Source organism: Salminus brasiliensis, chromosome 7 (genome assembly GCF_030463535.1).
Source record: "Salminus brasiliensis chromosome 7, fSalBra1.hap2, whole genome shotgun sequence".
Lineage (NCBI taxonomy): Eukaryota > Metazoa > Chordata > Actinopteri > Characiformes > Bryconidae > Salminus > Salminus brasiliensis.
In genome coordinates, this window is record NC_132884.1 from 9,854,507 (window position 1) to 9,976,402 (window position 121,896).

General features: G+C 40.4%; 2 protein-coding genes across 4 annotated transcripts; one reads left to right on the forward strand and one right to left on the reverse strand.

Moving 5' to 3' along the window:
• Nucleotides 1-13,134: 13,134 nt before the first annotated feature.
• ackr3b (atypical chemokine receptor 3b) lies at nucleotides 13,135-18,265 on the reverse strand. Of its 2 annotated transcripts, none has more exons than XM_072683769.1 (2): nucleotides 18,106-18,265; nucleotides 13,135-15,000 (listed from the first exon to the last, which is right to left on the reverse strand). In XM_072683769.1, the coding sequence occupies exon 2, from the start codon at nucleotides 14,954-14,956 to the stop codon at nucleotides 13,856-13,858; it is 1,101 nt and encodes a 366-aa protein (XP_072539870.1). In that variant the 5' UTR covers nucleotides 14,957-15,000; nucleotides 18,106-18,265; the 3' UTR covers nucleotides 13,135-13,855. The 2 variants fall into 2 exon arrangements, with proteins under 2 accessions (XP_072539870.1, XP_072539871.1); XM_072683770.1 differs by lacking the exon at nucleotides 18,106-18,265 and adding an exon at nucleotides 15,623-16,596.
• Nucleotides 18,266-25,025: 6,760 nt separating this feature from the next.
• iqca1 (IQ motif containing with AAA domain 1) lies at nucleotides 25,026-111,856 on the forward strand. 2 transcript variants are annotated; one of them, XM_072682920.1, is made up of 19 exons: nucleotides 25,026-25,256; nucleotides 29,155-29,482; nucleotides 31,222-31,341; nucleotides 32,607-32,795; nucleotides 39,730-39,801; nucleotides 40,385-40,587; nucleotides 49,578-49,662; nucleotides 51,358-51,507; nucleotides 57,784-57,862; nucleotides 75,401-75,507; nucleotides 75,757-75,855; nucleotides 83,793-83,860; nucleotides 85,587-85,669; nucleotides 88,576-88,683; nucleotides 102,169-102,368; nucleotides 107,231-107,317; nucleotides 108,728-108,905; nucleotides 110,366-110,604; nucleotides 111,416-111,856. In XM_072682920.1, exons 1-19 carry the CDS (start codon nucleotides 25,246-25,248, stop codon nucleotides 111,569-111,571), a joined length of 2,562 nt encoding a protein of 853 aa, XP_072539021.1. In that variant the 5' UTR covers nucleotides 25,026-25,245; the 3' UTR covers nucleotides 111,572-111,856. The 2 variants fall into 2 exon arrangements, with proteins under 2 accessions (XP_072539021.1, XP_072539024.1); XM_072682923.1 differs by lacking the exon at nucleotides 39,730-39,801.
• The last annotated feature ends 10,040 nt before the right edge of the window (nucleotides 111,857-121,896 follow it).

Sequence of the window (121,896 nt, forward strand, 5' to 3'; positions counted from 1 at the left end):
ATGAGCTTTTCAGCTCTCATTACTTCCAATGAATCGCAGCGCTCATTACGTTTCCATTGTGCAGAGCAGAAAGGCAGAAAAAGAGGGGGAATCTGGGAAGGACTCTGTGAAGAGTTCAGCAAATAGAGCTCATTTCATTCATTTTACTCCCTGAAAGAAGTTTCTGTTTTGAATTGAATGTATTTCCTTTTTTTAGCAAGGGCCTGAATGTGCCCGGACTTGTGTGTGTGTGTGGTTGTAAGTAAGCTAAGTGCACGCTTCTTGTGAATTTAAATACAATTCATTTACATACATTTTTAACCCACATTTTTTCCTTTTTTCACCTGTGGGGAAAGAAAAGGCCTGAGTATGCATGGGCCTCTGTGTGTGTGTGTGTGTGTGTGTGTGTGTGTGTGTGTGTGCATGGATGAGAATCCTGTGGATTTACTCTCCATTTGAGACTGCATTACGAGTATTTCATTGTGAGTGAAAGCATAAGCTCTGTCTCAACCATGAAGCTGGGGGGGACCTCCCTTTCAGTGTTCTGCTGTCACGCACTCAAACGAGCTGTCTTAGGGGCCGTCCCCCACGTCTTGAGCTGCTTGCGTGTGAAAAGCATGGGCCCCGGGGCTGTGGGGCCTTCTCTGAACTTTCATTCTCCTGCTGACAACAGCAGTGTCCCTGCTCTTCACTCAGCCACCGGCTCCACCCATGCCCTACGGGCCTTACCCACAACCTGTTACTAGTGTAGACTGGCCAGCTCAGAGGATACAGGTTAAATGTTTTTACATTGTATTTTAAAGCCAGTTCAAAGCCTTTTTTATTCTGTCATTATTCATTAATAAACCTTTTTTATTCTGTCCTTTGTTAGAAGATCCTTAATTCATTCATGAACAGCCATTCCCCATTTGTGGATGTATTTTTAAATTTGCTGGCTGGTGTATGCTGATGTAGAATCACCTTCTACTGGTTAACGTGGCCTTTTCCCCACTTTCCTACACAGAGATAGCCCTAATTGATCCTTCTAAGTATTTGTGACAGTGATTATTGTGTTAATTGTTATCTAACAAAACTATAATTACTATTTGTATGAAAGCAGAGCTGCTCATAGCACTTCTGGCCCTATCCAGGACAGAAAGGTGTTTTCTTGAAAATTATATATAATGATGAGTGCGAACGAATGCATTTATTCAGTATTTTAATTTGTTTTATGATGTTTAATTAGCAAGTATGCAACTTTGATTGGGGGAAAATGCTCAGATGTGATGTTTCAAGCCTATCTACAACCCAGTTGTTTTGCCGTAGGGTGAAACACTGTCCTCTCATTGTGTCCTCTCAGCACAAAGTTTTGTTAGCAAGCTGAAGAGACTGTAGCCAGTTGGCTTTTATACTTGCCTCACTCCCTTCCCCAGGTTTCGCTGACTTGAGTCTTACTGTGAAAATATTATTCTGGTGCTTTCCCTTTTAATGTGTATTTAACTCCAGTTTGGTTTAACTGAGGCAGTCCAGTTTGTTTTTGAGGCACTGGACGATGGAAAGAGATGGTAAATGTCTAAAATTAGCTTGGCGTGGACTAGCGTGGATCCCTTTTGCCTTCACAGCGTTGCACTTCTGTGGACACTGGAAAAGTCACAGTCACAAGGCCTAGCTTATGGAGCAAGAGTCTGGTGGTAATGTGCTATTCTCTAGTATCAACAACACCATAATCACATTTTCCATTTCACTACCCTTAACTAAGGCTTTCATTAGTGGGCTGGGTGTAAGTACATTTAAATTTAACAAGTTAAGACTGTGTTTGAGCAGCCTTGAACAGTCTTTAAGCTTCACGGTATATACGTTCCATGTACCAAATACTCATTACTCAATTATGCCAAAGTAAATACAGTTTAACATTATAGGGCCCCTTTAACAGAGTTCTAAATACACCAGTATAAATATAAGCAGTTTTGAGAAGAAAGCTTTACTTTAGAATGAGGGCCTTTTCTGATCATGTTTGCTGCGAGGCCCTTCTGTAGGCCTCTTGAAAATGTTTTGCAAATGGGACATAAGAAAAGAAATCACTGGCATCTGCCGTTTATCGGAATCACACACCCTGCGGCAACGGCTTCAGTGGGAAATGATCCAAAATATATCGAAAAAAGATTTTTCCAGTTAGCTTATTGTAATTTCCGCTTTAAAGGCATTCTTTCAAGTGGGGAAAATCAATCACAGAAGTGGCGGCTATTATTGGACATGATGGGGAAGAGTAATGACCCTCATTTGTTTTGACTTCCCCTGCTTAAATAACACATACTGGGGAAAGATAATGTGTCATTCTGTCTCTCTCACTCTTTCTCCGCCCCCCCACCCCAACCCCTACATTTTCTCATATATACCATGCCTTTGTCCCACATGTGTGCAGCCTGAACCTAGCAAAAGTAATACAGCCGATGCCATGGCTTGACTCAAATTACGCCAGTGTACTTGTCAAAGGAACGCTCTTTTAACTATATTACGTTAAATCTTTTCAGCAAAGGAAGGAGGAAGATGCAGCTGTCTTGTCAAAATAATCTATTAGAATTTATTTCTTTTCAGCCCTATTCCTGCGCCAATTCTACCTCTTTCATTCCAGCCACAACATTCCTGAGAAAATAACCAAATGGCCCCTCTTATCCGCTTCCTCTTAGTATCAACTGCATCCTCTGTCTTCTGCAAAGTCCAGACTGGTTGGCTATGCATTTCAGCTTGACCACTAAATGTCTTTTCATGATTGAAAATAAACTCTGGTATCTACAGTCTCACTGCAACTACATTTTCTAAAAGGTATACTATATACATACATAATTCTAGTCTAAACACTTTTTAAAAAGATTGTAATAAAGAAACATGTACAAATACATTGATACATTGATAAATCAAAGTCTATTGAGTTGTCTTTTCTTCTCTTGACATCAGAGCGTAGCGTCAGTAATGGCACAGTGGACTAGACAAGGTTAAGGGCCTTGCTCAAGGGCCCAAAATTGGCAGCCTGGTGGAGTTAGGTAGCAAATACACAACCTTGTGAACAATAACCCAGAACTTTAACCATCGCTGGTTTTTGATCGTAAGCTAGGTCATAAGATAAGCCATTTTGACAATGATTTAACCACTGGCTACGTATGTGGCTTATGTTAGTAAACTCGCTAGATAACACACTCGGACATCAGTACTGGTAACGAGAGTCCTTGAGTCATATTTTGTCTACTCGTGTTGGCTAGCTTGCCACCCAAGTTTTACTTTTACTTTTTAGGGAAAACTAAGTGTTGGAATTCATCACTTGAGTTATTACACTTACAAGTGAGCTAGCAAAACATATCAATTATCACATAATGCTCCTTTAGGTGACCTACCTATATAAAAGGTTGCTTGTGCAACTCGAAACATTTACCAGATGTATTTTAGTGAATCTTAATAATTTAACTGACAATTTACAATCTATTCAAAAACAAATACACAACCCTTTGTAATATTTATTTACATTGACATTAATTAACATCAACTTAGATATATTTTTGAATAAACTGTACCTATACATGTAATTTTAATAGGGAATGCTTTATTTGTAAGAAAATTGTACATAGTCACATCATATTTTACATTTGGCAGTCACATACATACGGTGAACTCGCCATGTTGATTTCACCGCTTAACAGTGAGGCCACAACGGCTGAAATGGTCAGCTATTCTGCAGCCGGACACTATCCCAGACCTCATATTGAGTTTTCCAATGCAAGCTTAGTTCACATGAAATACACTTGAGAAGCCTAGAAAACAGTATCTGAAATCTGAATTAACCATTATTTATTTTATGCCAATATATTTCCTCACTGGTTTTTCACAAGGTGTGAGTGTTGCTTAAACATTTGAGCCTAGTTTATCTGTATGGTTGTTAATTATTAATAGTTAAAATGTTAACTATTAAATGTTAATGTTAAAAATAAATGTTAAAAATAATAGTATACAGTTATCTCAACAGGTCCACACATTTACACAAACCCCAGCCTCACATGTAAAGGTCACCATGGCAAAGAGATTAAAGGTATGACTTAAAAGAAACCAAACAGGAAAATTACAGAGAGACAGACACAGAGAGAAAGAAATGAGCAAAGTGAGGGTAAGAGCACCCTCCGTTGTTTCCCCACCACCTAACACAGTCTTGCTCAAGGCAGTTAATTAATTATTTATGTAAATGGTATGTAAATTGGATGAACTATGTATAAAACTGCTGATTCAACATTACAGAGCAAACCTATTCTAGAAATTGAAGACTTGAAGCGGCAAAAACACCCCTAAACACAATGTCTCTAAAAACTCCTGGATTATGTTTTGACCTTAGTTAATAATGTTAATTATACTTTGCTCTTAACTTTGCTTTACTCTTGTTTGCTTGTTTTCATTGTACTTGTACTTCTGTATCTATCTATCTATCTATCTATCTATCTATCTATCTATCTATCTATCTATCTATCTATTTCATTACACCCTAAGGATTATTAATCAATCCAAACTGGTTGAGGTGACTGGAGTTGTGGCTAAGTTAGAACAGTGTGTGTGTGGGGCAGCGGGGAGGCAAGAAACACTGGTGGTTTCCACAGGGTTTAAAAGGTTTACCCAGTGTGTGTCCTGTTATTTAGTGACTGAGCACCGGGTTGTGGAAATGACCCGAATTAGGTTGTTTTTAGCCCAGCATTTCTTTCAGGTTAGGGTCTGTCATGGGCCTACTAACGTAGTCTTTTTATGACTAACCCCTATCCAGGCCCTTAGCTCAGACTGGACTGTAAAAGAGACTTGCAGACTTCCTTGTAAAATAAAGGTTAAAAGAGAAACAATCCAACCTCATTACCAAACAGTATGGCTCAGGGAAGAGTTAGAGCCTGGCTGCCAAATGCAGAGGCCAAACAGAGAGAGCAGACTTTGAATGGGCCATTAGCACTCTTAGTGAAGGTGCCATAGACTCACAGGGCAGCACCCGATGTGTGATGCTAATGACGTGAAGGGCCCCTCCCTCTCAGCCTGCATTAACTCTCTACATGCAAATTGACCCAGAGATATAACAGCTAATTTACAGTGCTATTAATTGGGCATTCTCTTTATCTCTTTCTCGCTCTCTCTCTCTTCTATCACTTTCTGCCAGTTTCTGTCACTATGTTACTGTATGTAAAGCATTCTTCAGCCATCGCCACCCCACTGTCTCTGCTAAGCCCTGAATAAAATAAACCAATTCCCCCCCAGAAACAAATATTTGCCACTGGCTTTGGCTTCATCTGAAATGAAACTAAAAATGACACACTTATCCTCAGTGGTAGAAGCTACTATTCTTCCGATTGCTGAGGTCAGACTATAATTGCACTGCTAATGTTTCTTAGTGTAGGGCTGCCCAAAAAAGTGGCACATGAGAACATCTGATTTGGTCCACCAGAACATTGCCATAACCCTACCACCCTACCAACACAGAATAACCATTTTCTCATTGTCGAAAAAAAAATCCCTTTTATCTTTATTTAACAGAAAAATAAAAAAGTTTAAAAAACTTACATTTAAATATTTTATTTCACATCATTTCAGGCTATTTTTCTAGGCCTCATGACACTAATGCTAATTGTATATTCATTCATTGTTCCATCTGAAATCAAGGGTATTAAAAAGAGTGAATCCTGTTGGAGGAACTGTCTTTACTGTCCAGGCACAGTTTTCTACTAGATTTGACTGCATTCAGCAACAAGAGCGTTAGAGAGATCAAGATGTTGGAGGATCCCTGCCTATCCTCATCCCCAACGAAATTCTAGGGTGCTTTATACCCCTCTAGCCCATGCCTGGCATGCCTATTCTATTGACAGTACTTCTCTACAGGGACAAAACAAGCTGTGTGTGTGTGCATTTGCACATCTGTGTCAGCAAAGGGTAAATAGCTGAATGCATTGATTACAAGGGGTGTCCACAATCATTTAGACATGAATTGTATGTTAGAAATAACTTTATACTATACATCATTTTAATAAAAAATGTTGTATTCTCATATTTTAGAGACACAATATAGCATGATGTTCAAAAACACACTAATGCTTTAAAACCACCTGAACCTAATGTATATAAGACAGAAGCCTTGCCCGAGGAATCCAGTACTGGAACTCTCTTTGTTTACCAACAAACTGTAAGATATGAAAATGAAAATTGATTCATTGATTCATATCATGTGAAGCCATATGTGTTTGAAATGTCTTTATTCATTTGTGACACAGTGGTGGTTCCAGATCATTTCAGCTGGGAGGGCCAAGCTGGAAGCAGTTGTTCCATTTCAAGCAATTCTATTACATACATTACGCAAACACGTTACTTGGAAGGACCAGATATTTCATCCTAAACAGTATCAGCTGCATCTGTGGCCACATCTAAATAGTTTACTGAAACTTCCTTTCTTGTCATCATTCCTTGATTCGGCCTGATCTGTATCTCATTGCCCCAGTAAATATACTGGCAGAGCTGACTAGTTGCTGGATCCACATGGCTACCAGATCATACAAAAAACCTAAACACTGCCTTACTGAGGTCCAATAGAAAACCATATGTCTATAGAAACTGACCCAACAGAAATATGCCTCTTTACATTTTAATTGTCTGGAATATGTTTTCAGTTTTACATTTCCCAAAAAAAGCGTTCCTTAAGCCCGACCACAAGAAGATGGGTTCCGCTTTTGGATCTTGGTTTCTCTCAAGGTTTCTTCCTCTCCATCTGAGGGAGATTTTCCTGTCCCCCATGGCTTGATCAGAAGAGGCTCGGACTCAGATCTCTGTAAAGCTGCTTTGTGCCAACATTCGCTGTGAAAAGTGCAATGTACATAAATTTGAATTGAACTGAATTGAGTAATAAAATTTTGCTTAACCCCTTAATGTAGCAAGGCTTATTACACACTAAGGTAACTCAGTAACTACAGGAACTTCTGTACAAACTGGTGGGGCTATCCTGTGGTAATAGAAGTTTGTAATAACACATTTAGCCAGATGGCAGGCAGTTGTTCATAGTCTGTTTAAGGGGTTGCTGATCTGTTACAGATCAGATACAGATACAGATATTTTGAGCTTTAAATAGAAATAGATACAAGTAATGGAGTTGTGTTACAACCCTAATATTTCATCACTGTAATGCAAAAAACATTCTATCACAATTTGGTATTTTCCTTCTCTTCATTTTTGGAACTGCAAGGTATTTGTGTTACAGCAACCCGTTTGTAGCTCCCCCTAGCACTAGCAATACTCCCAAAACTAGGACGGTAAGGATGTCCGATACATGCGAAGCCAGTCACCACCTCTTTTCAAACTGCCGCCAGGGTGGGATTGCCGGCAGCCGACATGCTCAGAGGAAAGCGTCAGGTCCCCAGCTCTACAACTGATATACAACTGAAATCGAAGGCATTTTGCTTTCAGTCAAGCTTCATTAGCCTGAGCTTCAATGAGCGAGCATCAGCGCAGACACACCACAGACACACAGAAGTGCAGCATGTGCTGAGAGTGTAGCTACATATGGAGTGACACACTGTAATGGAGTGTTAGTGGGGAGGCAGTGGTTTAGGAAAGGTCTGCTGTCAGATTGACTAGGAAGACTCTTCCCCTTAATTTGAAGGGTCCGACTAGAAAATGTGTGTTTTTTTGGGGGTTTTTTTTGGTCATGTGCCACTTGGTCGCCATATGTTAGCAAAAAGTAATCAGATTGTGTGTAATAATTATACATGAGTCAAATCACTCCCAGAACCACCAGTGCTGTGATATAAACAAAGAATAATGACCACAAATGTTCTGTTATTACAAACCACACACACACAGAAACTGTTTAACTCGCATCCGCTGTCTTCGCAGAGTTGACAGAGAGCCTCATTGTTCCGAGATTTTGAATTCGTCACAGTGGTAGAATAGATCTCTTCTTATATGCTTGAGGAATAGTATGATACTATTTAGACCATTTGAAGTTATAGGCTTTACTCAAGCAGGATAAGCTGAGGTTGATTCAGTGTTTGTGTTTTTAGCCGTCAGTGCAGTGATGTTAAGCAGCTGGTTGGGACGTGTTTGAAGGGCTCTATATCTTCTTTTCTTAGTGAAGAACACTAAAAACTGACTTGATGTACCAACAAGACAATGCAAGATGCCAGACCACTCAATAAATTATGGTGTGGCTTGAAAAGTGAGGAAGTTTATCAGATTTGAACACACCAATGAGAATGTGTGGGACTGAGTTAGGAAATCTGTGGAGAGGAAAAGTCCAAGAATTCATTAAGGTCATTTTAGGAAGAAATTATGAACGAAGCAGTGTAAGACAGTAATCAAGGCCTGGGTAGGACCTTCAAAGTACTGATAGCTAGATTCTTTGGTGTGTATCAGTGATCATTATGGGAAAAAAACAACTCTTTTACCCAGCCAAAGTTTCTTGCTGTCAGAAGCAGTGTGGTAACAATACGCATACGCCGTGGTAGCAAATATACAACCTATTCAGAAGGGACTTCAGATCTGGCCAACATAAATTCCTCCTGTTTGTCTTTTGGTGTCACGCTTCCCACTGTGTTTTTTTTAGCATTCTGTAGCGTCTCCTTGGTGAACCCAGGCCAACGGTCAGGAGATGAGGGCGTGACCAAGGTTATAAATCACTATATTGATACATACAAGTATTTCCTAGCACTTAAAGACATAGGGGCTGTCTGGCTTCTGTACAAGTCACCACCTCGCGGACCATGGAACGAAACACAACACAAGGTTCAGTTTCAGCTCGAGAGGAGAACGTACAACATCTTTCATGAGATGCTATTTTCGAATCAGCGCTGTTGGGGCACTTGAAAAACGTGCAGGTTTGGATTTGGCTTAGTCTCCTTCTTACTGATTCACCCCAAGAGGATCCAAAGCCATTCACACACTCTCTCATGCCTCTCCCACGATCTGTCCATTCAGTGGCCTGCATAACCGGTGAGTTTACCGCCGGGACGCCTTAGCTGCCATTGTGTTTGCAGTGGTTGTAAAAAAAAAAAAAGAGGAATCCTATTGTCAGTATCATTACGACCTACAGGGAAAGTCCTGGGAATGTTTTGTGCTAATTGACTAGCTCAGCTAAATGCCCTTTAAAATGTGATCCTTGTGGAGATCAACCAGTTGCGTCCACTCACCTTCAGTACTGCACTAAAGTCAGAGAGCACCTTTCATTTATTTAATTTCCAGTCCAAGTAGCCATTAAGTACAGGTTATTAATTTTGGAGCATCAGGATAAAAAAAGCAGAAAGAATTTGCAATGACATGGATGCCTCAACAACTCAGTATACAGTAATCATACCACAGCTTCCATTCTTCTCAAGAAACTTCTTTTTTATTCAGTTTTTTTCCACTTTTTTCACCTAATTTGGCACTTCTTATTTACCCACCCGGCAGCCGACAAGCTCTGAGGAAAGTACTAGGTCCCCAGTTCCAACATACCAGCTGAGACGAAGAGCATGGTCAATTCTACTTGGGCTCTCTCAGACTCTGGCTGCTGATAGCAAAGAATGGGGCTCTGGATTCCATAGTGGTAGCTATGCATTAGACCGCAGGGCCATTCAGCATCCCCCACTTTCAGTCTTTCCATAGAAATCCACAGACAGATTTTTCCACACCTCCAAAACTTAGTCTTAGAATATAGTAGGATTTTCTGTTTCTTATTGCTCAAGTTATCCCAAACACATATAATGATGTTTAGGTCTAGACTATGAGGTAGTTTGACCTTTGTTCTGATAATATCAGCAGTTTCCTTTTCTTAGTAAGAGCTTCTTGCTTAGTTCTGCATCCTATTAGACCCACAACATTAAGTTGTCTACTCACAATGGAAGGATGGACAAAAACACCTGCAAAGTTTTTGAGATCTGAAGCAAGAGTGGAGCTTAATTTTCTTCTTTCTGTCAAAGATTAAGAAAGTTTAAAGTGCTGTTTATCTGATGAGGGCCTTGCATTGTTGTTCAGGTCCAAGTTTTCCTATATATTGTCTGTACATCTCTGTATATTCTTTATATTTTCTGTACAACTGCAGCTTGTATATTTTAGCTTATTGTCCTTTCAGTTCTCACTTCCTTATAGAAGTGAATTCTCTGGTATCTAATTTGAACGTGATAAGCTTTTTTTTACTGGAAATTCTATAAATTATGTGTGGTCCTTGACTTTTACATAGTACTCTGCCCTCCACTTTGAGGCAGATGCAGTTGGCACAAAGTGAATCAGCGCTGCTAATTAGCCATTTGAACACAAGGCCGGTTCAGTGTGTTTAATTAAGGCATTGTGTTGTGGCAGGTTTCTATGCGAGTTTTACAGGTTTAAACCAGCGCGGTAAACAAGCTTTGATCCTGTCTTTACTTAAACCTTCTCCATTTCAGGTTTACCAAAAGGGGATTGGCATCCAGTGTTGTAGGTCCATATTAGCGTAGACATGCAACAACAGTGTGTCTTATTATACATTTACAGATATTCAGGCTCTGGTTGTAAAAGCATTATTTCACACACTTCCATTAGGCTAAACCACAGTCAAGCAGCATCTACTGATTTCTCTACTGCTATGCAAGATTGGGTCTATTATTGGCAGCAGGTAGTGTGTGTGCTGCACAGCTTCAGGGGCCTGGGGTTGTGGGTCCAATCCTCACTAAGAATTCTGAGAATCCTCTTCTCAAGCACAAGCTTGAGTGCAGTAAAGCTGTTTTTTTATGTTAATGTATAATTTTTTGTCAATCAGATGAAGTATTAGGTTAATGTAAAATGTGAAGGTTAGGTTAATGTAAAATTAATGCTTATAAAACTTGTAGGACATTGCTTTGATCTAAGGGAGCATCTACAAATTGTTATACAAACGCCCAGCAAAAAGACGTTAAAAAAGACAACTTTGCATGACATCCTAACAACGGCGCCTTTTTCAGGTCGTTGAAGGACGTTTTGAAAAAGACATCTGCATTGGGCGGCGGTCCTTCATTGCTGCAAGATAAGTCGTTAAAGCAATCGTTTCCCATGTCTCTTTATTTTCTAAGATGTCAGTATAGTAAGGTTTTGGAACAGAACGATTAGTTTGGGTTTGTACACAATGTTTTGACTAAATTATCTTTTAAGGCTATGTTAGGAATATATGAAATCCAAAAACACCCCAGTTTTCCATGCTTCTTTTTGGGCTAATTAAAGTTTATGAAAGTCCATATGATATCTGGTGCTGGGTGGGTTACATAATTTACATATGCTGTTCCATTCAATCAAAATCAGAATAAGATGATTACCTAAAAAAAATAATTTTCTTTGGATCTAAATTAATAGATTTTATTATCAATTAAGAAGCATTTTCTGATAATGTTGTTCATTTTACATAACCAGTTAATTAACTTCTTAACGCAATTATTATTATTATTATTAAAGGATTATTACACACCAAGGTGTACTATTCAGTGACTACAGGGTGGTATTCATAGGTAATAGAAGTTTGTAATAAATCACTTCTGGCCTGCCAACGGGCTACAGGCGGTTTAATGGGTTAAAGATGATTCATTTATTTAATATTGACATATTTGTAGTTTGTAAGTCAAACAACATTACAACATTAGTTCATTTTTGTTTGTTTTTCGAAAAGGACAATCTACAAAACAGAACTACCCTGTCCATGGGGCATTTCTGTTTTGTACCCATTGATACTGTGTAGGCTCCACATGTACCGAGACCCTGACCAGGACTTTATATGTAACACATAAGAAAAATATATTTATATTTGCTTGCCATGTATTACATTAAAATTTACTTGCTATTTTTGTACTGTTTATTTAACTAGTTATGACTTAAGTAAGACAGATTTGGTGACATGCTACATCTTATAAACAGGTAAAAAGTAATCAGTGTACCAGAGATGTTATGAGGATACTGGCCACTGGTTAAAATATAAATGAAATCCATCTGTTTATGGATAAATTCCCACCTTTCAACAAAACGAGCCAGTCAGCTTCCTGGAGGGCCGCTAAGTGAACAGACATGTCTATAAGTACTTTATCTGTATCGAAATTAATTTTTAGAGTAACCCTCTCCACCCTGCATCTTGAAACATAGTGGGCTGAATTACTATCACTTAGCAAATGCAGCAAGCAAGCGTTGCTCTGTGTGTTCTCTATTTGGGCCACATTAGTATAGACAAGCAATGTGACAGTGCATCTTATTATACGCTTATGGGTGAATGTAAACCCTTGGAAGTACAAGCTCTCGTTGAGGGGAGTTTCCACTTGGGAGGCGATGGTAATAAGCCCTTGAACAGACAGTGTAATTTGCTCTGCGTTTGGAGACAGCGATAAGGAGGGAGCTGGAGGGCCTCTTTGAAAGTTGCCGCTGACTCCAGAAACACCTGGATCCTTTTGAGAACTACAAAGTAGAAAGAAAGACAGGGAGACAGAGCGAGTGAGGGAGAAAGAGAGGGAGAGGACCCCTGGTACTGATTAACCAAGTTCCCCTCCTTTCCTCCACCACCGAAGGCGAATACACAAAGAGCAAATCTCCTCAGGAGAAAAGAAAACGCACGCACACACACACACACACACACACACACACACACACACACATGCACGCACATGAATTATCCCCCACTGGATCAGTAGAAGATGTCTGCTCTCCTTGAGGGTAGCCATATGGATAGATTTTACACAAAAAAAGAACTTCCAAATACTAAACACATTTACTGTAAGTGACTGGCATGGACAACATCTGTGTTTATGTTTCACTTTTGCAAAAATCTTGACATAAAGAGCAAAGGAAAGTCAACATACAGAACGTATTTAATCCTCAGTATAATTATAAAAAGCTGCACTTAACATAATTGTATGAAACTCTATATAAATAAGGATATGGATTCGTGTCATTGTCTGTTGGTTCATGCATCCACAGCTTAGTCTACGAATGTGAAGAGGAGGCAGGCGGGTGGTGGCGGTGGTGGTGGAGGGGGGGGTGGGGTTGGGTTGTACTTCACACCCTTCTTCAGAAAACCCACAGTCATGCTATGAAGCGTTTCTCTTTGTATACTTCTAGCACACAGTGACCCAACTTGTTTACTGTTGGGGATCATGCAATGAGGTCCCAGCAATATGAAAAATGAATTCTTTGAAAAAAATAACCAGACTGGAGTGATGATTACATTTGTACAAATAGCGTTGTTTTTTATTTCAAAAGTACATTGAACTTGAACACTGAGCATACACACGGATGAATATATAAATATGTCTTAGTATTTACAAAACATACATCAGCCTAAAAAAGTATATCTTTCTATGTCTGGCTTTACACGACTACATATCCAGTTTCATCCTTTGATAATATCTCTTAATGAGATTCTGAACTTGTCCCTCTCGGCTGAACATGCTTCGGCCCTTTTGTTCCCCCCTCCATTAACTCGGTCACAGTCCAACGTGTGCGAGGCTGCTATCTTCAGCCTTAAGGTGGTGGAGTCTGACCAGCCGACTGTATGGATAAACGTAGACGGGGTTGAAAAGAGCCCCGAGGCTTTCTGTGTTCTCTTAGAAGCTTCTGTGGAGGGGGAGGGGACCTAGGCTGACCCCACTGACCCAGCACGCTTGGGCAACCAACAGCGAGGATCAGCCGACTACCTTTCAACTCGGTACAAGTGCTTTCGTCTTACATCCCTAAAAAACTATTTGAATTTACAATAAGAAAATACCATTCTTCGGTTTGCAGAGATGTACAGTACACATACTCTATGAATGAAAAAGTCCTCATTTTAGCTGTTAAAAGGAAAACAGCTTCCAAGTTTTTATGTCTCTTTACATGTGTTTCACAGCCCAATACAGAGGGCCAGTGGAGATTATAGCTAAGTCCATCATCTGTCTCTTCCTCTTCACAGAGGTCCCTGATTCTCCACGGCAGAGTACTCCGTCTCAGACACATGTGAGGCATCAATAAGCCTGGCCAGGCCTGTTTTGGTGGAGTACTTGAAGATGAAGGCCTTCATGAGGTCGTAGCGGTAGTTCTTGTTGACGAAATTGTAGATAACAGGGTTGAGGCAACAGTGGAGCAGGGAGAGGCACTGCGTGAGGTGCATTGCCACGTACAGGACGTTCTCCAGTGCGCAGCTGAGCGGCAGCACATTCAGCAGGACCAGCGTGTCCAGCAGCAAGGTACCATGGTAGGGCAGCCAGCAGACCAGGAAGACCACGATGTAGGTAAAGATCAGGCGCCGGCCGAGGCGTCGCTCCTGGTCTGCCGATGGTTGGACTGCCCTCGCCAAGAGAGCATAGAAGATAGCGATAACGGGGAAAGGGACAGCAAAGCCTAAGACAATGAAGCTCATCTGGACGCCCACCGTCCACTCCCGCATGGTCTCAGCTGGATACACAGACTTGCACACGGTAGCTTCCGAATGCGAGGATTTGACTGCCTGAAGGAAGTAGGTGTCGGGAAGAGCAGCCAGCAGCGCCAGCAGCCACACACCCACACAGATCAGCTGCCTGATCCATCTTCTCTTGCCTTGGCCTGGCGTGTCACCAAAATGGGCCACTGACAGGTAGCGGTCCACACTCATGCAGGTCAGGAAGAAGATGCTGCTGAAGAGGTTGACGCTAAAGATCAGGTGGGTGAGCTTGCACATGGCATCACCAAAGGGCCAGTGGCCTTGCTGGAGTAAGGAACTCACAGAGACTGGGAGTGTGGCAACTACGCACAGGTCAGCGATGGCCAGATTGAGAATGTACAGGTGCGTTTCATGGCGTTCCCGTCTCCCAGCCCGTACGTTCACCCACACCACCAGGGCATTGGCAGCCAGGCCAATGAGAAAGATGAAGATGTAGAGGACGGAGAGGGCGTAGAGCAGGGCCCGCTGGCTAAAGGCGCTAGGACACACCAGCGTTTCCACATGCGAGCCGTTGTCATCCAGGAAGGAGAAGTTCTGCTCTGTCAGCATGTCCAGCAGGTCGGTCAGGTCGTTCATGTTCTCGTTCATGTTGGTCCTCCTCCTCAGCAGAACTCTCGGGACACCACAGCGACCTGCAACATAAGACATCAGCTGGTGAGTTGTGATGAGTTTTGAGACACAGGCAGGGTTCAATTAGGTGCTGGGAGGACAGAAAAATGTGTAACGAAGAATGTTTATTTTTAAAAACAACACACATAATCTGAAACATCTCAAACACGCCATGGGTTCAGTGTCAGAGGGCAGGACCTCATGCGGTTTTGGAGGAATTTTTTCCGCCTAGTCCGTTACAGGGAGCCATTTCCCAGGGTTGCCGGGATGTTGCTCTTAATCTATCAATAGCACAGCCAGTTTGGACAATCGCTGCCAAAGGATCAAAGAGAGAATTATCAGGGACTGACTTTCACAGCCTAATGCATCTGAGAGTAATCAGTGAATACCTCGTGCCTGACAGAAAGAATGCATGCTGAGAGCATGAGGCTGAAAAAGCCTCTCCTCTAAGGAAGTTATCAGTGTATTCGATCTTGACACAGCGCTATCACCTTCAGTCCATTAAGGAAAACAGGCAACTGATAAATGACACCATAGGTCTATAAACACACACACACACTGTAGGACTCCTGCATCCAGTGCACGTTAACTGGATTATTGCTATATCTATTCTATTGCTGTAGAACTATAGCAGAATTGCATTACCAAGGTGAGAAGATCATCAAAGGGAGCCATGGGCATGGTACATGTGTATGTCATGCTCAGGCAAAGAAACACTGCTTCGTCTGTAAGGAATCACAGTGACAGAAAACAGAAATCAAGCAGGGACAGAGGTGCTGTTGCTCCTTTGACACCAAGAGGTGAAATGTTCCACTATAGGCTACACCAAGCAGCTGAACTGCACTGGTCTTCAAACTGGCTAAGAACAGAAGGAAGCTATGATTCATTCAAAAATTTCTTTGACACATTGCACATTTGCCTGGTCATAAAACAACCCCAGTCCCTGTAAAAGAGTGCAGTACCTCACAAAGAGCAGCCTCCACCGAAGCAGGAGGCTTTGGAAGTGATCAAAGCGTTCCTTTACCAAATGTGACCACTATTAAGACGAGTAAAGAAAAGCCCGTTTTCCTGACTACAGAGAACGCCACTTCTTAATACCCAAAAGGTGCAGTTTAAAGAGTGTCAGCTTTCAACAGGACGTCCCAGTTTTGCACGAGAAGCCATCAAGTGATATAACCTGTTTAAGCCTGTTTATTTTCATTCCAAATCAGCTGGCTCTTTCGACCCAGAAACACTGTTAGCGCACAGCCTTCATGCCATTTAAGAGAAACGTGAGAAGAGACCCAGCTGTTCTTAATGTACCCCTCTGATCCTCACTTACTAGAAGATGAAGAGACAGACCACTCTGGTCTGGTCCCCTTCTACACAAAGGCTAGTTAGTGGCTTTTACAGCTCTCCTCTCTACCTCGCCTTAGCGGAGGGAGACGGAGTGGGCAACGTTAAGCTCTAACCTGGCTCATCAGGTGCAATAAAAAGTGGTGGTCTCCGAGAGCTTCCCCACCCACCTTGTTGTAAAGTTGTTGTGTTTACACTTTTCAAATATTGCGGAGCCCCCACCTTACCTGATCCTACGGTCGGCCCCGGGCTTCAAACGCACTTGCCCGGCACAAAGAGCTCCCTGTGTGGACTCGGCCACTCTCACCACAGTCCCCCCTCTTGCTCCCCACCCCACCCCTCACTCTCTCAGTCTCTGTCTCTGTCTCTCTCTCGCTCGCTCTCTCTATCTCCCTGTCTTTTTCTCTCTCGCTCTCTCTCACTCTCCTTAAATCCCCAGAAACTCAGCATTGTTTCCTTTCAAAGGAGTTTTGGCTTAGTTCTGGCAATCTGGCTCATCTAAGACATGGATGGTCAGTCATACTTTCCAAAGAACCTGAAGTTACCAGTGAAAATGCTAAATAAAATGGGCCTGAAGCAAAAACACTTTAACACACATGTTGGAAATGTTGCACTGTTGAAAATATATGACTAAAGTACTATGACATAACTTGACCAATACACACTACAAAATAAACACAAAGACACTGAGGGATGATGGCGAGTCAGTTGAAATATAGATGACGCAGCTCTATCTTTACATGATTAGGATTGATATTAGGCCTATATTATGTTAGGGTTGATAATACAGCTAAGCTATTTTAAAGCTAAGGTTCATTTTGCAGTTAATTTGAAGTGGCTAATCTACACAAAAACACAGTGCAAATGTAGGGAATATTTCTATAGGACTATAAGATGAGTCTGATATTATATTAAGCTTTATAAAAACACACTAACAATTACAACATTAACTGTCTCAGTGACCTATCATAGTAATAATAATAATACATACTGGATATACATCTTCAGCATGTAGTATATACTAATAAAATAATATTCACTCTGCTTACATCTTTGACATGTATTATATACTAGTAAAATAGTACATAGTGTATACTAGTAAAATAATATGTTCAGCACTTAGTATATACTAATAAAATAACACATACTGCATACTAGTAAAATAATGCATACTGTCCATACACCTTCAATATGAAAATAATACATATAAGACATACTCTCAAAAAAGCAAAACGGGTGCTATATAACAATAGTGGCTCCCTCTTTAGATCGATACAGAACCATTTAAAAAGGTTCTTTAAAGAACCATCTGCAATAGTTTTTCTTTTCTGTCATACAGAACAACCAGGCACACATTCAGGCATTCAAGTGGTTCTCTGAGTTGCCATGGTTCTATAGAGAATCACTGCCTTTAATGAAGATACATGTAAACCCTGTAAATAAACTCTCCCTTCCACACACCACACTCAAGCACTCGAGCTTACTGCACTTACTGCTCCTCTCTCTACCACGAAACCCATCTGGCTCCTCTAGTTTCTCCTGCACTCTCAGTTTCTCCTGCGCTCTCAGACAGGGCGTTAATAGGGATGGGAGCACTGCGTTAACCCCTGCCATCCACCACTACTACTGCGAGCCAGCTCGGCACCGTGACAACCCTAAGCGGCAGCCAGTCAACCCATCGACCAGCAGCGTCTAAACCGCGAGCTGCTGCTGTTCATCCACGCACATTTAGTGACAAAGTCACCGAGTGCCCTTCAATCACAACTGAAACAAAAGCAAATCCAGATCCTTACGCTAATCTCGGTGCTCTCCGCTTCTGGCTGTTGTCAGTGATGGTGACTGGATGTTGCGAAGGTTCCCAGAAACGTGTTGTTTTCCCCTGATGAGTAAGGAGGGCTAAAGCAGCTGCTGTCTTTGGTGCAGAAGTTCACTTCGTAACTGGCTCGCTGCGCTCCCGGGCGCGCTCATATAGGCGCGGGACAGCGCCTCCCGAGGCCGATGAAGCAGGCGGACGCGCGACACATCCACAACCCCCCTCCCCCCCACCCCACATACACACCTCCCACCCCACCCCCTTCAACAAAGAGGCAGTGCCCATTAGAACGGCCTTCAAATCCGTGCAGAAGATTAGACACACTCTTTTTTTTTCTTCATATTTTAAACAATAGTGAAGCTATCAAAACAGGCTGTGTAAAAGGGGCCCATAGGGGGCAGTTCTTAAAAAGGAAACGACAGAAACATTACACAGTATAAAGTACTTGTACAATATAAAGTACTGCATTACTAAGGCTGATATTAGTAATCCCCCCCCCCATCTTAAAACTTGGAGTGGCATTACCACTCGTGAAGAGCCTAAACATCAATTCAAAAACACAGAGAGAAATGATGAAAATGAAGTTGATTTATCTATATTGGGATATGATCAAGATCTATTTTATTTTATTTTACCCATGGTCAGGACTGGGCATTAATGAAGACATCAAACCTTCGAACACCAAACTTACGCAGCGACCTAAAGGAGCTTTAAACAAATCAAAACGAGCAGTTCTTCACTCATTCTTCAAAGTAGCCAACTTTTGCCTCGTGGACAGCTTTGCACACTTTGGCATTCTCTCAAGCAGCTTCATGTGGAGCCACCTGGGGGGCTTTTCCAGTCTCAAAGAGGCTCCACATATGCTGAGCACTTGTCGGCTGCTAAAAACCACTTGTTGAGGGGGGCATTTAAAAATATCCAGTGGGGTCCAAAAGTCAGAGACCACAATCTAGAGGGTTTTCGTTTAACCCTGGAAACAATCAGCAGATTTGTGGTACATGTAAAGGAAGGTAAAATGAAGAATAAATTCTCGAGGTTCAGTAGGTAAAAACTCAAAATTCTGACAGTTCTTATCTTTTCCATTGTTCAGGCGAAGGTTCAGATGTTGCATTGTTCCAACGATTGTTCAGGTGTTTCTTACCTACTTATCAGAGGCTTTTGCACAAACATCTGCAGTTCATGCAGCTAGGGTGCAAGAGTGCATGCCAACATTAAGGCAAAAGGGGGTCACACCACTGGAAGAAATATTGGAAGAAAATCTAGAATTCATGTTTATCAAAGATTCATACTTTTACTTAAATTGTTGTGCTGATGTTGAAATTTCTAATAGATTGTTTCTAATAATTTCAATGAGAAAGCATAATCAAATCAGATTTATTTGATTTAGGATAACAGACATTTCTGTTAGTCTATTCATTAAGACGAGTTGTTTTACATTTAAATTGGTCATTTTTGAGATCATAAATGTATCTCTATTTATTTGCCATTGAAACAGATTTCAAGCATTTGAGAGTAAGCTTTTTGTTACAAGACTTTTAACAAGTGCTTTAGCGCTTGCCAAAGTATGCTTTATTAAGGACAGTCCACATTGTTTAATAGACCGCCTCAAACATTTTGCAGCTTTCTGCACACATCGAGAGCCAGACATTTCAACTCCTCTTTAAGAAGCTGTGATAACCATCCTGCAGCATTTCTCCTAAGCTCTGCATTTCAAAATAGGCCACAAAACATTTCTACTCCTCATTTTTAGAGGCTGCAGTGATGATTGGCTGGGTGGATAGTAGGCTTGCTATTCCTCCAAACCACAAGGTTTCATTTTTGCAGGCTATAATGCTGGATTCTTGGATGGTAGACCTACTATTCCTCCAAACCACAACGTTTCACAGTTTGAATTTCATATGCTCGTCTGAGCTTCACTCTCAAAGATAAAGACGGTTCTTTGTGTAATGCCACAGAAGAACATCTTCTCAATGGTGGGGTTCTTTACAAAATATTTTTGTGGATAATATGTGCAAGTGTGAAGAACTTTTAGAAGTTTAAAAACAACCTCCACATCATGTAAAACTTCTACACTCTTAGCAAAAAGGGCTCTATATAGCATTAAACGAGGGGTCATTCTCTAGAGGAGAATTTAAACCAGGGAAAGAAGCATTGAAGCATTCAGACGGTTTCATAGATGTAACTAATGCCTTTACTAATGAACCCCTGAAGAAGGTCTTTTAAAAGCTGTCAGAAAAACCTTCTGATTGGTGTAGAGCGTTTACATTATGTGAAGCTTCTTTTTGTCTTTAAATGGTTTTTCACACAACCAAATCTTCTTCAGCTAACCAAAAGTGGTTCTTTTATGGCATCACTCAAATACCCTTTTGTAGCACCATGTCTTAAAAACTGTTTTTGGATCAAAAAATTGAAACTACTTTGCTTCAAAACTATGTATAATTCTTTAACTCTCAATTTATTTTCTCTGTTTTATTTTTTTCCTAAAATGCCCCAGTAATCCTGAAAATATTTCGGCAGTAGATACGCTGTTTATGTGTTGTGTACAGTGACAGGTGAAAATTCTGTTGCTGTTTTTCCTATTCCGAGTTTCATTTATTATTTTTTATATATCCTCTTGGCACTGGCTCAAAGGCTTCCAGAAAGGAGGCTTAATATAGGCGCAAGAGGATTCACCTGTTGCTAAAGCCTTCAGCTGGCCACTAGTCTATTTAAAGTTGTAAACTCTGGCTTGGGTCCACTGTCTATTGTGCGATAGGCATGGAAGAATGGGCCTTGAAATTACAGACAGTACATCAGAATCAATAAATCTGAACTAGGTCCAATAATGTGCAAAATGGAAAAAAACAAAACTGTTTAAAACCATTGATCTGGACAATAAGTGAGGAAGGCTTTTTTTCTCAAAAAAGTAGTTAAGAAGATTTCTCATTAATGGCAAGAGTTAACTTAGTAAAGCTCTGTTTAGCAAAACAAATGTACTATATGATGAATACAGGTAATACTGGCCTTCCTTCAGAAGAGGTTTGAAAATAGTTATTATTTACTTTCCCCCAAAATCTGTCTATTGTCAATTAGAGTGAATAAGTTTGCTATAAATCTAAGGGGATGCAAATGGTGAGGATAAAATTTTGTCATAAAAAGAACTTTTATTGATTTATTTGAGCCTCTCTTTTCCAAGAACGTTCTGGCTAAGAAACCAGCAAACCATAAAAATATGTTTAATGATGTAAAACAAACGAATAAAATGAAAGTTCATAAGGTCACCTAGTGTCCTCCCTTTTCCCAATACTACCTTAAGTGAAAACATAATTTAGTGCTTTAATTTACAGCATTATTCTGGGTCAAGCACAAACGTGGGATGCAAGAAAATCGACTGTTTTCATCAAGCAGTCAGGATGGATATCCACGTCCATTCAGCTTTTGCCAGTATTCTTCTTTGCCTGAATGTATGATGAGGAAGGAGGTGGGTCAGTGTGCCTTGAGTGCGTAAACAAGCGCAAGGCTTTAGCGACACCTGACCAAACAATACAAACACATTTCCTGTGTATTAGGACCAAACTGCTGCCGGACAGGGGAAATGTCCATATGAGACCAGAAACCAGGGCCGGCTAGAGGGAATTTCCACGGTAATAGTTCCCACCGATTATAAAATACAGTCATCAGAGCAGGAGGTATTAAATAGGTGCAAAAAAACAATGATCCGTAATTGCGCTGCATTATTGCAGAGCTTAAGGCTGGAAACATTTGGCTGAGGAAGTAGCTGGAAAGGCATGCCGGTGAGCACTTGTTAAGTGCACATTTGGTTTCTGTTAGGGGTCCAGCATGGAAAAGTCAGAAATGGTCGAAATGAGGGATCGTTGGGGTGAAGACAGACTCTTTTCCTATTATTAAGCTGTTCATGAGGCCCAAGTTAGGCCTGCATTCCTACTGTCAGTATCTGTCATATGCAGTACATGGCCATTTCACACAATTTGCTTCCACACATGGATGAATCAGTGATAGTCCAGTGGCCATCAGTAGTTTTCCTACTGGAGACCTACAGGTTTAGACAGAGTTTCATTCCAACAATAAGCTGTTTAGGGTTCAAACTAAACTCTGAAGAAGCTCCAGGTGACCTGCTCTTGGAGATCCTGCAGGGGCTGTAACCCCAACCCTAGTCTGATCTACAGTACCAGTCAAAAGTGTAGACACACCTAGTTGAATGTGTACCACTCATCACCTTAAAAATCCAAAAAGTGGGGTGACCATGTATTTGTATTTGGGGTGACATATGGATATACAGTGGATACTGTAGTTTGAATTTGGTGTTTGGGGGGTTATTGGTAAATTAGTAAATGTTTATTGTAATAATGTATACACACTGCAGCTGCATGGTTTAAGAGGTATTTCCACCCTCACACATACACATGGCCACTGACACAATCTAGGCCTACGTGAAACCCACCAGCCACAACATCTTACCTACGATGGACATTCATGTGTTCCTAGTGTCCTCTAGGAAAACAAAACAACAAAAATATGGTGACCCTAGCATTTGGATCAGATGTTTTCAAGATAATGATCAGCACACATTCAACCAGGTATGTCAAACTTTTGAATGTCACTGTGTTTACACTCACAAATAACAAAACAAAAGGTTCATTCCCAGCACAGCGATTTGTGGTTGGGAGTCCAAGACAGCATAATTGGCTTCACTTCCTTTGGGGTGGACAGGATGACTTCACTATCTTTGGGTAGTAGGCTGGGCGTTGCTCTCTCCACATCTCTCAGGCCAAGGCTTAGCCAGTGTGGGGGTCTGTAACATGATGTAGAAGAACTGTTAGTTAGTGTTCTTCTCTAGCATAATTAAAAAGGTTTAAAGTGAAGAAAGGAATGATCTTGTAGGAAGGACCTCCAGGAGGACGATCGCAATACATCACATATGATCCACTTAATGACTGCCTTCAGACATAATGATTGAACCTGATCTAGTGTGTTTGAGAGTGAACCTTACAGGCAGGTTGATCTCCAGGAGGAGGCTGCTGGAGGCCACTGGTCTGAACTAATATCATGTCAGAAGGCTGTAAGGCGCTCATTGCCTGTCTGTCATTGCCTATGTGATTCCTTGGTAGAGAACGGTTTCTTTGGCAGGGAACATCGATGCGTGACAGATCATGTAGCGCTCATATAATAAACCATTGTCCCTGCAGAGTGAACATGGCTGGCTGGGACTAACCAAGCGTCCACAGCTAAATGAGTTTCAGACCAACACAGACACAGTCAGCACCTCAAGTGCACACCTGCCACTTCAGAAGTCACAGATCAAACAGCCATCCGCAACACATGTTTCTGAGAAGCATGAGGAAAATGCAAAATATCGTTCAACAGATAGCTGCTCTGCTCAAGTGGCTATCGTATTGCATTTGTGATCTGATGGAACATTTCTTAGGTTGTACCAAATTCTGCAAAAATCTGCAAAAAAGTATAAAAAGAAAGAGAAAGATTGCTTAAGGGAAAGTAGTATTAAAAGTATTACAGTATATGAAAGTAAAAAACAAACATTTTAACCAATGCACAAATGTTGTGTGTTTTTGGGAGGTGAGAGGAAACCAGAGTACCCAGAGGAAACGTACATGGACATGGGATGAGCACACCAAGCCCAACACCAAACACAGAGCAGGAGTGAAGATCGATCCCACAACCCCCCACACAAACTGCCTTTGACACCCCCATGGCAACGTCAAACTTTTTTTTTGTAACCATTTTTTAAATATCTTTAATAACGTATAGAAATTGTTGTTTGTTTATTTATTCATTGCCTTTGCTTTGTCAACAGCATGTTAGCAATTTCTGCATTTTCCCATGCAGAAATCAAATCTAATTTATGGCATATATGCACATGTGTCATAAAGGATTATGCATATATTATATACAAACATATGGAACATGCATACATTTATAAATGCAGGTAAATGCAAATCTTGTATTTTTGACATGTTTGACATAATATGATTTGGGCATTTGTTTATTACACATTGTACTAAACAAATGTAAATTTCATGATGAATGGACCAATAGAAATGCTCCAAAAGTACCTTTTTAAGTAAAGAAGGTGCTTATGTTTTATGTTTTATGTTTTATGTTAAATGTTTTTGTGTGAAAGCGATGCTTTTTAATCTTATATTGTTCAATATAATGTACACTGTAAAATGTATGTCAATAAAAATGCTACTCACATATACAGGGATTTTTGGGCCCCTGGAAAAGATCATACTAGGTTCTATCTATCTATCTATCTATCTATCTATCTATCTATCTATCTATCTATCTGTCTGTCTGTCTGTCTGTCTATCTATCTATCTATCTGTCTGTCTGTCTGTCTGTCTATCTATCTGTCTATCTGTCTGTCTGTCTGTCTGTATATCTGTATATCTATCTATCTATCTATCTATCTATCTATCTATCTGTCTGTCTGTCTGTCTGTCTGTCTGTCTATCTGTCTGTCTGTCTGTCTGTTTGTCTGTCTATCTATCTATCTATCTATCTATCTGTCTGTCTGTCTGTCTGTCTGTCTGTCTATCTATCTATCTATCTATCTATCTATTTATCTATCTGTCTGTCTGTCTGTCTGTCTGTCTATCTATCTATCTATCTATCTATCTATCTATCTATCTATCTGTCTGTCTGTCTATCTATCTATCTATCTATCTGTCTGTCTGTCTGTCTGTCTGTCTGTCTGTCTATCTATCTATCTATCTATCTATCTCTTTTTTTACCCTGTATCTTAGCAGCGGGGTGCGTTGTGCGTGCGTTGTGAGCTGCGCAGGCAGCTAAGCGATGGCTGTTTGCCCGGCGCATTGAAGAGACTGTGATCTGGTCCCCATGGCAGCTGTCTAGCAAACCAGCAGAGCTGCGAACTGAGCCGCGAGACACAGCGGCAGCGGCGCGATTATTCACGGGCGACTGGGATTATAAATTACAGAGAGCAGAACCAGACCGCGCTGCGTGGTGTAAACGTGCTTTTAAGCCTTTTATAACTGGCAAAAGACCCGTCCGGTTTAGATTACGGTAAGATAAAAGGCGTTCTGGCTCTGCCATTGAGGCGCAGTGACTTGTGAAAGTGCGGAGTGGAGTATCGAGGAGGATGTCACACAGGTAAATCTTGAAACTTCTATGGTCCTGCCTGAACCTCAACCTGTGAGGCCACAGATATACGTGCCATTGTTTACAACTGATAAACAGTACAGGGAAAGTGCATAAGTGTTCATAAGGATACATGGCACCTACATACACTATATGTCCTAAAGTTTGTGGACACTCCTTGTAATATGTGAATTCAGCAACCCTAGCTGTTGATTTGCGCTCACACGTATGTATCTGTATAATCTACATAGCACTGCCAGTAGAATGGGACACTCTAGACGAGCTGCATATGAGTCTAAGGTCACCATGCACAATGCCTAGCATGGGCTCGAACAGTGGTTCCCAACCCTGGTCCTGGAGAAACCCCCTGCCATGCACATTTTACTGTTTGCCCTGTTCCCAGCGGCACACCTGATCCATGCATCTAATAAGCTTGTCCTGTGCTGAAGGTTGTGAGTTGAAGGGTTGAAGTGCAGGGAATCTCTAAAATGTGAAGAACAGGTGGTCCTCCATAGCCAGGGTTGGAAACCACTGGGCTAGAGGAATGTAAAGGCCACCAGTACTGGCTTGTGGGCTCTGGCGGTATTAATTGGAGTTCTGGATGACACCCTATTCAATACCTTTGGGATGAGCTTTAGCATCAGTACCAGACTTCACTGATGTTTTCATGGCTGAATGTTATCGCTTCTGTTGTAACACATTGATTTTGGAAGAAACTTTGGATGAGCATGTGTCCAAAAACTTTTGTCCTTATAGATAAGCTGTCATGTAGCTTCACAAGTGCAGCCTTTTCCATGTCCATGTTTAGAGGAAAGGATATAGTAGAAACATCTCACACTCTACAAGCAAAAGTTTGTGGAACGAATGGCTTGTGAAGAAGTGTGTGTGTGTGTGTGTGTGTGTGTGTGTTTGTGTTGGGGGGGGGGGTGTTTGAGGAAGGCCACATTGTATTGCAGTTCCTATGACAACATATGGTCAAAGAGAGCCAGTGCTTTTGTATTCCCACACAGGAGCAGAGTGGGTGGCATGAAGGTTGAAGCTAGCTAAACACCTTCAGCTGAGCTGGTCCAACTCTCACAATGAGCATGTCAGAGGTGCCTATGCAAGCGCCTTTGATTGACACCTCCGTCAGAAACTTTATGCTATATTCCTTTCACTCTTCGCCCCGCTGTCAGCGTATCTCCACTTCGTCGCTCCGGCAGCCTGTCCCAGCACTTTGCTATGTGCTGCCCGCCATCGTTAGGGTATTTCCAAAAGGTTCCCTCCCTCTTTTATTGTAAATGTTTCTTTAGAAGCGGTTCTCCCAAGCCTCCACCCACCACCCACCTCCCCCCCTTAACTTCCCACTCACTCCCACTCTTGCACTTTTCTCCTTTGATTTGGTCACCCCTACAACCAGGGCTCTTGACAGTGGTTTTGCCCACATGGGGACAATACTGTATGGCCCCCCCATCCGAATACGAAAAGAAGGTAGTTTCACCCTTGCTCTGAACTCTTTCAGGGATACACAAAGGGGGCTCCCACACACAAGAGGGTTAAAAAGAGAGCAAAGGGGCATCTGTAGGAGCCATGTGTATTGGTCCTAAAAGAGAAATGCATGAAATTAAGTTTGTCAGGGTTTTTCTTTCATTGCTGGCATGGCCCAATATGCTTACTGGTGTACACATCTGTGCACTTCCGAATTGTTAGCGTGCCACGCAAAGCTGTAAAACCTGATTTGGGATTTTTATGGGCTTTTATTGGAACGCATAGCTTGGGGGCGCTTATAGTGTAGCTGAGCACTCAATAAGCTCCCATAGGGCAGGTGTTTTAGGTAGGTGTTGTTAAGGTCATTAGCAGGTACTAAAGTTTAACCTATCCCTATTGAAAGGGTGTTGGCCATCCTGTGCCAGGTGTAGGAAACAGAGAGCTCTTTAGAAGCTGAGAATACATTCATACAAGCCTCAACTTTTTACTGTGAACATCATGAGAGCAACGAATTAAATATGTTGTAAAAAATTGTCCTGAGAGCTAAAATGCATTAAAAGAATAATAAATAAAATAAATAGAAATAATGTTGTGAGGTTTATGGAGGGGGCAACATTGTAAGACAATAGACAAAATAAAACACTGTCATAAGAACAACAGGATTTTTTATATGTAGATATTTGTAACAAAAATGAGTAGCCATAGCTTACTCAGTTTCATTTGAGTATGTCACACCGATTTGTTGACTTTGATTATGTTTTAAAAGAAATCACATTACTGTGATGCAACATTATGACTAATATTGAAATTAAAACATTTTTGGACACCATTATTGAAAACCATTTTTCATTTTCATTTTTTGAAAGACATATTACAACAACAAAAAATTGTAGTAGTCAGGATTGGCTTTGAAAACTAAACTACTGAAACTAGTAATATACAGTGCATGCTGACTACAATATGACAATACTGAGTGGAACAGGGTCCTAGTCACCAATGTTGCATTACATTAAGTTATTAAATCAGTGAATTTTCCTAAATTGAAGTCTAAATAAACAAAATCATTCTAAATAAAAATAAAAACAGTGACTGCATTAATGACACTTCACTTGCTCCTGCCTATATCCATTCAGCTGTCACACAATGTTGCTTCTAGGCAACAAACATATTTAAGCAATGTTTAATTACACAATATCATTGATTTGATACTGAATGTAATGTCATCAGATGTAAATCATACTTTTACATGGATGTAAAATCATTAAAAAATAGCTTTTCTGGCATGCATGACCGCCAGGCCCTCCTGTTACCCTCATCAGGTCAGCTGCCCTCCCTCCTGCTACTGCTATCTGCCTATTGACTATGTTAAAGTTTACATGGACTCTAAATATTAACCATCATTACTTTTATTATTCTTACCATCCTCTATTATGATTATATTAATTCAATAATAGTATATTTTTATCAGCACACAGACTATTCTTATGTAGTGATACAGTGACTTTCTATCTAAGAATTATAAGTAGTTTTCACTAGGTGACAATGGGTGAGGATGTGTGCCCCCTTGTGAGTCTTGGTTTCTCCCAAGGTTTCTTCCTCCAGCCGTGAGGGATTTTTTTCTTTCCATTGCCGCCTTTGGCTTGCTCATTATGTTTTGTTGATTTGTTAATCTCTTGTCCTATTATTAAGGTTGCTTTGTGATGGCAGTTGTAAAAAACACTGTACAAATAAAATTGTGAATTTCTTTGAATTTTGAAAAAGCTACGCCAAGCAAGAAAGAGATCTGAAAATGCCCAACCAAGAACCAAGAAAGGATGCAGTTTAATGCTTTATTCAGCCTCTTATTTTCATTATTGATATCGTTAATCGTTTATCGTTAATCATATTTTGTCATTAAATATGATTAAATATACCATTAATGATTAAATATATTATTATTTTATTTTAAAGGGATAAAAATGAATTTTGTTACCCTGAGCAACATTGTGCAACAGAGGGTTGATGTGTCCAAATTGGCAGTTATCAATCTCAATATATCTCAATATAATCTCAATATAACTTTTTAGAGCTGTTGTTCTTAAGATACTTTTTATACTGTACTATATACTGAATAAAGCTTTTATAAAGATGGCTTTTGTTGTGTACACTCTTACACAGCAACACTTACACTTGTACACTTATATAGTACTGAAGAGCCTTTTTGGCAGTGTTTAACATCTATGGATGCTTTTCCACCAAAGAACCCTAAACTAAACTAAAATAACCATTTATGTTCTTTGAGTTGTCATGGTTCTATATAGAACCATTGCATTTACTAAAGAACCTTGTTATTGTTATATATGAAATAACAGAAATGATAAATATCACTGCATGTCCCACTTTTGAATTGAAGTGTGTGATGGTTATCACTGGACAGAACCCATCATTGTTCTCCTCTACCCAGCTCCTATGGCAGGATGTGGGCAGAGGCCCAGGGTGCTTTGGCGGACCTGCTGGAAGACGAGATCCCCCCAGCAATGCTCCGTCCTCAAAAGGACCGTTTACAGGCTTACCAGACTCTGGCCACCTTCTACTTGCGATACCTCCACATCTTCAAGCGCCTAGAAGAAGTCTACGACCAGATCGTTCATCCTCAGAAGAGACATGTGGTGAGACATGTCCTGGAAGGGGTCATGGGTCGGCTGGTGGAGCTGAAGAATGAGATGGTGGAGCTGGAGTTCTCTGAGTTTCACTACTTTGATGACATGCTACAAGATCTAAAGATGACCCCTGTGAGTGTACAATGTATATTGAACAGAAACTCAAACTGTGTGTAGGACGTGAGACATTTTCACATTTTCAATACATTGCAGTCAATGTCTCTGCTAATTTGCATATGCACTGCCAACGTGACGCAGTCTAATTCCACACCAGTAAAAAGAGTTTCACTGTTGAGAAATGAAATCCAAATAAACGTCCAGTCTGATGCAAATTGCAGTAATCAGTAAAACACATCTCTCGAAATAATCAGTAAATTAACCTACAACTAGCTACGTAGCTAGTTTGCTTATTTATCTGTTGGTCTATGTGTCTATATATATAGAATCTGTTAAACCTAAACCTAAAAAAGTCACAGTAAATTCCCCACTTTAAATTTCTATTGCCACTTTGTAAACTTGCATGTAGATTGACAACATTCACTTATTTAATTTACACACAAATAAAAGAGTTAAAAAAGAAAAATATGCTGAAATTAGCTTTTAGATGAATAACGCAAAAAATCAGTTACAGTGCAAAATGTTCGACACATCTGGTTGAATGTGTCCCGATCATCATCTTAAACACATTTGATCCAAATGCATAATGACCATACCAAGTCATCAAAATTACCATATTTTTATTTTAACAAAACGGACACAAGGGTATCCACCTTAGTTATAATGTCGGGGCTGGGGGTTTCAAGTAGGCCTAAGTTGTAGGACCATGGCAGTGTGCCTGTGTAAGGGTGTGCAGCTACAGTATGCTACAAATTTAAAACCCCCCAGTCACGATATCCTAACTTTGGTGGATACCTGTGTGTCCTTAGTGCCCTATCTATTGGATCAGATGTTTTTAAGATGATGATCAGCACATGTTCAACCAGGTGTGTCTAAATATTAGACTGGTGCTGAATTTGTAACATATGTAAATATAAAAAATTTACACTTATGTATTATGTCTGTTGCACCAGTATATTGGTGTGCACATATGATAAATATATATATCATTCTCTAATACTGACATATAAATATATGTGCATATGTTGTTTATTTTAATATTCAAGAACTTATTGTCACGTGTTTATGTAGATTTTAAAACATCAAGTACATAATGCATACAAAAATAAATGCATACATTTTCATCCTCATGAGAATAAGATAAATAATAAATAAATGCTCAATGAATAAATGAATGAATTTGTTTCAAATTACACTAATCAGTAAAGTGATTTTAGATTTCAAACATTTAAACTATTGAATATCAATACCTCTAGATAGTTAGTCAGTCAGCTTTTTGTTTATTTATCTAAATATCTGTTTAGCATCTGTAAAGTCTAAACAAATCACAGTTAACATGACCCTCATGTTTTGTATTGCTAATTTCTAAATAAAACAATAGTTTATTGTCTTAAGTACTTAAGTACTTAGAGTGATTAGAAAATGCCAAAAAAAAAGAAACCTAGACATACATAAAACTTAAACGCTTGGAACTGATTTTAGTCCAGGCTTAGAATACAGTATAATGACTATTAGGATCGTCCATTGACACGTTTTCATTCTCCAACTAGGCTTAATCTGTGTCCAGAAACCCACCCCTCTATGTCATAGCAACCTTCTACTTAGCAAACACAAGCCTCTTAAACTGTTTGAAATTAGCAGAAGCTAATTGGGGTCGCCTGACCTACACCAGTAATTCTCTGCAGATTTCTACTGGCCGGACCAGTTTCACTCAGGGTCTTTGATCTACATGAAATCTTTTGTGCTATTTGTAGGAGGATCTGGAGGTGCCCATCCCCCGCTATTTTGTCAGGGAGAGAATGAAAGCACTGAAGGAGAGAGAAAAGATGCTGGCTCATATTCTGGCTAAGAAGGGACACTTGAATCAGGAGCCTGTGAGTATTATTTTGTATGGCACTCACTGAAAATAAAAGGCTTTTAGGCCTTCCACAGGATTGACCTCATTTATGAGGTATTATAATAAGAATGCTATGATAAAATGAGTAACAGGAATTGCATTTCAGTGTCCAAGCTAACATATTGAATTATTATTGTATTCTATTTTGTTGTTTAGCAAAGATACAATAATACAGTATACTGTTGCAGTCACAATATTTTTTACTATTTACTTTTTACACACACATCTGGTCTAGTCCCTGTATAGACATACTGCCAATAGAATAGGACTCTCTGAAGCAGATAAACATGAACCTATTGGCACCATGCCTAATGCCAGCCATGGCATGGCATATTAAGTTGTGGAGCAGTGGAACTGTGTTCTGTTATGATGGTGCTACATCTACTATTTTTGGAAAGAGTTGAAGTGTAATCATCCAACACCCTAAACTCACTAAGGCTCTGTTTACTGAACACAATCAAATCGAGTCAGTTGCTCCAGCAAAAGCAGGATTAACTCTTTTTTAATACCTTTGATTTTGGAAGAAATAATGAATGAGTGGGTGTCCCAATACTTTTGTCCATATAGTGTATTTAAATTGGGTTTTTCCATTATTTATGGTGTGGCTTTTATGTAAAAATGAGCAAAATGAGCTAAATGTTCTGTGACCAATTTAAAATTGGTCACGGACCAATAAATGACCAAAATGACCAAAAAACAACAAAAAATTAAAAAACCTCTGATGTAATTAATTGACCAATATTATGCCTTATTCAAAAAGCAGTTAAAGCTCAAAATTATTTCTAATATTACTATGAATAGGGTCAAACTACTTTAAACTGAATAGGCAGATTTGTTGAATATGTCGCCCTTTAAAGTTACTTAGGAAAATTAAGTTTCGCTTTAAGCACAATGATGTATTAGTGGCTGATGGCCTAGTTGTAAGAGAGGTGAGCCAACAATTGGAAGGTCAGCGGGTTTAAATCCCAACATTGACTTGGAACTCTTGTGCCCTTGGGCAAAGCAGTTAATCCACTGCTGGTCATGGTTAGACAGAAAAATCATCAATTTCCCTTCTAAGGGTGTAATGCATGAGTTTTAGTGAGACAGCTTTGGAGCTGTCTAGTCATTGTCTAATAGTCTTCACTAGTAAGTGTCTGTTGTCTTTTAGCAACCGTGGCCTTCAGCTGATCACACATCCTGCAGGAACAGTAACCCAATCTCACTGTCAAAGTTACTGTCTGTGTTTTGTGGGCTTCGCAGGTGCCAGTGCAGACCATGTCCATAGAGAGGGCCGTGCAGTTGCTGCAGATGAGCGAGCGTGCTCGGCAGGGCCGTCTCAGAGCTCACTTCATGAAGGAGATTTGGCAAGAGGAGCAGAGAATGCGTCGAGGGGAGAACTGCCGTCCCACTGCTTCGGATCTCAATCAGGCTGCCACTCTCATACAGAGGGTACTGATCTGCTCTTACTTTTCATCCCCTTAAACTGCAGGCCTAATATTCAGTTATTAATAGTGAGGTACATTTTTCAGTAACATCTATTAATTATTCAGTAATAACTATAAAACGAATTAATCTGCAAGTCAAGTACGGGGCTGGCCACAAAAACTGTGTTTGTCAACATTTTCCTGAAACACAGGGACAGCCAATCCAATCCAACTAAAGAACCATTTAAGGAAATTCCGTATAACTACACAGCAAAAAATTATATCTAGTCAGTGTAACTATATATCTACTGTATACTGTATATCTAATATCAGTCATCAGGAGATTGTTATAGGAGCATTAACATAGTGTATATCAGCACTGTATCAGTAATTCCCCCTCTGGCCACACACCATTTTTCTCACCATATGTCTCATATGTTCATGACTTTTTTTTTAATTATCTAAAAGAACTACTTCCTACACATTCTTCACTGCGGTTCACAGGCCTCCTATAGTGATTAGGATTTTCTTTTCCACATTTCCCAGCACAGTTCCGCAAGTTCTCAGTGCCTTAAATCAAGGTAATTGTGTTGACCATGACATCACTTGAACTTCCTCACTCTTCAACCCACTCCATCACTTGATTGTTTTCATTGCCACTGGAACCACAAGGCTGATCAGGAAACTGCTCCAAACTTTTGGAATAAATTCATGCTACTCATATTAAAATAAACAAACAAACAAATAAATAAATAAATAAACGTAAACATATACAAAAGTATTTGTTTAGTATTCATAGTAACTCAAATTCTGATGTGGTTTGACTAATCCTTTGCATGCCACTGCAGGCTACTGAGTAAAAGTTCATTACAATTCTTAGTCTAACTCTAAACATCCAGATATGACTTCAATAATCATACTAATCTTGGAAAAATGCAAACTGCACCATGAAAAAGAGAAATATTAGCTTCGCAGCAATTTTGAGCCAATAAACACAAGGAGCATTCAAAACTGCCACAAAGAGCTCCTGAGAGGTTAAACTGTATCACCCCACACAGCATTAAGATATTCAGCATTCATTATTATGATATTCTCTACAGATTACTGAGAGATTTATTCATGCAAAACATTTTGATCAGGGGCATTACATTACGAAAATATAATCTGTGAGACAAGGATTGCTTGTTTATGGAAGAACATTGACCTACTTTGGGTTATAAATATGTATAACCGGGCTGTTTCCACACCAAAGCACAGCTATGAAATATATCCATGTAATTTTAAGAGCAATAATAAGCCATTTATTGTTGCTGTTCGAACATAGTTCCTGTATCAGTTGCAAATTGTCCCACTGTTGATGTTAAAACATTCGGCATAGAACAGTCAACAATCAGCATTAACACTACTGGTTTCCTTAAATCTGTTTAAGATGTAGCACAGCTTGTAAACATGTTTTGTAGCCAGCTAAGACACTTTCAGTTCTTGTTTGGAGGTTGTTCACCTCTCACTTCTTGCAAAAGTTCTGTGAGATTCTCAAGCCATCTTTCATTCAGACTGTTTCATCCTTAACTTTGTGTCTGTTGTAGATCAGTTCATCTACCCACCTAACAATGCATAGTCATCCAAATTGTGATGCGGGGTGACTAATCCTTTGCATCCCACTGAAGGCTATTGAGTAAAAGTTCATTAAAATTCTTAGTCTAACTCTAAACATCCAGATATGACTTAAGTAATCTTAATAATATTGGAAAAAATGCAAACTGCACTATGAAAAAGAGAAATATTAACTTATGCAGCAATTTTGAGCCAATAAACACAAGGAGCGTTCCAAACTGCCTCTACACGGAGAGCTTTTGAGAGGTTACACTGTATCACCTCACACTGCATTAAGATATTCCTGATATTCTCCACAGATCACTGACGGATTTCTTCATGCAAAATATTATGATCAGGGGCATAGTTCTCTGTGCATTTCATTCCTGAAATATAATCTGTGATACAAGGATTGCTTGTGTATAGAAGAACATAGACCTACTTTGGGTTATAAATATGTATAACCGGGCTGTTTCCACACCAAAGCTCAGCTATGAAATATATCCATGTAATTTTAAGAGCAATAATAAGCCATTTATTGTTGCTTTTTGAGCATAGTTGCTGTACCAGTTGAGTCATAACTCAAATGCCTAACCTCCTAACCAGCATTGGCCACAAAAAGTAATGTAAGCATCTATGTGGCGATACAAATTTTATACAACCTTTCAAGGAGGAAAGTGATTACATTGAGTGTATATTCAATATAGCTCGAGAGAGCCAAGCGGCCTGTTGCTGCGGAAATGATGTAGATTTTCCTATGGTCCCTTTGTGCTTTGAAACATCATAATATGTATGAAAGTGTGAATCAAACATAGTTGGACAAACATCAAGCCTGGTTTTAGGCATAGGGGAGAGCATGATATAGCCCAACCTGAGCATGAACTCACATGATGTCCATCTGTACTGTCATCGCCCTTGACTGGCTCCACAAGGCTGAATCGCCTCGCATAGGGATTAGGCATGTCATGCGATCCCACCCGTACATAAAAGATACATGCCCGGTTCATCTGTGCGGATAATGTGCTTATGGCTCCTTTGTTAGCATGGAGCGGATTAGCGCCTCGGTGATGAGAGATGCGAGAGAGAAAGTGTTCCTGGATTTTAGCTGTTCTTTTTTCACTCTTCTAATCACGTAATCTGAGCCCAGGTAGCTTGACGTCGTCTCGAGTGCGTCTGTACTATGTTCTCTGAACCCAGATACTGATGTAGCTTTAAAGAGATAGTAGATATGATTGAAGAGATCTAACCGTTCATGCAATCGCGTGAGAAACGCTGTGATAGGTGAAAGGGGGGAGTACAAGTGTACATACTGTACAGAACAGCATAGCCTTCTTTTTTTCTGAAGCTGTTTCCCTAAAAAATATGTTGTGGCCACAAATAACACTTAAAAAGACTCAAAACAACCTAATAGGTTTCTGCCGGACATCGCTAGGCTATGCCACTTATTGCTAGCATTGCTAAAATATGAGATTTAGTAATACTGTCCAAAACAAGCATATCATTCACCGCACGGGTGGAGTGAAAGTGGGTGGCTCACTGCATATTCCATGATTAAGGCACATTACTTCAATTTATGGTTTCTTACGCTATTATAGGTCATGAGAAAGTTTCATGTCCTTCAGCTGATATGATCGTTTTCTCCCATGCAGAGACAGAGAACCTTCCACAACATCTCCCTCTTTATAGGTATAATCAGAACATGCTAAAACACATAGCATTAAAATCATCCTGCACAATAGGCCCTGTTTAGAAGGAGAAATATGCAAAATATGCAGAAATATCCAATGCTCATGTGGGACTCATATGGGTGGAACGTGGGCTAAGTGGGTTCAAGGTGTGCATGGGCTCTGAGTGGATTTGAACATGCGTTTTTACTGGGTTACAGTTGGGCTTCTCAAATTGGTCCCATTGTTACAGCCCACCTTAGTCTCACCCATCTAGAGACTAGCTGGACTAGCTAACTAGCTAGTTAGCATGCTCGCCGTCACTCCTTAAGGCCCCCATTGCCAGTCCAGAGTATTTTTAATCAGTGAAAGCTGGAGTGGCTGGAGCAAATGTGTCTCACAGTAAATGTGTGAGAGTTGGCAACCCTGTATATCTGTCTTTCATAACAAAAAACAATAAAATCTAAATGATCACTGTAGCTTTTGCGAAGGTTTGGACATAATAACACTACCCGTTGATAGAAAGCAGAGCCTGCAAACAGAGTCTGTTGTGTTCTTGAAGTTGTTTTTTTCCACTCTGTCATCTTTGCAGGTGTATTGTTCTGAAATATTCTTGGACCATCATGCTACACAGCTTGATTAAGGTTTATCCAGAGTTTATTCCTAGTAATTACAGTGCCTATAAAATATGTTGACCCCATTGGATGATTTCCCCTTTTATTACCTTTATACATGGAATTATGCTTAATATAATGTGGGTTTTTTTACAAGAATTTACAATAACAAAACTTTTTAATGTCAAAGTGACAAGAGATTTCTACAAAGTAATGCAAATAAAATAAAAAAAATGTATGATGTAAAGTAGGTTGATTACATAAATATTCACCCCCTGCAAGTCAGTGATATCAGTGTCTGCAGTCACAGCACTGTGTCTGTGTGGCTAGTTCAATTGCAATTTTACTCATTCTTTTTTGCAGAACTTTTCAAGCACTTGTCTTGTTAGAGAATAAATATTCTCCCAAGTCGTAGTTTTCCCTTTACCTTTACAAGCCTTCCAGAGCCCACTGCCAAGAAGCATCCCCGCAGCATGATGCTGCCACCATGCTACATAGTGGGAATGGTGTGTTTGTGGCTATGTGCATAGTTCTGGGGTCTGGTCTGGTCTGGGGTCTGGTCTGACTACCAAAAAGCTCCATTTGGTCTCATCAGATCAAAGAGTCTCCCACATGTCTTTAGGTGAATTGTAGTCTAGATTTAATTCTTTAAAGCTTTGAGTGTTGAAGAACCGGGGTAAGTTGTCATGTGCAAAGTTTCTCTCATCTCAGCTGCTAAAGCTGTTAACTCCTTCAGAGTAGTCAGAGGTGTCTTGGTGGCCTAGTTTCTTCCTTGAAGGTTCATTCAGTTTGTAAGGACGGTCTGCTCTGAGCAGATTTACATTGTGCCATATTCCTTCTATTTCAGTGATGGATTTAATGGAACCCCAGGGGATGTTCAGTGACTCTGCCATGTTTTTGTATCCATCCCTGCCTTATACTCTTTAATAACCTTATCTCTGAGTGTTCTTTTGTCTTCATGGTGTATTTGTAGCCAGGATTATTATTATTGATTAGTGAGTGACTTAACCTTCCAGAGAAATGTTTTGATACTACAATTACTTGAGACACATTCACTGTGCTCAGATGATCATTTCACAATTGTGAGACTACTAGCACCAATTGCCCGGACAATTTGTGAAGAGGTCACAGGTAAGGCCTTCTACTTGTGTCTCTTCCATTAAGATAATGTTTGTCCAAGCAATGCTGTGCAGTGGAATTATGCACCATCTTCTCAAAGCAGCTAAACTTTCAAGCAAGATCTTGGTAGTCGTGTGAGGTTTTGATTTGACTTATGTGAGCAGTTCTCTCTGAGAGTCTTCTAGGTCTTCCAAATCTGGGGGGCAGGATAGCTGTCCTAAGTCTTTTTCTTGTCAATTGACAATTTTTCAGTGTTGGCTCATGCGCATTGTGACATGGACATTGTTAATAAACAGCAGGTGAGTCAGAGAATTTACAGTTTTAATTAATGTAATTAATTTCATTTAATTAATACAGATTTAATTAATTCAGCTTACAGTTTCAAATAACTGGTCACATGCCTTTAGGCTTGATTTGATAATCAAGGTCTGAAAGCCTTGCATTGCTCAAAACCTTTGCACAGGCCATACTGATGACTGTTTTTATTTTCTAGGATTTACAGAACATATGGTATTTTATGTTTGGTTCTCTACATAGGCTTTATAGTCTTTACTACTTCTCAATAAAAAAAGAACTGTGATTTGGTCTTTTGCATAAGACTGTATGTTAAGTGATTTACTGAGTCAAACAGTAGGCAATGATATTGTGTCGAGAGGGACTAATCTCCTTAGTGTTTGCCCTTCTCGTTCTCTCTAAGTCTTTCTTCTGGGGTCTGAAATCCTGGAGACATAATCTCTTTTACCCAGCCACCCTTGATTGTGCTCATTGTTGCTCTCATGTAGAGGCAGGAAAATCCTCAAGATAAATGCAACGCCTTTTCTTGCAATGGTGAGAGAAACCCTGAACATTGAGATTGCATGCCTTCTTGTTGAGGTCAACTCTGAATGACTCTCATGCGCTCATTCTCACAGTTTTGTATGTGCATAAAACTTCAGTTTTTAAGAGCACGGATAACCACAAAGGTAAAAGGGGGGAATAGTGAATTTTAAATCGTGCCTAGTCTAGCCTAGCCTAGCACTGAAACAAGAATATTTTGCAATTGTTTCCTCAGTGTCCTGTAGGCATGGGATGTGGAAGAAGAATGGGTTAAGCCTTGCACCCAGTCTAACACCCGCTTGCTTTATCAGCTTCCCTGTGGCGCACGCTGGTCCTCCAGCTTCCTCCGGTGGGCCTTAACCTTTTGGCCTTTTTAGCTGCTACCACAGCTTTCATGCACTGCGGTGCTCCACCAGCTTTCTCATACAGATATTTACAATGGCACTTCCTCTGGTCTGTCCTGCTTCCATCTCCGGATGGCTTAGCATTAGCTCTTAGCTTTTTTCACCTTACTTACATCTTCTCCTTAAATAGTAATTGCATTTAGTCTTAAATGCATTCACTAGAGGACTGGAAGCATGTAAATTTGTGAAATGTAAATATGTATGTAATAAATACTGTTACATAACATTTTTGGGGTTTTGCAGTTGGCCTGTTTACCAGCATTCCAGATTTTTCTTTGAATGTACAGATAATAGTGTGTGAGGTTCATGGTATGTCATGCACTGAATTCTTATTATTCAACTTTACCAAAGAAAAAAACATTCTATAGCACCATTAATGCAGGAGACACTCACACTATATAAGTTATGTCATGTTAGGATAATGCAAAAGTGATTAACTGCCTTTTTCCAGGTTTTGTTTGGAATGCACAGATAATAGTGTTTGAGGTTCATGGTATTTCTGTCATTGCCATGTACTGAATTCTTATTATTCAACTTTACCAAAGAAAAAAACATTCTATAGCACCATTAATGCAGGAGACACTCACACTAAATGTTATGTTATGTTAGGATAATGTAAAAGTGATTAACTGCTAGGCCTGAGATTATCATGATTGGTGTATGTCTCCAAACTCTTTCTCCAGACTCTCTTTCTCAGGGACTGTAGGAGATGGGTGTTGATAACTGTGTATAACTGTCCCTTCTTATAGGTGTGGCGGGGTTACCGACAGAGGAAGAGAACCAGCAAGGAACGTCTAGAGGAAATGATATTTCTTGGAATGGTTGGTCTCAGAATATTAGATTATTTACAGATGCCACAATTATTAGCAGACTATCTGGTGAAACTATCTGAGATTTGGGTTGAATTTTGGGTTAGATTTACTTTAATGGTTAGATTTTATGGAGTCTATTACATTCAACTTAACATTCAGTTTCAGTATGCATGATGGATACTTACTTCAATGTTAGTTAGGGTACCAGTGCACAAGGGTTTTAGTTTAGTTTTTTAGTTAGGTTACAATCAACAAACAGCTATAGCATGTTAATAAAATGGCAACACGGGCTGGTTTAACTGTACCTTAGATTTCTGAGTACATTTGTGGCATTTGACCAGCAATAGCATGTCTCATTAGTCAGAAATGTCGACTACACTAACATGTGACTAACAGGCCACAGATATCTGAGAGGGGGTTAGCAGTAAACTAGTAAAGAATGGTTACCAACTGTGGAACACATGGAATGCTGACCTATTGAAAATCCTACCCAACCCCAAATATCACAACAGAACAACCTATTGTAAAGTTGTGCCAGATATAAAACTCATTTATACTTATACCTTGCTCTGCCTTTTGCTTGTATTCCCAGATAGCACCCCAGCTCCCGACGCTCAGCCCTGCACAGCAACGAGCCCAGCAGGTGGAGAACAGCCGACGGCAGGTACAGGAGCAGCACGAGGCAGAATACCAGCAGGCACTATTCACCATCAAGGAGTCAGTTCGCTCAGTGGATGGACCAGATATAAAGGAAACACTGCAGGAGCAGATACGCCAGTGGTTCCTTGAATGCCGGTAAGCTACTGCTCAGAAAACACGTGTCACTCCTACAGTGTAACCTTAAAAAAAGCTGATGGCCTTTACCTTTATGCACTCTTTATTTAGAAGTCACAGTTCAGTTATCACCAGCTATATTAGGGTGCTTCTTCAATTAGGAGCTCTCACTAAAAGCTTTCTACCATTTTAACCTTTGAATTATAGAATTAGCAATAATTGTTCTAATTTGAATGATAAAGACAATGTTTATATGCCTTAAAGTAAAGACTCAACGATGGCCAAACTGAGCTTATATAGAATTAAAATATTTTTTTGTCAAGTGGTATAGCACAGAAATCCAGGCAAAGGGTTCCCTCTTTGTATACCTCTAAACAGTAAAACAGATACTGTTGGTCAAAATCAAAATCTGTCATTACCATCACCAGGTGTCATCACACAGCAAATGTGCCAGTGTTAAATCAGTAAAATTTGACAAAGTGTTAATTTAACACTTACAGTGTTGGTTTAACACTAACAAATTTGCTGTGTACCCTCACAACCAGATTTGTGTTGGTAATAATGTGTTGCAGTCATGACAATTACCACTTTTTCAGGAAAGAAAGACCCTAAATCCTGTATTTCCTAACACTACTCAACAGCTAAAATAAGATACACTTTAAATACATATAAATAATTCATTTTTTTGTGGCACTAGTATAAGTTGTAATGACACTAGATAAACCTACTCCATAATTAGGAGCAAAACATGATTAAATTACTTTTCCAGACATCAAAATGTCACACTTCTCTAACGGCTGACATGTGCTCCCCTTCGATCTTTGTTTCCATGGATACAAATGGTACCTTTAAAAAAAGGTTTTTACAGTAATGACAGTAATGTTGGGGATGGCAATATAGCTACTGTTCAAAATAGACAACAGTTGGCTAGATTTATTGGAGCAGTGATGTTTCAAAGTCTAGGTTTTTGATGTTTTAAAAAAACAGTGTCAGATTATTTTGGTGGTGCAATAAATAATATATTGAATACTTAAGCAATTTTCTAATAAAGTTCTTCTAATGTGAATTTATAAATTAGGAAAATAAGCATTCCCCTAATTGAAAAATTGCCCATTAACAGCATGATATAATTAAATTTTATTTATTAAAAACACATCTACTATTCAGATGTGGACTACTTAGTATGTTCATTCTGAAGAATATATTCATATCTGGTATCTGAAGTGCATCACTCGAACCTGTTGATACAGGTTGTAAAGTGATACATGACATGACAACACTCATTTTTCTTGCTTGATTACAATATCAAAGCCATTTATTCATTTTTGAAGTTGTTTTCTTTTGTTAAACAGAAGGCTTTCCAGTCTCAACTTTTTCACAGTGAAATCTGCACTCTCAAAAATGTGTGTAAAATTCCAAGAACTGAAAAATGAATGCAGTTACAGTTAAATTTGTAATATTTATAAACATCAAAATGCTAATGCTAATTAGCAATACAGTATGTACACTATGTATTTATACTGTGTATTCCTTGTGTTTTCCTGATAATTACTCCAGCCTACTTTCTTTCAGTTGTTTTGAAACTGTTCTTCTTTAGTGAGCTGCTGTCTCTCAGACTTCCTTTTTGCCCCTATGTACTTTGGCTAATCCGCTAATTTGCTCCCATGCTCCAGTGCTCATCATTCACAAGAGCTTTGCACTCTGTCTCTCTGCCCAAGTGCATGCATTATCTCGCTCTAATTGTGAGATGCATTCCTCCCTGTTTTTTTGTCCCTGCCTTTTTTGCTTGGAGGCTGGAATGCTCGCGGTAGCGACCACAGTCTCAATTAGCCCCTCTTGTTTATGCTAGGCTAACATACGTGCTAGGTCAGCTTGTGCTCAGTTCAGAGCGGGGCCAGGCTGATTAGTGCATTCCAAGCTGATTTACGACTGGCCACTGGATGCTCCTGCCCATTAGCGTGAAGTCGAGGGTCATAAGTCATCTCAGCTGGACCCCACAGGAAAGTTCAGCGTCTGTGGGCCCTTCAGCCACCCCTCTCCACAATGACCTTCCTGGGCACCAAGCATGTGTATAAACCATGTATGTGACGCAAGGTCAAGACCTGCAGGGCGGAGCGTGTAAGCATAGTTTTTGTGCACTGATTAAGGTAGATGAGGTGAAACAGTCACAGAGCTGTCCAACAGCGGGCCAGACAGATGGGGAATCACTCAAACGTGACGGAGGGGAGCAAAACCGTCTTAAGGTGGCATGATTCCAATCTGTGTACAAGACCTCCTCTCTCATAAGGGTAGACATCATGCAGTCTAAAGGGCAAGCAGGCACGATTAAAGGTAATACATTGAATTTGCTTAATGTAATACTTTGCAAACCTTTTTGCTCAGGCTTCCTGACAGTATCTATAGCGCCATTACTAACAGGCTAAAGCAGAAAAATAAGCTGCCTTTACAAGACGTTTACTGGAGGCACAAATGTTCAAGAACTAAAACAACATGGAGTGTAGGAGAAAATACAGAGACAATACAGAAAGATGACATACAGGAACTCCTGCACCTAACAACTGGGTTACACTGGCCCAGCCCTTTCTCTTCCCCTATACTCTACTTACCCACTACATCACAAGCTCTATCAGGTAGGCACCTCTTTCGTCAGTAATTAGCTAAAATTAACTTCTCTCTTCTATGTTGCAAGACCCTACACCTAACAATTAAGGTTATACACAACCTTCCCTTCACCCATGCTCTAATCACCCACTACATCGCAAGCTCTTCACAGGGGTCATCAGGTAGGAACCTCCCTTTGTCAGTGTTTTGCTGAATTAAGCCCATGGCACCTCCGGAAGGCTCAGCAGTGAAGTCTGGCATCCCAGACCCACTATCTCACCCTCCAAGCTCTCTCCCAGGATTTCCCAGGATTACTCACAACTTCAATAACACTACACTACAATTTGCTCAAGACAGTCTATCTCCCACCATGCTACACCTTTAATCACGCACTGTCCTTCCCCACCCAACACCAGTCCTTCTTATCCACAACCACTGACTATATCTTTCAGCTTTTTCTGATAATTCCTCAAGTCCCTAAAACCTATTTCTACTGATCTAATATATGCCTGCCACCCACGCTCTAGCACCTCCTATAGCCACCTCTATAGACACCAAATCTTTTTAAAGAGATTCCTCCTTTCTTCCTCAAAGGTTTCTCAAAGCACTTTAAGAGGTTCCTCCACAGTTTCAAACTTAAGAACCCCCAAAGGTTCCTCAAGGATCGTACACCTTTAACAGTGTAAAGTCAACTCTCTGTTTGCTTTCCAAGTATAACACAATATCCAGACTCGGTGATGTTACCGCAATGCAAAGTGAAACCTGTGGTTTAGTGCTTACATCTTTAGTGCCAACAGCTTCCAATCTCATGCATTGGCCCATTCACCAATATTAAAATGGAAGTGAAAACAACAAAGGATTATGGGCTCTTTGGTTACAGAATTAACCAGGTAAAGCAGCCAAAACAATTTTTCAGGAGATATTTCTGAGGAAAGAAATTGGTACTAATAACAACCATGTAATACCTAGTGGACCACCAAAACTGTCCCCATCTGATAAACAGTCCTTAAAGCCTTTAAAGCTTTAGAACTAAGCTCCACTCTTGTTTGAGATGTGAATGTGTGTGTGGCCTAGGCTTACATTTAATGCTTAACACAACCTTTAAGAAGCATTTTGGTTTCGTTTTTTTTTATTTTGGAGCTTAATGTTTTGGTCAAGCTTCTACTTGCCTCATATGGCAACCATGTGGTCAGTCTGCTCTACCAGTATATTTACTAAGGCCATAGGATACAGATCAGACAGAATCAAGGCTTTAGTAAACGACTTTTTGAGAAACTACAACTTTATGGTTAAAATGATGTACTTCTATCTCCTTGCCTTCGATCCCGTCCCATTTTTTACCTTACACAGTGAAATCTACAGGTGTTTCTGTCAATTATTCCACTGTGAAAGGACTGAAAGGTTGTGGATCAAGTTTCATATCTTTACTAAGAAAAGGAAAGAGACTAAACAGAAGTAACATTTCAGGTTCTTCTTCAGTTGTTCTTCTCAGAACAACTGGCTGATCACTTCAAAGTCCAGACCTCAACACCACTGTGTTCTTAGTGTGTTCTGGATGACTTAGTTCTTCATAACATAGTTCTTGCTCAAGTTTAAGGTGTTTCTTGGTTAATAGCGTTGGTAAAAAAATATTATCTTATAAATCTTGTGTAATTACACATTCTGCCAATGGTATTGTGGTCAAGATTGTGACGGTATGGGTAAAGATGACTAACTTTGTCATCCTGTTATCCTGTGCTAAGGGACTAGCCATCTCTGTCTTATAAATATCTTGCCATTGTGCCCGCATAATTTCAATTCTTGTTCATTAATACTAACTTTTCATAGTATTTGCACAGTTTTCATGTGCTATTATTTTCTTTTTTCTTAACTATTAACAGCAGTTTTGTACAGCAAGCTTCAAGCAATCTGGTCTAAACAACATCTAGTAGCAATCTGCTGTGGTGTTATTTTGGAGACAGCTGACCTCTGGTTTTGCTGACTTCTGTCTCAGATCTTTTTGATTCTGAGGTTCTGTGGTTTGTCTGACCTTATTTGGTGTTCATGACACACAGTTTCCTAAACCAGTTGATAGTTTGGACACTTGTGATGTGCTTGTGATTTACCAGGAATGCCTACATTCTTTTTTTAGGTTAGTCATTTGGAACCCTCCCAAAGAAGAGTTTGATCTCTTTCACAGTTTTTTTTTTTTTCAATCCAACATAATTAACTGATTTGCTCCCAAATCTCATAGGTTTTAATGATTGTTTTATTTAATGTGCATTTACTGTAATTTTTATCATTAATGTTTAAAACAGTCTGGCCAGAGGAGGATGGGTCCCCCTTGTGAGTCTTGGTTCCTCCCAAGGTTTCTTCCTCCAGCTCTGAGGGAGTTTTTCCTTGCCACTGTCGCCGTTGGCTTGCTCACGGGGGTCTTTGACGCTTCATGTTATTTCTTCTTTCTTCTCTGTCTCTGTTCTTTATTAAGTAATAATTATGTAAAGCTGCTTTGTGACGACAACAGTTGTAAAAAGCGCTATACAAATAAATTTGACTTGACTTGACTTGACTGATTATTATCAAAATACAGCACGATAACTGGATGTAGATTTCCACAATATTCAATCAGCAGAACCCATCAGTAATGTTTAAGCAAAAATATTACATTGCTATAAAATCATAATCATACATAATCATACATCTTCTGTGGTCCATTCATTGAGAACAACTGATCTATTTTTAATCAAGAGTTTTTCTGCACTTTAAACATTTTTAGGTAAATTTTTGAAGAACAAAAACTGGCAGCACTCTTACGTTATACCAAGAAACAATTCTTGCCTGGAAGTGAATCTATTTTCATTCCCAGGTCGTGAAATCCTGTGGCGGTCCCTATCTGTCATTTTCGTCTTTCGGTCACAATCGTGACAAGAATTTACTGTAGACTGGGATTGTTGCCACTCACTGGTAGACCCGTATGCCAGCTGCTTCCTTCACACTATGGCCTTTGGCATTTCTTTTTCTTAGTCAATCATTAACTTTGCTTTGAAACCCATTTTCCACACATCAAACATGACATTGACTACACTGTACCACAAGGACTTTCCATTTCCATAACAGAACTCAACTATGAATATAAATATATTCTGGGTAAGAGGAGCTACCCCAATACAGTAAGCTGTATTTATATATTTATATTATATTTAATTTTATAATTTAAAAATATAACCACTTATAACTAAAACTTACTTAAATGCTGACTAATTTTGATTACTACATTTAAAATTTCTTTATGCCTCTTCTCAGTTTGCTATAGATGTTCTGACATTATTTGTTCTAACCTGTGAAGAGAAAGATTTTGTACTTTGAAATGACACCTTATCAAAAGTATTGTGCCAAACATTAAGAGAACGATTCTAGTCTTGTCATGTTTGTTTTTTGAAGTTATGACCCTCAGCGACTTGTTTAACTGAGGTTGCGAAACACATGGGAAACAACCAGTGAGAAGTGAAGGGACCAAAAGCCCTTTTAATACAGCAAATCATAAACATCTAATAGCCTCACAAGAACATATAATCAGGGCCTAGACTAACTAGAGGCCCAAGAGATGTCAACTAAGATGGCATCTATGAAAAGATCTACCCAATTATAACAATTAAAGCCCCGTTCAGACATGCAGGGTAACCCAGAATCTTTCCGGATATTATCCGGATTAGCTCTATGTGTGAACACAAATGTCCAAATCTGTTGTACCCAGACTTTTCCTGCCAGCCCCCAAATTTCTGTCTATGTTGTCTCAAAAGTCAATACCTTAGAAGGCAGCATTGTGATTAAGGTGCTTACAGTATGTTTGAGATGCACTTCAAATGCAGCAATACATCATGCCATTGCCAGGAAACCGACAACTACTGTCAGCTGGTGGCGGAATTAATTAAAAGTGTTAAGCATAACATGCCAGAATTTGGCTATTACTCTAACAATTTCTACTCAACAAAACACATTACGGAAAAATAATTGCAAATAACTTACATTTGTACAAACTGCTGCTTGCTTCCACCATGTTGCTTTTTCTTATGCGCTGAGTCAGCGCTAACCCAAAGGAACATGGGATACATATGGCAGTGAAGGCTACATCTACACTGCCTTCACTAATTGGCAAGATAAAGTTACCTTAGCAGACAGCATTTTATACAAACATTCGATTCAGAAATGACATGTAAATAAAACACTGCTGTTTCCAAATTGTACTTTTTGCATCCTGCCCTGCACACGCTACATATGCGCTGCCTAAACCATGCAGAACATTTCCTGCAGTGAGAACACATCTGACACTGAAAATCTCCAGCTGTACACTACATGTGTGAAAGGGTAACTCTAGATAACGTCTGGACCTGATTCCCTGGACATTTTCCAGAGTTCTTATGTGAAAAACAGGTATAAATAAAACAAACTAAATGAAACACATTACTAACCTAAAGTGTCTGTACACACACAGACTACCTACAGATGGAAATGGACGAGGTGCTTCAGCCTAGATACTTTCAATTGCAGAGAGGTGCAGGCTAAAAACTTCAAACATGTAAACAGACGTTTAACAAATACAAAAGAGAGACAGCACATGAATGACAGACAGACACACAGGGTAGGCACAAAATAGTAACTTTACAGAAGAGGGAAAAGTCCTTCTTAACTCTTAATGGAAGTCAATGGGTTATAGTGGAGATAATCCCTATAACCTTGTACTACACTAAGACTAGCTAATCCTTATCAGTCAGGAGTAAGTTTCCCAAAAGCTTCATTCAATGCTCGGTGCTTCATTTACTAGTTCTTAAGTATATTTATTCATTAATGAGCATTTTCCAAAACCTCTGTAACATACTATGTAAACTCATTCTCAGATTAACAAGTGGCCCTTTGCTTTGGAATGTGCAGAAATGTGTTCTGTGTAAATGAAGAAAAAAAAATTATGTAGAAAATAAGAAGAAGAAGAAGAAGAAGAAGAAGATTGTCAGATGTGTGTATTTGAGTGTTTCACAACAGCTGAGAACATCCCACCCAATCAGATTTCAGTTTCATACAGTATACAGTTAAAAAAATGTTGAGTGTAAAAATGAAGAATTTGTTTTTTATTCTTGACTGAACTGAATTGATGTCTGAACTGAATTGAGGTTTGCCTGGTTGCTCAGTTTCAGATTACAAAGCTCTTTGCAATGGGAAACACTTGCTAAATTGACTTTTCTCACATTCTTCAATCGTTGATTCTCTAGACTGATAGTTTACAAGAAACTCACCCCGATCAGTCAGAAGGATACAGTTGATAATATCACTTTTACTAAAACTTTATTTATTTATTTCCCTGTATCCTGTCAGCCATTCAGACACTGCTAATAACTAATAAAAAATGTGGTTTAACCAATTCTTCACACAACTTTCTTAGGTCCTATTCCTGAATACCGAAAATCAATCCACTGGCTATTATGATACTGTCACTATACAAAACTCCCTAAAAATGAGGGAGTTTTCCAGTACTGTGGGAATAACCCAACAAAATGACCCAACAGGCCCAACATAGGTAGAAAAAACACTAGCATTAAATCAGAGCAGCCTGATTTCAAGCTCAAATATTTGTGGTGACTGTACAACAAATGTTAACTGGACCTATGAAATAGTCCCAAATCATGTGCGATAAAATACTTTTATCTATACTTCTCCTGTAAAGTTATCAGTTTGGGAATTTGGCAATTTTGCCAGTCAGCAATAATATACTACTTGGAAGATCAACTGTACATGGTTGTAATCTTTAATTTTTGTAATTACTGAACTTCTGATTCTGGTGAAGCTCAATTTCTCTACATGTCCTCCAGTAGTGAGCTGCTTCTTAGTACGTGACGTGCAGTCAGTCTGCTTCTGATTAACTCAAGCAGAAGTGAGAGTGGAGAGGTGACGTTTTTATCCTGTTACTCTAAACCTGCCTGAGATCCCCTGAGAGCCAGCTCTGTATCTGGCTAATGTAACCCCCTCGTTCATGAGGCTTGCAGTTCGAATATGAGCGATTTGCCTTTGGTTAGGTTTGTGCTGTTTTATTGATCTGCGTCTAGAGGTGAAGCCTGCCTTTTGTCATTCTGAAAAATCTCTGGCCTAATTGCATTACTTAGAGCAGGTCCTGTGCTTTATGTTTTTTCCGTCACATAATGGGACACAGGTTAAATGAGGCCTTTCTTAATAAATGGGTGAAAGTAATTAACGTGGTCAGCTGGAGGTTAGAATCTATCGTGTGGATTTTTTGAGCTAGGGTTTTTTCTTTGTTGTTTTTTGTGAGTTTTGTGGTATGACTTTTTGTGGTTGTACACATCTATTGTACTTTGCTCAACTTACATATTGTACTTTCCTCATGTACAAACACATTCAAATAAGGTTTCTTTTTTGTATTGCAGAGATGCTACTGGAAAATTCCCTGATTTCCCAAGTGCTGAGGATGGCGGATCAGCTTCCATATTTTCACAAAAGACACCAGAGCAGGTAAACACACACACAAAAGTGTTAGACCTTGATAATACAGCTATTTTGTCTTAATAGCACAATTATATGAACTTACAGGATCACAGGCATGTTAGAAAGATAAAATAAAATAATTTAATACTACCTTATTGTATGCTTTCTCAATTATTTAGTTGTTCTGCAATGTTACCTATTGTTTTCTTTTTTATATTAAAACTAATCTGATATTTCTTCCCTTTAAAAACACTAATCTGCTTTTGTAGATGCTAGAAATCCTGAAGTAGCTGCTGATTCTTTCACCCACATTTGACGCCCATATCAAGTCCTTAACTCAAACTGCATTGTGCAAACGGTAACTTTATCTGCCTGTGATCGTTACTCACCAGTAATAACAACAAAACACTTAGCCGTGCCTACATAGATACTGAGCCAAGCTACACCAAAACGAGGCTACAAGGCTAATCCCGTTTAGGTTATTGTAAGCCTTTTTTTATGAGTCTCGCGAGAAAGATCTGCAGCTGGAATGCTTATATACCAAATAAATCTACACCCCCCATTTGATTTTTGCAGTAAATATAAAATGTAACATTAGGCTAGGCTATCCCATATCAAGCATCCATGGATCTTTGAACCAGTACAAGAACTTTCAGTCACCCATCACAGTTTGCTACAGTTTGGTCAGACAGTATAATCAGATCTCAAAATACAACAATTTAGCGCAAAAAACAATGCTAGCTTCAGCGTCTTCGCCACCAAACCGCATTTTGCCCAATCTACTGCCTCTGGCCTTTTAGCCTCGCTTCTATTATCTCCCCATCTAGCTGTTGTGTTTAGTCTTGAAGGGCTAGTGGGCTGGATGTATGTCAGTTTCAGGGATGAAAATAAAATGATCCAAGATTGCACAAAACATTGGATTCGGAATTGGCCAGTTTTACAGCTCTGTTTTGCTTATATGGGTATTGCTTTTGAAAGAGGACACAGCAGTATTTGAGGTTCAGGGTTTGTCACTTTCATGTACCTAACTTTCATTGCTACATCCATGCTACAAGCAAAATAACACACCTGCAAATTGAAATTAAGTTGCATGAAATTAAGCAAAACCAGCTACTCAAACTGTACTGTATACTTACCTTACCTTACCTTATGTGTTTGGTTTGTTTGAAGTATTTAGCTGTGATGTCCACCGGTCTTATGTCAGTTCAGTGCAGAGTAGTATTAGCTTGCATGTGGCAAAATTCAAATGTTGACTTGAAAATGATTTATTATGGAGTGCAATAACAATGATTCTATAAAAATAAAAAAAACAAATTCGATTCTCATAGAGAAAAATCCAACTTAGGCCCAGATGTTCTTAAATGGACATGATGTCCACAAAAGTATGACAACACGACTGGTCTGTGGACTTTCTGATGCCATGCCTGTGTTGAACATGAAACACATTTCCCTGAGCTGCATTGTCTGAATCAACCTGAACCCCGCTAACATGCCCATGTGATGCCTTCATAGGCAGCCCAACTGAGAACCAAAAAGTTTTGTCCTCAGGTTCCATGTCGTTCCCACATATAGATGCCTACCAGGGTCAGTGATGGGACCAGAAAGGGGTTAAACTTGGGCACCATCTGGGTTGTACACTGACATCTTGGCTGGGAAGCTTCTTGCCCTGTGTTGTACAGTAAACTATACTACAGTAATTCAACAGCATTGTGCTTTGTGCAGGTTGCTGCTGAGCTGGCTGCTAAACAACAAGAGAAAGAGAAGAAAAAATCCAAAGGGAGGAAGGACAAAAATGGTCCCAAGGAGCATAAAGAGCAGAAGAAAGACAAGAAGGGGAAAACAAAGGGCAAAGAAGGGAAATCAGATATGGAGGTAAGGTCAAGTACCGATGGAAAAAGATTATAGGAACACCGAGACATTAAAGAAATCGATAGAAGCTCTCATTAAGGATCCATATCTACAGAATGAACTCTGCCGGCTAAGCACACTTATAAGCATCGGATGACATGAATGCCCTTTGTGGTCATGACTGCAGGTGGTAAAGGTTGCATGAGCAGTCAGGAATGTCTAGGAATGTACATTTCCAGATCCGACAAACTGGCTCATTTGGAAGGCTGTTTTATTGTGGCTCTTTGTAAAGTCTTCACTAAAGTCTTGTTTAGTCTCCCTGGTGACATCCGTGAAGCAGACGATGAATCAGTGAAGCAAAAGAATTGAACTGCTTCTTCTTCTTTTTCTCAAAGGCTAAAGTACATTATTGTAAAGTGGAAGTGTTTGTGGTGGCAGTTTATGGGGTTAATGTTTTTTTAAAACACTGTGTAGTACAGTTTCTGTGGTCTGTTGTACATTGATTAAAGGAACATTCCATCATATTTTAACCTAAATTCTACGCTGTACACACTCTAAACATAACTAAACAAAAACTTCAGCATCTGATCTGATGCTGATCTGATAGACCACTTCATAATTTGCCTCAACTTTTCAATTATAAGTTCTTAAAGTGATTTCAAGCTACTCTGTGTTAATTAATAAAATGAAATTGACCCAACTAAACTAACAACTTTAGTATCTTTAGTAACTTTATCAAGATGGCAGGTAATTTATAAGGGCTTAAAACATTTTTTTAGCTAAGCAACAAGTTTGATTTGGTAGCAGTAGGGGCAGTGGTGGCTCAGTGGTTAGAGCTCCGGGCTATTGATGACAGGCTTGTGGGTTTTTAATACTCGGGCTCAGCAAGCTGCCACTGTTGGGCCCTTGAGAAGGTCCTTCACCCTCTCCGGGTGCTGGAGTTGGCTGCCCACCACTCTGTTTGTGTGTGTGCTCACTGCCCCTAGTTTGTTTGTGTGTTCACTACCACAGATTGTTTAAATGCAGAGGACACATTTCACTGTACATAGTAAAGTGATAAATGCTTTTATCACCTTTTAGCTTGCTAGCTAACTTGGCTTGCCTGCACCAGGCTGGCATTACCCATAAAAAGAAAACATGTTATAAAAAAACAACTTACAACCATTCTAAAAGTCATATTAATAACCAAGACTGAAGCATGGTGAATGTAAAGGTCATCTACCACATGCTGGTAGATTGACATGCTAGTTTAGCTACCAATTTGTTTAGTCAGAAATATTAGCTGGATCTGTGCTGATTGCATTACTAGCTACAAGGTTTCTTTACACTAACATAATCTAAAATGATGTAAGAACTAACATAGTTGTAATGCTAAAGTGTAGTACAGCTCATATGAGAAAATTAAGCTAATTTGGCATGTTGGTTGAGGCAGGCAGATTTAGCAGTCCAGGGCTCCTCTCCAAATGTACAGCATAGCACTCTAATAATGTTTGCTCACAGAACTCAGAGGTGTTATGTCTAATCCCCAAAGTAATCAAGAATTCAGATCAGTTCAACACAATTGAGAAAAATCTCATTAGTCCAAAATTACGGCATTAATGTATTGTAACAAAATATTTTTTTAATTCAGTAAACTATTGCTTAACTGTTGCTAAAGTTGTTTATCATTTACATTAGATAGAAATATTATTTCTTAATGCAAAGTTTTCAAATATGCTGATTAATGTGTTTTTGTTTTTCTTTTTTGTGAGAATATGCCATCAAGAGAGAAACACTGATCTGCCGTTGTGTTCATATTTTTTGCTCAGTGGCTTCGGTTTCAGAGGCTACTGCACTAATGCAGATTTTCTTACAGTCGCTGTAGCCTTTCAGCAATTGCCCGTTGAGTTCTACTGTAAAAGAGTTTAGAGTAAATAGATTGCTCTGCTCTTTTCCAAATTATCATCTGTGCTAACTGAGCATATGTGACAGAAGCAGATAATACAGATTACTTGTAAATAAGATGGATTGTTCCTTTAATATGTAAAGGTGACAATGGCATGAACCTTTAGTTATCTTTTGGATAATTGCCATTGTTCTCCAATAGTGCATTTCCAGACCTGGAATAATGACCTTGTGCTCCCATGCACAACTGAAGGCAAACACAAAAAGAAGTTGTAATGCTGAGCAGAGCCTGAAGGAAAGAATGTTAATCCTGAAGCCCATGGGCTTGGCTCAGATCAGGAATGGTGAGGATGTTATTTTATTAGGCTGCACTCAAACATAACTCTGATCCCAGCGAGGCGTGCCTCCAGTGTCCTGCAGTGTCCCTGATAACCTGTCACCCTTTCCATTCATAACTCTTTCCTCTCTGTAAATACTGCACACTCCATGGCAACAAAGAATAGGCAGAAAGCAGTAAACACTTCCTCTGTTAATGAGAGGGTCATGTACAGTGGTCCTTGATTTAATTTACATGTTTAGATAGCACAAACTGTGTTTAAAGAGGAAAGGTCACACTTCAACATGATTACATTCCACTGACATGTTCACAAAGGAAATCCCCCCCATGTACAGTATACATGGCGGTATTGTCTTGGTTCTGTCACCGTGTAGAGTTAATTTCTTTTAAAGTTGCTAGTAAAGTGGATGCCTGGCTAACCAGCTTAGCTCTTGACCAGCTTAGGGTATGCTTTCATTTCAGTTTGATGGTTTGCCTGGTCTACCAGTATGATCAACCTGACAAAGCCAGTCAAGAAGCAGGACCAAGCTCGTCAATCAGCATGACCAACATGACCAAGTTGGTCAGGACCTTGAGTTTTTTGACCAGCATGAAGAGCCTGACCAAGCATAACTGAAGTCTGAACACCAATATGACCAAACTGGTCAATCAGCTTGACCAAAACAGCCAATCAGCTTGGTAAAGTTGGTCATTTTAAACCATTAGTTCATCAAACTCCAATTGAAACTTACTTCATGCTGGTCAAGAGCTTAGTCTACATAGTAAAATGACCAATGAGTATAAGTATGAGTAAAGGGTGTTTATTTTATTTTGTCCATCCCCCAGTATAGTTCTTATAGCTAAGCTATTGTCTGGAACAGTGGTGCACAGTTTTGTGCTTTTCTTGCTCAAGCACACCTGATTTAAAACACTTGTTAATTGCCAGGTGTAGTAGGTCTGTTAGAGCAGGAAAATCAGCAAAACTGTGCTGGAGTTTGACCATAGTTACCCACCCCTGTTTTATATACCACTTCAAAGGTTTGTCCTACACTCTAAGCAAAATATGTTCCAAATAGTACTGAAAAAGTATCCTTTTTGGTGATACATACAACCAAGCAAGGGTGTCCAGCCTTGGTCCTGGAGATTTACCACCCTGGAGAGTTCAGATCCGGCAGACCTGTTTCTATTATTCAGATGCCCCTGATGGTCTTTATTACCAACATCAGGTATGTTTAGGGTTAAAGCTTAACTCTGCAGTGTGGTAGATTTTGGAGATGTGGTAGGACTGGACATCCGTCTTTTATGGCATGTGTAAAGAATCGTTTCATTTTAAATAGTGTAGTTTTCTACTTATTATAATAAATAAGGCCTAATGAATTTTTTTGGGGTATTGCAAGTCTGTTTTACGAAGTACTTTCAGAACATGTGAAGAAAAATGACACAGTAAAAGAAAAATGTTCCATTTTTGAGTTGTTTTTGGCTTGGAAGCAGAAAAGATGACATAATACAATGCAGCACTGTTGTTTAGCTTTGGCAAACCTCTGTAACTCATCATTGTATCATATTATGCTCTAACAATCTGCAAATGAATCTGAAAAAAGCAGAAACTGTCCATAGGTCCATGCAAACTCTTTGTCTTTGTTTCTTTTGTACCCACTAAAAAAAGCTATTGACTGTTGACTATTCACTCTTCACTTTTTTTTTGCCAACACTCCTTAAATCCTACACATTATGTCTACAAGCCTTCATTCCTCGGTGCTCTGGCTTTAGAGTGTTGCATTAAGACCGGTAGTAACTGCAGACCAGTCAAGCGTTACAAATGCCCACTCTCTGTGATTGACTGCAGTCTGGACTTGTAGAATAGGGCCTTTGTTCCTGCTCTGTTTAATAAGAGCACCTGTACTTCTCGTTGCGGAACTGAGTCATTGATACCTGTACTGAGTGATGTGAAAGGTCAAATTTGACCCTCTTCAAAGCTCGTACTTCCTGACGAAAGCCGAGTGGCTCTGAGGGTCATTAGAGGGAATTTCAGTCAAAGCTCTTGAAATTACACTTAGTTTTTTTTTTTTTCAATGGCTCTAAAAGGGGAATTCCACCTACTTTCCCAAATTACAGCATAATTATTGAGATATAAACAAGGTCTCTCAATGTGGTTTGGTGTGAAATGGTGAGTTAGAGAGAAACTTTCATACTTTACAGTGGTGGTGATAGGAATCAGAGGTTCCAATGTCTACATTGGAAATATAGCCATTTTATTTTATGCAACCTAACATGACCAGCAAATTTACATATTGTTGCTGTGGGAACAAACTCTTGTCTCCAAAATGCCAACTTTACAGGGGAAAGAAAAACTTTATTACCAATCATCGTGGTTTTTTGACAAAATGCCAAGGACAACTATCAAATTCGGTTTAGGACCAAAAAAACAATTGCATTCCAGATCGTACGTGACTCACATCCAGAATTACAAGACTATGAAGACCAGTCCAGATACTCGTCTTCTGCCTCTCACTGTGTCTAACTGATGGATTTGTGCCTTCCACTATGAGTTTGTGTGAAACATGCCCTCTGCCTCCTATTATTTATATGCCATTTTATTTATACATTCCACTGCTTTTGTGAAGCTAAGACTCTGCACCAAAACAATCTGTACACATGAGTAGAGTATGTAATATGTTTTCATATGAAAAATTGAGAAATTCTAGAATCTGACTTAATTCTTTTGGGTTAACGGTCAGATTATCTCTTTAAACAGTGCTATAGGTCACATGGGGTCTCCTTATAGAGAGAGCTGAATGAGTGTTCTGAATATTTTGATATAAAACATGTGGGTATCAAAGCGAAATGGAAGAAGATCAAATGGTCAATTAAAAAAAAGGCTATTTTGCCATACACGTACCTCTTTACTATGAATGGGCAAAAAAACACATTTCTGTCAGATTTCTCTCAAAATTATTACACGGCATCGGGCAGTGTTTTTGTAATAATTTCTTGTAAAAACGTTCCTAAGGTAGTTTTTAAATGCATACTTTAAACTCTTCAGATGTCCAATTCCTATGCACAGTCCAGTACGTTATCTTAAGGAATGGAGCATTTCACATGAAACCACTCTGAATGGCTTGGAATCTTAATGTTTTAATTATGAAGAAAGTTATGAACTTGAAGTTCCCATTTCAAAGCTCCCACTTATGTTGAAATAAAGTGTGGCAATATATAACATATAACGAAGCAGGACTCCGGTGGCAGAGTAATGAAGTGAGAGCTACTGTGTCTAATAAAAAACAGCATGGTGAGAGAACAAGGGAGGCACCCAGACTGGGGCTAACCAATATTTACTGCGCCTAACCAATTGCCCGAATCCATTTCGACTTGCGCCAGAAATCTGTTGGGCCCCCTAGCACAGCTCCAGGCTCCTTTGATAAAGCCCGCCCGAGCCTGCTGGATCCATAAGGAAATGTCCTGCCTCGTGTCATGAGAGCAGCCATATATCATAGGCATGTAATATAGAGCACTTAAGATTCTTCCATATTTTTGGACGGATTTCTGTCTCTTTTGGGGCCCGTTAAGCGCTAATGGAGAAATGTGTTTAAAAGGAGACTGGCCATAAAGCAAAGTGTGTCAGGTCGCCTCGTTCCTTCTGAAAACATGCTGGCCGCTCCCAAATCCAGAGCCGCTCCACACAAAGCTAACATTTACACGAGTGTGTGTGGGGGACAGTGATTAGTTTTTAATGTGCAGCCCCTGACTGAGGAGAAGGAAAACATGAGGTGTTGTAAATCATGCTCGCAGCGTTGCACACCGCTCCCCTACCGCGGATGGACATCATTAAACCGGCAACGGTGGGCACAGTCCTGCGTCACACCGCGCTGGAGCATCCCCTGGCCTGAATACTAGCTTTGATCTTTGCTAGCATGAGATCTGCCAGCTTTTCAACAGAAGTATCCATAACTCGCCTTGAAATGTTCCTGATAACTCTCAAAGGCCTTCTCCATTACTTACTGCCTCTGAAGTCAAGAGTTCAACGAATTGCACATGAAGTAATGAACGAATGTGGCAGAGTGGATGAAATATGCAGCATTCTGGTGTGTGTGTTTTTGCAGAAGGAGGAGGAGAAGGGATGGAAGATGAGCCCCAGCAATTTTCTTCCAACCGTAGCTGAAGGAGCTAAGCTATATAGAGGTGAGTGAGAGATACACTGTTCAAAACAATGATGAAATAGCAAACCTATTTTGTATATTAGATTTTAAAAAGTAGGCCTTGTCTGTTTCTTATAAATCTGGCACAAAGTGAGCAAAGTTTATCCGTCATGTCACGACTGTTCCCCTAATAGTCACTAATGTGTCTGAAATGTAAGAGTGACTGCTGTGTGAGTGTGTTTCTCTGGTATAGCTGAGGACAGAGGTGTCTGGAATATAGCGACGCACACACTAATGATAGGGCTGTGCGAAAGGTGAGGTCAAGAGCAAGTCCAGATGGTTCTCTAGCCCAATTGGAGCCTCTCTTGTTCTTACTCCCTTCTCTTAAGTACTAGATGTAGCCTTCCGCCGCCAAGGCTAAGGCCTACTGTAGGCCTCCTCCCACTGATACTGACTGTAGCTATCTGTCAAAGAACTCACCTGATTACTAAAGCCCAGGTCAGAGATTTTGTAGGTGTAGTAAAGGCACTACACTTTACATTCTTGGCTTGGATACATGGTTCTAAGGATGTAAGTTAATGTAAAAAGGCTGTAAAAAGTGAAATAAATTTATTCCAAGTTACTCAGGATGACTTTTTATTTGGCTCATTCATCATTAAAGTTTAAACAACTGGCTGAAACCAACATCTTAGACCTTCATGACCATTCATCTAAAGTGGTCTAAATTGGTTAATGCTGGTTTGGTTTGCTGATGTTTGCTGGTTTATAAAGCAGGGCAGTGCAAAGGCCAGCTGTGAGAAGGTTTCATGAGGTTTTACTACGATTTAGCTTACAGGTAATTGTGATTAATACTATTATTATTAAAATATTTCAAAGAAACTCACCTACACACACGGTTAGCAGCAGAAAGAAAGGCTAATCATACACCAGTCATAGCTTGTCGACATGAATTCAGTCGTGATATTCTTACCTTCAAATGAATCATTTGAAGCTGAGAGAATATAAATGCATCAATAAAGTGAAAGAAAAAGCCACAACAAACATAAACAACAGCAGCTTTTCACAAACACATGCTCACTCACTCGTTTAGAAACAAATATGAAAAGATTAACAATCATTTTTTGGCTGTAATGTAATCCTGTTTATAATCAGTCTGTTTTTAAAATGTACCTGTAATCTAATTACTCACTATTTTTCTGTAACTGCAACAGTTTACCATCTGTTGTTTTGTATTCCGATTATGTTACGCCGTTACGTGTATTCTGTTATTATCCAACCCTGTCTATAATCTATCTAACTTCAGCTTGCCTCTGAAAACATCCTGACATTTGATTGTGTCACCTTGTATCAGGTGTAAGAAAACCGTTCACTATTATCCACTAATATCACATGTTTGTCCTCCCTATTTTTAAGCTCTACCTGTTAGAGTTGTTGAAGAACAATGTTGCAGAACATTATAGCTAAAACCATGACTGGATTAACTAAAATATTGAGTTCATCTCTAAAGAATGTGCTTAAAATGGTAATATATCTATATTATATAGATATAATAGATATACTTATATATCATAAAATACATAGAATATATATTATATGGTATATAGCACCAAAAATCACAATGTAGTGCATTTCGGGTTATGGTGGCTCTGGGTATAGAGCACTGGGTTATTGAACACAGGGTTCTTTACTCAGGTCCGCTAAGCCACCACTGTTGGGAGGAAGGACCCAAATCCAGCCTAAACCAATACTAGCATGCTACTTATCCAAATGTTTCCAATCTCTCAGAAATAATACTTTATTCAGGTAAACCAGGCACAATAATAGCTGCTGGTGAAGTGTCTTTCACTTTCTGATTGGGGGTTAACAAAGAGAAGTGTCCACAAGCTCTTACCAGGAAAGAGCTATTGCTTCCTCCTGATCCTTCTATAATCAATCTGTTCCATGAACTCCTCATTGCTTTCAGGCCAAATGCCTCATGCTGGCAGCTTCTAAGGCTCAGGGCCACAGGGTTCACCTTCTAAGACTCATGTATTTATGTGTGGCCATAGTTCTACTATGATATGCCCAATGACAAATCAGTATGTTGACCTCCAATACCCCTGACAGGGTGAATGTGTTTCTATAAGAGCTGGAGCACCACTTCCTGTTTGGCTAGGGATTTAGGGAAGTGATTTTTTAGATGGAAGTGAGAATCCCAGACCCATGCTTCTGTATACCATTGACCCGTGGTGACAGGAGAGAGCAACAGACTTCCACAAATCTCATGTGCAAGTGTGTGTATACGTGAATGTGTCCAGTGGGAGCAGTTGACGCAGTGGGGAGAATGAAGACAAAACCTGTCAGTTGCTGTACATTTACATTCATGAGTTTAGCAGAATGTCAACTGAAAGTGAAACGTGTGAGGTGTGCTATCCAGTTACTTATTTAGCGGACGCTTTTATCTTAAGTCGCTTTCAATGGTAGACCTTCAAACATTAGTGTTAGAGACTAGCCTAACTACTTTTACTGGTACAGTGATGACAGTTCCAGCCTGCACTGGGAATTAAACCTTTGCGAGTGGCATAAGTGAGTATGTGAGCATGACTATGCATAACTTAGCTAACTAGTCACATTTAGGAGCATAGATGAGGTGTGTTGCTTAACCCAGCAAGTACAGTCCTACCAGTGGGATTCGCTGTGGCTGGTCCCTGGTTGGTACAATTCCAGCAGGGGGACTGGAATGCTCATAAGAAGTTCAGCTTTAAACATGACGCATCAGCTTTAATTCCACTAGTTCATCTAACCTGCTTCCCCCACCACACAGCAAACCTCTATAACACTGCCTCAAGTGATTAATTTCCCTCATTATATGCTTTGTTTTGTCTCTGATAATTTAACCACCCTGTCACGTGACCTCACAATACAATGTTTCTGACATACAATTTAGTGCTGAATTTAGTCCTGTGACCAAACAAGACTGGAGGCTGGAGTTATTGTCTAGCTGCTTAATGGAATTTTCTGTTCCGCCGTAAATAGTGGAGAAGCTATGGGCACCAGAATGTAACTGTGGTAATGTTTTAAGATGGAATTGCATTTTTCCCAACCACAGCATGAAAAGACCAACAAGAAGAACATTAATGTAGGCTGACTTGGTTGATGCTAACAGGCGAACAGGCTCTTACAGTAATATTCAGGCATATTTTTTCTATTTTTACTGAACTAGTCGGTGTAAACTTACAATATACAGTATAAAATACAGTATACAGTATAAACGTATAAAATACATAAATAATAAATAAATAATAAAAAATAAATAATACAATTTTTAAAAAGGCAATGATTATATATAGAACCATGACAACATGCATGTTTTTTATAAATGGGGCTCACATGGGTGGAACATAGGCTAGATAGGTTCCTGGTGGGCATGGGCTCTGAGTGGGTTCCATCATTACAGCCCACCCTAATCTCACATGGGTCCCTTCTAGGCCCTGTATGCAGTGTACAACTGAGATGGGGCCTATGTTTAACCCCTGGTCCCATCACTAACCCTGGTGGGACCCTGGTGAAAATCCATATGTCGGACCACCATGGATCCCACGAAAAGAAAGAAATAGGGCTACCCATACAGGCTCCACATGGGCATGTTATCTGGGAATATGGCCTGGAAAACATCTTACTTGGAATATACATAGTCTGGTAAAAGCTTCAAATGCATAGCTTCAAATGCGTCCATGTTAAAGCTATGATATGTGCACTGCCTACTTCTATCTTCCTAGGATGTTCTGGGACAACCCTAGAACTGTTATTGTCCCCAAAGCAGGCAACAGCTGTTGAAGGAAGTGATTTTGCTAAATTAAGGGGGGTGTGGGGTGGTGGGGTATGGAGGGTGCATTGTTCTCCCCTCTCCACTTTTGAGAGGCCACACAGGTGGTCAAAACACTACACTGAATGGTGACTTGAAATTGGTGAGGATGCCTTAAAAGCAGTATTGAAAGGGTCTTAGACACAACACTGGCAACACTTCAGATCTTGTCCCTTTCATACTCCGATGTTCTGCATACAGCTGCATACAAGCTTGTATTCTACTGACTCACAGAAGGAGTGGTGGTCTTCCTCTTCCTACCCAAAACTGTCCATAACTGTAGGCCTGGTTGCCAAAGTTTGTCAGCGATAGTACGGTAAGGGCTGTGAATTTAAGCTCTCTTATCGTAAAATGGCTCGTCCATCATTTTCTGGCAAGCTTATCGGAAGGATGAGCCTGCCAGATGAGGTTAAGGGCAAGGGTGTGGTGGAGGGTAAGGGTGAGGCCCTGTTCTGTGTCAGCCATCACAGTAGTGCTTCTCCTCCCTGTGGCCTGTGATTCATCTCCTCTTGCGTTAGCTGTGCCACTCAAGGTCATTGTGTTTTGGAATATTTCACCTCATCCCCACCTGTATTTCATTTCATTATTAGTCTGTGTCTACACGATTTGTCCAAAAGTTTGTGGACATTCTTATCCATGAACATGTGTTTGCAGTAAGGTTTAGTTCTGTTCAGTTGCACAACGAGTGTATGTATAATCCATAGAAGAACATTGCCATTAGAATAGGATGCTCTAGATGAGCCACTCATGAGCAATGCATAATTGCTAAGCATGAGCTAGTATGGTATAAAGCCCCCCAGCACTGGGCTGTAAAGCAGTAGGAACTACTCTGTCCAATCGATTTGGGGTGAGCTGTTCTTACTTTTGTAATTTAGAACTAATCCTCTAATATCAGTACTAACTAATGTTTGTGTGGAAGAATACAATCAAATCCTCACAGCAAATTTTGGACACTGGATGTCAACACAGCAAGTGTTCACAAACTGTTTAGTGCATTTAGTGCCCTGTGCCTGTAGAGTCTGTGGAGTACTAACCACTTATAATTAAAGTTGCCATTATGCTCATATTATAAACTCTAAACTGGGCCTAAGCTGGATTTTAATCCAAAAATGCAATACATTACTGCTATGGTTTTGTGGTCAACAAAAGTGTTGCAAACCCAATACATATTGCCATACGTACATTTCTCCTCCGTCTGTCACTGGATTTTCTGAATTATAAATTATTTTGACTCGTTAATGAGTCAAAATAAACATTTTACAACATCGCAACATAGCAATTTTTTTATATTTAATTTAAGTAATTTAACAGTAATGTACTGTATATTAGACTGTACTATATAAAACTACTACAAAGTTTATGCTATGCTATGCATCTTTCTGCCATGTATACAATGTTTTTCACATCAAAAAGAACAGTGTGATAGCTATGTGTTACGCTGCACTGGTATAAAGGTTGAGTTGAGTTAGTAAAGGCAATGGCTCTATATCCAGCCATGACAACTAAAATAACCATTTAAGCCTTGGGTACACTACACAACATTTAGAGTGGTAGCAGAGTATAAAAAGACACAAGTCCCCACTGAATTTAGATTTTTGTGTCGAATTAAACAATTTCCACACTGAACTACTAGCGATCTGACACGACTACACAACCTGCTGCTGAACCATACTTAACACACTTCAAAATACATGTGCCTCACATTACCTAGGAGATGGAGATTCTCGCTTCCCTTTGCACTGACCCAAAACAAAAGGGTGGGAAGGCGGGATCAGCATGGTCTGTACAGACTGCAGTGGGAGACTGCTGCATTGTTTAAGGTGGAATGTAAAATTATCATTAAAAGAACTGCATGTTTCACACTTACACGTTTTCTTTAGCTTCTGGAGTGGCCTGTTGAGATTGAATCACTGACCAGTAAAAATCAAACGTTCTGCAACCCTGCAAAAACTCTATGTTCTCTCAAACTGTTGACTCCAACTGACAAATAATTGGCAGACTAGAGCCAACCAGCACAGACTCTGCTAGGCTGAGAATTGGGTTAAAATTTAGGTTAAAAAATTTGAGTGTGACCCTTGCTTTTCTTTTAGTTTTATTTACTTTGTTTGCCTAATGTGCTGACCTTTGCCTGGCTATGATTCCTGGCTCTAATAAGGAGATTACATCCTTGCATCCTGCCTCCCTGCCTCACACTTTACATTCACCTGTAGGCCTGAAGGTCTGGAATGCGGTGCAGCTACGACAGGGACGTAATTGAGACAGCATGTTTCTTCATTTTCCAGATTCGCTCCTATGCACCCAGCCTGTTCCACAAGAGCTTTCAGAGCCGCAGATGTCGACATTGTTGTATCAAATCAGTCAACACCATTCTTAAACAATTGCAACACCAAGTGGGCTCACATTCAAAGAGAGCTGTCTCGGTGTGGGCCGAGGTTTTTGAGGTATGCGCCTTTTAGTGGAAGAACACATGCGTGTCCATGATCGCAGTGAAGGGTACAGTCACTGCATCAGCGAAAGTTGAGCATGTCTGGAGAGCGCAGGCTCGAGCTGGACTCAATGGAGATCCACATGCGTGTGTCAAGTAGCATGGAGATTACAGCAATGCACCAAGGCACATCACTGCACAGCTGCAAAACATCTCTGTCCAGTTCTGTCATCACAGTCTGAAAGCTAATGGAGATTTAGAGATACGCTTATACATAGCTAGGTGAACGAGCACTTTTAGTGTGAGGGTTTTCAATAGCTCTTTTGACGACGGTTCGACCATTCACTGATCTCGACGGTTGTGTGTGAATGCACGCATATGTATTTACGCATGCAGACACGTGGCTAAGAGTGGAGTGGTTTTACCATCCAAATACACAGCTGCTGCTGAACTGCTATAGTTATGTTATGAACAGAAAACACATTTGCTTGTCCTGCTCCGTTGTTTTGTAAATGACAAAGTGTAAACTAACTGCATCAGGATACATCCACAAAAGTACCTTGTGAAAATAATTGTACAATAATCAATCCTTTACCTGACTTGAGCCAGCAAGTCAGACTCAAATTGAACTCAAGTTGCATATTACACTGAGGACCCACCTCTGATTCATCCTCACAGAATAACAACAGCCCTAGTTTAACTTGCTAAAATGCTTAAAATGGGAGGGAAAGGGAGTGGGCACTACACTCCTTAAGGAGGTTTCTTTAAGGTCGCAGATATATGTTCAGAAACATGTCAAATGACCTCAGACCCCTATAAACGGACCTGCAAACAAAACTGTCTGACTTAGTATAATTCTTTTCTGGCTTGTTTTATGGTCTGATTGTTTCAGGCATTTTAAAAAGAACATTACTTTACAGTTAAAACCACTGGGAACCAAATCTGAGTTAATCTGGCTCCTCAGGGCCTGTCTGCTGTATTTCACCATTATTGCTGTCTTCCCAATGTGGAATGGATGGTCCTAAAAGTAGGTCAGGTTTACATCAGCATACCATGTTTAAACAACCACAAGGCTAATACGGCTTCTCAGGCTCTTCAAGCCTGAGCGACCTGGAGAGCTAAAGCTAAAGCTAAACCTGGCCAGCTAAAGCTTGAGCAGCGACTGGGGAAGCAGCCACCCAGTGTGCCACATTGTCCCTCACGTTCAGTTCCCGCCGCCTCTCAGCTTCATTGCGAAATTTAGTGGCTGGATACTGGGGCGGACGAGAGGTTCCAATGTAGCACTGTAGCCAGAGAGATATGCTGCCCGCTGCCTGCCCATACTCTGCCCTACTAGCACAATGGGTAGCTGGCTGTCAAAGTGGAGAAGCAGAGAGGCAACGGGCACTGAACAGGGGGGACAACAGGGCGCATGGAACAGCTTGAATCTGCTAAAGCTTGTGTCTGCATATGGGCTGGTAACTTGATTGCAGATACCAGAACTTCAGTAAACCCCAAAGATCTGTAAAATCACAACCACACTTCAAAGTAAAGAGCTAAAGCTAAAGCTAAAACACAAGACTGTTTTGAGACAAGACAAGATGTTGTTCTCCAGTGATAGAGGGCTGTCAGTCACATGTGTTATTCATTAGAATTTTAAGACCATGCTTTTCTGCTTTGTGTTTTCTATTTAAACGTTGCTGAACTTGTCACTTAACACCCAAGATTAGTATTATTTTTAAAAATTCAATATAAGAAATGTGTTCTCAGGGGCTTTAACCCCTTAACACTCCAATGCTTATTGCGAACCAAGGCAAATTATTCAGTAACTTCAGGGTCGTCTGTACAGACTAGTGGGGCTATTCCTTGGTAATAGAAGTTTGTAATAACACTTTCGGCCTGTCGACAGGCCATAGGCTGTTTAAGGGGTTAAGAACCCTTACTTTAACAGGCTTACTGTACAAACACAGCCTATCTTCCAGAGCTTAGCATGTAAAATTAAACTACTCTGGAGAACAGCTCCTCGCATGTTTGTGAGATCTTGCAGAGACAGCAGCCCTGACATATCACAGCAATAATCCACGAAAGCCTGAGTATTACAAGGATCTTATCTTGATGAAATGGTCCTGCAAGGCTTGCTGTGACACAGAGTTACACCCCTTCTGAGGCAACAAACAAAATAATGTACAATGTAATAAAATACAATGTAATAATATACAATAAAAGAGATTGCAGAGAGAAACTGATCAAAATGAAAACAGATAAATGGCGTAATTATCTGAGCATCCAGAGTCACTTAAATTCCCATAAACCAGCCAGCACCCTGAGAGTCAATACTACACTCAGACTTGTACCCAGAGGCAGGAGACTTAGACTTGCACTCCAAAGACTCGAGACTCAATTCACTCAATGCTAGGTTCTCGAAAGATTCTAGACTCACTTTAGACTTGCACCTACACAGATGTTCGACTCTGACTGGCACCCCAAAGACTCAGGACTTGACTCAGACATGTGCCCCAGAGACTCAACACACAAGTAAAACTTGTTGGCCATAACCTCGAGACTCAACACTGACATCCTAAAATTATGGGACTTGACTCAGACATGCAGCCCAAGGATTTGAGACCTGATCTGGGCTCACCTCTGAGAGACTTTAATTGAACTCACACCCCAGAGATTCAAGACTCCCCAACTCAGATTCAGACTCTAGAGACTTGAATTCGAACCCTGAAAACCAACTACGATTCGCACTCCAGAGACTCAGCTTAGACTACAGAGTTAGAGGATCTAGATTTAGACTTATACCCTCTTGCAGCTAGAATATAGAAGGTTCTCATTTAGCTGCGCCCATGACTAGCTAGCATAGCTGGTTATTCATGAGCATGTAAAGGATATTTGTCAAAGGTGCATTAAAAGATAAGGAAGCTAGCAAGCAAGACAGACAAACATGAGGTAATGTTATGAGTGGAAACCTGTGGCTGGTCTGTGTCACAGATGGAATCTAGTTTATAAATCCTTGAGCAAGAAGACCCCCCATTGTTGTGTGTTTTTGGTTGGTATTTTTATGAGGACTACAAACCCCTACAGTGCACTTTATTGATGCCCATGAGGAAAACACTTTTTACACAAAATGCAGCCTCTGTTTGAAAGCTGTTTGGTTACTGAAGTTATAGATATGGTGTAGAAGACTGCATAAGTGAATGTTTAGGGGCAGGGGGTTGGGGGTGCTCTGTGTGTGCCTGCCTGTGTGTGAGAGCATGATTTTGGGGGTTGGGGGGGGGGGGGGTACGCATGCATGTGTGGGTGCAAGTGTCAAAAATGCAGTTTGGCTGCAGCTGTGTATTTTGTAGCAAGTAATTATCTGCCCAGGCAAAGCCACTTAATTCCTTTCCTTTAGGATTTCCCTCTAAATGTCACCTGGCACAACCCTTGGAGCAGGGGGTTGCATTCTTGAAGAATGAAGCTGAGTTATAATGGAAAGCATACTACAGATCTCAACTCCCACACGTTCATCATGGTATTGCCCCAGTGAACTCCACTGTTCTGCTCTTGACTTATAACCGCAATACTCACCGCTCATTAGCTTCGCTGCCCTCTTTAGCATTTTTTGTTGGAGCCGGAATATATCAAGTAACTCTAGAGTTGTAAGTATAGGAGCATGAACTGTGAACCTGCAGAGTTTAACAGAATCATATTTGTCATGTAATTCTGTCAATCTGCCCTAAAACAAAACTGTTGAGTGTTAAGGCCCTTGTTGTCCATAATGTCATGACTTTAGTGCATATTCTAAATCTTTGCTTTACTTTTAGTCTTGACAGAATAGTTGTAGTCAGCAACTTCAAATTATTAATTTCAATTCCCATATCATAACTTATTGGTTAAGGTGTAAAGTACAAAGTTAACTGCCCTGCTGAATAAAACAGCCTAGTGTAACTGGTTGACCAGCTTAGCTCTTGGCCAGCATAAGGTATGTTTTTTGCTGGAGTTTGATGGTTTAACTGGTCTACAAACATGATCAACCTGACCAAGCTTGATCTTGCTGGTTGACCAACATGACCAAGCTGGTTGACCAGCATGACCAAGCCGGTCGACCAACATGACCAAGCCGGTCGACCAACATGACCAAGCCGGTCGACCAACATGGAGCTAGTGGTTAACCAGTCCAGTCTGGATGACCATCTTTCAAGTACAATGACCAGCTTAGACTATCCAAAACCAGCTACCAGCAAAAACAGCAGGATAGCTAACTCAACAGCTCTGGCAAGTCTGCCAAAAAACATGTCAGTTATCAAATATCAGTTATCAAACAGCTACATTTAGTCTTTTAACCAAAATGTCACTGCATACTTAAGATGTCACACTTAGTCCACTTGGTCTGCAATACTGCAATGTAAACAGTACATTTTAAGTAGCATTAGCTAGCACCAGCTTTTTCTTGCTATAATTTCTTTTATGTTTCTAAGCCAAGTCTTAGGACCGTTTTACTTAAATGCTTAATACAACACTTTAGACACCTTCTCAAATACCATGCCCATGTGGGGCCTGTAGAGGTAGCCTAACCAGAAACCAGAACGATTTGCCCATGGGTTCCATGTTGGCTCCACATATGGATGTCCACCAGGGTCTCATCAGGGACAGTGATGCAAGCATTTGTCCAGGAGGGGTTAAACATGGGCACCATTGGGGATGTACACTGTACATGGGATCTAGGTGGGACCCATGTGAGATTAGGGCGAATTGTAACGATGGAGCCAATTTGGAAGGCCTAGTTGGGTCCCAGTAACAACATGTGTATAAATCCACTCAGAGCCCATGGTCACATGGAGCATAGCCCATGTTCCACTCATTTAAACCTGTTGGCTGGGTTATTTTGCTATTACCGGGCTTATTAATTCGGGTCTCTATAGCACTGTAAGGTGATTTGCCTGCTCAAACGCATCTACTAAATGTGGCAATTGACAGATGAGTTGAAACAGGTGTGTTAAATCAGGAAAATCACCAAACTGTGCTAAAGCGTTTAGGACCAGAATAGAAGAATTCACTGAGCTTTAATTTAATGACTAATATGCAGCTATTCACTCATGCCTCTATGGAAAAGAAAGCTACATGAAAAATCACCAGCCCCCCACCGCAGCTATTTTACTCCCAATTTTTAAGTTGTAAATAGCATGTGTAGTGCACAAATGCTTGCATATCTTCAGTTTTCCAGATACAAATGATACTGAGACCAAAAGACACTTTTAACAAAGACGTTTTTCTGGCTGTGACCTTTTTGTTTTTGTCAAATAAGTGAAGGGCTAGTCTTAATCGGCATCCAAGAGGCCATTGCAGAGTATGCAGAGTTGCAGAGTATAATGAATCTTCTTTTCCTGTTTTTATTTTATTTATCTCTGAAAAGATTTGTTCATTAATGTGGGCGAAAAAGGAAGCACTGTTCAGATCCATGTCCCACATCCTGCCTGTCAGAGGGGTGATTAAGACTAAGCGGACCGGCCGTGAGGACTAATCGTTCGGCCCAGCGGTGGCCCAGCTCTGTTTTATCAGCTGTCTGTAATTGGGACGTTATTATGTGAGGGGTTTATTTAGTTGTAATGAAGCAGAAAGGTGAGCTCTGTATTTAGACAGATCTGCGGAGTCAGACAGCAGTCAGGCTGAGCCCCCAAGAGAGACGCCACTGACTGGGAAAGCGTCTCACACTTGGGTTCAGCATCAGCGGCACAGAGGGTGAGGAAGCCATTAGGACTGCACAGGGTGAGAGAGAGGGAGTTGTCTGGACTTGATGGGAGGGGGTGGGGGGTTTCCATAGTGATCTCTCTCTCTCTGTTTTTCTCTCTCTCTCCCTCTCTCTCGCTCATGCTTTCTTGTTGTGATTTTATGTTACAGACTGGTTTCACCACTGGTTCTGATTCTCTAATGTCTCTATTATTTTCTCTCTCTCTCTCTCTCTCTCTCTCTCTCTCTCTCTCTCTCTCTCTCTCTCTCTCTCAATTCTCTCCTTATCTCTCATTGCCCATTGTGTGTGTCTCTCTCTTTCTTTATCTCTCTCTCTCTCTCTCTCTCTCTCTGTTTCTCTCTGTGTTTCTCCCAGTTGACTTAGTCTATACTTCTGAGTCTCTCACTTCACCCTCTCATTTTGTCTCTCCCTCTCTCCCCTCCCCCAGCCTCTCTCTTTTCTCTCTAAATTCTCACCTTATCTCTGACTGCTGATTGTGTCTCTCCCACTCTCTCTGTCTCTCTCTCTCTCTCTCTCTCTCTCTCTCTCTCTCTCTCTCTCTCAATTATCTCCTTATCTCTCATTGCTCATTGTGTCTCTCCCAGTCTCTCTGTCTCTCCCTCTCTCTTTCTCTCTCTCACGGTAGACTTAGCCTATCTTTGACAGTGTCTCACTTCTCTCCTTCTCTCTCTCATTGTGCCTCTATCTCTCTCACTCTCACTCCCAGTAGATCTCTCAGAGACTCTCACTTATCTTCCTCTCTCTGATTGTCTCTCTCTCTCTCTCTCTCTCTCTCTCTCTCTCTCTCTCTCTCTCTCTCTCTCTCTCTCTCTCTCCCAATAGCTGGTTTCTATCTTTCTGAGTCTTTCCATTCTATCTCTCTCTGTCTTTCTCTCACTCTCTCATTACCTCTCTCTCTATTCCTCTCCCTATCATTTTCTTTCTCTTTCTCTCTCTCTGGCTGGTTGATCTGCAATATCAAGGCCTGCTTTCCTGAGCACTGGTGTCATGGTACACTGGCTTGACATGAACTGTGAATTTAATTTCCAGTTTCCTGGCAGGAGGGGCTCGCGCCTTAGGAAGCGTCGATTACCCAAAAATCCCTCTTCCTGTCTGCTGAATGACTGGAGAAAAAAGAAGCAGAGGGGAACATTCCCAGAGCGAGCGAGCTGAAAGAGTGGCACAAAGCCTTCACTAGCATACTAATGACCAATTACCGGAAGACCAAATGATGAGCGCGACAGGGCACTATTGATCCAAGCAGTAGAGGTAAAGCCGACACACACTTCGGCCCTCCAGTGTCTTTCAGCCTCTCCCCAGGTGGTAGGTGCCCTCAACATACCTCACCCTGCACAAACGTGGGTGGTCCAACATGTGCCAAATCATCTTTCTGGCATGGTCTTGTCAAACGTCCAGCTAGCATGAAATTTGCAGATTCCCTCACTTTTGCTCTCAGCTGTGGCCTCTTTATCTTCCTTTCTCTGTATCTCTGTCCCTTACAGTTTTGGATTGGTTTCAGCTCCTTCAGTCCAGTAGAACGGGGCTTTCAAAGCTGGCCCCGCTTACTCTCTGGCTCCCTCAAAAAGCAGTCTGTTTTCGGGAGTCTGAGTTAGATGCCCCTGTTTAAACAAACAGGCCGGCCCGTGTGAATGCACCCTGCTGACGCGCTAAGGTAATTATATGGATCAGATTGCCTGGGGATGTTTTGAAAACGGGACCTTAAAAAGGGAGGCCTTGTGGAGGACAGGTTGATCTCTGACCCCAGCAGGAGATCTCATTTCAAAGTGTGGTTGCTTATTTTTAGTTTCCACCGGCGCAAGCTCCAGCATCACTGCCCTTCCACTCATGGCCGAACTTGACAAAACAGCGGAGACAATGGAGTTGTCTGTAGGAGTCTGTGGTCAGAGCTCAAATTATGAACCCAGAGAGCATTCTGTCAGAGGTCAAGCTGATCTGATCCCGAATCTGAACCCAACTGTAGTGTGACAAAATACTGCCCGAACCTGACATGGAACCAGTGATCACCGACTGGAGACTCAGGGAAACTACACGCCTAATGCCAACACTTGTTAAGTTAGCTTAGACAAATCAGTGCCTCTAAAGTTGCTAACTCAACAGATTCTGGATAAACTTTTTAAGTATTATGCCAAGCATGGGCACAGATCGACCCTGAGGTGCACTTAAGCTCCTATCCTTTTGCCCTTATATGGTATCTACAACAAGTGTCCTCCTGGATCTATCTACACCATACAGCTTACGCTTTTTTGTCTGTAAGAGGCAATTTCACTTACTGACTGGCTAAGTGAATAAGTGACTGGCTGACTGACTGATGCACCTTGTTGAAAGGCACATGTGCAAAGGCTGCCTTTTGTTTGCAGAACATTTTCTCTTACTGACAATCTGAGGACTACATTTTGCCACAGAGCAAACAGGTATATGTGCTGCAGAGAGGAGATGTAATCTTAAGTAAGCTGAAGTTGGGTCTCCTTGCTTGAAATATTAGTAAAGGGAAGTTGTATGTGTGAATGTGTAATTGCTGTGGCATTAATGTGTGTGTCAAAGTGCGTAGCATTAGCATGTAGACTCAACATTGCTACTGCTGCATTAGCAGCATGCCCAGCCACTGTCTTTGCCCACCATCTCAATCACAGTGTTATCACACCAACCACCGGCCTCTCCCAGCATCGTTAATGCAGGCTTAGCATTGCTATCATGGCATTAGCATTGCTATTGTGGCATTAGCTTCGCTATTATGACGTTAGCATTGCTATTGTGATGTTAGCACCTTTTTCAAAATAAAGAGCAAATATTTTGGTCCCACACTCCCCATTGCCAAAATACCAAAACTTATTGTTCAGGATCTGTTTCTGTGAGATATGGCTTGGTCTAGCACATGAAATACAGCTTGTGGGTCAGTTTGGGTATTGCAAGCTTGAACATGCCCTTCCAGATTTTGATTCGGTCAACATCCACAATGAACTTCCTCAAGAGGAACAAGCTGAGGGTTTTGCCATGGCACTCACAGTTCCCCAACCTAAACAAGAATTTGCCATATTTGGGATTCGGATGTGTCACTAGTGTATGCGTCACCATAGTATTGAAAATCCCATTGCTAAAGCCTCTTTATAAAGGCATCACATTTGATATTGTGGATTTTGGTAACAAACCAAACACAATATTGGAAGTAGGGGGCATTAATAATAAAAAAAAAACTAAAGATAAATCTACACAAATATAACTGAAGAAATGTCTTTTAACTTCTTTTCTCATGAAGAAAAAGTTAGCTCAAATGCCTAAAATTAGAATCAGGTGCAGCACGTCAGCTGCAGATGATTAAAACCTCATTAGAGGGGACTTGGAGGAGTCATTCTTATTTAAACTTTAGACATTTAGTTTGGATTGCTCTACATCATTTAAGTGAGTGTTATCACCATGGCAGGATCCAAGGAGCTCTCTGATGCTTTCTGAAAGAAAGTTGTAGATGCATATAAATCTCGGAATGGGTTTAAAAAGATCTCAGGAAAATTAGAAATCAGCCATTCCACTGTTCACTAAAGAGTTTAGTGAAACAAACTGCCAGCATGGCCAGGCCAGGCCATCCAGGCTGCAATATGCGCAAAGAAGCGTCTCCCAGCAATCCTAAAATGTCATCAAACCCACTAAAACCTGATGTGAAGAACAAAGGTTTCATGTCTCTCCACTGTAAGCCTCAGTTGACCTCAAAACTTTGCTGAGAGACACCCTTGTTCCAGCCTACCCATATCAGCCTGGCACGTTGCCCTGTCCTAGGCCGGGAAATGTGCGGAAATGAACTTCCTGTCAGGATATGGCGCATGAGAGAGCACCACGGAGGACAAATGCTCCCGGTGTTCTCACCCTCACTCCTGCACCTGTGCTTCCTCTGCTCCAGGCTCAAATCAGCCGGCTCCTACTCTAAACACTGTATAGAAGTGCTGCTCACAAGCAAACATCTCAGAGGATGGCTTATATTTACATGCATATGTATGCATGCACATGTGACCAATAGCAGCCTGTCTATACTTTTACATACACTGCTGACCAATGGCAACCTGTCTATATTTTCATACAAAGTGCTGACCAATGGCAGCCCGCCTATACTTTTACATCCACGGCTAACCGATGACATCCTGTCTACACTTTCCTACTACATACTCTACTGACAAATGGCATCCTGCCAATTCTGTTACATACACTGCTGACTGGTGGCATCCTGCCAATAGTTTACATGCTCCGCTGATCAGCGGCATCTTGCTGATACTTTTACATGCCCTTCTGACTAATGGGGCCTTGCCTAATGGTCTTTTGTTGTTCTCAGCTATACTGTGCTATTGTGTGTTGCATTAAGTGGTGCCACACTGATACATATACTGTGCTGTGTTGTGTTGCACTGCACAGTTTAGTTTTGTGATCTGCTCTGTTGTCTTGGTTCTCTTGTATTCTTTTGGATGTTTTGTAATCTGGTGTGTTGCCTTGTGTTCATTTGGGTTGACTTATATTTTATTAGGTTGTGTTGTGTTTTGTTCTGCTCTGTTGTGTTGTCTTGTATTTTATTAGGCTGTCTTGCGTTCTTTGGGTTGTCTTGTATTCTACTGGGTTGGCTTCTGTTCTGTTGTGTTATCTTGTCTTCTATTGGGTTGTCCTGTATTTTGTATTGTGTTTTATTGTGTTGTCTTGGTTGTCTTGTATTCTTTTGAGTTGTTTTGGCTGTCTTCTGTTCTGTTGTGTTGTCTTGTGTTTTATTAGATTTTCTGTTGTCTTGTATTCTGTTGTGTTGTCTAGTATTCTAGACTGTTGTGTTGTCTTGTATTCTAGGCTGTTGTGTTGTCTTGTATTATGTTGTGTTGTCTTGTATTCTAGGCTGTTGTGTTGTCTTGTATTCTAGACTGTTGTGTCTTTTGGGTTATCTTGTATTCTGCTGGGTTGGCCTGTGTTCTGTTGTGTTATCTTGTATGCTATTGGGTTGTCCTGTATTTTGTGTTGTGTTTTATTGTGTTGTCTTGGTTGTCTTGTATTGTTTTTAGTTGTTTTGGTTGTCTTCTGTTCTGTTGTGTTGTCTTGTGTTTATTAGATTTTCTGTTGTCTTGTATTCTGTTGTGCTGTCTTTTATTCTAGACTGTTGTGTTGCCTTGTATTCTGTTGTGTTTTTTTATTTTAGACTGTTGTGTTGTCTTGTATTTTGTTGTGTTGTCTTGTATTCTGTTGTGTTGTCTTTTATTGTAGACTGTTGTGTTGTCTTGTATTTTGTTGTGTTGTCTTTTATTCTGTTGTGTTGTCTTGTATTCTAGACTGTTGTGTTGTCTTATATTGTAGACTGTTGTGTTGTCTTGTATTCTAGACTGTTGTGTTGTCTTGTATTCTGTTGTGTTGTGTTGTCTTTTATTCTAGACTGTTGTGTTGTCTTGTATTCTGTTGTGTTGTCTTGTATTCTGTTGTGTTGTGTTGTCTTTTATTCTAGACTGTATTCTAGTCTGTTTTGTTTTGTTACTTAATGCTCTGTTCTTTTATATCCATTGCTTTATTTGGTCCAGTTTTATTCTGTGTTTAAGAATTGTGTAGTGGTATGCGGCGTTTAGTGTGTATGTTCCTGTCTCTGTTGCAGAGGTTTGGCAGAGTCGAGACGAAGGCCAGAACTTCCCGCAGCGTTTTGACTCTCAGCTGGTGCGAGAGGAGAAGAGGATAGAGGTGGAGGAGGAGGTCAGAGTGCAGGTGAGAGTTAGACATGCCATCTAGTGCATCACAACACACCCTTTCTAGATCACTGATTCAAAACAACTGCATAGACTGTAGTCACTGTGCAATATAATAAACTGTCCAGTTTGCACCTATTAGCAATCTGTTCTAATTTGTTTCCTTATAGAGTACAATTAAATCATCTGCGGTGGAGGTTAGATAGAGGTTGCACAACACTAGAGTATTCATTTAACCCTCACTGTCAGACACTCTCTCTTTCTTCAGGTGGATGAACTGATGAGACAGGAGCTGAAGAATCTCAAACTGACAGTGGACCGGGATAAAGGCAAAAAGAAGAAAAAGACGAAGAAGGCCAATAAAAAGGTGAAATGGACGTGAAGTGCACATCCTCCCTCTGGTCAACATAAGATAAGGGCTTTATTGAAAAACTCCCTGCAGTATGCTCAGTGCCACTTTGACAGTGTGCAGACATCACATCATGGATAGTTACTGCTTCATTGCTTCATGTCTGTCAGCTCTTCTCCATACATTCTGAATGTATCTGATGGATTTGATGGGCTCACACTGCACTGTTGATGTTCCTACGATGAGAGTCTGTTAGGTTTGGAATACAAGATGGACACTGAGGCAGAGATGTAATTTCTTCATTATCAGCAGATGTTTTTATAGGGCTTTTTTCCCACCAACAGTTTTTCAACAGTGCAGAGCCAGATGTGTGTTTTGTTGATGGATAAAGGGCAGGGTATTGGAGTTCTCCTCTACTGTACAAACCAGTAAACATCCAAAGAGCTGCTGAAATTTAAATATATACATTAGTTAGAATAAACAGACTAAACAGATGTGAAATACAGATGCTTCACGCCAGACATGACCATGAGAGTCACTGTAAACTCTTATGTGTCTATGACTGCATCTAAATATCTTACTGGAACTTCCATTACAAAGAAACATATCTAATCTGTATCCTATGCAGGAGTGTCACACAATACCATTATCTGTGCTGGTTTCTGTATCTGTTTATGCTGTATTTGTAATGTTCCTTTGTAGATCCTTAATAACTTCTTAACATAGTATCAGTAACACTTCCAAAACATATCTGTGAAGTAGCAGCAGTGAGACATCTGAATACACCAAGGTAAATATCTTGATTATGTTCTGTTGACATGTGCTTAATGTTCTGTTACATTAAGCACATTTACTTTTAATATGTTATATCAGTTAGACTTAGTATGTTATTTACATTAAGCAAAACCTAACCCATCCTTACCCAAAACCTAACCTTAATCTTGGATCTAATCCTAACCTTAATCTCAACCCAAAACCTAATCCTAACCCTCATCCTGTCCCTAATCCCACCCTCAACCTCAACATAAAACCTAATACTAACCCTCATCCTGTCCCTAATCCCACCCTTAACCTCAACATAAAATCTAATACTAACCCTCATCCTGTCCCTAATCCCACCCTCAACCTCAACATAAAACCTAATACTAACCCTCATCCTGTCCCTAATCCCACCCTCAACCTCAACATAAAATCTAATACTAACCCTCATCCTGGCCCTAATCCTAACATTAAAGCAAAGCCTAATCCTACCCCTTCATCTTAGCCCAAACCCCCACCCTTAACCTTAACCTTAACTCAAAACCTAATACTTACCCTCATCCTGTACCTAATCCTAACATTAGCGCAAAGTCTAATCCTACCCCTTGATCCTAGCCCTAAACCCCACCCTTAACCTTAACCTTAACTCAAAACCTAATCCTTGCCCTCATCCTGGCTCTAATCGTAACCTTAACCTCAACACAAATTTTGTAATCGTAATCTTAATCTCAACACAAAACCTTATCCTAACCCCCATCCTGCCCCTTATCCTGACCCCAACCCAAAACCTCATCCTAACCCCCCCATCCTGCACAAAACCTAATCCTATCCCTCATCCTGCCTCTAATCGTAACCCTAACCTCAACACAAAACCTAATCCTATCCCTCATCCTGCCTCTAATCGTAACCCTAACCTCAACACAAAACCTAATCCTAACCCTCATCTTGACCCTAATCCTAATCCTCATCCTGACCCTAATCCTGACCTCAACACAAAACTTAATCCTAACCCCCATCCTGACCCTAATCCTGACCTCAACTCAAAACCTCATCTTGACCCTCAAGCTGGACCTAATCCTAATGCCTAATCCTGAATCCTCACTATGGGTCATGGTCTGCCTGAGATGGTCTGCATTAGAACTGTTAGATGATCAGTGATCTCTCAGGCGAACATCTGCAGATCTTGGACTCTCCAAATAAAAACACATGAGTTCAGCAGATTCTAAACTAATGTTATTTATGCAGTTAATTAAAAGTCTCTGGATAATCTGCTGAATGTATTCAAATGCTTCAGTGCTGCTGCATCTTTGAGAAGTTGTTGATCTGTTACTGAGAGCCTGATGAGTGTTTATGTCATCTAATAAGGACCACTCCAAATAAAGTGTCATCCTGTTTAGTATTCAAAATATCTGTATCTGTATTTGGATTTGAACCAGAAGTAAACATGGCCTAAGCTTACATTTAATGTTAACAGGTCTTTCGAGAAGCATTTTGCTGGTCATGTGATTTGAAGGTAGAAAGGAAAACTGTATTTTTACGAACATTGAGATTTCAGTTCATGAAAGTGACAAACCATAAACCTCAGGTTTAAAACCCAGGTTTTGCTAATTTGATTTACACCCTAAATATCAGCACATGCAGGCCACTAGCAAAAGCATACATCAATAAAAAGTAGAAGTTATTTTTTAAAGATAAATCAGGATAATACATACTTTACATGAGTTCTGCTACCCTGAGCTCAGTGCATGGTCTGTATGGAATAGCACCTCTGCATGAAGTGGCAGTGTTACACTTAATTGGTATTTCAGGCAGTAAATACATGAATAATAGAATCAATTCAGTGTTGTGCTTACAGGACAGTTATAGAAATATGGTTTTATTTTGGACACAGCCGGTCATTAGCGGTTTCCTCCAGAAACCTGGCCTAAACACTGCCTTACTGAACAACAAAATAAAAACATACACTCACTAAGCACTTTATTAGGAACACCTGTGCACCTACTCATTCATGCATTTATCGAATCAGCAGTGCAGCGCATTAAATCATGCAGATATGGGACATAAGTTTCAGGTAATGTTCTAATCAACTATCAGATTGGGGGAAAATGTGATCTCAGTCATTTTGACCATGACATGGCTGTTGGTGCCAGGTTAGTTTCAGTATTTTTAGAAGTGCAGATCTGAGTGTCTAGAGTTCGGAAATGCCTATTGCAAGTCCCTTCTGGCTGGTCTTCCTTTGCACACCTACAAAGCCAAGAATGGACCAGCGTCTCTGTACTGGATGGCAAGGCTTAGAAGCCGATTTGTACCAAGAGAAGCCGTTTTGTCCTTGCACCAAAGTGGTGGAACGAACTTCCCCTGGGTGTTTGAATCACTCGCTGTCTTCAAACGCCAACTGAAGACCCATCTCTTCCAAGAGTACTTGGGCGAAGTGTAGTGCCGAGTACTGTGGTCCCCATACTGACTTCTGTATTTAGTAGCATCTAAGCTTAGAGGTTTCTTTTGGAATCTGAGCCGATACAAACTAGCTAAGGGAATTTTCTGAGCTAACAGTGAAGCACTTTTGTAGGGCTTTGTATATGTAGATGAGTAATGGGCAGGCCTGCCCAGTATTGTTAGAATAGTGTAAGTGGATTTTGAACAACAATTCAGAAGTTTAAAGTTTACTTTTTAAAACATTGTCACTTCCCAGCAGAGCTGACGCTCTTATAATTCATGTAGGACCACACTTCAAGCAGGGCAGCAGATTAAATGTAAACCTCGGGTTTAGGCCAGGCCCACTGGCCTAATCTGGTTCAGATATTTGAAGCATTAAACAGATTCTGATACAGAGAATGGTATTGCGTTGCACTCCAAGTATGTTACATATGTGCTTGTATTCTCATGTGGTGTATGTGTGTGTTTATATGTGTGTGTACATTTATGTGATTTGAATGAGCGCAAAGTATGTGGGAGAGAGTTATGGGGATAAAGGGAGAGGGGAATGAATTACCCATAACTGAAAACAGAGACAACATAAGAGGAGACAGTTCACTGATTAAATTATGAATGGGCGCACTCAGTACGGTGGCTGTATTATGGAAAGTCTCAGTCAGCTTGTTAGTAGGGTCACAGCTCAGTAACAGTCAGACTCAGAACATCAGTAACAATAACAGTCTAGTGATTGGCTGGTTATCTTGGGGGGTCCGTATTGCAGTACAGCACCATGAATAATGTATTTTATTATATTACATAAATTAAAACTTCATATTGGTTATTGTATTTGGGTGCATAGTTACATGGTATGGACAAAAGTATGCTCATTCATAACTGAATCAAAAATAAAGGGTATCAAAAAATACATTATCCTGCTTTTGTTGCAGTAATTCTGGAGAGTAGAGACAGTATCTAATGTTTCTACTAGAGTTTGGAGCAATGCTGTAAGGATTTGATTGCATTCAGCAACAAGAGTGTTAGTGAGGTCAGGATGTTGGATGATCAACACAGTTATTCATCCCAAAAGTATTGGAATGAGCACCATCATTCCAGAGAACTGTTCATCATTGCAGTTCCACTGCACTGCTTCTCTACAGGGACTTGACAAGCTGTGTGTGTGTGCATTTGCACATCTGTGTCAGTAATGTGTATAACTTGAAATATCTGAATTTGAACATATAGTGTAGCTCATTTGAATGGGGTGGTGGTCTCCTTTTTTCGCCCTGGTTCCAACACTCACATGTTTACGTTACCTGGCCATGTGCTTCTCTATGTGTTCAGTGTCTCCACCCCATGTCCACCTTCTCCTTGTTGTGTCCAGCCGTTATTCCGGTCCCTTTTGTGGTGTGGTGGGAGGGGAGGGGAAGAGGGGTTTTGTCCAGGGCACAATTGAATCTAGAACCACCATTGCTTATGTGGTCTGCCCCTGTGTGCGTATGTGGTTTGTGTGTTGTATACATGTCTGTGATTTGTCCCATGTATGTATATACTTGTGTGTATGTGTGAGTGTATGTATATTTATATGGCTTGTGTGTTAGCTTATATATGTTAATGTGCTCAATGTGTGTGGGTGTGTAAGTGTTCTGTGGGTGTGTTTATGTTTACCCTGCGTGATTGTGGCAGATCCATCTGTGCATTTCCTGCGAACTGAACTTCCAAACACTCTGTGTGTGTTGGAGCGTTCGCTGCATGTCTGCACAAGTGAATTCTTCAGCAACATATTTGGCGCTGCACGCAAGAGCTTTTTACACCCAACCAGCACGTTCCACAGCCAGACCAGGCCCTCGGTCTCCACACAGTGTGTGTATCTCTATGTGGAATGTGTGCTCAGCCATGGATATTAATCACTCTACACACACAAGATTCCACAAATCTCACGCTGCTCCACCGATACGAGCATAAATCTGCTCCTGGCAGAGCCTGATTATGTTCACGTTTAGCAATGACATTCATATGCATGCATTATGGTGTGCAAGTGTGTGTGTGTGCATGTCTGCGTTCTTCTTAAGCATTAACAGGCTACACACCCAGGCTGTGTTTTTGAACTCCAAATACTTGACTGCCTGGCTTATATAATTGTACATATTTGAAGCGTGAGTGTGTGAGTGTGTGTGTGTATGTGTGTGTGTGTGTGTGTGTGTGTGTGTGTGTGTGTGTGCTTTAGCCCTTAGAGGTCTAGAGTTAACATATTTTTTGTAGTAGGGAAATGTATAAGATTGTCATGTCATGTGTAGCTGGTGTAGTATGGTGTAGAATGTGTAGAATTTCCTTGTTCTTATTATTTTTATCATTTTTATTATCCTACTTCATATTATTATTACTTTTACTGTCACTTTTGTTACTACTATGGCACAGTGGTACCACAGTGCCAGAAAGAAGCAGATAAGAAGATAAATGGATGGATGGATGGATTATTAAGTTGGCTAGACCAAACCTTGACACCATTTCAATCACATGGGGAACCTTAGCAGCTGCCTTGCAACTACCCATGGACACTATAGCAGCCACCTAGCCCATAAACTAAAAAACACTAAGCTCCTCAGAGCAGAAAGCTGTAAATCCAGCAACTAAGGTAGCAGGCAAACCAATCATTTTGAAATCAATGTCATTGAATAACCAAAAACAGCCGATCTTCACAAACTTTTCCTTTCTAGTCCACATTGCAGCTCTAAATTTGTTTCTCTAAAGTCAAAAATTGTAAAGGATCATTCTGTTTTTCTTAAATTAAAGTATGCTGGGAGCTGATTCCAACCTAACAACATAAATTATATAAAAGTTATTTTTACCAAACATTTTTTTTAATTATTTTTGAGTTCTTTGAAATCACAGTTATGCAACTGTTAGAGAAAGAGGAAGATAAAGAGAAAAATGTCATGCTCCCCCTACCAGCCCAGGATGTAGGCCTATTGCCACTCACTCACTGACGTTTTTCCTTACTGATGATCTCTCAGGAAACAGCCAAAGAATGACGCTTGATTTTTACAAAAACACTGTGTTCCTTGGTTCCGAACCAGTGGCGCGACCCCTTGCTGACCCTGACCACGTAATAAACCAAATGTCTGGCTAAAACTGCCAAGCGGTATTTTGTTGTTCCATTTTGGAACTGGACACTTACTGAGAGAGAGAGCATAGCTGTAATTCCAGAAAGCTTTTCTGGAAAGAACACAGGCTTGCTCTGGTATTAAAGGGATAGTTCATCCAAGAAATAAATTTGCACAGTTCTCTCCCCTTACCCCAAGCCAAGACATGTTTGGGATCTGAAGTTTGCTTCTGTAGTTTTTTTGCCAGAGTTGCAACAAGTAATGTTGGGATTCGGTTGGGAATCAGACTTTTCTTCATCGCTAAAGGTTGAGTTTCTTCTGAACGTAAAATGGGACGAAACAAACGACCAATATAGACTTTTCCACTGTGGGATCAGGCTGAACAAACTTTGTATAATTACATAAGTGCATAATTACTCATTTAAATGCACACCATAACATTATACCACGACAGGTGAAGTAAAAACACTGATTATATTGTTACACAATGGCACAATCTGGAACAGCTGGGATATCTCAGGCAGCAAGTGAACAGTCAGCTCTTGAAGGTGATGTGTTGAAAGCAGGACAAATATACAAGTATAAAAATCTGAGCCATTTTGACATAGTTTAGATTCTGATGGCTAGATGACTGTGTCAGAACATCTCCAAAACATCAGGCAGGTCTTATGGGGTGTGCCCAGTATACAGTGGTCAGCATGCTTCAAGGAAGGACAACTGGTGAACCGAAGATAGGCCATGGGCCCTTAAGACTCACTGATGCGACCCATGGAGGCCCCACCTTAAAGCTTACAGGACTTAAAGGATCATCTGTTAACATCTTGGTGCCAGATACCACAGGATGCCTTCAGAGGTCTTGTGGAATCCATGCCATTACAGGTCAGAGCTGCTTTGGCGGTACAAAGGTGACCTACATAATATTAGGCAGGAGGTTTTAATGTAAAGGCAGATTTTATGTTTGACCAAACTACCCCTTTAAGAAGAATTTGATGGATAAGGGGGAAATCTTCCACCAAGAAAACCGAGTAGCAGTTGTACGCCATGTACAACAATTCAGCTTGTCAGGTTTTGGTCACGCCTTGAATATAAACCTCTCTCAGCCCTCCCCGAAGTGTCAGCTCGAAGGCAGTGTGGTGAAGTGATCCAAAGCAACACAATTGCTAATCACAAGAGCTTAAGGTTCTGCTGTGCTGATTACCCAGGGAGTACTGTAGGGAAATTCCTTGTGGTTTAAAAACAGCCTCCTACTATAAACAAGTTCCAGGGTGTCTCCACATGGACCGGCGCCAGTGGGCGTGTTTTCTAACCTGAGGCCAGCACATCTCTAATCAAGGCAATCAACAAACAGAGCTGGGCTCTGGGTAAGTCTCAGGCTTCTATCAGGGAAACTATGAAACTGTGTTTACAGCGTTTGCACGAGTCACTTGCTCACCAAGGGACCAGATGTTTTTAAAATGGTAATTTCTCCAAACCTTTCAGTTAGCAGCGATGCATTCATTTCCATGTTGTGGTGCAAGTGTGTTTACAGTTCAGCGCTGATCCTGTGGGTTCAGCAACCGAATCGCGGCTCGCTTGAGCGGCTGTATTATGAATCAATACACTATTGACTGCCATTGGCTTGTTTAACAAGTGACCCACCATTGAACATGTTTGTATCCACTGTTTCATTCCTTCATGCAGAAGAAGAAGAAAGGGAAAAAGGGTGGAAAGAAGAAGAAGAAAAAAGAGAAGGATCTGACAGCAGACAGGTTAGTAATGGAACAAAACAGTAAAACCGAGCATGAGCCAAAAAAGGAAGTTATTTACAGGGATTTGCAAACCGTGTTTTTTATTTGCCTCTAAAAAAGCCAAGGCCTGCTGCGGTCATTGTCTGGGGAACTGAGGGACATGGATATGACATTGTGGTGTTTTCCGACTTGAGAGGAGTTTATTGCTCTCTGTGGTCAAGGCTTGTTATGCCAGTTGAGAGGCCTCTAAATCAAAGTCATATTGAATGTTGTACCTGCTGTGTTTCTCAGTTCCGAAAAACTCTCTAAACAGTTTAAGCAAGTTCAATTGAACATGATGCTAATACCTGAAAGAAATGAGTTGGGTTTAGAACTACAACCTCACTGACGCCTTATTAAAAACACATAAAGGAGACTATGGCCATGTGCAAAGCAATCTACCCTTTCATGGCTTCCCATGAAAACATCAAATTGCTGGTCTTCTGTCATGTTTTGTAGTTGGTTTGAAGGCAAACAACAGAATGGAAACTTCGAACCAGTCATGTACCCTTTGGTAACACTTTACTTGAACCCTGCTACAAGTGAAATGCTACAGGAAAAGACTTATACTGCACCTTATACCTGGGCTTATACATAGGGCCCATTTCCATCACCCCTTTTCTAATTAACCCCTACATTATAACCTTTTCACTGGTGTTATCAGCTAGGTACTTCCCTCAGTTAGTGCTTTGCTGGGTTAACCCCTCCTCAGCCACCAACCATTGAACACTCTAATGCACTTTAATGTTGCTGTAATCAGAACACAAGTACTCACAATAACTATGTATCACTTTCAGTTCTGTATCTCTCAGCTTATAAAATGCATGTGAAAAGCCTATCCTTTCAAAACACAAATTCCACTTCCTCACTGTAGGGGGGGCCCAGGAGCAATACATGTAAATTCTTCCATAATGCTCCTTTAAAACATACTGTTAGGTCCATAAAATGTCAATTAAGAGTTACAATTACACTGTTACTATTGCTAGTGCTATGATAGGGTTTGGTGTTATGTCCTCAAGGATCCAGACAGTCCTTGTTTGTAGTCAATTCAGTGCACCCTCTGCTGACACAATATTCCGTTCCATACACACACAGCTTGTTTAATATTAATAGAAAAGCATTGGTAATACAATAGGACACCCTGAAGCAATCATACAAGAGCTTAAGGTCACCATCCCAATGCCAAGCCTCAGCTGCAGGGGTATAAAAAACCCCTATTCAACTATAGAGCAGTGAGATGGAGCTCCATCCAATACATCAGTGACAGAGGTAATCCGAACTAAACTCCCTATCAATTGCCTTGATTCCAGTAGTGATACTGGGTGAGCAGATGTCTGCAAACTTAAGGATGTTGATAGTGTATTTGATCAGAAATTGGCTAATAATAGATAGTTTGATAGATGACTATCATATTGTTTATATATAGCACACTTATATGATAGGCAGATAATATGGCCAGTGGATATACAAGGTAGTATCTCGACAGAACCGAACACACCACAGCAGGGTTGGGCAGGGCAGCTGTGTAGTGTCTAAGTGCTGTGGCATGGTGTTGGGACAAAGTCCAGGACTATAACTAGTTCATGAGCTCCTGGATGGGTGGGATGCTTATGATGTAAGGGATGATGTTTCTTAAGCTGTGTGCATGGTACATGTGCTTCCTAAATAATTTTCCTTTTGCTTTCTCTACCCCACCCTGTCTCCACAGGACCATTGAATCCCTGTATGAAGAATTAGTTTTGGAAGGCATCCTGACTCGGCCTCTGAACATCAAACTGTCAGAGTACCTCGGTATAAAACATTAATTCTTGTTTCCTTTGCTCTTCAAATGCATTTACTTTGGTGGTTTTTAATAACTTAATGTTTTACAGACTAAACAGGCTTTTTATTAGAAAAAAAACAATAATATATAATTGACTTAAGAGACTTAAGAGTAATGGAATTTAACTCACCACTATAGACTTGAGACTTGATTTGCAATTTAGAGACTCAAGACTCAGACTCATGCCCTTGACTCAGACTCAACTCATACTTGTACTCTAGAGACTCAACTCAGACTCACACCTGTGTGACTCTCACTGACTTTCACTCACAGCCCAAGGATTCAAGATTTAACTCAGACTCATACAATAGAGACTCAGCACTGCCTCACACCTGAGTGACTCAAGATTTGGACTCACACCCCAAGGACTCAAGATTTAACTCAGACTCACAACCCAAGAACTCAAGATTTAACTCAGACTCATACAATAGAGACTCAGCACTGCCTCACACCTGAGTGACTCAAGATTTGGACTCACACCCCAAGGACTCAAGATTTAACTCAGACTCACAACCCAAGAACTCAAGATTTAACTCAGACTCATACAATAGAGACTCAGCACTGCCTCACACCTGAGTGACTCATAACTTGGACTCACACCCCAAGGACTCAAGATTTAACAGGCTCAGACCCCAGAAACTCAGTTCAGACTTACACCTGAGTGACTGAAGAAGACTCTCTTACAACTTACGACTTAAGACTCAGCAGTTTTGTACCCCCAGAAACTCGAGACTTGGCTGATGGGGACCATTTATGAATTGTCATAATTGATACTTTTTGTCAATTCAATGCTACATTCCATTTCTAGCCTGCTTTCCAGTTCAAGTGTGTGTACTGAATATCCTAATGTGTATTGGCCAAATGTCCTAAGGAGAGCTTGGCCAGCGTGCAGATCTTTCTCAGTGCTAAACTTTAGCCCATTCTCAGAAGACCACCATTAGCTATCACATTCAACAGTCAAGCCTCATCGAGCTCTTAGGGTTGTTGTAATGCAGGCCTCTGACCCCAGGCATCACAGTAAGCTCTGATGCTGAACTGTCATGACCACAGACACGTGCGCAGGATTGAGTCATAGTCTGTGAGCGTACGTGTGTGTGCGTGTGTGTGTGTATGCTAACATCATAGGGGTATCTTCTCTTCCTCTGAACAACAGTGACTGAATCATTTCCCTACAGTGCTGAAGTGAAAACAGGACAAATCATGAAAGCTATTGCTCTCTCACAGTTTGTCTCAGTTACACACACTTCATCATGCTCACACACACACTTGTAGTCTCCTTCTGTTTTTTTAAATTAAATACAGTTTCAAGTGCAGATGTAACATCATTTTCCAGACATGTTTTGAAACTAGGGGAATGGTACGGGCATCTCATGTTGTTGCTGTACTTTTTTAGCACTGCAGATATTTCCAGATGCTTTCGGTGAGTTTCTTAACCAGAAGAAAAAACACAATCCATCTTATTTTTAAATATATTGTAAAGTTTCTGTTTCTCTTTAGGCTGTTTCCACAAAACCAGGGTGTGGTGCTGTAAATAGTAACCACATCAGTGTCTGATGTGCAGAAGCAGCTTGGCCACTGAGACACTGTTTACTGGGGTTGCTAAAGTGATGTGATGTAATGCTGGACTACAGCCAAAGATGTACCTACAGTTAGCAGTTGATTGAACCTGATTGAACATTTGTTTTTCATAACTGTAAAGGTATTTAACCTGAAGCCTGAAGCTTGAGGGCTTGAAATGTGTTTCTAGGACACATCTAAACAGTTCCTATGTATGAGTAAAGCTTTCGTTCACAGCATTTTAAGCTGTAGCTTTATTAACCAGTTAAGTGTGAGGCACAAACATCAGTGCAGTAGGTAATTGTTTGGTATCACTTTTCTTTACCATTATAGATGCCTCATAGATGCCTCACCTGGTGTTCGACACACATTCAACTGAATATGTACTACATGCAACTGTACTCTGAGTTAAATGTAACCGTTTGTCTATTGAATGTAACCACACACCTAACCCTAACCTTAACCTTACCCTTAAATCAAGCCTTAAATCTAACCCTAAGAAATAGGCAAAAGAAAACTCTCCACTAAAGAGAGACTTCATTTGTAATTCAGAGACTCAAGACTTGACTCAGACTCATGCACCAGTAACTCAACTCAGATTCACACCTGAGTGACTTAAGACTTATACCCCCAGAGACTTGTCAGTTCAATGCTACATTCAGTTTCAAGCCTGCTTTCCTCTATCCTAATGTGTATTGGCTAAATGTCCTGAGAAGAGCTTGGCCAGCGTGCAGATTTCTCTCAGTGCTAAACTTTACCCCAGTCTCAGTAGATCTGTGTTAGCTATTACATTCAACAGTCAAGCCCCATCGAGCTCTTAGGGATGTTGTAATGCAAGTCCATGACCCACAGTTAGCATGTTGGATGGTAGGCTTTGCTCCAAGCGGTCTAGCTAATGCGAGACATGCATGTTTTGGGGTGTGTACGGTTCAGTTCAGCGACAAGTTAAAGTCATGTATTGTATGATCCCAGTCGTGCAGTGATATACTGTCCTATTGTGCCTCATTCCAATGGCATTTTAGGATAAAACAACATCTAGCTTACAAAATTAATTTGAATGTGTGGAGCTTAGGTAATTTAAATATGTGCTGTTGTTTGACATCACCAAACCAATGAGAAAACTATGGTAACTATGAAACTTAATGCTGTTCATATACTACGTCAAACTCTTCAATTTAATGAAAGTGAAACATATTATGTGTTCTATGATATGGGTCTAAGAATCCCGCTCTACTTATCTTACATGGAAGGAATGAGTAAATATCTCTCTCTCTCTCTCTCTCTCTCTCTCTCTCACTTTCTTTCTCCCTCAATCCAGGAGAGTACAATTACTTGGGAACGAGCCTGAGGCAGGCAGACATCGAGCCCATGCCCTCTCTATCAGACGTCAGACAGCTGATTGCTCTGTACGGTGTGTTGCCTCTGGGTGAGTGAGTCTTCCCACATCTTCCTGTCTGTGCTCTCTGGAAACAGTGCCCACGTCATAGCAGCACAGCCAAACATGAGGTAGGGTGGAACTGTATGCAAAACATGAGTACGAAATGGAAAACTCAGTAACCATGTCACAAAGAGGCAGTGTGTGGAGCAACTTCAGGGGGCCACACAATGACGGATTAGGCGTATTGTGTGAAAAAAAATATCCAAAAGGAGCGCTAATGAACACCCTGGGAACAGCATGGCTCCCATTAATTTTTCAGGAACAGTACTGTTAGAGCTGTGTGTGTGCTGTATGTTACAGTGCATGCCCTTCTGAACTGTACCTGACCTTGGTGGGGCTTATTCCGCAGCCTGAGGTCTTTTGTCACTTTCCCTAGAGCGTGCACTCCATTAGCGGAGAACGCTCCGGTGTCCAGTATCACACCGTCTGTCTCCCACACTCTTTCACTCTCTTTGTCACTCACTCTGTTCTCCATCATACACCCCACCACATCCCACCTTTAGCAATCCCAGGGCTCTCATGGTATACACCTTGCTATACCGCTTCTCACATTTTGTTTAACCCATAGAAGGCTGGAGCTGAGTTTTAATTAGTGATGTCCCGATAAGAGTCTCTTAATTCTGAATAATTCTAAATATTGACAAATACCAATCTTTGTGTTTCTATAAATAATACAGCACCACAATTTAGGTAAAATGTGATAATACACAATAGTAAACACCAGTAAAATGACTATTTTAGTATAATCAGACTAAATTCTAAACTGTTTTACTTTGTTTAGTAGCAACATTTCAAACTCTGTAGTTTTTAATATCTTACAGTTCAGTATGGTTGACCTACCTGACCTTTCAGCCCCCAGTTCCTTTAGAACTCAAATCACTTAGTGTGTGTGCATCAGTCTTCTCCTCGGATATAAATGTGCTGTTCAGAGCTGGGTTAGAACCAAAGAAAAGAGTGTGGTTCTCTTGCTGGTAGAACAGAGCATTTCCATGATAGTTTGCTTTCTATCCAGGTGTAATTCAAGACTAAAGACGGGAAGGAAGTATTGTTCTCCAATGTATACAATGCAATAAAATATCTTTGTCTTTGCACTACTACAACCAAGCTGGGTGGCAGCATGGACAAAAACGGCAGAAAATAGACATAAATTTTATGGAAGAGTGAAGAGTTTAGATCCTCTTCTTCTGATATAATAACTACAACACTCTCACACTAAAAAAAATGCTGCTCTGTGTGCCGTCTGTTGTTTGCAGCATTTTAACTCTACAGCTGAGCTGTTAAAATGTACACAATATAACAGCTGCACAATTTAAGGTGGAATGGAGGGTTAGAATAAAAATCTATTTTTAGCTTTTGTTATGGCTGGTAACTGGTAACACTGTGGCACAGTTGAAATTAAGCTCTTTGTTTTGCTTACCAAAATAATGCCATATGAACTCTGTCTAGGCTAGTTTTGGGGAAAAAATGAAGTTTGTCTGTCTAGAGGACACCAGATGGCACTCTGCTACAGCATTAGTGGATCAAAACCTTACAAACTGATACCCACTCCATTAAAAATGCCTTAATCGTCACTAGATTGGATCAGGGCTTCCCTAATTATTATATTATTATATTACATAATTCATTGCCTAATTAGTTACGTAATAATAATAATAATTATTATTATTATTATTATTATTATTATTATTATTATTATTATTATTATAAAAGGTTATGGCTTCATCCACATGTATCTTTTATATGTATTTTTTATAGCTTTTAATCTGCATCTCTTTGATTTGGCCGCCCATCCCCATGTAAACACACTGTATTTAGGTCTATTTTGGACATTACACTGCTTCTTTAGGGATTAGTGCCCCCTGCCATTCTAGAACACTCACATACGCATTTTAGGATGGTTTTGGCATTTGGCAAATGTATTTTGAATCTAAATGTAATAATTTTGTAACTAATTATGCAATTTTGTAATGACATATTAATAATAAGTTATACCAGTCTTATGGATAACAAAACAACAATAGATGTCAGTAACCTTAGCAGAGCTAGATATTTTACACCCGTGCACACTCGTACAGAGCCCTAGTGGGCTGTAACCCCTGACAACACTCGGCATAGAGAAAAAGGAAGAGATAGAGAGAGAGAGAGAGAGAGAGAGAGAGAGAGAGAGAGTAATGCAGGGCCCCAGGCAGTGGCGTGTTACCACATAAACAACCTCCTCAGTGTTAAAACAATGAGAGATCAGTCAGCAGCATAAAAACAATCACATGCCGACCGGCCCCCAGGCCCATGATTGGATCTCTGAGGGGCAAGAGTAAGAGAGAAAAGGGGTTGACCCCCAGGGCCTGTCATCACCCCAGTGCCAGGGGAGAAGAGAAACAGAGAGAGCAGAGTCCACAGAGACGAATAAATGAGAGAGAGGGTAGGGTAGGAGAAAGGGAAAGAGAGAGAGTGTGAGTGAGAGAGAGAGAGAGAGAGAGAGAGAGAGAGAGAGAGAGAGAGATTTACAACCTCAGGATTTCTTTTCAGTTATTATTGTTATGATGTATTATATATGCATTATAATATGTAATACAGGTCTCTAGAGGTTTAAGGGGTAAAATTCAAATCTTTATTTATAATCGAGGACGTATATAAACTTGGGGATGAATGTCACAGCACAACACACATTCTTCATTCTAAAAAAGATTTTGGTGCACAGATTGGAATTTGGGGGAATTTGGGCCAAAATACATACATGGTCTAAAAATATGCAAACTCTTGCTTAGATTACTCAGTTCTGCAAAAAGTTACACAATGTCTGTTAACTTGCCATGGCCAATGCCTCTTACTCTCCTGTTCGTGCTCCTTATTAATTCACTTTGCTCACATTAAAAGGGTCTGTTTGACAGTGCTCACTGGATTGACCAACAGACAGAACAATGAGGAAAGTCCAGTGAGATCAGGGAAGATCTAAAAAGGATGATCATAGATTTCCATAAGTCAGACATTTCAGAACTGTCCAGATGCCAAAGTCATCAATCCAAACAATTGTTCAATGACAATAAGTTTAAGATATTGGGAGGTGTATCCACTTTGCCAAGGTCTGAAAGAAAACCCAAGCTGACACCTTCAGCTGAAAATCAAATAAAATCGTATGGTCAGGAACAATCCAAGAACCACCAAGGCACAGGCTTGAACACTAAGAAGAAGCCCCTGCGGCAAAATGAACACTTTCAAGCTTGACTAAATGTTGCAGCTGACCACATGAACCAATAAACACCTTCTGGAGTTGTTGTATGGTCCGATGAGACAAGAATTGAGTTATTTGGCCACTATTGCCCTAGTTATGTAAGACGTAAAGGTGAGGCATTCAACCCTAAGAACACCATACCAACTGGTTTGCTGCCGCTGAAACTGGTACATTGCATTAAAGTAGATGTGCTAATGAAGAAGAAAGACTACCTCAGATTTCTTCCGCACAGCCTCAAATGTGAATACAACATGGGTGTCCTAACAGGACAGTGACCCCAAACACAACTGAAAAGTAAAACTTTTTGAAAGTTCTGAACTCAACCCTATTGAAAACCCTATTGGAATGAGGAATGTGCTTTAAAAAATCATGTCCTTCTCAGAAAAACATCCATCCATCTTCTTATCTGCTTGGTCAGGGTCATGTTGAGTCTGGAGTCTACCACACACACACCTATTAAACTATCAATTCTGCCACATCCTTGTTGATGACCACCAACAGCATCTAACAGACATTTAATGGAATGCACTGAATGTATATTTTTGACTATGTGTTGATTTCAGAACACACCAAAAACTAGAACTTGTGCACCAAATTCTTTTTCTTAAGATGTATGTTCAAGGGAACAGTTAAAGAACATCATTAAATCATTGAAAACCTAATATTGCCATGACATTCATGTCAATCATGAGTGTATGTAAACTGTAAAAAATGTAACTTTATATACAAATATATACACAGTCACATCAGAATATTATGTCACCCCTGGTTTAAAATGAACTTGGCCCATTATATCAGCTCCACTTACAGTGTTTGCTTGTGTTTGCGTGTGTAGCGCTGATGCGAGTGGATCTGACACAGCAGTTCTGCTGGAGTTTTTAACCCCTTAAAAAGCCTATGGGGTTCAACGGGCTGAAAGTGTTATTATGAACCTTGTGTACTTGTACAGAAGTCCCTGTAGTTGGTGAGTAATACACTTAGTGTGTAATAATCCTTGGAGTGTTAATGGGTTAAACACCTCAGTGTTACTTCTGGACTGAGAACAGTCCACCAACCAGAAATATCCAGCCAACAGTGTCCTGTGGTCAGTGTCCTGTAAGCACTGCTATAGGACTAGAGGATGACCAACACAAACTGTGCAGCAGCAGATGAGCTTCTGTCTTTGACTTTACATCTACAATGTGGACCAACTAGGTAGGAGTGTCTAATAGAGTGGACAGAAAGTGGACACAGTGTTTAAATACTCCAGAAGGACTGCTGTTTCTGATCCACTCAAAACCAGCGCAACACACACTAACACACCACCACCGTGTCAGTCAGTGTCACAGCAGTGCTGAGAACGAACTACCACCTAAATACTCATATGTGTACGGCCCACACATGAGCCCTTAGAGTTTAAGGGGTAAAATCAAGCCAAACCTTTATATATAATCTTTTGGACGATGAGTTATGACTTGCGTTTACAGAAACATAAACACAATGCCAATGAAAATTGATGAGTAAACAAAAATAAATAAAAGCAATTTTCCTCCAACACATGCTAGGCTTCCAGTTTCTACACGGCGAGAGAAAAATGTGAGGGAGAGATGGAAATAGAGAGAAAAAGCCAGGAGTTCAGACAAAAAGGTAGTTTTGAATCATAACTAATTAATGATAAACTAATACATATGTGTTCTGTAGTTATGAGAGTGAGGAAAGGTTCAAATCAAACCTTTATTTATCTTTATGACAAACACTCAGGGCTTGAAGTACTGTGTAAAGTTCTGCGGGGTCATAAACACAATGACAATGCAAACGAGTGAGTAAATAAAATACATCAAAATAAATAAATATTTTCTCCAACACACGTGGCAGGGAACCAAGCGTCATTCATTATCGAACAAATGGTGGCAAATGGAAGCCGAAAGACAGAGAGACAGTGAAACAGACAGACATACAAACGGAGACGCCACTCTACTGTCACAAACCTGTCTACCTCTCCCACAGAGAAATACATCACAGCCTGGCAATTTGGCGTGTGTTTATGGTGGCTGTTTCTGTCGGGAGTGTGTTTTGATTGAGGCCCGTTCAGAGACGGCCCTGAGGCACGCTCCTCTCTGCCACCGGTGCAGTGTAGTACTCGGCCCCGCCCCCTCCACTAGAACTACCCTGAGCCCACTTCATTTGTTTAAACTACTTGGCTCTGTCAGTCTGTGTAATGACATCTCCACTCTGAGGGAAGCGGAGCTGAATGAAGATGAGGCTGAGGTTAACTGAGGGAAAATAAAACAGCTGCTGCTTTTGCTAGCATGAAATCCCCTGTAACGCTTCTAAACTGAGGCTAAGAAGTATGGAGATGAATCACTCGAGTAAAATGTTGTTGGTTATAGTCAGGTTTATCTGACTGAGGGTACTTAACATATGAGTTGTAGTTGAGTAAAACAGTGCCACTCGTTTTGTTTATTAATTATATACTGTGATTATTGAGATCTACTAGTATCTGTTTACTGTTGGCTCCTGTCATCCCTTCTTTGTACATTGTTAAAATGCATGAGTGTTTTGACGTAGAAATAATAAGTATGTGACTTGTGGTTGGGGCAAAAAGGCTCAAATGCAACATTACATTACAATTCTCAAATACACTGTATTGATTTTTAATTAATCGTTTTCATGTTAAGATTGGTGGCAGGCAGTGGTTCATGTTGTGCTGTGTTTAAACCCTGACTGCTAGATAGCAGTGTTGTACTCTGTCCTCAGTTCCCACCATTCAGATTGAATGAAAAGTAAACTGTTCTTTCCCTGTGATTTTATGCATATGGTGGTGTGTTTTTTATACTGTGACATTTTTCCTCAAATTTGTTTGTCTTGCTTACAGTGTCATAATATATTGAATTTTACCCCCTGTATGTTGTTACGTGTCAGATCAGCTTGCCAATACACAGCCCTGTTATTTACAACCCTGTTATTTTGTCTCAGAATAAAACACCTTAACCTTGTATTGCAAACGCTTTTTTGTTGCAGCTTTCAGTTCTTGTTTGGGGGATTTTTGCCTTTTGGCTTTTAAAAATGCTAGTTCTGTGAGATCCTGCATGCACTGTTGTTTTACAGTATATCAAGAGATTAGATAATGTGTAGGTCAAGGGACTGTGAGGGCCATGGCAAAACCTTCAGCTTTCACCTCTTGAGGTAGTCTTGTAGAAATTGCCTCTTCTAGTAGCTATTCTACACAGTTGTGTGGAACCATTTGACACAACCAGTAAATGTACCATTTTATTTCTTTAACTGGTGCAGATATATCATACAATGCAGTACAATGCAGTACAGTAAAAGTGTGCTGGTACAGATGAGAATCTAGGCCTAGATTTTCTCACAGAAGTGTTCACTGTTTTTTAAGGAGGGGGTTTTGGTCTATGGCAAACTTGTGATAAACAGTTCAAATCTAAAATCAACTTCCCTCTCGACACAATGGCCATTAAACAGAACTACTGGGAATGCCCTATGAGTGCAGTCTACTTTCAAATAAATGAGGCCTAATCCTGGGTGAGGGGAAGTGAGTACACACAATCACAGGCACACACACATGTAGATGTTTTTATACAATGTCAGGGACATGGGGTTATAGATATGTCCCATATGTTTTGAATAAATTATGCAGTATAGTGCAAAAGCCTCAGGCAGCCAAGAATAGAGTCTATTTATCTCATCAGTAAGTGTGTTTTGGCAGAAAAAAACACTATATAATATCTCAACAAGTACAAACACACATAAATCCTGTTTAAAATAAGAAGAATGTGTTGTTTTCAGTAGAGGTGAATTGAAATATTGGTTAGACGAGCACAGTAAGAAGAACGCAGGTGTGGTTGCTGACTTCTCTGTAAACTTCAACCACTGTATGGAGTTGTTCAGTTCCACTAGCATTTACTTTACTTATGTACTTTACTGTAAGGTTGATTAAGTCACCTAGGTAATGGATGGTAACTGTAAATACTGGAGTTCCTTAAGTAGAGCTTTGGAAACTATTTTTGGAAACTGACCATTTTTTTTTATGAATTTTAGTTTTTGAACAAAAGAAAGCTCAATGCTCATGTTAATAGCTTCAAATATTGGTTTCTCACAGCTGTGCACTCTCTAATTGTGTATTGTTAGGCTTGGGATGTAGTGCAATACTGAGAGCAGCAGTGAACTGAAGCCAACAACAAAAACAAAACCAAATTCTTAGATATATTTTTTAAGTTAGTATTGCATGTAAACTGTACACCAGAAACAGTGACTGTTACTGTTGATGTAAAGTAAAACTGGAACATATAAACTCTACTTTACTGTAAACCTTTAACTTTTACTTCTTACATTTTCATGCAATTATTTGTACTTTTTACTCCTTACATAAATCATAAATCATAATTACTCTTATTTTTATTTAGAAAAAAAACTTTATTTTAAATGGACCTTTGTAATAAACTCTTAACAGATTATCAGTAACACTTCAATAATATATCAGTGAAGTAGCAGCAGTGAAGCATCCAAAACACTGATGTAAATATCTTTAAGATGTTCTGTGGATCTATTACTTACATTATGTAGATTTACTGTTAATATGTTACATCAAGTACACGTAATATTATACTTCCATTAAGCAAAACTTAACCTTAGTCTTGGCCCTAATCCTAACCTGAACCTCAGCACAAAACCTAATCCTAACCCTGCTCCTGACCCTAATCCTAACCTTAACCTCAACACAAAACCTAATCCTAACCCTCATCCTGGTTCTAAATTTAACCTTAATCTCAACCCAAAACCTTATCCCAATCCCTTATCCTATCCCTCATCCTGGCCCTAATTCTGACTCAAACCTTAACCTCAACTCAACACTTAATCCTAACCCTCATCCTGGCTCTAATCCTAACCCTAACCGCAACCCAAACCTAGTCCTAACCCTCACATTGGCCCTTTGATGTCAGCCTAATCCAGTTAAGATCAATAACGTCAATAACAGCTGGTTAAGCATGTTGGGCTGGTTTGTATTGGGACCCGTTAGATGATCAGTGGTCAGAGCCTTGCCTTGTCAAGATTTATTTAAAATCTACTAGGAATAATTTCTGAATATGTTTTATATATTTTATGTGTCTGAATGTACTTTTATGTATATGAAAGGAATGTGTTACTGAATATGTTACCACCCTTTTCTGGGTTTTGCTCTTTCAGTTAAAAAACAAGAAACATATTGTTCGTACTGATTTAGCAGGTTAGTCCTGTTTCTGAGTGGGAGAGACTGTGTTGGTTCATGCTGTGTTGAATTGGCTGTTTATATCTCCCCCTGCTGTACATATCTATAAGCACAACTGCTAAAGGCCAAATTTAGCATGGGGTACCTTATCTCGGTTGATTCCTTTATGCTCGCTTTCCTCACGCAAGTTTCCTTTGAAGCATATCCTGCTGATAAATCTGTCTAGGGCATGTCATGAAAACTTGGAGCTGGAGATCTTTTCTGTGATCATCATCACTCCCTCAGACCTTCTAATTAATGGGAGTGTCTCAGAGAACTTCATCAAAAATGCTTGTTGGCAACCTCTTCTTGTTGGAAGCAGTTATATAGAGGTCATCAGAGAATAAACAGTTAATCCGTGGCAGAAACTCAAATGAAATGTCCCAACTAAGCCCCACATTTACATTCCATTCATAAAGGTTACTGATAACAAGCCTCTGAAGTTTGACTTTTTGCACTTTTACAATACTCATCATATTTTCCACTCCATGAAACACACGTTAATGCTCAGTAGTGCATATAGATGCTCCTTTAATATATTTGATATTACTAAAATTATATATATATATATATATATATATATATATATATATATATATATATATATATATATAATAACATTATAGTCATTATGGTTTAGGAGGTTAGAGGGGTATAAAGGCCCCCCAGCTTTTGTGTTCTCTGGAATAATTGTGCTCCATCCAAGACTTTTTTAGATAAGTTGGGGAGTTGGGGATGAAGTGGGGTGGTGATGATCCAACATCCTGACCTCAATAACAGTCTTGTTGCTAAATGCAATCAAATCCTCACAGCAATGCTCCAATATCTAGTAGAAGGTCTTCCCTGTACAAAAGAGCTCTGTTTTAATATCGTTGATTTCAGAAGAAGAAAGGCATGAGCAGGCGTTTCCATTCTGGTTTTAATGTTAAGGCTGATCAGACCGTTAGCCATAATTTATGTATTATCCAAACCTTTTTGAGATGATGGTAAAACATTGCTACATCTGTTTTACCTCATAGCACCCTTTATTACCCCTCCAGCATTAATTAAAACCCAGCCAACATGCTTATGTGGGGCTCACATGAGTGGAATGTGGGCAAGGTGGGATCCAGGTGGGCATGGGCTCTGAGTGTGTTTGTACATATGGTATTACTGGGACCCACTTGGGCTTTCCAAATGGGCCTCATTGTTATAGTCCACCTTAATCTCACATGGGATCAAGCCTCATATGTAGGGGACAACCATGATGGTAATCTCGTCCTGATCCCATCACTGACCCTGGTGGGTCCCCACATATGGATATATGTGGAGCTAACATGTAACCAGAGGACAAGACTTTCTGGTTCCCAGGTGGGCTGCCCATACATGCCCCACATGGACATGATAGATAGGAAATATGTTTTTGGCTGATAGCTTTTCTCTAAACTATACTAAAACAATGTATCTGACATCAATCAATGTATGTATAACCATTTAAGTAATAACGTTCTATGAAGGAGCTCTTAGAAACATTAAACACTTCAGACGTCTGGCACCTATCACCACCACTCAGTACTGTCCCAATACTTTTGTCCATACAGTGTGTATTTTATCTTGTAATAACGTGTAAGGCCATTAGTCCAGCTTCTGAAGACCAGAGCAATGGGAGAGCTTGGAGTTTTGGAGATAGATGATTCTATTGAATGTCTATGTTTTAGTTCTCAGAAATCATTAGGACTTCAGAGAAGGTTCTAAGGGTTCCCCACTGAGTAGCTACATTAGCCTCGGAACTCCAGTTCCAAACCAAAGATGCTTGACCAACAGCATTTAGGGTAAATGAAGGGGAAACTGTGTAGATTAGTTTTTTTTTATTTTGTCAAACTATCACTTGAAGCCTCAGGGAAGCTTCACAGTTTGTGCACTGGCTAAAATCAACATTACGGATCAGCTGTGTATTGTTATGTTCTCCAGGAGGTACAGCATGAGATTGACCTGCACCTGCTACACTCACACTGCAAGCTCAGAGGGATATGTGCATGTGGCCGGATGTTTGTGTGTGTTGTGCGTTTGCCTCGGCAGGGTTTGACTGTGCATGTGGGTGTATCATTCACAAAAACACATTGCTTCCTGGTCCAGCTTGAAATCCTTAACCACATTCACCATCAGAGGGAACACACACACATATACACACACACACACACACACACACACACAGACAGACTCATTAATCTATTGTTCTTTCATTACAGAGGACCAGCAGCTACAGTAATCAGCATCTGTGTTAACATCTGACTTCCCAGACTAATTACTTTTACATAATGTGGGAGTATGAAAGGTTAACAGAGGTCATTAGGTATAAAACCTATAAAAATTATCACAACAGAGCAGTGGACCACAGAGTTCTCTACTATAGAAGGGATGTCAAAAAGGCTCTCTTCCATTTAAATGATCATTAAGTCAAGACAAGAAGGACATTCAGAGTGATGTAATGTGAAATGGTGTATAGCAAAGCTTACTAACTCATTTAGATGTCTACAACACAAATACACCAATCATCCATAACAATAACCACTCCCTGCCAAATATTGTATAGTTCCCCCTCATGCCCCTCAAGCTCTGATGCATCAAGGCATGGACTGCACAAAAATCTGAAGGCGTCCTGTGGCATCTGGCACCGATATGTTAGCAGCAGATCCTTTAGGTTATGTAAGCTGCAAAGTAGGGCCTCTTTAGATCACATCAGTGAGTTACAGGGTGCCCATGACCTTGTCACAAGTTCACTGATTGCCCTTCCATGGATCACTTTTGGTAGGTACTGACCACTGCATACCTGAAACACCCCACAAGATCGGATGTTTTGGAGATATTCTGACCCAGTTGTCTAGCCATCACAATTTGGCTCTTGCCGAAGTGGCTCAGATCATTACACTTGCTTGCTTTTCTTGCTTCCAACACATCAAGTTAAAAAATAAATGTTCATTTGCTGCCTAGTATTAGATCATTGAGGTGCTTTGAGGTACATTAAACCTTTATCTTCTAAAAAACTATTTCTTACGGGTTCCTGAAAGCCCCTTAAGATGCTCCATCCCACACACACACAGTTTCAAATTCAGAACCTCCAAAAGTTCCTCAAGAATCTTTTAACAGTGTTTTTTTAATGTGTCCATTTTAATGTACTGCCCAAACCAAACAGTGAATCTACACATCTTCTGAAGTTTATGTGTAATGTTGATGATGGTAAAGTAATGCTAAATGTGTTTTGTTTCGCAGCACCCGGTATTTACCCCTCCGGCATGAATTAAACATATGTTTTAGGCTGATAGTTTATCTTAGAACTAAACTAAAACAATGTCTCAAACATTAAGTAATGTATTCACAACCATTTCATGTAATAATGCTCAGCGAGGGAGCTCTTTGAAGCATTAAGCACTTCAGACGTCTGGCTCCTATCACCACCACTGTAAACAATTCTGACTCAATACGTTTCACTCCCAATTTTAAACCAAACACCGTGAATGACTTTGTTTACATCTTACCCATTTAATTTGATTTTCTGAAAAATTGGTGTAGTTCTCCTTTATCCAGTTTATATTAGTGGTATGGTATTAGTAGCTTTCAAATGCTTACAAGACATACAGTCATGTGTTTTTTAACATATTTAAAGACATAGACATTTGAGGGATGGATCTTTTGTAAAATGTAATTAATAGAAATGCAATTTTTCCTGTGAAGGAAAAATGTTAGAACACCTTATGCCTTAATCGCTGGTATTTCCCTTTGTGGCTTAAAAACCCAATTAATCATTTCCTATAACCATCTACCAGTCTCTGCAATATTGTTTCTCCCACTCCTCCATGCACAGTTCTTTTAGCTATGAATTCATAGTGGATTCTATGATGGACAGTTTACTTTATTGGTCTTGATGCAGCAAAGCAGCCCTAAAACATGACATTCCCACCTCCATTCTTCGTAGTTGGAATGGGTTCTTGTGATCAAAGCTCTATTTGGTTTGTGCTAAACATGTCTTTTTTTACAGCAGCCAAATGATTCAGCTTTGGATGCATCTATCCAAAGCACATTGTTCCAGATGTCCTGGTGTTGTTTATTTATTTATTTATTTTTTGACAGCAAGTGTTTGCATGTTGCACCATGTTCCAAGAAAACTAAACTTGTGCAGTCTTATTCTGATGGTAGATGCATGTAATTTAACATCAACAGTGGCAGATGCTACCTGTTGGTCCCATGATGACATTTTAGGATTGTTGGAGGCTTATTTACACATCCTGCGTTATGCTTGGGCACTGAACTTATCAGGACAGCTTGGCCATGTTGGCAGTTGTTTCACTTTAATCAAGAGCAAACCAAACTACATGCCTGAGGTATAAATAATCATATCCTGTGGAAACAGAGTTTTTGTGGCTTTTTCTCAAGTATGAAGGCGCTCAGGGATGCATTTTGTATCGCCGTGCTTTGCACAGATACCTCAGGTCATTTAAGGCTGTGGCAAACCTCAGTCAAATCCAGAAGACCAACCAAAGGACTTCTCAGAGGCGCAATGCGTCTGGCAGCTTTAGACAAGTCATTGTGTAGCGCAGCCAATCCCGTACATATGGGTTATATCATTTTCAAACTAAAATCTATGCAATACAATAAGTGGGTTATAAGATTGCATGTCATCTCTTTTTTTGAAGTATGGCAATATTCCACTACTCCACATTACCATACCTGATTCTGATTTCAGTCATTTTAAGTAGTGATGTGGGGAGTGTCCTAACTTTTTCCTCAGAAGAAAACGTTTTTTGCTTTTTTATTCATTACATTTTACAAATGACATTTCTTCAGTGTTAAGTGTATTTATGTTACCCCCATTTTTTATATTTTTAAAATGAAGATCATGTCCACTTATTTATATATGTAAAACAAAAATCATGATTGTCCCGATACTCATTCACTATTAAAACAGATACCAAAATCAAACAAGCTTAAGTCTTAACTCAACAGTTTAATGCTTTGCGTTCTGCAGGCTCTCAGTGTGTCCATGAGAGAGGGCCTTTAATCCGCTCTCTGCTGCTGGCCGGTCCTTCAGGCGTGGGGAAGAAGATGTTGTTGCATGCCCTGTGCACGGAGACTGGAGCCAACCTGTTTAACCTCTCCCCGACCAACCTGGCAGGCAAATATCCGGGCAGGAGCGGCCTCCAGTACCTCCTACACATGGTGCTCAAGGTAAAAAGAGACTGCTTTATCTTCTGCTGGTGAAATGTCTTCAGGAAAGAACAGAGCTGACATTGTTTATGTATACAACATGTATAGGGTCTAAACGTCCAGGCCCACACAATGGTTGAAAGACTATTTTTCAGCAGAACCTTGTATTACATTATTAATTTTACCTGCGTTATTACAATGTTTGGACAAAAGTATTGGGACATCTGTTCGTACACTGTTTCTTATGAATACCTTTAAAGAGGAGATTATCCTGCTTTTGTTGTCCAGAAAAGGGTTTCTTTGCAATTTGGTTTGATTGCAATCTGCAACAAGGAACTTACTAAGGTCAGGATGATTGGTGATCACCACCCCAACTCATCCCAAAAGTATTGAATGGAGGACCAACATTCCAGAGAACACAGTTCCACTGCTCCACAGCTCAATGCTACTGGCATTAGGCATGGTGTTACAGATCTGCTCCAGAGATTTGTGTTCTCTTGGCAGTACTTTTCCACAAGGACTAGACAAGCTGTGTGGGTGCATTTGCATATCTGTGTCAGCAATAGGTGCAACTTAAAGTAGCTTAATGTATTTATTAGAAAGGGGAATAAACCCCATCCATACCTTGTAGGGGCATGTTCTGGTGTGTAGTTAAAGACCCCAGGCTGTTAAATTACTGGTTATTACTTTAGCCGTTCTCTTGCCCTTCATTAGCCCCAGTCCATTTCTGACCACAGAGCCATTTTTTGCTGGATATTTCTGAGGGGTAGAAAAGCACAACACACACTACCATCCCACTACCATGTTACCGTCTGGTAATGAGGCCAGATGACAAGCTGACAAAAATGTCAACTGTCAACTTAAGGGGATTTTATGGTACTGGACCTGGTTTGAAGGTCTCCTGTGGTATCTGGCACCAAAATGTGAGCAGCAGGTCCTTTAAGTCTTGTATGTTGTGAGATCCGTGAGACCTGGGCGCTCATGACCCTGTTGCCGGTTCACTGGTTTGTCCATCTGGTCAAACACTTTTGGTAGTTACTTACCACTGCATACTGGGAACACCCCACAAAACTTGATGTTTTGGAGATATTCTGACCCAGTGGTCTAGCCATCACAATTTGGCTCTTGTCAAAGTGGCTCTGATTATTATGCTTGCCCATTTTTCCTGCTTTTAACACATCATGGTCAAGAACTGACTGTCAAGACTAACTTGCTTAATATGTACATCCCACCTCTTGACAGATGGTCTATGTACTGTATATACAGGAAACATAGACAACCTCCTGAGATATGGGCTCCATAGGTTAGGTTAATCATTTCCAAACTCCACCCTCCAGCTTCATTTCACCGTAAATGGATAAGATTTGTGCCCCTAGGAAAGGCCAGACTTTGCGTGCTCTGTTTGTTACCCTGCTTCCAAAATCCAACACGACATGCAGGTCCAAACACATTACTTACTGTGTTACCATGACAACGCCCAGCCATGACATGACATGACATGACGTTCTCAAGTTTAACATTCAGTTGTGTTTACTTTTTCCCAAGAACACAAACATAAACAAAAAAAGGGGGGGGGGGGTTAACGAGGAACTGAAAGCTTGAAAGAAGCATGTCCTCACATTGCCCTTTCCTGCCTGGTCATAAATGTGCAGTCGCTCAAGGAGCTTTACTGGCTGGCTTTGTGGAGGGTCGGTGGGGTGTTTTGTTTGTGGGCGCGTTGCGCGTTGGCCTTTGAGTCACTGGAAAGAGAGAGCGAGGGGAGGAAAGCCAAGCTTAGTGCTGCTCGAGCAGCTCGGGTTGTGTGCAGCTGGAGCTGGAGATAAACTAAGTGAAGGGCTGAGGTTGTGCTTGTTTGCATTGTACGGGTACAGCTCTTTCAGCGCCTTTCCTAATGCATTCTGGGAGGAGGACCATGTCCCTATCACGGTTTCCTGCTTACTCTGCTTTTACCAGATGAATCCGCTGGACGCCTCTCTTTTCAGCCCTTATCTTTCAGAGGCATCTGGCTACCCTTGGGTCTTGCGCTCATACACATGGTAAACACACTAGGCGTCTGATGTGTGCAATGAAGATAAGTGCTTGTATTATTAGGGAGGTGTGTGATAAGTAGTCGATGAATCTGCAGTGGGTTACTCTACCCCAACTCACCTGGAGTATGTCATGCACAAAAACCTGTGCAAAATTCCAAAGCTGTGCTCCAGTTAGTTTTTAATTTTGTATTTTTTAATGTTAATTTTCTTTATTTGGGTCTACATTGCATATTAACTATTCAATTTAACTGTGTACAGGGTGAGCTGCTTAACTGAGCTGAAATATTAACATTATAATGTATACATAAGACAATAATAAGACACCAATAACACTAACATTGTACTTTAAAATATGATGTAGCTTTGAATATTGTGCTATTAAATTAAATGAGTACATTGAGGACACACGTAGTCCATCGTTCATTGTAGTTAGGATGTCACGGCTGGGGGGTTTCAAGAAGGCCTAAGTTGTAGGACCATGGCAGTGTATGTGTGATGGTGGAGCTACAGTATATTAATGTATATTAATACATAAATATGTAGTAAGACCAGTAAATAGCCTTAATAGCCTATATGGGTTATCGTATGTTTTTAGTTCAACATAAAAGTAGACCTACTTGCAACTGTATATATAGAAATATTTTCCCAGATATACATTTTGACATACAGTGAGTCCAAGAAGTATTTGATCCCTTGCTGATTTTCTTCGTTGGCCCACTAATAAAGACATGATCATTCTATACTTTTAATGGTAGATGTATTCTTACATGGAGAGACAGAATATTAAAAAGAAAATCCAGAAAATAAATCTAAGGAATATATATTAATTGATTTGTATTTCATGGAGTGAAATAAGTATTTGATCCCTTAGTATTCATTAGCAGTTCTGGCTTTTACAGACCAGTTAGACACTCCCAATCAACTTGTTACCTGACCTGAAGCCACCTGTTCTCACTAATCACTTGTGTGAAAAACACCTGTCCACAGAATCAGACAGATCACACAGATTTCAAGTCTCCAACATGGGTAAAACCAAAGAGCTGTCACAGGACCTCAGAGTCAGAATTGTTGACCTTCACAAAGCTGGAATGGGCTACAAAAAGATTAGTAAGGTGTTGGATGTGAAAGTAACAACTATTGGTGCAATTATCAGAAAGTTTAAAGAGTATAACATGACAATCAACAGACCTCGGCCCGGTGCTCCAAAGAAGATTTCGCCTCGTGGGGTGGCAATGATGCTGAGAACAGTCAGAAATCGTCCTGCAACCACTCGGCAGGAGTTAGCAAATGACCTGAAGGCAGCTGGGACCACAGTTTGCAAGGAAACAATTGGCAACACTTTGCGCAACAATGGATTCACATCCTGCAGTGCCCGAAAGGTACCCCTGCTGAAGAGAGCACATGTGGAGGCGCGCCTCAAGTATGCCAATGATCATTTGAAAGATGAACCAAGTTATTGGGAGAAGGTTTTGTGGTCAGACGAGACCAAAATTGAACTTTTTGGCCTCAACTCCACCCGCCATGTGTGGAGGAAGAAAAATGCTGCCTATGACCCCAAGAACACTGTGCCCACCGTCAAGCATGGAGGTGGAAGCATAATGTTTTGGGGGTGTTTCTCTGCCAAGGGTACAGGGCTACTTCACCGCATCACTGGGAAGATGGATGGAGCCATGTACCGCACAATCCTGAGGGACAACCTCCTCCCCTCTGCCAGGGATCTGAAAATGGGCCGTGGTTGGGTCTTCCAACATGATAACGACCCTAAACATACAGCAAAGGCAACAAAGGATTGGCTCAAGAAAAATCACATTAAGGTCATGGAGTGGCCCAGCCAGTCGCCAGACCTCAATCCGATCGAAAATCTATGGAGGGAGCTGAAGGTCAGAGTTGCCAAGCGACAGCCCACCAACCTTCATGATTTAGAGAGGATCTGCAAAGAAGAGTGGGCCAAAATTCCCCCTGGTGTGTGTGCTAAACTTGTGGTTAACTACAACAAACGTCTCACCGCTGTGCTTGCAAACAAAGGCTTTGCCACTAAGTATTGAGTGTGTTTGGCAAGAGGGATCAAATACTTATTTTCCTCATTGAAATACAAATTAATTAAAATATATTCTTTAAAATTATATTCTGGATTTTTGTCTTGATATTCTGTCTCTCCATGTTAGAATATATCTACCATTAAAAGTGCAGAAGGATAGTGTCTTTATTAGTGGGCAAACAAAGAAAATCAGCAAGGGATCAAATACTTCTTGGACTCACTGTATATGAAATGAACTAAATACAGTATGTGCATAACCGTTCATTTATAGGCTTATTTGTGCATTCAACAAAAAAACGGATACTATAATAAACACAAGTAACAAGTAAAGTCGAAGTAGAGGCACTCTGATATGTCAATAGGAGAGTTTAGTTATACAGTATATTTTAATAATATACTTATTTGGAAACAGGCTTAGGATTTGACAAAAGAATATGATACAATTGGTAAAGTTGCCTATCTAAGGGTACAGACTGAAATACTACATATACATACACTGATATACATACTTTGAGGGTACCACCACACTAACACAGTGACAGCTTGTTACCTTTATTCTAATTATTGTTCATTCCAGTTCATTTTCATCATTTGGCCTTGAAAAACCTACTGTAACTCATACTGGTAGCCCTACATGAAAGAATATTATAAAGGAGACTGATGGAGACTGTTGATTTAACTGACAGCTTAAACGTTCTGCTCTAGAAGGAGAGTGGGTGTCTGGGTTGATGAGTGTGTGAGAGTTTTTGTGTGTAGTGTGTGTTCATGTGCTGTTTGGCCTGCATTGGAGGGATATATTTGTTATGTTTGGGCAGGTGGCTCGCCAGCTGCAGCCGTCTGTCATTTGGATCGGAGATGCTGAGAAAACATTCTACAAGAAAGTTCCAAAGGCGGAAAAAGAGGTACGTCTGCCAACTTTGGACACATTAGTTGATAAGCTTATGCATATACACATAACACGCATACACACATATACACACAGTAGTTGTTTTCTCTGTCTCTATTTCCATGTGGTTTCTAAAAGCAATAGGCTTTGAGTCTCCTGAGGCACAACAATCAAGTTCTATTTGTGACACATTGAGTGGGTGAAGAAGCCTCTACTGCACTCTAGTGGCCCATACATTAAAGTACACCTCCAGGGCACTAGAGGTTGAAGTACATTAAATTCAATAGATTTTAAAAGCTTTTAAAGTCACTTTGTGACCATTTAAAGAGCCTATATATTATGTCTCTTGGATTTTCTCTAGTTTCTTTCCTGCAGTTTAATTGTAAAATTTGTGTGAGATTATGTATTAAAACTAAGCAGTTTAAAAAGGCTGAGACTTTCCATATAACTTCATTGTGAATGGACGGGGCTAAACTGCTGTAGGCTGAATAGGTAGATTATATAGTGTATAAATGCATAGTTTTTTGCAACATCACAAAAACAAATAAAGCAAGCAACAAAAGTGTTTAATATAGTATATATATTCAAAATAATATATTTTAATGACTTTGTACCTTTAATGCTGCTTTGGGCCATTGCTCACATTATTAAAGGTGCGCAAAAGCTAAGTTTACAGAGCGTTGTTGCAAATTCCCACTACATTTATTATACTTATTGCTACTGTTATACTACTGTTTGCAGTAATTCACAGTGCACTTTGACAATGGTCTTTGCAAAATACTACACATGTTAACTACTGCCATGCTCTTTTCCCAATCCCACAGCAACAGTTTACTGTTACCTATTTATCTACCTCTTATATGTCTATATTTTTTTATATCTTTAGTGTGTGTGTTAGTGGAGAACTAGCCAAGTAAGAATTTGATTGTGCAGTGTAACTGCCTGTTTACTGTGCATATGACAATAAAACCTTGAAAAAATCTTGAACCTCTATGAGTGGAAAGTAAGTGGAAAGGTCCAATTTATAGCAATGCAAATTAATTTAACACTAGTAATGCGATGGGTTTGTTAGCATAAACGCGAGCAAGAAAGCACAATTAAAAATACTGGAAGGAGAAGTCCAAGTCCAAAGAAGCAGTAATGCCGTAATTGTTGTTACTGTTACTGTTAGAATGTTCAATGAAACAGTTTGGTATTACACAGATATGCTGTTTCAACTAAATACTACTAAAAATAAATATCTTGGTTAAAGACCTCTGACATTTCAGACATGTAACTGCTATGTAAGGCCTACATTTCTGTAATGCATTTTTAATGCACTTACATTAGTGTACATTTAATGTAATGCACTTGATGTGCAGGCTGTCCTGCCTGTCATCCTTTCACCCTCTTTATTTACTTTATCATTTATATATTATTGATATAGATGGAGCCAAAAAGGCTAAAGAAAGATCTAGCGAAGGTGGTGAAGTCCATTAAAGTGGAAGACCGTGTCTTGCTGGTGGGAACCTCCCGCAGACCTTTTGATGCTGACCTTAAAGCACTCTGTAAAGTTTACAAAAAGATCATCCTGATCCCCAGACCAGACTATGCCTCAAGACTGTGTAAGTACCAACCAATAATTAAACATTTCCTTTAATATTTGGAATTTGCAAGGGCACCTAAATGTGCAAATAACATTTTACAAAATATATAGACAATGGCTAAATTATCCATGGTTAAAGGACAAACGCCAGCCTCCCCATGGTCTCTGCTCAACTCTTTCCCATAAAGAATATGGCCCAGTTTTGTCTTACACTTTCTACTTAGACTGATCACAGTGACATCTGGCTACAGCTGGGCAAGTTTGGGCTAAAGATGGTAGAAATGGGCAAGCCAGACAAGCCTGAAGTCTTGATTTTTTTGTTGCTTAAACTAATAAATTATTGATCCTTACGATGGGGTTTGTGCTATGCACATACATTGGCATGTGTTACGCAAGTATTTTGCTCTCAACCAAGCTGTCAGTTCACAATCTCAGTTTACCTAGGATTACATCTCCTCTCAGCAGCATGTATGCTTGGTAGCTTTGTGGCAAAATGTAGTCCTCAGACTGTCAGTACAAGAAAAGATCTTGTGTATGCACGTTTTAAGAAAGACCATCAGTCAGTCAGAAATTCAGCCTCTTCTAGTCTCTCCTAGACTTCTAGTTTTGACTCAAGAAGTAAGCTGTATGTTTTGTACATATAGGTGTAATAGTATACACTCACAAAGCAGTTTATTAGAAAATTGTGTACACCTACTTATTCATGAAATTATCTCATTAGCCAATCATATGGCAGCAGTGCAGTTCATAACATCATGCAGATACAAGCCAGAAGCTTCAGGCACACCAAGTATGACCTCAGTGATTTTGAGCAGGGTGTGACTGTTGGTGCTAGAAGAGCTAGTTTGAGTGTTTCTAGATCTGCTGGATTTGCAGCACAACAGTATCTAAAATTTACTCAAAATGGTATAAAAAAGAAAAAACATGCTGTGAGCGGCACTTGCAGATGGAAATGCTTTGTTGATGAGAGAGGTCGACGGAGAATGGCCAGACTGGTTTGAGCTTACAGAACTCAGATAACTACTTTTGTACAATTACAGTGTGCAGAATACTGATGAATCTTGATTCCTGGTATGGCACACTAATGCTAGGGTCAGAAATTGGCACCTACAGCATGTTGGCATACTTGTTAATTGGGCCTATTAATACCTGTCACTCATCACTTGAATGAAATAGTCTTATTAAGGATTGTTGCTGACAATAAGCATCTTTTCATGACCACAATTTACCCATGTTCTGAAGGCTACTTCCAGCCTTCCCAGTACTAGTACAGTCTTCCTAATGAATTAATTGTATGTGCACTATATGTACTGAATGCACAGGCATCATTTTCTAGATTGTTTCATACACATATTACCGCAAAGCTAAATTTCAAAGCTATGTCTGCTAATGAAGTATTTTGAGAATCCAGAAAATGGGTGGGGGCTCCAAGTCCACTTTTCATTACTGCATTCTAATAAGATTCCTGTATGTTTGTAGTTTTATGGAAAGAGCTGCTTGTGGTACGAGGGGCTCAGCTGAGCCCTGTTCTGGACCTGAGCTCTCTGGCTAAGGTCACTGATGGCTACACTCAGGGTCACATCCTGCAGGCAGTGCACAGCGTCCTGAGCACCCGTCGCCTCTCTCAGCAAGCCAAGAGGCCCCTTACTGCCCTGGAGTTCATCCCTCCTCTCGCCAGGCAAGATCCCATCTACAAAGAGGAGGAAGAGGCCTTTAAGGTTAGAGACAATTAGAGATAGTAAATGGTAATGGTGCAGCAATGGTGCAACTGCTCCAATCACACATTTAGAAACTTTAACATTTTCTTGAATCAATTGATATGTTGTTAGTTACTGTATTTCCAATGCGGTTTGCCCTGTTAAGTAAAATTACAGCAGTCTTCTGAAGTTGTTCTTTAGTTGGGGCGAAAAATGTTTTACAACCCCGTTATTTTGCTTTAGAAAAATGTGGTGGCCTGGTAAAAAATAAAAATAAAAAAAGATTGCTTTTTTAGCCTTACTTTTGTATTTTCTTTACATTTACATTACATTTACATTTATGGCATTTAGCTGATGCTCTTATCCAAAGCGACTTACAAGGTAACTCATATTACAGAGGTGGGTCAGTGTAGTGTTAGGAGTCTTGCCCAAGTACTCTTATTGGTGTAGCGCAGCATAGTCACCCAGCCCAGGAATCGAACCCCAGTCTCCCACATGGTGTGGTAGCTCCGTGGCAGGTAGTGGTGTTATCTGTTGCACCACACCAACCACCACATTTTCTTGAAGTAGCCGTTGCCTTTAGCCTCTGGCCAGCTAGTGGACTGGCTGTATGACTGGCTGTATGAAGGTGTTTTGCTTTTAAAGTAGCTCAAGGTTCACGGCATGTCACTCCCATGTACCAAACGAACTATTCTAACATAAATCCAGTTTTTCCCTTCTAGGGCACCTTTAATTCATTGCATGGATTATGTTAGTGAGTACATTTAGAACATTGTTTTCAGTATTCATCACTACTTTTGAGAACATTTACCTGATTATTGTGTCCTGGCAGGCCTGGTATAGCCGGACTCCACTGGGCAAAAGACGAGCACGTAAGTCCAAGGAATTTGAGGAACCAGCCCAGCATAGCAAAGGGAAAAAGAAACCTGGAAAGGGCCCAAAAAAGGAAGCTGATGGGAAGGGGAAAAAGAAAAAGAAAAAGAAGTGAACGTGTCTCTGCTCTATGGACTCTTTTGGTAGTGTTTTACATTCATAAGACTGAATGTAGTTCTAGACTATGTCTCTTGCAGAAACTTGAGAAGTAATGTGTGAAGTTCCTCCTTTGGCCAGCAGAGGGCAGCAAGAGACTTTTCTCACACTTTCCTCTCTGATTGACTACCTCCTTCACACATTACATATCCTTCCTTTACCTCTGCTTATAAGTGTCTTAGACAGAAATGTATTTATTGGTCAGTTAAGAAATTCATGAATTTACTACAGCGGATAAAATTGACTAAAGCACAAAGCCGAGTCACCTGCTGAAATCTTTTGTACTGTTGTTACATACTTGTTTTATTCATTAAATTAAAAGTGTCATCTGCTGTGTGTTTTGTACTGGGTCTCTTAATTGTGGTGAAAAGCTGTAAATGCTTAGTTGTAGTATTTTGATCAACGTTTTTTGAACAAAATTTGATAAACAATACTGCTAATTAACCCACCGTTCGTAGCTCCCCCTAGCACTAGCAATGCTCCTCACAATAGGAGAGTAAGGACTCTCTTCTAATACATGCCAAGCCAGCAACCTCCTCTTTTCAAACTGCCACCGATGCAGTAATCGCCGGGCAACCGACACCCTACCTCCACCGCACCATCTTACACATGCCTGTGCCAGACAACTTAAGCCATCGTTTATGAGTGATGTAGGGAGAGAACACCATCTACTCACCCAGACAGAGCACAGCCAATTGTGCTCTCTCAGACTCTGGCACCTGATGGCAAAGCAGAGTGGCTTGGCATTCGACTTGTGACCTCCGGGCCTAAGTGGTCCAGTGAGCCACTTGGAACCCAGTCAACTATTTCTTTAAGACCTATGTGGCTGCAGAAGTAAAGAAAATCCTTAAAAATGTTTTATTAAAATAGCATTAGTCCAAACAGTATTTAAAAGCTCTTGGGCTATAATTTAAAAATTTCCAAAATACCCCCCACAACGCACTGTATGCTATAATGTTGCATTCTGAAAGGTTGTTAGAGGTGCCCAGGCCTAACTACATTAGCTAGACCTTGTTTGGACAATCTGTATTTAGGGGCAGGGTTTTGTGAAAGTACACCATATTTTATTTTCCTGATATTGTTTCAGTCCAGTGTTCTTGCACTTCAGAGTACAGAAAGTAGTGGAGTAAAATGTAGGATATTTTACTTTTGAAACATAGTAGAGTGAAAATAAAAGTTCCAGAAAAGGTAATACTTTAATAAAGTGCACTTCTTTTTAGTACTAAAGCTGTACATTAGTGTTGACTGCTGCATTTTAGCCAGACGTAGTGTAATATTAAAACACTTTATAAATGTTCTTCCATTAAAATATATTGTCTCACATATTGACAAGATATGAGGGGTTATATTTTATAATCATTTCAGCTCATATAAAATGGTTCATAGTGAAGAAACCTATCTTTTGATGCTGGCACTGTGCTGGGGTAGTATCTCTTCTAAATGCTCTCATTTGGTTCCTCGGTGGTCGAGCTACTAATTAGTCTGTGTAATGGGCCGCTGTGCCCATGACTGCCAGGAGGTCTGCACTGCGACATCTTGGACCAACTCTAACAGGGTCGTCTGGCGAAAAAGTCTGTCTTGCCAGTGTAGTCCAGGCTGAAGTAGTGTGTAGCTGACCTGACTACAGTTAGCAGGACTAGCATAGCTTGGACACAGGAATGTATCTAAAACACTTCCCCAGCTAAATAATAATACCTGTTAATGCTGACATTACACTGATGGTGCTGTTTCACTGTAAATGTAATCTCAAATGTTTCTCGATTAGTATGTTACTCTGATGTTAAGTAGTTAATATTCGTTTTGTCCCACAGCTAACAATGGCCATGTAAAATAGCTAGTTGTGGTGTAATATTAATGTCAATTCTTCATGGCTCACAAGGAGCTTTTTCACTGCTAAAATAGAATGGGACAGATTTTCTTTATTTCAAGCTCATCAAAGTTCACAATGTGCTCGTCCAGGTGTTGGTCTCTGTCCTGAGTGGCTAGTCCTTCAAAATTGCAAAAACTCTTAACCTGACATCAGTTGTGACCTTGTTCATTTCCCTGATTAAGACTGTACTATTATCTTATATCATTTATTAAACATTAAAAATTCCTGTTTTATCTTTGATCAAAATAACGTTCTATGATTTTTGCACACTACTGAAAGGCACCAGCTGTCAAGGGAAAAAGCAATATTCACCAGTGTCATCAATAACATTACCACCTTCTACTGAACAACATGCAATCATCTATGCTGCATTTACATGTTACTGTTGAAAGACTAATAGCAGAATTGGGCTGCATCTAAAGCCACACGGTACATTAAACTACACATATGTACTATAGGCCTACTAATGAATGTATTCGTAATGGTGGTGTACTGTTTCTAGTACTGTTTCTCAGTAATATCTAGTACTCACCCTTACAAGAAGTTACATTTTACATGTGAAATGGTCAAAAACTTTAAATCTTGTTTTTTGGTAGAAGGAGCTACAATATGAGAGCATCATGTAAACATTACCATAAAGATAGCAAAACAGTGACGTGTGGAGCATGTGGAGCATGAGTGTGGGGCAATGGGAAAATCAAATACACAGAACCCTATACTTGGGAGCTAAAATGTAACACATTGACATTTTTAAAGGGGCTAAAGGGAAAACTGCAAACACAATTTGCATAAGACTTCACTTATTATATTGTGTTTCCAAACAATGACTAAAATTGGATTAAAATATTTTCATCATTTCTCCACTGAAAATCATGTAATATCTGGTTTGCGTTTATCAGCATACCGTAAACACAGACCTCACCAACCAAAAATGTCTGCAACAAACAACATTCTAATGACTGCAGTTGTCTTAATTTGAACCCTGATTGTTAAAACTTGTGTACTTTAAAATAGTGTATGTACACTAGTCAGCCATAACATTAGCACCACCTTACTAATATTAAGTAGGTTATGCCTCCACAACAGATCTGACCATTCAAGGCACTGACTCTACAAGACCTCTGAAGGTGTCCTGTGGTACCTAGGGGCTCAGATGCTTATGCTTTTTTTATGCTTATGCCTTATCCGTTTTTCTTGCTTTTAACACTTCACTTTCATCACACCTTGACAGATGCCACTGTAGATGTAGATTTTTTTTAACTTCACCTAATGCTGGTGATAATGTTATGGCTGATTGGTGTATAATTTAGTATATAATTTCTATAATTTTGGTGTATAAGTGTTAGGTTTATTATAAAAAAAAACTAGTAGGCCACCATTGTTGCACTGTGATGATGTCATGTTGTTGCACTAAACTCTTTTAGAAACTCAATCTGTGCAGTGAACACACACATACACACTAGTGAGCACACACACAGTGATTTAGTGCACATACGTGTCCAGAGCAGTGGGTAACCACTGATCAGAGAGGGTGAAGGGCCCAACAGTGGCAGCTTGACAAACAAACACACACACACACACACACACACACACACACACACACACACACACACACAGTTGTCCAGGAAAGGGACTGATAAGCCAGAGGAACCAGAGTAAATGAGGAGAGAACATTCTATAATTTCCCAACAGTCAAACCCAGATGTGGCAACTTCATATATCACTGTCCGTTTATGAGTGAGAATAGCCAATCCTTGTTTTAATTCTGGCCCACCAGAAAGAAACCCTTACCCTACTCCCTTGCCCTATTAGTAGAGCAATCATACTTTAAACTATATACAGCGCCACAATTATTTGCACCCCTCGCTAAGATGTATTTCTAGACTTTTATTTTATATATATATATATATTATAGGGTCCTGGACCCTCTCCTATGCACTCACCCCACAGATTTTCAATCAGGTTGAGGTGTGGGGATTGAGATGGCCATTAGAGGAGCTTGATTTTGTGTCTGGTGAACCATTTTTGTACAGACTTGGCCACATGTTTAGGGTCATTATCTTGCTGAAAGATCCAGTGATGACCCATCTTCAGCTTTTGGGCAGAGGCCACCAGATTTTGATTTAAAATGTCCTGGTATTTCAGAGTTCATGGCGCCATGCACCCTAACAAGGTTCCCAGGGTCTTTGGAAGAGAAACAGGCCCACAGCATCACAATCCTCCCCCATACCTCACAGTGGGCATGAGGTGCTTTCCCGCATACTCATCTTTTGTGTTACACCAAACCCCCTTAGAGTGTTTCTTGCCAAAAAGCAAATCTTGGGCTCAAAAGTTTTTTTCAAAACTCAACAACTGTTCATCTTTGAGACCCTCAGCCCACCATAAACATTGCATATTAGCCCCCTTGACAAACCGTTTGGGCACCCCGGTAAATGCCACATACCTGTATATATGTATATACCTGCCAACTAAACACCCCTACCAAGTAGCTGACCCACATCTCCTCCTCTATCCCTCTCTCTGTGTGGCCATCCAGCATAGGTTTAGATACACTCATCTTTAATCAGGCCTTCCCTGATCCTGACACCCCTCCCCCCCACACACACACACACCTTCCTCTTTTCTGTTTCTTGATCACTCCGTCTTGATCCCTCGTCCTCCGCACCAGGTGGGTTTATAGAGCATGACAAACACACTCACAACTCCGTGCTTCTTCCAGCTTCAACTCATATCTAATTGAATTATTCAGAAGGGTGTGTGTGTGTGTGCGCGTGTCTGCCTGTGTGTGTTCTCATCCAAGGAAAAGCCCTGAAGCTAGGTGTCATGTTAAGATAAGTGTGAGATTTTTTACCTCTCTGCTTATTCAAATGAGCTACGTCAAAGTGCATCTGTTAAAGTGCACTCACTTATGAAGCTCATCCTATTGTTCGAATACACACCTAATTACTAAACGAAGAAGGAAGAAGGACAATGGTTTTATCTGCTGTTAACACTACTCATCCCAAAGAATGGCCTTTTTTTGCCTGCCATGTTTGACATTCCGTTTTTAATTAAAAAGCCCCTTTTGACTGTTCACTATTCTCATAGGTAATTTCCATAATCCTAGACATGTCTTCCCTTCAGGAGCGATTATAATTAAGCATTATTCAGATTGGATTATTCGCATGCATCTTTTCATCTCATTGGAGAGTCGAGTCGAGAGCATGGCACCCCTGTGGCCGCAGCGGTGAAACAAAGAACGTCTACGGGCTCATTTCAAAGAGCCTTTTAACCATTGTTTCGCAATTACTATTTATTTCCATGGCCTGGGGCACCAGGGCCCAGGCTTTCTCATGCAGCCGTGGCTGTCCTGCAGCTAGCTGCAACCTCTGAGCTAGCGTTTACGGTGATGCATCCAGCTCCTTGTGGCCTTCGGCCAGCCCTAAGCCTGCGTGACCTCACCAAACCCCAGACCCTGAAACAGGCCCCAGGGGTTAAGGGTGAGACATGCTCGTTTAAGACGTTATCTCTGTCTTAATGGAGACATAAAAGCAGGCTTTCGCAGGAGCAGCATGACAGAGGATCCGAGGATCCTGAAGGATGGCCCCTCTACCTGTCACATCTGACTATGTCTGTGTGTGTAGAGAGAATACAAACTGCTCATTTTAAAGGCTAATTGTGAACGGTTGATACAGGCTTTCGCAACTGCCCGGAAATGACCTAAACGGTGAAGACTTTGTAGCCCGCAGTCATGTGGAGGTCGGAATTAGAGTAGAAGTTTCACAATTATTTTTAACGGGGGAAAAAACTGTGTTTTTTGGTGACCTACACTTTGGTGAAAGTTGCTTAGGACTGGTATAAACAACATTCGGAATCACCACTCTGCTGCAAAATGTGGCATTTCAGCTTCTAAAGATGTCGTTTTTGAATGCTCCAATTATTAAACAATTAGCCAGCTGGGTATTATAAAACAAAGCAATTAATGTTATGCTAATAAGCTCAAATTCTAGCTATTCTCTATCATTTGCTAATTATTCGTTAATTAGTCTGACTTTGTAGTACATCAAATTAAGAGTGATTAATCAGACAGATTCTGGTATTTAACAAACTCCTCCACAGAGCTGGAACAGATCTCATATTTCTGCACAGCATGGTTTTGATCCCGCAGGCAACCTGAACAACAGCTTCTGCATGAATCTACCGACACAGTTCTTTGATGACAGGATGTGCATTCACCTCTTGGTGTCACTATATCCAGCTCTTGAGATTAAATTTCATAGCTAGTTGCAGTAGATATGCATGGTCACTGGATATTGAATAAGAAAGAAAAACTGTGGAGGAACCTTGGAAAACCCTAGATCTCAAAAGTTTGGTCCAGGAAAGTCCATAATTTAAGAGCTTCCTTAAGAGCACTGGTTCTGGACTGTCTGGGGGCCCTGAGGACCAGTTTCAGAACCCTTCCACAGCAGAAAACAGACCTGTGACACACTAATAAGCTTTATAGGTGCTTTAAAAGCTTCTCTACCATACCAAACACTGCTGGTGGGCCAGTCCCACAGTGAGAGTGAGGGGGGGGCAGGTATAGGGAGGTACATGATGTGACTGTTGAACCAGGTGAGTAGACCATTAAAGGCCAGGTGTGCTCCTCCTCAATTACACCACTGCCCAGCCGCCTAATCACCGGCCACTCTGCCCACGTCAGCCACTCCAGCAGGGAATCTGGGAAAATCACAGGTCGCCGCCGTCTTTTAGGGCTGGGGAGGGACAGCCTTGACATGTAGTTTTTATGGCCTCTGGAAACCAGAAGTGCAAGTGATTATCCACATAGCTCTTAGCTTAGACTAGGCTCCTCTCTAACCTGTCCAACCTAGGAATCTTACAAGGACAAGCCCCCTTCATTAGAGTAATGTTTAGGAAAATGAGCCAAGAAGCATTACTCAAGCTGGTACTCGAGCTAGTAAAACTTTCAGAGCTGATTGTTACCTTTTTTGCTTTCTGTAAGAGAAAATTCCTTAAGGGATACCCAATGTTGAAGATGTGACAAAAGGGACAGTACTCTATTGTACCCTAATGACTCTCAATCTAAATTCTGGTGACCACACACATTTCTTTTTTCACTTATCTAGCACATCTGATCTAGCACAGCTAATTATCCCATCTGCAAGCCTCTCAAGTATTCTTTGTCTGGGAACCACTTTTGTCTTTACTTTAAAAACAAGGGTTAATCATTTGGTGTCAAAATTCAGTTCTGGAGGTATACAGCACGATGAGGTTTTGCATTCTATTAGTTATCAGACCTGATTTAACTCAACAGCTAATTATAGATGTGTAAAAGGGAAGATAGTAATCTCTTCATGGGCTGAGGTTTGATATCCATAGGACAACCAGTCACAGTTTCCTTTGGACATCCCCGCCCAAGCATTCAGGAACTAAATGCCTAGTGCAGTGTGATGGGAGCTAGGATACATCAAAAAGTGGACTATTCTAAATTTGAGTCCCAAGTCATGCCGCTTTGCCATCAACAGCCGGAGACAGAGACAGCACAATTGGCCATGCTCTCTCAGAGTGGGTGGATGGTGCTCTCCCCTCAGCCCTCTTAAAAGTGATGTCTAGCACAGGTGTCTGTTAGCTGTTGCAGTGGAGCTGGGGACCAGAGGCTTTCCTCTGAGCATGTTGGCTGCCTGGTGGCAGGTCGAAAAGAGGCAGTGGGTGGTTGTGTCGTAGAAGAAGTGTCTTACCCTCCTAGTGTCAGGAACTCTGCTAAGGGGGGGTGTTGACGGAGGATCTGACGTAAGAAAGAAATTGACCACTTTCTGGTTCTCCTGAGTGGACTGGCATATGAGAAGCATATGCGAAGCTCATGATCGTGTGCTTGACTCCTTAGCCTTGTTGTGATGATCATGGAGAGATCATTATAGACCTTTAACTGTGACCTTGTCAACCATTCCACAGTCCACAGCCCCATCACCTAGAGAAACCCATAACTCCCACACACATCCAAACATCCCACAATCATACAGACACATAGGTACATGACCTTGTGTATAATAACCTACGTATACCGCATGAACAGCCAGAGGTCAGATAGACACAGTTACACATTCTCAATGTTCTCAACCCACACATCAATTGCATACATCTGGCCCACCCTTGAAATCCAAGGTGTGTAAAAGAGTGACAGGAAGGCACCAGGGGCATTCATCACTTTGAGGTCTTGAGTTGACACCAGTGAATACAATGGACCTCCTGTTGATAGGGTTCTCCTGGAGCAGGGGTGTCCAGTCTTATCTGCAAATGGTTGTTGTGGCTGCAGGTTTTCAGCCCAAACAAAATGGAGCACATCTACTTTAAGTGTCTTTAGTCAGCCTCCATCTTCAAAAGCTTGACCATGTATGCTCCTGCTTTGTTGAAATGAAAATTTTAGTAGATATGTCCGGACATCCCTGTCCAAGGGTCTTTAGCTATTGCAACACTTAAGACCAAAACCTTGCACACAACCTTTCCTTTTGCACTCTCTCTACTCTCTGTAGCATGTATCGCTATAAATTGTACATGAGAGAGCCTTGTCTCATCCATGCTTCGATATGGGTATCAGATCCCTCTCTTCTCTGCAGGCTGGTACAGCTGTGGTGAGTGGGCTGTGTGCACCGGGCTCATGTAGGACTAATTAGCATGTGAAGGATGAGGAGGCAGAACTCATTAGGGCTCTGGAAGGCTGAGCATACTGTCGCCCTCTCCCTGTAATGATGTTGAATCCACGGCGAGCCCGAGACACACAACGCTTTATCAAACGTCTACTTGCTCAGGGTTAACCCTGCTGTTGACACTCATCATTCCCACTTCTCTACTTCGCTCCATAAAACCTTTGATTCTCCGTCTCCCTCTTCACCTGTCTGTCTCACTTGCTCTCTCTCTCTAAGCTCTTCATCTCTTTCCTCTAATGCTCCCTCGGTCTCACACTCGCTCTCAAGGCTGGCTGTAATTCACCTGGCATTTTTCATTCTTCATTAGAGTCTCTGATGTGACATGATGAGGCTGAACTAAATAGTAGAGTTCAGGCTTCCCTGTTATCTATCATTGCTCCGAACGTGATGTGACAAAGTCCTCAAGATTTTACACAGGCAAAAAAAATATATGGACACGACACAGTTGGTTATTCAATTTCTATTGGGCCAGCATGGTTTCCCCACCAACCTGGACTGCTGGCCTAATATAAAAATATAGGTCAAACAGCAGTGACCTTGAACTTGTCTTGAGTCTTGAGTATACAAAACTGACTGTAATTTAGCTTGTGCTGCCACTGTTTAAGACAGAAAATCTCTGTGGCTAATAGATTAGTTAACATGATCCCAAGCTAGAAGAAACCAATGGAATGAGCTAACCCAATTTTAGCATCAGAAGATATTCACTCTATTTTAGTCCTCTCGCCTGCACCAGTAATTAAACATGCAATTATTAAATAACCGTCTTTTGAGATGTGTGTGAGAGCAGCCTGAGGTGAATTTTTAGTTAATCTAATTGGGGTGCCTTGTCTGAAAGTGCAGTGAGGGTCTCATGAGAAGACTAGACGTCTCCTGACTTCCTGCTGACCATTTGAACGAGTGAACCCGTGAACGTCTTTTGCCAGAACGTCTTTAATCCTGCTGCATTACACCCAGAATCTGATGTCTAGCCAGTGTGTGACTGGTGGTAACAGCATTAACCTGGTGGTGTGTTGGTTCCCTGTGATTCAACATTGTAGCTGTCTGTCAGTAGAGAATGAGGGCTGGTCCTTTTAAAATGACTATAATTAGCTGAACATCTGGAATGCTCTTTTAGGTGTATTTTGAAAGTTTAAGGTTTATCATTTTGTTTTTAGAAAGGACTAGGCCAGGTATTACATGTTTTGTGGTTTCAAAGTTTTTTGATTTATAGACTATGTATAAGCCTAACCTTTTTTTGAACTGTTGCCAGAAGCAATAAGGTCTGTTACTGCAGTTGTGTCGTTGGCTCTTTTTATGTTTTATTCTGTTGCATTATTCAGTTAAGATTGCGGTTTAACCATGCGAGCCAACATTGTTCTGTGGAGAGACCACCATGCAAATGTTGGGAATACAGTTACTGCTTTAGAGCTAAGTAGGCTCCATTATACACTATCAACTACAACATAGTTCTTAAGACTTATCACTAGTACACGAGTCACTCAGTGCTTGTTTTTTCTTCTCATTAAATTTTTCAACACTGGATTGTGCTCATCATGGCATTACTACTACTATCTTGTTGGAGTATTAAGTCATTTCATTCTGGTAAATCAAGCTTCTTGCCATAGAGGTCGATATGGAAGACTTTACAGTAATTAACTGCTGTAGAACATGCTAGTAAAGTACTCACGATTTTGTGGAAGCTCGTGTAGATATCGTAGCACTAGGGGTTAAACTTCACAGAATCCCTTGTGT

What these genes read in the sequence shown, in the direction of transcription:
- ackr3b (XM_072683769.1), bottom strand. Translation starts at nt 14,956, where the DNA reads ATGAACGAGAACATGAACGACCTGACCGACCTGCTGGACATGCTGACA.
- iqca1 (XM_072682920.1), top strand. An exon ending in CAGTGGTTCCTTGAATGCCG is followed by an intron (nt 40,588 to 49,577) that starts GTAAGCTACTGC and finishes TTTGTATTGCAG; the next exon opens with AGATGCTACTGGAAAATTCC. An exon ending in CAAACTGTCAGAGTACCTCG is followed by an intron (nt 85,670 to 88,575) that starts GTATAAAACATT and finishes CCCTCAATCCAG; the next exon opens with GAGAGTACAATTACTTGGGA.